Source organism: Melospiza melodia, chromosome 3 (assembly GCF_035770615.1).
Source record: "Melospiza melodia melodia isolate bMelMel2 chromosome 3, bMelMel2.pri, whole genome shotgun sequence".
Taxonomy (NCBI): Eukaryota; Metazoa; Chordata; class Aves; order Passeriformes; family Passerellidae; genus Melospiza; species Melospiza melodia.
The window spans coordinates 49,790,924-49,932,263 of NC_086196.1; the positions used below are offsets into that span (position 1 = coordinate 49,790,924).

Genomic DNA, 141,340 nt, shown 5'->3' on the forward strand with positions numbered 1-141,340 from the left:
ACGGGTGGAGCCAATCCATTTTTCATCACTGTGGCAGGGGTTTCTGCGGGTCTCGTGATTTTTGAGGGGTTCCTTATGGGAAATTCAATGAGGAGAGTCATGGGAGATGGTGGAAGGCAATAAACACAGGGGCAGCTTTGAGGGGGTTATTTTGGTTGTGGAAAAGAGAGATAATGACATTGAAAAAGAAACAGTGAAATAAGAAAGAAGTAAAGAGAGAAGAAAAGCCTCTTTTGAGGTTAGGTTCTCAGCAGGAAAGGAGGAGCTCAGGTCATTGGGGCTTTTGCTGGAGCAAAAATAATGAGGAATAATAGGCAAATTTGAAGTGTGTATTTGGAGGACACTGCCCCAGTGGTATGGTGAAGTGTGCAACCAGTGAGACAATAAAGAAAGAAATAAAAGAACGACGTGGCAAAAGGAAATTAGCGTTTCCTGGAAACAGTGCTGAGAAAAATAAGTAAGTAAGTAAAATTGTCAGCACAGTGAAAAGGAGAAACCAAACAAAGTGGGAAAAGAGAAAACCAGGAACATCTAGTCTGAAAGTCATGTAGGGGAGAGGGGGTTCTGCTTCCTCTGTTTTTTCTCAAGCTTCTATTAATGTATGTAGTGAAGAGCTCTTATTTTTCTATTCACATGTTTCTTTGCACCTTTCTACATAACTTTTCTGTGTTTATGGGTATATATCACAGAATCACAGAATATGCTGAGTTGGAAGGAACCCACAAGGATGATCGAGTCCAATCCCAGCCCTGAATAGGACACCCCAAGACACCCTGTGCCTGAGAGCATTATCCAAACACTTCTTGAGCTCTGTCAGGCTGGTGCTGTGACCACTTCCCGGGGGAGCTGTTCCAGCACCCAAACACCTTCTGGGTGAAGAACATTTTCCCAATATCCAACGTAAACCTCCCCTGACACAGCCTCAGGCCATTCCCTCATGTCCTGTCACTGGGCACCAGAAAGAAGAGATCAGTGCCTGCCCCTGCTCTTCCCCTCACAAGAAAGTTGTAGACTGCAGTGAGGTCTCCCCTCCAGGCTGAACAGACCAAGTGGCCGCAGCTGCTCCTCAAATGCCTTCCCCTCAAGGCCCTTCACCATCTTTGTGGCCCTCCTTTGGATGCTCTCTAACAGCTTAATATCTTTCTTGTATTGTGGTGTGACTTACAGATGGAGTTATCCCATTTTACATCACTCTGAGAGCTTCCAGAGGAGTTACAGCCTCAGCAGAACCCAGCTGCATCTCATGGTTTGCAGCGTGTGCTGGTGATGGGCGGTAGCTGATGGACATTGCCACCACTCTGATTCTCAGCTGTTGGAGAGGTTTCTTGTTTTCTTCATGCTTATATCTCAGCATTTGATTTTTGACAGCTGCAGAGCCAAATCTTTCATTAAGAGCTTATGGGGGATTTACAGACCATGGCCTAGGTCTAATGTGCCACAGCTATGCAACATTTCCAGTGAAAATCTCCACTGTGCCATGTCCTAGACAGGCAAGGACTTTCAGTGGCTTTCAGGGAAAGGTTTCAATTTCATCTCTTTCCCCAGGTGTTTGTCTGCAGTAATATGGAAGGATGGAAGGATTGGATAGATGGGTACTGTGTTTATTTGGGGAAATACTGTCTCTTCTGCCTCTGGGCTGAGAGGAAATACATTTGGCCATGTGTTATTGTTAAACTATTTACATGCTCTCTGGAGAGAATCTTGTTCACAGGGTACTGTGTCTGTCTGTAAGACGAATAAACAGAGCCAGGGTCTGTAGCAAGACTCCACTCTTCATTGACAAGGAAAGTGCAAGTGACATTTACTCAGGACTTCATAGTAGTATTTTGTTCATAAAATATTGCACAGTGAGAAAAAACATCCCCTGAAGAAACAGATGAGGGTGCATTCCTCAGAGATTACTGTGTGATGAGACTTCAGGAGCAGTGGTCAGCACTGGTAGCCAGTGTCCCAAGAGCAATAACATTCTTTTGCCCAAGGCACAGCCATCACAAACAGCTATTTCTACCTCTCTAAAATTGTCAGGGGGAGGGAGACAGTCAAAGGCAAACTTTGACATTTGGAAATTAGTCAGCCCCCCTGTCTCACTCCTGCCTGCCTGCCTGTTTGGCAGCAGAGCTGGCTGGGGAAAATGTTTCTCTGATCACAGATGGCTTGGAAGCAAACTGGCAGATCTACAACTGGAGTGTGTTTCAGCATTATCTTCAATCAAAAATTTTCACTAATGATTCAATTTAGTGGCACAAAAATATAGGATTGGGTTAACATTTTGTCCTTCTTGGCCTTGTCTTGCTTTTTCCCCTGGATGAACCTCACACGCACCACTAATGGGGAGGTAGCTTCAACAAGATGCTTAATAAAGAACCCTCCCAGGACTAGTACCTGCCTCCTCCCTGTTCAGTCCCATCTCACAGCTCTCCAGGGCATCCAACCATCCATTCAAGAAAAATCAATTCTAATCCCAAAACCTGTTCAGTATCCTTCTGTAGCCAAAACATGAACTTGAGGCTTGCTCTTCTTCAAGTTGTTGCCTACCTTGATGTCAAACGCTGCCTTTGCAGGAATTCTCACCCCTGTTGATCACCTTTCCCTTCTTCCTTCCTGTCTCACTGTTGTCCCTCTGCCATGCCACATGTGGCTCAGGCTCTTATCAGCAGTTCAGCCTCCTTCCCTGCAGGGATTGCAAGGCTTCAGGATGGAGAAAGCTGCTGCTGAGAGATGAGGAAAAGATGAGAAGCAGTGAACCCCTTGCAAATGTGAGCTGGGGAGGGCTCTTCTCAGCTTTCTACTCGCTGTCAGATGTGCTTCTTGTCAGTCTCACAGCTCTTGAGAGAAAGTGGCAGAAGAGCTCTTTTTGCCTCAGTCTGGCAAACAGACAGGTAGGGCAGAGGGGTGCATAGCTACAGATTAAGAAACAAGTATCTGAAGCCACTGGAATAAAGTTGAACAAAGCCAGAGAGCAATTGTAAAGGACAGAGACTTTAGACAGCTTTGCTGTATGGTAACCTGAATCATGCTGGAAACAGTATTTTGCTATTGTTGCAATGGAATTGTTGGGTTTTGACGAATATGTCTTTTAACTGCTTGTTTCTTCGTCCTCAGACAGAGCTCTTTTTCAATAATTCAGATCAATTCTCTTTGCATTTCTGTACTGGAATAATTAAACTCTGAGATTATTCCCCTAAAGTGTGGGACCATGTGGCATCAATCATGTGTGCCAGCAAGACTTTCCTCTGCTGCAGCAGCAGCAGCACTGGCTCAGTAGTGGTCTGTGAGAAGAGGAGAGACAACATATGTAGGGAGACACAACACCTTTCAAACACCAAATGACAGAGCTGAAGAAAGGCTTTTGTATGAAAAGTTGCCCATTTTCTCCAGTAGTGTGTGCTGATCTAATAGAAGACAGGATTTCTTCCTGCTAGCCTTGTGTGCTTACAACACCTGTGCTTTGATCAGGGCCTGCAGTTCACTTCAAACACTTCCCCAGGATATTTGCTTGTTTTAATCACCACTGGCTGTTTCTTTTGCTATCAAAGAAACTCCTTTTGCTAGCTTTTGATATGGGGAATGCACCTCCCTGTAATCAAAGTGATGTTTAGCTTGTCCCTGAGCGTCTAGAGAGAAACCTTGAACAGTAGTTAGTGGCTAAATGTAAAATGCATATTTGTTAACAGATATGCAGACTGAAGGTGGGGTGTATGTGCGTACAGTTTGTTGTGCTGTATTTGTATTGCTGGAAGGTGAAGGCTTTTTTTATATTACAGATTCAAGGCATACTGTCCTTATTTTTTACACAGAGATGTAAAATAATAAAAATAATGCAGAAAAAAAAATTGAACTTCTTATTTTATAATACCATTCAACTAATGGAGTGTCTTGGAACATCACAAACAGTTTATAGCTTACAGTGATGTTGTGGTTGTCATTGTAATTATTATTAGTGGACTGACAAACGGCTAAGTGAAAATATTTAAAATTTTAAATATTAAAGAGGAAGAGGCAGGCAGAAGATGAGTGCCTTTCTCATCTCACTGGGGTCACCTCAGAAGCCTCTTTTAGAATTCCTGCAGAACTCATTCACCCTTAATTCCCATACACCCTCTCTGGATTGTGATGGAAATATAGAAAAGCAGGCTATAATTACTCAGAGATGATCAACAGGTAAGTCTGTCTCAGGTTGGATACGGGGGGTGTATTCAATTACTATCTGTTAAAGGTGGAGCAGTTATCCTCGGTTACTTGGGCGGTTTTCTTTATCTCTTCCACAACCAATCCTCCCTCCAGAAAATATTTTCTGTTAGTGGGCCATTGAGTATCACTGCATGACTGATAAAATTACATCATCCCCTTGTGAGATGCTCCGCCCAGGGGGAGGAGCCAAGCATTCCTACGTGGATATAATCTGAGATTTGAAACACCAGAGACAGCCTTTTCCCACTGGGTTCCCAGAGAAAGATCAGGCCCATCTACACCACCACTGGATCTTCAGAAGAAGACTACACCCCTCTACAGGCTCACTGCTTCAACAGAACTACATTTGCCACTCCAGGAGGACTGCAGCCACCATTCAGACTGCTACCAACACCCTGACCAACAGGGCCTCAGGTTGTATTCTGACTCTGTCAGTGTTGTTTTGTATTACCGCATTGTTTATTTTATTTTTATTTTCTTCCCTAATAAAGAACTGTTATTTCTGCTCCCATATCTTTTCCTGAGAGCCCCTTAATTTCAAAATTATAGTAATTCAGAGAGAGGGAGGTTTACATTTTCCATTTCATGGGAGGCTCCTGCCTTCCTTAGCAGACACCTGTCTTTTAAAACCAAGGCAACATCATATGTAAATACACCCATGCAAGAAATTTACATGTATGAAAAAAGAATTCAAACTCCTAGTTTGAGACCTCTGTTGTCTCAAATAATGATTTCTCTGATGATGTCACTGGTAGTAATACATGGTAGTCACTGGATAGTAACCCAGTTTTAAGCTTAGAATGTCCAGCCTTTTGCCTGAGCAGGGGATGTTTGTCACGGGCACTTGCACCTCAGATTAGAATATTGATAGTGATGGCTTCCACTGAGGAAAGGGTCGAACACACTGCCTTGCACAACAATCCACAAAGTGATCCATCCCGTATTAGTCAGTTACTGAGACGATGAGGAAGACCAGGGAAATGTTCCTCAGCACTCCAGAGGCAATAGAGAGGACCAGTGCCCACAACAGGGCCAGTGCTGGACCGTCTCCATGTGCAGGGGGAAGGCTGCTCCTGACCATGTGCCTGGGACAGGCACCATGGAGAGCCTGCAGTCTCATTGATCCCCTGGGCAAGGCGGTGGCAGGGGAGATTAGGAGTCCTCCAGGCAAGAGTGTGTGGCCTATTTTGGTGTATTTATAGTGTAGCCTTCCTTTGTCCTGCTCTGTGTCCTTGGGGATGAGGGTCAATTACAACTGAATGTCAGAGCTAGCATCACTACCCACAGCCACAGCAGGAGCTGAGAGGGCTGTCAGCAAGGCCAGAAATAACCTGACACCCAGAAGGGCAGCAAGTGGGGTTGGGGACCTCTTGTGCAACCTGGCCTTTGGCCAAAGGAGCAACGCTTCACCCCTTCTTGTCGCTCTTGCACCGAGAATGACACAGGAGCAGGTGGGAGGCAGTGTTGTAGAAAGAGCAAAGAAGGCTTTATTCAAGAGAATTGCGCAGTTTTTACAGAGTGATGCGATGCATTCTGTTTGGTTGGCCAGTTAACAAAAACACCTTTCTCATGCACCCTCCTTGAGAAGAACAGAGACATGAAGTAGAAAAACACTATCTGCAGATTATTTATACTTAACAAGTTATCACATCCTTACAACTCCCTAAAACTTCTCACAAAGCGCTGTGAGAAACGCTTGCCGTTCCTCTCTCTCTGTCCCATGGCATCCACACTTCTCTGGTGCTGACATCTGCAGTGCCTCTTCAGCCCCTCACCGTGGGTGCTGCTGTCACTTCAGGTGGCACAGCCTCTGCAGGCAGCATGTCCCACCTGGAGCCAGCTTGGGTGTCAGGTGTAACCTTGCCAGGTGCCAGGAGCAGCTTGGGCATGGCAGGGCAGTGGGCAGCAGGTCCCTGCAGCCAAAGGCACCTGCCCCATGGAGGGATGAGCCATGGTCTCCGAGTGGAATCAATCCCACCCTCCATTTCTTGCTTGGGGACCTGTGCTGTGCACAGATCATGAATGAAGACTCCATTCTACCAAATCAGAAACAAAAAAGCAAACCAAACGCAGCAGCGTTTGAGCTGGAGATATTCCAAATATCAGGAACAAACAGAAATCACGGCGCTCTCCTTGTACAAAACATTTGTGATGCTGTTAAATGAGCCGCTGCAAACACTGTAATGTTCCACTGATTCTTTGTTACTCAGCAACTACTGTGGTGGTTGAGCAGTGAATAGGCTAAGCTGAGTTTTCCTAGCAGAAAAATAATGAAAGAAGATTGAAATCTCAAGTTTTAGAAAGAGACTGATGAGACTGGTGGCACAGCAGGAAGGAAGTGAGGAGCAAATGGAAGTCTGGCAGTCTGGAAAGGTTAGGTTGCAAGCAGAGCTCCTGGAAAGAGGTCAGGGGCTCACCATCCTATTAGGTGATCAAGAGAAGGCAAGTTGTGAAGCCAAATGGAATAATTTAAAGGAGACTAGTGAGAGGGAGAGATGGGGCCAGCACAACACAGCACCAGGGCAGAGATCTGCCTGGTTTGGGACAAAGGAGTTTGGTAGGACTATTATAGTCCTAATTTTCCCATTAACTGAGCAATTACAGAAGATGCCAACACATACTTTGAAGGTACATAATTTCAGCTTGAAGTTAAAACTGGTTGAATCTTAGGGGCAGTATCTCAAGTTAAAAGGAAAAACAAATTAAAAATGGATGTTTGGCCAAATCCCTGCGGCTCTGCCAGTGCAAGCAGGACAGCTGATCTCCAGTGCTGCCATCAGGTAAGGGAGCAGTCATGCACAGCCCAGAGCACTGCTCCCTGTGAGCACTGATCCTGCTTGGAGCTGCCTCTAGAAATCCATGTGTGCTCATCCATGGGAATAAAGCCTCGCTCTAACTAAAGGAATTATTTTAGTTCCTCCACCTGCTTTAACCTATTTTTCATCTTCCTCAAATTGTCCTTAGCCTTTTTTTCCCATCTCTTTTTTTTTTTTTGCACTTCTATTTTGCCCTTCCCCCTGTTCCCTTTATTGGCTGCTGTCAAAGATAAGGTGGACCAGATTCATTGTTAGGCTGATGCGATATGGCCCTTTTTAATGTTCTTCCTTGGAGTACAGCTTGCTAAAATTAAATCATTTAGTAAAAGGACAAATTAAATCATCAGCTGTGGCTCTTTTTTCTGTAGGTAGCATAAAAGGATGTCTGTTGCATTTCATTTGAATTAAGGATATAATCATATGCACATTGCTGAAACTATTATGTTTCATAAAGTGGTCTTATTATTTTCTGCATATTTTTCTTTGTGTGTGGAGTCTTTTTCTTTCTATTAAATTGCATATCCATAGAGGATTTGGGGGCACTCAGCCAGTCAATCCAATTTGGAGTTGGATGGTGGTGGTAGTGGACTAAGTCCCTTATCTGTTCCCTTCAGCTGTTTTACTCTTCTGCTATTGATGGAAACATAAAATTAAAAGTGGAATCAACTCATAGGAAGCAAGAGCCCAGCAAGAGACTTAGGAGGGAAAAGTTGAGGAGGGAGATTGTGACTAATCTCTCTACAGCTGGGGTAATGTGCTGACAGATTTGATTTTAAATACACATGCAGTAGATTGGGTATTTCACAAATATTGCCATTTCATTTATCTTAGTGGGTATCAAAGCAAGTACAAGAAGAAAATTGAAATCAGATTGGTAATGGTTTGGGGTTTTTTTTTGAGGAGTGCAATTTATGGAATTCTGGTTTCCCATGTGATGTGTACTGGGAAATTATGAAGCTTGAGGAATGAACAGGAGGCCTGAAAGTGGATTAGCCATTTCTACAGGATGATAGCAGAAGCATATACAGGAACTAGCTGGTGTTTATTCTTGATTCTGTGCATGCTTCACATTATGTACAGGCTACGATGAAAAAGAAGCTTAAATACTTGAAATCGGTGGTTGCAATGGTGCAAAGTTTGATTTAAATAAGAATTAGAATATGATGGACCATGGTTGTCTGGTGTGTCTGTGGGATTCATAGTTCTCTTTGTACCTTTTGATTCCAGACCAGGGAGGGCCTTCCATTTCTCTGCATTAGTATTTCTCAGTGCTAATAGCTTCCTACACCCCTCCATGACCCAGATTGCTGGAGCTGCACAGCAGTTGAGTGATGCTGCTTTCTTTATCTTTACACAAACCTCTCTGCTGTGCTTCCCTTTTGGGCTGGCATTTGGCAATGCACACTGACAAATAAAATCTCTTATGTAAGGGGTTCTCCCCAAGGAGGATCCTCTGCCTCTTGTATCACAGTGATGTGAGAAGGAAAACCTCATGGCCAGCATCATACCCAGTCAGCAGGCTGGTCCTTCTGCAGTGAGGGCAGGAAAAGGGCAATCCTTTGTGCCCTAGGGACAGATAGGCATGTCTCCCTTCTCTTGAATAAGGGTTTCTTGCCATAGCCAGTGCAGAGGACTGGTGGGATAAACCCCACCTTTTTGTAGGATTCCTATTCTTCAGACTGCTTCCCTCTCGTCCATGGGGCTGACCCTCACCTAGGGCTGGATTCGGTGAGAAGTGGGGAGCAAGCAGCGCTTTGGAAGGAGGAGAAAGGCAGAAAGGCAGCAGAGGAAGGTGAAGGATCAAGGGAGTTTCTCTGCATCAAGGAGTAGTGAAGAGTAGCAAGGGAAAGCAACATAAGGAAGAGGGAAGCAGAATCTCTCTGCTTATATAAGAATGTTCAAAGAGGCTGTCACAGATGAAAGGAAAATGTAGCAAAGGCAAAGAGAGGACAAAAGCAGAATGAAGGTGTTTTTCAAGTCAGGAAATGTAATACTAAATGAAGCAAAAGAATACATTGCTGGTGTGAGTGTGATTGATTTGGCTGACGTCTGTTTGCTCCCTCCTGTAGGGCAGCTCAATGGGCTGCTGAAGAGAAGGACACATAAATCTCATGTAGGTGAGGTGTGTTGATGAAAAAACCTTGTCATCTTGTTGACTTGCCTCCCCACTTGACTGATGCTGATGTCTCACACCACAGACATGGCTTTTTGGATCTTGTACAAATTCTCAGTAGTGCTGCAAGGGGCCAATCTTCCCCACTCCTGTCCTTGTGTAGGCACAAGGAAACCTCTGAGTCAAGATGCTGATGCTGAAAGCTAATTGTTCTGGTCTGGATTAATGCTTGTGGCTGTCTGAGAGCTGCAGCAAGTGCAGGAGAGGTGACGAGAAGGGGCTGCTGGGGATGGTGGCAGAAAGAACCTTCCTGTACAGCGGTGACACAGATTTATGCTGGATTACAGAGCTCATCTCATCAGCAGTTGGCAGGACCTGAGTCTCTGTGCACATTAGAGGCCTCCCCTGTCTTGATTCTCTGGTGCATAGCAATGTGGGAGTTCTTGTTTACGTATCAGAAACAAAGCTGAAAAGAGAAGGGGAAGCTCAAGGCAGCCTCTGTTTCTGCAACCTGTCAATCTGGCCCCACTCACAGTTATAATCTCCTACATTTTTCTTGGCTCCTACCCCTCATTTCTCAATGCAGCTTGCAAGGCTCCTGCATGGCACTGCAGTACATAGAGGAGGCTTTGGTCAAACCCTCTAGAGTTCCATGTACATTTTGTCCCAGTACCTACAGAGAAGGCAGGTCTGACAGGTCTCTTGATCTTTCAAATACACATTCAGGCCTCACTTGAGAGAATTCTTGCAGAATAGAAGTGCAACGCCGCCTTTCTCAGGGTATTTATAGATCCTTCCTTGCTCGGGGAGATTTCCTCACTGGTTGTCTCTTGCTAAACAAGGATAGCACTTTTTGTCTTTTCTTACATTTAGTAAAGGAGAAAAGCTGCTTGGGCCTCCCTTCTTGATAAGAGACCTTTCTCAGTGAGTTGCACTTGTCACAGAACACTGCCCACCCTTTCAGGGACAAAACTTCACTACCCCCTTTGTGTAAGTATTTTCTTTCCATGAGAAGAGATTGCCACATGGTGGCAATTTACCTCCACTTTATAGTTGTACATACAAGTGCCTAACCCTGTCTTGATTCTTTTCCAAACAAGTTTTCCTTCAGCCCTTCCTTTGCTCTTAGGAAGCACTGGTGCTTCAATGTTGAGATTACTTACCCCTTGTTTGGTTTTCTGGGGGTGTTTCTCCCTCTTGTCTATTCCCATCCACTCCACAATGCTTAGGATACCATTACTTTTTCCTTCCTGCTTCCAGCCTTCCTACCAAACAAGAATATTGGGATAGGTGTAGGAAGAGAAGGGAGACGACCCATCCTTGTTGATCAGCATCGAACTCCGATTTATTGATCCAAAGGCACGTTTTTATAACCGTGTTAATTAAGTTCATACATATTGCAAAACTCGAGCTCACCATAGGCTACAGATCAAACACTAACCCCTCCCTTTGTTTTCAATACCTGTGGTTTGTTTATTGAAACCAAGATTTGTGTTCTCACCCTGATATGAAGGGTTCTCAAAACCTCCATGTCTGTTCCCAAAACAGCCAAGGACAGAATGTTTACCTGTTATGAGAAGACTGCCTGGGAACTCTGCTGTTTATAAAAATGTGCCTGAGAACCTAGTTATTTACAGAAACAGGCTTGAGAATTAGCTGCTTACAGCTGCCTTTTACTTTTCCATCAGCTGTATATTTTCATGGCCTTTTTTTCTTCAAGCCATGTCTGAGCAAAATTCTCCAACAGATAGGTTTGGATTTTATGTAATTCTTTACTTTCTTGAAGTGCCATGTGCATTTTTCTTTACGGGCATGAATGGAATGACCATGGGGACAGCTGAGGGAGCAGGGAATCACGTCAGGACAGGTGCAGAGGTTGAGGCAGACTGCCAGCCCATGCTCAGAACAGCTTCCTGTGACCCTCTCTCCTCAAGCTGGCCCAGGGAACAGATGAGGAACCCAAACCCAGTCTCTGCTGCAATACCATTGAAACCAAATAATCTCTGCCAGAAGTTTACAGTTACTTTCTAAAAAGGCAGCAAATGTGACACGAGTACTCTAACAATCATAGTGTGAGGATGTTAACCCTTTGGTGTTAACCCTGAAATGTGTCCAAAGCAGGGCTCCATTCCCTGCTGTCCCTCACATGCAGCTGCTCAGGGTCCAGTGCTCTCGTCCTCTCGCCTCTCAAAAGAGCAAGCACCCCTGAGGATGCTGCTTGCAAGCTGAACTGTAGCTTGGAAGGAAAAGTATCTCACTCCACTGCACAAAAGCAGCAAGAAAGAGAGGATTCCTGGCACAGCAGGAAAGCCAAGATGTCCCTGGAGTAATTCCAAAGTCTTGCAAGCTGATGTATTTTTATAGCATCACAGAAACATGAGATCTTATTTTTCAAGAGTCCTGATTATGGGTTAGTGCCTTTTGCGCTTTCTTTGTGCTTTCTTTCAGATATGAATTGGTTAAAAAGTGTTGAAACTGACCCGTTACTGAGATTTGTCTGTGCACACCTACCACTTTTTGTTCCTACCACTTTTTGTTGGCATGTATGTTTAAAGCTCTGTTTTTCTCTGTATTGAATTTTAGTCTTAGATGGCTGAAATAGATTTAGAAGTGTGAGTGTTTGTTGAGCAATGTTTAGGATCCAGCACCATTTTTTTGCCATTTAGCCATTATAACAAACATATACTCAGCAGACATTCTGAATAAAGTTCCATTGTATGGAATTGTCCTCAACTGTGAATTACACTTTTCATGGCAGATTTACTCCCTGACAGAGAAAATTCAATATGTAGCTGCATTTCTATTACAGATACAGTCTTCTGCTAGCCAACAGATAAGCTTTTTATCAGCAGCCATGCTTCCATGCTTCTGTGGCACTCTTCTGGGCTGCTGCCAAGCTTTGCCATCCTTCCTTTCATGAGCAGACTAATTTGCAAATATTTGAAAGCCCTAAATAATACAGTAGCTACTTGAATGCATTCTCAAAAAAAAAAAAATCAAAAAAAAAAAAACCCAACCAAAACAACACCAAACAAAATCAATTTCAAAACTCTTACACCTACATAATGTGCCTAATGGAAATCTACAAAACCAAGGAGCACAGCTGCCATTTCCAAGGCTCCCTGATCCACAGACCATACAGATTAGCTTTTCCTCTAAGCCACAGTGGAAGTCTACCTTCCTATGCCTCTTTGCCAAATAACCCCTCAAACAGAACATGCAGTGTCAGCTCCAGCCAGAGCTGGTAATGTTGGGAAGACGAGTCTGGGTAAAGAACAGGATGAAGAAAAAGCAGACAGGAGAGGTTATACTGTGCTGTGTTTTTTATTATGCATGGGAGCAGTGCTGAGGTGTGTGGGATGTACAGCCACTGGTTAGAATCCAGCCTAAAATTCAGAGATGTGCAGCTGTGTTGTCCCCTGTGGTTGCTGGGGGCATCCTCTGCTGAGAATTGAGCCCCCTGCATTTTTAACGAGGCAGTGGAACTCCTCAGCTCACACTGCCACACAAGCTGCTGGCTTTAGCCCAAGTGCATTTTAACTTCTCTGCTCTTGTGAACTGTTTGTCTGTTCTCCTTCTTGCAATAGAATAAGAACCTGTGGAGATAAGATCCTTTTTCTTCCCTGTTGCCCTTCAGATGAGAGGATGTGCGCTTGGAGTGATGCCCATTAGTGGAAGCTATGTTGGAATACTGGAATCAAAAAATTCCCCATGGAGAAACAGCAGTGGTAAAAGAAGAAAACTGAATAAAGTGAAGTGACCTTGGTGGACAGCTATTGAAGGAAAAAAATGAGAAAAGAAAGAAGGAAAACTACCAGGAAATGGGTTAATGTGTGAGGGCAACATAAAATATTAAAAAGTACAAGAAAAGGAAGAGGAAGTCAACAAAAATGTCACAACAAGCATAATGAGAAGGCAAAAGCAATAAAGCAAGAGAGGAAAGATTAATCAAATCTCTCCTTACTGCAGGGTTGTACCACAACTTGCCTTATGGCTTTTTAAAATGTAAATCTATAAATAAACCTCATTGTCTTTCTTTTCCCCATTGGGGGAATATAAAAGATGCCAATAAGTTCTTACAAAGGGTAAATAGTTTAAGGGGATGATACTAGTGATACTGATGTATTAAAATGAAGATCAAAGCTAGGACTGCCAGCATAGGGTCTTTAGGTTATCCATACACTGCTACAGCTCTAACAGATTAAAGACTCATTTGAACATAAAAAGATGAAAATATAATAGGGATCATAGCCATTATAATAATGCCTTGATTACAAAACATAGTAAAGGCCCAGTTCTTTCAGGCTCAGACCAAATAGTTCTTTATTAATAGTTCCATTAAAGTTAGTGGAATCATCTTGGTGGGATGTGTTCCTCGTCAAGAGTAAGGATTTCCAAGGTCAGTCTGCTCAAGCTCAGTGGCATTTTTCAACTCTTAGACCAGTTTCCATTCCGACCCCTGGAGCAGTAAGGGTTACAGTGATTTTTTGGCTGTTCACTTCCATCAGCAGCAGTGCAGTAATACACAGAATTACTTTTCCTAAGAAGAACCTATCGTGTTCTTCTTGAACCTAAACTCATCAGAGCATTGAATATTGTTAAAGTAGGTGCTACTTCCAGCAGCAGTCTCTGGTGCCATGGGGATGAAGGTTTCTGCATGGAAACTCTACAACTCCTTGGCAACAAGGGCTGTCCTGGGACCAGTAGGACAGGTAAACAAGCGTAGCTCTCCCTGCTCTCAAAGCCATAGCTCTCTTGGGCATTAACATTTCAGACCCACTCAGAAAATTAGAAAGACCCTGAATGATGTAAAAGTCACACCACAGAACAGAGAACAACAGATCACCTTTTTAAGCTCCATTTCAAATGTCACGTACTATAGGGATATGCTCTCAGGTGAAGTCAGGTTTGAGGAGAGAAGAAAAGTTGTGTTTGAAAGGGAATAATAATAAAACCGTCTGAGACGGTTTATTTCTTGCCATTTCCCATGTCAAGTGCCAGTGATTCTAGGATTTTACATAAACTCTAGAGTAGGATTGGAAATGGATATGTAAAATTCAGTGTATTAGAACTCTGGAAATTGCAAGCCCAGCTAAAAAGCAGCTATAAAGGCAGTTGGTCAGGTCTGATGTTCATACCTTCACATTTCCACCATTTACCTGTCTGTTCATTTTTGCTCTGATGTCTCAGACCTGATGCTACTATTATGCATGTTATGATCATTGTCACTTTCCACACAGGACAGGTAAAGAAAGAAGGCAAAAGTCCATGAAAAAGCTACCATGCCTTCATAATTACCTTTAGGATTATGGCTTGAACATAGACTTGAAGTATGTGACTTGGATTCCCCTATAGGTCTGGAAGAAATCTTTAGAGTACATCCACTCCTTCTGCTGACAGATGGTGGAGCAGAGAACAGCCACGATGAAGATAACAGTATTTCACCCACGGGTTTTTCTTACTATGCAGTAGCATAAGGTAGCTGTGAAATCAGTGGTGTTTCAGAACACTTCTTGCAGTACTGAGGTTTCTGGCTGCAGGTAGCCCAAACACACACCCAGTCTAGAAACTCTCAGTCTCAGCACAGAGGTCATATAAAAGAAGAAGACACGTAGCCAGATGACAGGCAGGTTTATGTGGGTCACGGGTGTTTCTGCTCTGTGCCAGAGGCCAAACTTGCTGCTTTTCACCCTGAAATGGGGACCTAGAAAGCTTTAAACCCCTTGGGGATTTTTCCCCCTCAGCTTGTCAGGAGAGTGGCTGGGCAAGATACAAAAAGGAATTCCAGAGAGGAAAGACAAAAAAATTTGAAGCTTTAATATATTCCTACTCTCTGACCCCATTCCTCCTTTTCTATGCATCAACCATTTTAACAATCTGGCAAAAGCAAACCCTGAAACTAGAAAACCCTTTCCTAACCAGTGTCACAAAAACCCTTGTAATTTACTGAGAAACGTTATGATGTTTTAATACCTTATCTCTTCTTCTCTTTTCTTTTTTTTTTTTTTTTTTTTTTTTTTAGTTATTTTCATTCAATACCACTCAGTTCTTCATTTTTTAAATAGCTGTTCTGAAAAGACCAGTTTGCATTTTAAAACAAACAAAAAATTAGGATATGCTTATAGAATTGAGCTTGGTATGGTAGTGGCTGTTAAACAAGACTGACGAAAAACAAAAATAAAAATCAGTGAAATGACTCTTACATGTAATCTCTTCACTGTGAAACAAACCACTGCTACATCCACGCTAAGCAAATGTAAACAAAACAGATGGGGGATTTCCCGCTGCTGGTTTCTTTCTCCTAAGGGTGGTTATTTTCAGTTCATAAACTCTCAGCTGTCATTCCTGATTTATCTTCGCGGCAGATTCCTGTTGGGGTCACAGGGCTGGGAGCTGGGGCGATGTGGCACGTCCCCTGCCAGCCACAGTGTTCGTAGCTGGGCTTCGTGCTTCCCTTTTAACCCCTTTCTCATCCCTCCCTCTGTCAGCGCCTGACATTTTGTGCATCGTGGTTGTGCTCCGGCATGGTGAGAGCCGTGCGAAGGAGAGGTTTGAGCATAGTTTGTTGGTGAGCATCCTCCTCTATTTCGGGGACGGGAGAGAGGGCTACTAGAGATAACGAAACCCCGACTGCGTTCAATCTCCTACCCAAACAATGGCTTTATTTAAACATATGAAGACATCGCTGCCTGGAGATCCTTTAAAAAATGTTTTAGCCTTTCCCAGCCGTAGAGAGAGCGACCACTTTATTTGCTGGAAAGGGCTCTTCCCGCCCCTTCCCACTCCTGCCCTGCCTCCGCCCCCCGCCTCCCTTCCCCATATATTATTACTCTATGCCACCACCGCTGAAACAGTCCCACGGCGCTCCGTGCCCGCGCCGCGGCCGGCGGGCAGCGTGTCCGTGCCCCGGGCGCACCGCGGCCGCGGGGCGGCTCCCGGGCTCGGGCCGGGCCGTGCGGAGCTGTCTGCGCTCGGCGGGTGCTGAACGGCGCGGGGCGGCGGCGGCGCCCGGAGCCCGGCCGGCCTCGCCGCGGCGCCCGGAGCGGAGGGAGGCGGCCGAGGGGGCGCCGCGGGGGATGGGGGCAGCCGGCGGCCACCCCGCGCCGCCCGCCTGAGGAGCCGCGCACAAAGCCGCGCCGCGGCCATGGAAGAGGAGCTCAAGTGCCCGGTGTGCGGCTCGCTGTTCCGGGAGCCCATCATCCTGCCCTGCTCGCACAATGTCTGCCTGCCCTGCGCCCGCACCATCGCCGTGCAGACCCCGGAGAGCGAGCAGCACCTGCCGCCCCTGCTCCACTCTCGGGGCCCCGCGCCGCCCGCCGCCGCGCCGGGAGCGGGGCCGGGAGCGGGGCCGGGAGCGGCCGCGGGCTCCGCCGCCTGCCTGGACTCGGAGAGCGCGGCGGGCGGCGGCGGCGGCGGGGACCACGCGGACAAGCTGAGCCTGCACAGCGAGACCGACAGCGGCTACGGCTCCTACACGCCCAGCCTGAAGTCCCCGAACGGCGTGCGGGTGCTGCCGCTGGTGCCCGCGCCCCCGGGGGCGGCGGCGGCTCCGCGGGGCGCCGGCCCCGCCAGCTCCTCCCTCACCTGCCCGCAGTGCCACCGGAGCGCGTCCCTGGACCAGCGCGGGCTGCGCGGCTTCCAGCGGAACCGGCTGCTGGAGGCCATCGTGCAGCGCTACCAGCAGGGCCGCGCCGCCGCCGCCGCCGCCGCCAAGTGCCAGCTGTGCGACCGCAGCCCGCCCGAGCCGGCCGCCGTGCTGTGCGAGCAGTGCGAGGTGCTCTACTGCGCCGCATGCCAGCTCCGCTGCCACCCGGCCCGCGGGCCCTTCGCCAAGCACCGCCTGGCCCCGCCGCCCGCACACCCGGGCGCCCCCGGCGGCGGCGGGGACGGCGGCGGAGGGAAGGGGGCGGGCGGCGGCCGCAAGCTGCCGACGTGCGCCGAGCACGACCTGGAGAACTACAGCATGTACTGCGTGAGCTGCCGCAGCCCCGTCTGCTACCAGTGCTTGGAGGAGGGCAAGCACAACAAGCACGACGTGAAGGCCCTGGGAGCCATGTGGAAGCAGCACAAGGTGAGTCCTGGCAGCCAGCCGGGTGATGCCCAGAGCTGGGGTGATGCTCAGCGCTGCGGTATGCTCATCTCAATGCCCCAAAAACGGGTTGCAGTTTGTGAGACATGAGGTCCTTCATGCCCATCATTCTCTCAGACTTTTCTCCCTTTGGAATGGTGCTCTTAGGTTTTTGGCCCTTGCTGACTTCCCGCTGACCCCGCAGTCTCTGCTCAGGGTTGGAAAACCCAGAGTCCCTCTCTTGTTGGCCTCACCTTGACCACTGAGGTTCCACCAGGTCTCAGGCAGATAGCTGGAATTAGCAAGTCCATCTCACCAACTTGTTTGCCTTCCACAGCATCCTTGGGCATCCTGTCCTCAGCCTTCCCATGCTCTCAGTGGCAGCAGCTACCTGTGAGGAGCAGGGTGGTTGTTCCTTCCTTTCATCACCTCCCTTTCATCCAAGACTCTGTGCAAGCTGCCAAAACTGTATGTCAACGAGGGAGAGTGGCCCACAGCCACCCAAATGTTGTAGACAAGAAAGCATGGTAGAGATGATCATTGACACTGGGTGTTCTCCTGAGCCTTAGAGAGATCTCCTCCCACTCGGTTCCCAAAGAAGCCAGGAGTAATGGCTGGAGGGATTTTCATGATATAAAGATAACTGAGGAATTGTAGATGGGGACTAGGGACAAGTAAAGATTTTTCTGAGTCATATATTGTCACTGTCTGATTCTTGCTTCCCTGCAAGTGATGCTCCCTACCCCTCCCTGGATTCCTTTGTGGAGGGGTCAGAGCCATTTGCTTGGCTACACAGGGGTTTAGTGAGGTCTGGGAGAGCTGGTGGGTCTCTTAAACGTGCTTTCCTTGCTAAAAATAAGGCTTTGCAACAATGTGAATAAAGAGCAAGATGTGCCCTTAGAAGTTGAAAAAATGTATGAAGTTAGTTCTGTCTTGCTGAGAGTGATGGACCCTGGAGAAATGATTAGCTCATATATATGAACTTAGAGAGGAGACTTCAATACCTGAGAGCTGAGGACAATCCTTTGGAGCTTCCTGCTGTATTGGGGTTAAAGGACTTCTCCCACAGCTGTGCAAAGAGCACTTGACCAGCTCTGCTGGCTGCAGGATTCCCTTCTTTTTACTCTCTGCTTGCAGTTAGCCATGAAGAAAGCACAGAGATCCTTTCAGACACTGCAGGAAAGGTCAAAATCAAGACTGGTGTCATCACCCCTCAGCCATGGAATGGCTCAGCACAAGATAGGCTGATGTATTTGGCAAGACAAAAAAACTACTCTCTATTGTAAGATCCAAACAAGATGCCCCTTGGGGTGATCTGCTTTGTTGATCCATCCAAGAAGAAAGACAAACTTCTTCTGGAGGTGTTTCAGTTTGAATGTTCTGCCAGCAGCTCAGCCATCATTCCTCCCTAACATGATGAGTGCTTGTGCAGAGCAGTTCTCTTGCACAGTAAACTGTTTGCAGCTGCTGTTCATACCCCAGTGTCAGAATCCACTTCTGAGCAGAGTTGTTTTGATGAGCAGGGTCTGAGTTCACAGTTCAAAGGTGGCTGATGTTTTGGAGGGCATGACAGACCAGCTTGTGATGTACTGTGGTCTATCTTGAGTTAAAACTGTTTGATGCCTTTTGGAACGTGAAGTCCAGTCTGATCAAAGTTCAGAATCAATAATTTTGTCTCTTTCCTACTGTCAAATATTGTAAAAACTCTTTTGGCTGGTATTTTTACTGCATTTTTTTCTGTGACTGAGGTATCACAGAACATTATTTTTCTCTTGATTTGCATATTCAATCAATGTCAAAACTCTAGTGAAAAGATACCCTCAAAATTAAGTAATTTGGGGGCTCTGAAATTATGCTCTTGTGAATATTATATTTCCCAGAAAAATGTGCTTGTCACAAAATAAATATAATGGAACTGTGTAGCCAGGCAGCCTAAATCATCATCTCACATTCATTCAGATAAATTGTTTTGGAATTAGATACTTCTGCTTAGAAATAGTTTTCTGATACAGCAATTTCTACAAGTTTATTACCTGCAGTTACTTTGTCCAAACCATAAATTACTTACATTGACTGGCATGCCAAAGGTAATTTAAGGCTTATGTGTTCTCTGCAGATGCTCCGGGCATGGCTGGTAGAGGCAGCTGAAAGGTTTGTTCTTAGCCCAAGGAGCCTTCCTTGTGTTAGCCCTTTGTTTGGCTCCTCCTTTGTCTGGGCCTTATTACAGTGACCTAGTGGCAAATTGCAGAGTGTAAAAGCTTGTCCAGGCAGTGCTGCAGGCCATGCAGGGAAATGTGCCCTCACTCTCAGCCGTACTGCTGATACCAAAGCTGGACTGGACTGGTTGGCCCCTGTTAGTGGTGCAGGGTCCCCATTGCACTGCTGTGTGTAACTTCTCCTACAGACAAAGTAAAATTGGTGTAAAATGACAACACGACTTCAGTGGCACAAATCTATGAAAATCCCCTGGTTTAGCTGGATTTGATTATATTTACTTACCTAAAAAGTGCATCTGGACCAGCAGTTCAAGGTTATTAAGAAAAACCCTTAGTCTTCTGTTGAAGTTTAATTCTTTCATGTTTTCTTAGCAAGTACAGTGGTAGTGTAATCACATTTAGGTAGGAATTCAGACTTGTGAATATGAGGAATGATGTGGGACACATTTCAGCTCTGCCCATTCTAAAGGGTTAACTATACATATGTACAAAAATGCTGAAAACATCCACAGCTGGATCTGTCTGTGAAGGGCAGGCAGGCAGGCAAGTGTGGGAATCCTCATGCCTGCTTTTATTTCCTGACCTAAAGCCTTGTGTTCCCAAAAACATGTGGGTTCTATGAGAATTCAACACCAGGACAAGCTTATCTAATCAATAGTCAATCTGCTGCTGAAGAGAGATGGAGGGAAGGCAAGCTAAATGAGCATGAACTGTTTGGTTGAAAAAGGACATGGCCATTATCTGGTTCATTTTCTGAAATGAGAGGTCTTCCCTGCCCATCTGGGTTCAATTACTTACCCTTGTGATCTCTGTGTTCCTGTAATTGGTGGAAATAGAAACTTGGTCTCCATCTCCAGCCCTCACATTATGGGTTGCAAGAGCAGGTATGAAAGTGAGGATAACACCAGGTGGAATACCATTTGTCAGGAGTATTAATTGTCCCAGTCAATGGAGCTTGTTACATCTCAGTCTGGTTTACAATAAATATTTCTGCGGTATGAAAGATTGCTCTGGGCGTACAGGGCATTTTTTATGGCTTGGTTGGCTTACTGGGGGCTTAGTCATGTAGCTCCACTTGATTTTAATGAGAAGTGCATGACTAAGTTCCTCTGATTTGCAAGGTATCTTTTACAAATGCTTGGAAAAACAAGGCTATTATCTCTAAGTGGGTTTCACAAATGGAAATCTGGCCTTCTACTGGGCCTCATGCTGCAGTCAAGTTAATGCAACCACAGGTTTTAATGAGCAGATCAATTTGCTTATGAGCCCTTTAGACAGTGACATGGCTGAGTTTCTGTTGCAGCTCTCAGTGATGGGAGTGTGCCAGGAGTGACTGTGCTGATTGCCATTGGTATATATGCTGCTTACAGTTCATCTGTGGTGGTTTTCCACAGCTGCTGTGATGCCCACATGCTGCCTTTGTCTCTTCTGATGTGGAGAAATGAACTTTGAGATAATTTGAGAGCTGGGGCAGATGCTGGGAAAGTGGAAGTTTTACTTTTGTTGGGACCAACCATTGGTTTTGATTTGAAAGAAAGGAACCCTTTTCTCCCTGGGACAATTTGGTCAGGACAGTCAGTGACTGAGAATATAATGCTTCTGCCACCTATTCTTTCTTGCTTGGGCTCCAGCTGCTTTGTCAAGTGCTGCTTTAACCTTGTTCTGTGTCATCTTGACAAATCAAAGGCTCAGATGTGCCCTGTGAATGGAACAGAAAGTGTGATCAAAAACTTCAAACTTTGGCAAACGTGATCAGCCTGTGCAGGGCTGACCTCAAGATTGTCTGGTCTCGCAGAAAACAGAGATTTTTTTCATGAACCTGGGATTTGCTTCTGTGGCCTCCCATAGTGTTAATATCAAACATCATCATTTCAGTTTTTTGTGCATTTAAAAGGGTTTGTCTAAGAAAATAGCAGAGATTCAAATATTGAGAAATAGGCACAGTAATGTGTCTTCCCTTTACATTTGTAAGGAATGAATTCTGTAAAGCATATTCACATTTAGATTTTAGCACTAATGTGCTTTCAAGGGGCCACTTTCCAGCCTCTTGTTCCCCTGTCTTACATACATCCAGAGTTGCTCCATCCCAGGTGCAGAACCATGCAATGGCACCAGCTAGTTCTTTGAGTACACTTAGTGAATCCTCTTGGGACTCCTGGACTTTCAGGGATCCATCTGGAGCAGAAAATCCTGCACAAATTTGGGGTTGACTGGGAGTTAATGACTGTGACAGTCATCCTCCAGCTCAGGACACTGGGACCCCAAAATGCATCACTGGGTCTGCCAGGGGCAAAACCACTCTTTCCTTCCTGTCCTCAAAGTTCATCGACAAGCCTCTGGTTCAGCTTAGAGATCTCAGGTGGTGGCTGAGGAAAGGGAAGGTCAGGCCTAGAGTGTGGGCTTTAAAAAGGCATATTCTATGTGCCTTACCAGTCAAAAGTTAGAGGAAGGGGTTCTTCCAACTTTTGCGTAAACATTCACCCATTTGTTGAGTTGGAACATGGGAAACTGGAGCCCCAAGGGACATTACTATGAAGTCTGAGAAGGCAGATTTGTCTTTAAAGTCCTAGTGTATCTCAGGTTTGGTAGGATCTACCACATTTATAAAGATTTCAGACTTGGATGAAAAAGAAGTGTCATTTTGGAAAGCACTTGGGGATTTTTCAGCATGACAGATGCTACTGTGTAAGTGTAAGACTACTACTACCTCCTTATAAACGTGGGTAGCTGTTTTATAAAAAGGTGTTTGACTTACCAAGTTGCTGCAATAAAGTGGAACGTGCAGACACAATACTTTACTGCCCCCACATGCATATTTCACCCTCATTAAATCTGACTACAGTAAAAATCTTAACTGTTCTTTTCTAGCAGAAACACTTTGTGGAATTAGGAATACATGTAAGCCTTTTTGCACATTATTAATAATCAAATCCAAGGATTACTAAGAAAAACATTTGCATTTTATCACTAACTTTTTCTTTTTTCTCCTCCTTTTTTCTCCCTTGCAGGCACAGCTGTCTCAGGCTTTAAATGGTGTATCAGATAAAGCAAAGGAAGCTAAAGAATTTTTGGTTCAGCTGAAAAATTTATTGCAGCAGATCCAGGTAACTGTAAAATATAATCTGTTTTGATAATACAGTAATCAATAGAACTGAGTGAATAATTGATTTGATGACTTTGTTTCCTATGCTATTCTCATCTTTCCTGGAATCATCTGACCTTTCTTGAATGGATTTGCTAGGTAAAATTGTTCATCAAATAATGCCTGCAAGCCCCTCTTAGCTTCTAGATTATTTGCTGTTTGTTGCAAAAAGCTGATACTCAATTCTGGACGTCTGAGCTGTGTTGATTAGTGTTTGATTGAATCCATTAGTCATGCTTCTAGGCTCTTCCCTGACTGCATGTGCTTGAATTCCGCATTTAGGAAAAATCCTCATTTTAACAGATTCAAAATGTGCTGCTAGCTTTTCATCTAACATTTCCTAAAAATGCAATAATTTCTGCCAAAAATCCAGTGAGCCTGCCTATTAGAGTACTTGTAAGGATGTCCTACACACACTCAAAAATACAGGAATATTCCCCTAAAAAAAAAAAAAAAGGAACTGCTGCTAAATCAATGTGTCGTTTATTGGAGCGTAAGTTATTTTCATGCCTGTAATTGTCCAGATTTAATAGTCAGAAAAAGAGCTCATAGTGAGTGCAGTAATTGAGGGCACAAACCCAAAATGAAACAAGCCTTGATTTCAATCAAATTTAGACTCATCAGTGCTGGAGGTCAGACGATCCTCAAGGTCCTTCTGGCCCTGCGGAGTGTACCTGGAAATGTGCCTCTCCAGTCTGGGCTGCAGTGTCCAGGAGGGGACACTTGTGTCCTGTGCTTGTTAGTAAGGGAAAACCAAGCAGAAATTAAAAAAGTTTATTATTTATTCATTAACGTACTCCACCTAAAACCTCAGAGGATGAATTTGTACCACAAGAGGTGCCCAAGCTCTTGGGTTCCCTCAGGGCAGCCTAGCAAGGCACCGTCACAGTCTGCCACAGCCACGTGGGGAAGGGAGCACACCAAAATGAGGGACTCGAAAAATTAAAGGACATTTAGCTGAAAGAAACCCGTGCAAAGCCAATGACTGGGACTTGTAATGTGCTGTATTTTGGCTTTAGGGTGAGGTTTCTTTCAGCTGACTTACCCATTTAACAGTTATGTAGCTCACATGGTTATGTAGTCTGCTCATTTAATTTCTTTCACTGTCCAAGGAGAAAAGACAGGCATCTCTAGAGAGCATTTCTTCCTGTAGGTATGAACAGCTATTTTAGGATGGGATAACCCATCCAAAACAGTAGTCTACCACCAATCTTTCTTGAGTCATCTAGCTCCATTACAAATGTATTTTTCCCTCCTGAAACCTAGAAGTGGCCTATTATGACTATTTATGACTATGCTGTAAAATCCTTTAATGTGTTTCAATAAAATCACCGCCAAATTGCTCTGCATAAGGGAGCTGCTACAGCTGGATCAAAAGACCAAGCCATTTATTTGATGCTGCTTATTGCTTAAAATGCTAGAGGAGAGCTCAGAAGAGGAAATTTTATCCAGCAGTACCCTCTAACATTGAGCCAAATCTGGTCACAAATGTGAATCCGACCCTCACATGTTGAGGCAATCTTCATCCTGAGTCTGAGTGAAACATCAAATTTCAGCAACCAAAACAGCAGGACTAATCAGCTGCATATTGTATTCCTAAGTAAAATAAGACTGGGGCATGGCTCCAAGATGATCACTCACACACTTTAACCCTTAAGGAGCTCCCTGGAATGGTTTTCTCCTGTGACAAATTGCACTCCTCTGATGCAGTGTTCGAGCCACCTTTGATGATAGCACATACCATGGAGTGCTCCTGGTAGTCAGGTTTGGTACAGCCACACTCTTCGGGGGAAGGGGTTTAGATGTATCATGAGCCAGTCTGTGCCTTTTGACATTTGGACAAAAACCTGTTCTTGTACTGTTACTTTGTGGGGGAACAGATGCAGCCTTTGTGCATAGGTTTGTAGCCAGACACATATCTCAGAGCAGGTTATTTACAGTAGGGATCTTATGACTGCTGCCACACTCACATAGGGACATTTTCCCCTCAGCAAAAATGTATTTTAGCAATACTTTCCCACAAAGGAGCAAGCAATATGTATTTTATTATCCTGTCTCAATGCACTGCAGACCAGGCAGCCACCCACATTCTTTATCTCCTCTCTGAGTTTGCCAGAGCTACCAGGAATCTTGCTTTCATCTTACCTGGGGTAGTTTGCAAATTCATAATCTATTTTTCTTTTCCCTGCTTTGCAGATCTGTTGTTCTCCCTCTTTTTTCATGCCTTTCTCTTCTCTGAGATCACTTTTATATCTCTTGGTGTTTTCTTTTCAGATACTGCCTGTTCCTCATTGCTCCTGTTGCTTCCTTGCTTCTCTCCTTGTTGCTGTCATGATCTGATTTTCCCATTTTCCCATCTGCTGTAACAATTTCATACTTTCTCACTTGAAGGAGGCATATAGCCAAACGCCCTGTTTGGTGTGAGAGCAGAAAATGAGGAGAGAAAGAAACGATGCACTGCAGCAGCCACCGACTGATTGAGGCTCTGTGCACAAAGCAGCACTTCAGGGGTGACGGGATGGAAATGGGCTTAAGGGGGAGCTGGGAGTGACACCAGCCAAGGAGGGGGAGATGCAGACAGGAAGAATCTAAGACAAACCTGTGAGCAGGAGCTGGGCTGTCTGGTGTCTCCTCAGCCTTGGATAAACCCCCGCCCACATCTGGCCGGCAGGTTCAGGGCTGCACTGGGGCTCCCCAGAGAACACTGACCCTGCGTCCGTCGGCTGGAGAGTGGGATGTTTCTTTATTTTGAGTTTATTCTGAACTCAAAATAAAGAAGGCAAAGCAAATGAGTAGAAAATAAGAGAAAAGATAAAGAGCTAAGAGATAATAATGAATTAGGGGAGTACAATGTCTTAGCAAAGAGGCGCTTCTCCTTCAGTACATGCTTAAAATCTTCTCACATTTAATTATGCTTTTTCCTTTTTTAATTGGGGTATTTGGGAGGAAAGCTGATAGCACACCTAAACATCTCCTTAGAAGAGCAGCTTGAAAGTTTTCTCCTTCTAGTCTCAGGAGGAGGTGAGGGAGAGTCTTCCTTTGAATGGGTACTAGAGAAGCAGTTCCAAGAATTTATGTAATGCTAAATTGTTCCCAGAGCCTACTAAAGGCTCAGTGTTGTATACCTCATGCTGGTTTCTGCCTAGCAAAGAATTTTACCATAATGTGAATAGAAAGTTGCCTCTTTTTTAAAAAGTACATAGCTCCACTGCTAAGTGCTAGCTATTTTATAAAAAGAACTCGAAGCAATACACAAACCTTAGGGCTTTGTACCTCATTAATTTCCTTGTAATAAGCCAGTAGACCAGATTCTGGTCCATAATTCTGTTCTAATTGCTGTGGTACAGAGCCAGTGATTTCAAAGTTGCTACAGTGGGATAATTAAAACAGATTGGAGCAGAATCCTCTTATGTATATATGCACTGTGTATGTTACATTTAGCATTTACATCATGTTGTACTACATCTGTCATCAGGAAAGTGCCAGTAAATCATGGTTTTGAATAAGACCATTTGTGGCATGGCATGTTATTGTTTTGTTTTACAGCATGCAGCTATTACTGGTACAGTTGTAATGAAATCAGAAGGGCAACAAAAATGCTGAGGGTCTTGAAAGGAAATCTTTTCTGAGCAGGAAAGCAGGTATGAGCAATAGCTGAAGGTGCAAACTGTGCTGTCTCTGATGTGTGTGACTCTGTCCTGGTTGCAGGAGAACGGGCTGGACTACGAGGCCTGTCTCGTGGCTCAGTGCGATGCCTTGGTCGACGCGTTAACGCGGCAGAAGGCAAAACTGCTCACAAAGGTCACCAAGGAGCGTGAGCACAAGCTGAAGGTGAGCACTCCTCTCATCAGCCCAGCACAGCTGCTGAGAGATACCTGCTGGGGTTTGTCAGGTTCCCCTTGACAATGAATTCTCCTAGTGACCAAATTCTAAAGTTCCTTTAGCTGGTCCAGTTCAGCAGTTTAATGGAACTGTGCCTACACACGTTAAATGATGGATATACTTCAGCAGTTTGTTGAATATTTATCTTATGGTTTGGGGCTATCTTTTAGGGGTACTTATCAGTGAAACCTGTGTGTGGTTTGGATTTTGGCACCTTCTGCCCAAGTAAACAGTTGTGATTTTGATATCTCCTTGAATCTTTAAATTCAGGTAAGCCACCTCCAGAAATACATGAGCTAATCAAAACATATCAAAGAAACACAGTAAAAGGAGATGGCAAGAAGAAATCTAAAATGGTTGTATGAAGTGGCAGATAAGAAATATTTAAATAGACACATTTCTTAAAATGGTGATCTTAATGTGATTTTGAGGTACTATGGTGCCATTCACATTAAAAGTATCTAAGACAGAAGGAAAAAGTGAAATGGATTATCTAACATATCAGTTAACAAAATCCACCTGAGATCAGCATTCAGCTTGCTTAACAAGAACCAGCACTTAGGACATTCTGCTGGCAGCACAGCAAACCCTGCAGTTTATTGCTGTCACAAGTTGTCCTACAGAACACAGTGCTACTAGACCTAGTCCACAGCCATGTGGCAGCAGAATCAAGGCCAAAATCTGGAAAAATGGAATGCAGCTATTTTATTTCTTTATTCCAGCAATGTGTTCTTAAGCAGAGCAGGTTCAATAATAAATTGTGAAGAGAATATTTAGGGTATGATCTGTGAGAAACCACTCCAGCAGTTTGCCTCTACAGTGAAGGACTTTTAAAAAGCTCAGATGTTAGTGAAAGTGTGACTGGAAATGTGAACACTGCAAATGCAGAGACATGTTCTGTGCCCTCTCTGCCCCAAGCAAGCCTAATCTTTGAGAGATTAATCTGCTCTGAAAATTGAGATTCCCTGTGCACAACATTTTGCCAAGCTAATTATCGCTATTTACAATACAGAGCAAGTGAGTGAAGCTGATGGAGATACAGCAGTGGCCATATGGCAGCTAAATTAAGCATAGATTTAACACACTCTCCCATTCCTTGTTTCTTCTGGAATAATTTTATAAAATTCACTGCAAGCTGAGGCAGTCATAGAACTGTACTGATGTTTGTTTTCCAGGTTGTTTGGGACCAGATAAATCACTGTACACTGAAGCTACGCCAGTCAACAGGGCTCATGGAATACTGCCTAGAAGTTATCAAAGAAAATGATCCCTCGGGGTTTTTACAGGTATTTTTCTTCCTAATGTTTTGGGAAAAAAAAAAAAAAAAAAAAAGAAAATAAATTAAAAATAAGTCTACACATGTGTGGCTTTGTTAATTAGCCCCTTCCATCTCCAAGGCAGGATCACCTTAACTCCTGTAGGTACTGACTAGAAACACAGAGAGCCTGGTGACTGCATGAATGTCCCAGCAAAGAGATGGCTTTAACATCTGCACCCTGACTGAGGTGGGGAGTTAGTGGTCACACCACTGCCCTCACTCCTGATGTCTTTCCTCTTGCCAGCCCTTCCTTCTGGGCTAAGAAAAATATGCTATGCAGTTAATGATAGCTCTTTGCAGAGTATTTTATTCTCATTTGACAAACCCAACACAGGGCCTCACAGAGCTCTCTGATTAATTTGGAGAGGTCAGTGACTCAACAGAGTAGTACTTCTCCCCCTTGTGCTTCTCCCCTTTGCTTTCCTGTGTAAAAGAGTCCTTTCAGCACCTCCCCTGTAAGGAAATCTAGTCTGAAGGGGCTCTGAAGGGGCTGCATGTAGCTTTGCTTTGCTGAGATTGTTGCAGCTGTGGCAGCTCCAGGTACCTTTTCTTTGAAAAATATGGCCTAGCCAATAATTGCCTTAATTTGCAGGATATTGCTTCTTAGGTGCAAACAGTGAAAATGTCTATTGATGAGACAAAACATACCAGTGTTTTTTTTCTCCATAAATTATTTTGCTTTGTTTATTCTTATATGTTTATTAATAACTTTATTTTGCTCTAGTGGTTTCTATTTATTGCCTAAAAAGAAAGGTACATCAAACAAAATGACCTGCACACATGAATGCACAAGTGTCAGGGGTTTGTCAGAGCATCCCTAAAAAACAGGATGAGAATTAGCCAGCCTAAACCTATTAACGCTCCAGACTGTTACTGTCATGTCTGGTCTCAAGCAAGTGAGGGGAATGTGTGGTGTGGATTAATCTCAAGGTTACACAGATTTTAACAGGCTGTTGGCTGGACTCTGCAGGACAAACAAAATCTTTGGGGATACATGCTGCATGCTATCTAGATATATGCTTTACTTTCTTTTCAGCTTACTTTCCCTGTAACCTCTGGGGCTTCAGTTTTTGCAGCCCCCTTTATAAAAAATCAAAAAACAAAAAACCATTTTTGTTTTTACTTTTTCCTGGTTTATATAATGATGCTTTCAAGACACTCAGGCACTGCATTACTTTGAGCAACTACTCCTGCAGCCAGGATACTGAGACATAGGCAAGGGATCCAGCATCCCAGTAAGTGGCTCCGAGGCTGCAGGAGGCTGTGGGATGCTCCTCCACCTACTGCACCGACTGATAAGGAGCTGTGGGTTCAAGGGCTCAGACAGGAGTGTCCTCAGTAAAAGTACTGAGGAAAAGTATCCAAATTTCTGCAACAAAGGAAAACTTTCTCTGTAATGCCCAGAAAAAAATTCTACTCTCTGTGACTTACAGGAAGTTCACTGTCAGGGGCTCCTGATACCCAAATGACAGCTTCACTGAACTCAAGGACAGCTGAGCTCATTGATTTCCACAGAGCCAAGATTTAACTTCCTAAAGTGTCTGTTGTGATCATTTCAGTTTAACTTTTGGTTTGATTTTCTGTGGGCTGAGCAAGAGCAAAGCTTTAAAAATTAAGTTCAGTTTTGATGTAATGGAAGAAAATCCATCATATATGTGAAAATCTATCTGACAATTTATCACCCTCACTGTGAGTAATATACACCTTCCTTACCATTTGATTTTTTAATCCTTTAGCTTTCATCCACTGAATCATCTCTGCTGAGTGGAGAGACTCAGACATTTAAGCCTCTCTTTGTGCAACTTCTTTTTAAACAGGAGAGCAAAAGTAGACCATGCAGATCAGAGAACAGAGTACAGAATTATATGTGGCATTCAAAGGCATGACACACAACATAATCTTAACAGGCTTTATAAATGCAGTTTTTACTTTCCTAGCCTAATATGAGCTTTATTTTGAAAAGACAAGATGAAAGGATGCAACATAAATGGACCTCACCCCAAAATGACCAGATCCCATCTCATCTGTTTTGGTGCCTTAATCCTGTTTCCTTTGTGCTGTATCTGACAGGTATTCTGTCATTTTTAAAGTGTGCATCTGCCATTTCATTATAAACCTGATACTCTCTTTCAGATTTCAGATGCTTTAATCAAGCGTGTTCAGGTATCTCAGGAACAGTGGGTGAAAGGAGCCTTGGAGCCAAAAGTGTCTGCTGAGTTTGACTTGACTCTGGACAGTGAACCTTTACTGCAGTCAATTCACCAGCTGGATTTTATTCAGATGAAATGTAGGGGTGAGCTCTTATGATTTTCCTTTTCCTGTTTTTCATGCATGTGTTGGAACAGTGCTGGGAGGTGTGAGGACACCAAAGGAGGAATGACTTGAATTTGCTGGATAGTTTTAAAAGGTGTTCAGGCAAATTCAGGTTACCGTGTGTTTCTTGGAAAGGTGTGCTCCCCTCACACGTATAATCTTTAAATGCATCTGGTATTTCTATCTGAGCTGAACAAGCTCAGGTAGAAATACCAGATGCACTTAAAGATTGGAAAGATAACTTCTTTAGAGTAGGGCTTTGAAGATTTATAAGACATGAACTGCATGAGACTTCATGCCATTTTGTAGCATTCCTAAGTTTGACATGGTTAATTCAAGATACCAGTTACCCCTATCTTGTCAGAAACAGCTGAAGTAGAAAATAAATATTGCCTGTTTGACTGATATCTGTACTGTGCTCCAAAAATTGCCCATCTTAATAAAAAAAATCATGAGAAGAGATTCGCAAGGGGAAAGCAGCTCCATGGCTGTACCACACAAGGGGAAAGTAGCTCTTTGGCTGGCTCTATGGTTCCAGGTATCTGGATAAATCTGATGAACAGAATTAGAGAGAACTGAGGCTAAAAAATATATCTAAAAGAAGAAGCTGATGAACAGGACATGTCACTGACATTAAAAAAAAAGAGAAAATTAACATAATGAGCTTTTAATGGGGTTAGTTTATATGAATCAAGCTGAGAACTGCATCAGAATTAGACAGATCCATAGAACAGTTGGGCTTGAAAGCCATTGTGGTCCCTGGGAATGATGTCATTAGCTTCTCTCAGTGGTGATTCAAGCCTTAATTATACATGTGGGTGACAGGATAGAGGCTGCCAGAAGTCAGTGAATGAGTTAAGGATATCAGGTAGTGATGTCAGATGTGCTTTTTTTTTGTTTTGAGCAAGCATAAAGAACTTTGTTCCGCTTATGTGTTCTCTCTGGGCCTAATTCTGCACCTAAGACACCCGAGATGAAGTAATTAGGGTGGATAATTTGGCAGATATGTGGAGAAACAATGTACAAACAGTTAAAGGCCAGAGTCTGCTCATCAAGAATGCTTTGCATCTTGGCATAAACAGGCTGTGTTAAAGTTATTCAATAAACATCTGTGAACTGCTCCTTTGAAATGTTGTCAGACAGGCAAGTGGAGTCAAGAGAGCAGGAATATCACTGATGAAACTCCTCTGAATGCTGTCTGCCCTTGTCTTTTTAAAATCAGTTTATATTTATTGCTAGCCATATTTATTGTGAAATACATTTAATACTAATCTCCCACCACTCTGCTTTACAAACACAGGAAGGATTTAGTTAAACTAGTCACCTAGATTGCTAATTAACCACAGGTTACCTGAGGTGAGAGCAGCTTTGGTATTTGGCTTGTGGACATTCACCTGGCTTTAAGCTTGAAGACTTACAAAACTTTAATTGAGCCAGATTCACTTGAGCTTTTTGAGTTAAAGTGTTTTCTGCTATGCTCTCATTTATCATAAGATGGCAGGGAAGCTCTGGTACTGAGTTAGACACAACCTGAGGGGCAGAGACTTCTGCAGCCCAAACCTGTGCAGAGCTTCCAAACCCCCTTGGGCTTTGCTCCCCAGAGGCAGGGTTAGCCCTCAGGAAGGGCTTTTGCTTGAGCTGTCTTGGTCCTGACCAGGGATTATCTATTGCATGTCCCATCAGGGTGGTCAGCACACCCAGTGTGACCATGCACACAGCACTCAAAGAATAATGGAAAGATTTTAACCTGGTCAGCATTCCTTAAGGTGCATAAGGGATGTGTTACTCACCTTCACACCTCTGTGTGCCCAAGCAGAACAAGCCTCTGACCAGTTCCAAGCTAGCATTCGTAGATATTGGAGATTGTTTAGTATGTAGATGTGTATTTTTCTTCATTTATGACAGCAAGTCTATTTCCATTTGAACTTCTCAGTCTGACACTTTGGCCCTTTTTTTTTCTGAAATTTTACTTCTATGACCTCAACCAACTCTGCATCATTTTAGAATAATAAAATTATCTGGATTGGAAGGGAACCTTAAGGATCATCTAGTCTCAACCCCCTGTCATGAGAAGGGTCACTTTTCACTAGATCAGGTTTCTCAAAGACCCATCCTGCCTGGCCTTGAACACTTCCAGGAAAGGGGCATCCATGGCTTCCCTGAGCACCCTCTTCCAGTGCCTCACAACCCCCACAGCAAAGACTTTCCTCCTAATATCTAATCTAACCCTCTCTCTTCCAGTTTGAAGCCATCCTCCCTTGTCCCATTGCTACATGCCCTTGTAAAAACTCCCTCTCCAGCTCTCTAGTAAGCCCCCTTTAGCTACAGGAAGGCCACAATATGGTCTCCCTGGAGTCTTCTTCAGGCTGAGCAGCCCCAGCTCTCTCAGCCTGTCTTCATTGGAGTTGTGCTCCGGCCCTCTGATCGCCTTCCAGACCTACTCCAACAGTTCCATGTCCTTCCTGTGTTGGGGGCCCTGGAGATGGACACAGCACATGGAGCCATTGACCATGACTCTTTCAGTGCAGCCATCCAGCCAATTCCTTATCAGCTGTGAGATCCATCCATTAAAATTCTTGTCTCTCCATCTTTGAGACAGGGATGTTATATGGGACAGTGTCAAATGCTTTGCACAAGTCCAGGTAGGTGACACAGGATCATCTTCCCTCATCTGCCACTGCTGTTATTCTGTCATAGAAGGCCACTAAATTTTCTAGGCATGATTTGGTCTTCTTCAGATGCACTATTTGCATTTTCTCATGCAGAATGGTCTTGCATCTAGAAATACAGGTATCCTAGAGTAATCAACTCAGCATTTCAGGAGGAAGCACACAAACTGATTGGGAACATCCCTTTGCTGGCTGTAAGGAGAAGCTGCAGTTGCATGGTGATGTTTTGCTATTTATCACCATGAGCACTGGGACAGATTGCCCAGAGAGGTTGTGGCATCTCCCTCACTGGAGATATTCAACAACTGTAGGGACACAGTCCTGTGCCGTGTGCTCTAGGATGTCCCTGCTTGAGCAAGGAGGTTGGACCAGATGAGCCCCTGTGGTCGCTTCCAAGCTGACCTGTTCTGTGATTTTGTGACTTCCATATTTCTGAGCATCCACTTTCACAAAGAAAAAATGTCCTCCTCTTTCATCTGCTCTCTTTCTTCAATCCTGCCTACACCAGCACACCAACTCATCCGTCTTTGCCAAATGTTGGTGCTGAGGTGAGAATTATTAAGCCATTTTACTGGTTGATCTGACAAGAGCAGATGCTTTAAAGATGTCAATGATCTGTAAAGGAAGTTTTGGGGAGATCTAGGAGAACAGGGCTTTTCCAACTGTAAGTTGTTTTTTTTCCGAAAACTTTGCAATGTAATATCTGTATTATTGTTATCAATGCTTAGTACATGACTGAATTTCTATTTTTTTTTCAAACTCTGGCCTCATTCAACCTCATTGAGCCTGCATGGGTCATTTAGAGTGAAAGCATGTTTGAAAGTAAACATTGATTCACTGTGGTAGACAAAGAATGAAAATGAGAACAAATCACATTGCATTTGCTTTGATGACAAGTTCATTTACATTACAGATGCATTCTCTATAGGCACAGATCTAAAGCTCATCTAAAAAATAGAGATCATAGGGTTCTTTTTCTTTTTTGCAGAAAGAAGAAGCAATCTGAGAACAAATTAATTGTGCAGAGATGTGATAGGTGGAGAAGTAATGCTTAGGCAGTCCTGTTGATCAAAGGGTCTCACTGAGTCCCACACTCCCTGGGCCAGCTGACCTCAGAGACACCCACACAGCTCTACTGGTTGCTGGCATTTTGAGCTTTCCCAGACAATTGTCTCTGTCCATGTCTTCTTCTCTCTGAGGCTTTTACAGAATGCCATGTCACAAAATTCCTGTCCTCTAATGCCTGGCTTAATGTGTAGTTCACATATACTCAGTTAGAGCTATTGGCACAGGCAAATGCACTTTCTGGGTCTGCTTTGTTCACACAGCTGTAACTGGCATGCAGTCTTCATTGGTTGAAAAACAGGACTAGATACAAAATAGGAAAACATGTAGCTACTCTACTTTTCCGTACCACCTCTGAACATTCATTCATATACCCTGTCTCCTTATCCTGACTCCTTCCCTCTTCTACAAACCATGAAGATTCCCCAGACATGTCTGCCACAAATCTTCTCTGCTTCTGCAGGTGTGAACTGTACTGCCCAGATAATTAAAGGACAGCTGTTTCATCTTAAGCTTTACCTCTGGTTCTTTCTGCTCTGTGTCATGGACTCAGCTCTCCTAACACTGTTTGTAAGGCACTTGCTACAGCAGTGACTCAAGCTGTTCCAGAGCTGTACTGCAGTTTTGGAAGAAGTCAAAGTTTTCCTGTTTCGGGGGGTCCCATTCTTTCAGTGCATTTAGTTCTTTAAAAACTAGTCTGGGAAGGTGGATGACATAGTTGCATGTCAAGAGGACAAAAGACAACATGTAAGAGCAGCCCTGCTGTACCCTGTGAGGGGACTACCCTGATCAGCCATGAGATGCATTGAGCAGTGTGTTTTAAGAACTGCTCTGTTGACAAGAGACATGAGTCAGTGTCACCTTTCTTATCAAAGAGTGACCTGCATGAAGCACTTTTAAAATAGCAGGACATCATTCAGACTCATTAATAAGTCCCTCTGTGCCAATGCAGTATAATTTCTCCCTTTATATTTTTAATATTTTCCTTCCAAAAAATCTCTTGAGAACTTTAAATTGGTCAAGAAGTGGGACAGAACTGCAATTTAACATTTGAGTCTTTTTTTTTTTTCTGGCACTTAGCCTATATTTTTTCTTTCCTTAGTCCTATTCCATTGCTTGTTGCTGTGACATATACACCAGTATCCTGATTATTCAACTCTGCACTTTCCTATGATTTTTACAAGCGTTCATCTTTTCTCCTCCTACAGGGAATTTGAGATCAAGGCAAATCTCTGCCCATCCACATGCAGTGGAGGAAGCAGGAGGTCAGGCACAGAGAGCACCATGCAGCAAAGCTGCACAACTGCTTGGCAGGAGCTTCTTGCCTCTCCTTCAGGAGAGTTATGCAGTTCAGGCTGGATCAGAAAGAGCAGGAGGCTGATATGGATTGCCCACAAAGCCTTGAATATCCAGCAACACATTAAAGAAGCCAAGGCACTTCCCCATAATATGTGAGACTCTCACACATTGGGCCAAAATTCACCCTTCCCCTGGGAAGAAGAGCAACAGCACTCTACTGGATGAAAACAAATTTTATTCCTAGACAGCATTCCTGTTTACATAGTTAAATGGGAATTGGCAAACACATACCCTCCTCCAAAAATTCTGCTCTTTTTTTCAGCATTGTGCATTACATGAGCAGTTCCTGAAAGCCTCCTATCGGTGTTCCTAGGAGTAATGAGGTTTTTTTCAGAGGTTGAAAAGGTTAGTGGTTTATTCAGAGGTGAAGGGGCATTGTCTGTTTTGCATCTTAGAAAGTTCAGGAATTAGGTTTTCATCCAGTCTTGCCAGAAGGAGTCTCAGAAATGGGGAGGACCAGACAAATGCCTCCTGAGAGGGCTGACCAGCTAGCAAAAGTGGCAGGAGTGTGGATGGTTGATAGAGCCCTATCTCCTCTGAGGCTCATCAGTCACCAGGAATACACAGGTTAACAAACACAGACAAAACTATAAACTTAAAATGGTTCACCTAAGAAATCCCATTACCTCTGAATTCCTCATTTTCAGGTTTTTGACTCTTGTCACATTTCTGTGACTTCTCCAGACACAGTGTCTCCTAGAGGAAACTCTGAACTTTCCATGTGAGAAAACAAGCAGGTTTTTATTTATGACACCCTCTGAATCATCCTTAAATATCAAGGAATAGGAACAAGGCTTCCTTTTCACAGAAAAACCTTCAAGAGCTAATTTATAAAGGTCTTTTGTTTCATTCTTCTGGGCTACCAACCATCTGCGTTCACTGTGGTGATGGATAATGCCAGCGGAAAGCCGGGCTAGCTTCTGTGCTGTTTATCACAAGTGTGATGTTGACTTTCGAGTCACTTCCAAAGTGGGGGTGAAGCCTCAGCCCTGTCACACAGTAGCATCCATTTTCCCACAGTCTGCTTGGTACACAGAACATGAACAGTCCTCTTTTATCCAGAAACATAAAATAGGACGAAAGGAACAGCTCAAGGGCTTAGCTCTCACGCAGACAGAAGGAGGAAAATAAACTAGAGGGTCAAAGCGGAGTAGATAAAAGAAGAGCAAGCCAATATTATTAAGGCAATGAATTCTCAGAGCACTCAGTTTCTTCTAAGACATGATTGAGCTCAGCAGAAATGATACTGAGATATTGAATGGTAAAATTTAGCCTTGGGCAGAAGACCAGTCAGGCTTTGTGCATCACTTGCATCCTAACTTAACCTGTATATTTGCAACAGTGCGTAAGATGCATGCCAGCTCTGTCCAGAAGACTAAATTTTCACTTTAGAATTGCCAGCAAAGAGGGAGCAGTGAGAGTTTAGTTTTGTTTAGGAGAGGTTGGATAGAGGTCTCTTTCCCACAGAGACACGGCTGAATATTTTACTCTGTTTCTTTTTATTTTTAAGATGCTGGTCTGGCAAACAGTCTCTTGGTGTTTCTTCTGAGCAAGTCACTGAAAAGGCATATTGGTAGAAAAATTTGCATTTGTAATTTCCATGAGGAGTCTCCTGTGATGCAGAAGTTCCTTTTGCTACCTGAACCATAGGATTTAGATAAAGCTTGCAAACAGAACAATTTGCTTCAACAGTTTATTTTAAGTATGGTTGCCATAAAGATAACACATCCAAGGTGTTTTTGATGAAAAACTAGGGGGAGAGGAAGGGGTGGTAAATAAGATTTTTAAACCTCCCCAACTGTAGTGAAGAATTGTTTTCCTGCTGTTGATGGAGTTCAGGCTGTCTCTCAGCTGTGCTGGGAGGAGTGGCTGCTCTGCTTGCTGACAACCCAATTCTTTGTTAAAGCACTGGGTTCCCTGGCAGCATTGCCTGTGCCATGCCACTCTATGGCCTGAGACACCCCTGCCCCTCCTTTTGGGGACAGTGGGTGCTCTGGTGTGAAAAAGAATTCTTCCAGACAGCGACTCCTGGGAAGGAAGCCACACATGGATTCCCTAGACTCTAGTTCTTATGAGACACGACAATCAAGTCCAGATATGTTTCTGTCTACATATTTCAGTGAAATTATTTGTCTAACTGGGCAACAACATTTTGTTATGTAATTTTACTGCCTTTTGTTTCAAGAAAGAGAATGGACTCTCTTCCTAACAAAAACTGGCTCCCCTGCAAGGGGAAGGAGGTGAGCAGTAGCCATAGTGCTCACAGCACAGACTAAAGAGGTAGGGCAGAGTTACACTAACCTGTACCCAGTTCCTGTTTCAGTGCCACCCGTCCCATTGCTGCAGCTGGAGAAGTGCTGCACCAGGAACAACAGTGTGACATTGGCCTGGAGGATGCCACCTTTGAGCCACAACCCAGTGGAGGGCTATATCTTGGAACTTGATGATGGAGATGGTGGCCAATTCCGAGTGAGAATTTCATTCAGCATTTATTTGTGTTTCTTTGTATGTGAGTTTCCTCCAGATACGGATTTGTTTCTGTCTGAGGGTGGGGAGAGGGGTAGGGAAGATTGGGTTGTCAAAACATCCCTAATTCCATTGTGCTGGTGGAGAAAGCAGTGCAGATGCTGCTTAATAGAAGGACCACTGGCCCAGGTAGGAAGTCTGTTTGAGGTTATTCTCAGGGCTCTTGGAAAGAGGGCCTTGAGATAGGCCCAGTGCATTCCGGAGTAGAAAATCCCATATGAGCTTGCTGAGTATGAGAAGCTGGAAGTGTTTCATCGCACAAACCAGAAATTTCTTTGAAGCCCCTACTCTCATCTGTCCATTGCACCCTGTTTCAACAGCTGACATTCTTGGTCCAGAAATGCAACTCCGTCTCTCCTGATTTTCTGAGTAAAAATATGATCCTGCATAAAAATACAGGGTTTCTAAATCTTTCCCTTGGGAATGGATGGGACCAGGCTGGTGGAAACTTTTTCCACTGTCATGCTGTGATGGAATTGATAAATATGGAAAGGTTTCTCAAGTGCTGCCTTCCAGATCCTCTGGTTGATGCCACAACGTGATGCTCCTGGTTGCAGGTGCAGAGTGCTTATGGGCTCCCATACTTTTTCAACACATCCTGATGAACAAACTGGAGAAGCAATTCAATCAGCTTTCTTCCAGCCATGTCCTCCTAGAAGCTGTGGCCCTTCCACCTCAGGCAGGCTTCAGGCTCCTGTTGCTCAGGTCCAGGCTGGCCCAGTGCTTCCCTAGGGGCTGGTGCCTCCAAAGCATCTGGACATCGTTGTGGAGCACAGCTGCTCTCTTCACAAACAGGGAATTTTGCCAAAAACTTGTGATGGCATTTCTTCGGGAGCTGCAAACTGGCTTCTCCCAGGAAACCTAAAGATTTCTCAAGCTGAAAATGTCCTGGCATGGATCCACCGAAGGAACTGCCAAACCACTACACCCATAGCCAGCAAAGGTGCCTCATTTGGACACTCCTCATTAGAAGAGGCTTTGAAGAGGGCATTGTGGTTTTCGGAAGGTCTCCTCAGTTCCTTTGTCCAAGTAACATTTCACAGGGATTTGAAGAGCTTTCACACTGAAAGTGTGAAAAGGTATTTTTGTGAATGGCTGCTGAGAGCTGCCAATTTGGTCAATGTTAGTAGGTAAGAGGGTTATCAGTGTGTGATGAATGAAGAGTTAGAGTAAGTTATTAGAATTCCAGTATCTTTTATCCAGTTTATCCAGGATAAACTTTTTAAAGTGGTATTCATGTCTTGTGAATTACAAGATTTCAGGCTGATGCGTATCCAAGCTCATTTGTGTGGGTGAGTTTTGGTACTGCCAAAGGTTTTAGGACTGCCAGCAGTGCCATGTTAAGGTTTTGGATTGAAAAAGATACAAAACTATCTCAATCCTTAAAAATGTAAGGTGACAACTTCTAAGGTGAATGGTCTGCTTGCTGTGGTAAAAGCATCCTTGGTTTTTACCTGTTAAAATATAATGGGAGGCTTCTCAGCAATGCCATCTCAATAAGGGTTTGCTGACCTTTTAAATGGAGAATTCTATATCTGACAGCAAAGATGTTGACTGCAATTTATCAATATTTGATGGGTGGATTTAAAGAACATTTTTGTAGAAGCAGAGAGCATTAACCTGCATAAACTGAAGTACTGAACAGTGGTAAACATGGAGTGGGTTAGAAAGTATGAGAGCTGTTCAACAAATAGAAAATTTTTTCACAGTCATCATCTCCTGTGACATGGAGGTAAATTAAGTTATTCTATTAAAACTCTTCTTTGTCTCCATGACTGATCACCAGCTAACTCAGGACCCAAGAGATTTTGTTGTTTGTAGCACCCAGCATAGTAGCAAAGAGGACAAACACATGTCCTTTCTTACTCATCACATCCTTTTGGGTTTATATGAGAGAGCCTTAACCATCAGAACTATTCCTGGGCATTACTAAAGTCTTAACTGAACTGGGATCCGAGTGATTTGCCTAGTGACAGGTTTAAGCACTTTGGTGCCTTTGCTACCATAAACCTACAGATTTCAGAGAACCAGAGAAATCAGAGGTGGAAAGGAATTATCTTTCAACCTGCTGCCAAGACAGGATTTTCTAGGCTTCTTTCAGTTCATCGTAGCCTGCATAATCTCATCCTCTTCACTGGTCTGCCTAGATGTTCCTCCCTCTGAAATATTTCACATTACAGAACTACTTGCTGTATGATAAATATTTGAAGATCTTTTTGATGTCTCTGTTGTCTAGATACATTTCATCATGTGGTGAGTGTAATCCTAATTTTTAGAAGTTAATTTTCTTCTGGATCTGTTTTCAGGTTTCAAAACAGTATTTTAACCTAGGCATGAGAGAACCTTTCCAATAGAACAAAACTGCTCTTGGGTTTTTTATTCTTATAAAATGCCCCCTTTTTTTGTCTTACATAAAATAATGGCCACAGTGTGTCAGATACTGGGACAACTCTCGAAATTATTGGTTTGGAGTAGATATTTAGGATAAGAGGAGCATGAAGATCTTTCTGTGCTTCCCTTTATTGCTTTACCCTTCCAGCTTCATCTCCACCTTAGTTTGTCCAGTGCTGACCATCCTTGATGTCTCCCATGCTGTGGCTGTTTGTATTATACCAGCATAACTCATTCATCCTGGGAAGCAAAGAGAAGCTATTCACTTTTTGCTTATATTTAGAAGTCTTAACTATGTTAAACTACGTCCCTCGTTCTCTCTCTTTCTCTTTTTTTTTTGGAACGTTTAGGAGGTATATGTTGGCAAGGAGACTCTCTGCACCATCGATGGCCTTCATTTCAACAGCACTTACAATGCCAGGGTCAAAGCTTTCAACTCCTCAGGCGTTGGTCCTTACAGCAAGACGGTCATTTTACAGACGTCGGATGGTGAGCTGGGCCTTTGCCACTCTCTAAATGAAAAGCTGCAGGTCTCAGTGGCAGGACACTTTCATCCCTTTACACCCATTAATGTATTTGACACCTACTGGCATTTTCCATTATCAGTAACGCTTCAGGCTTCAAGCTGTGTGATTTTAGCTTGCTGTTAAAGTCTAGGATCTAACTAAGAGAGTTTCTTTATCATACAGAAACAGTTATGCAACTCGTGGGATATTTTTTGTTCCACTCTGTCTCCCTTTCTACATACATCTTTGGGATTTGCCTTTTTCTTCACTACTGCTTCAATTTCCCTGCAAGGTTTGATAATACAGAGATGGGAACTCATGCTTGTTCCTCTGTAATTATGCTTGACATCCATATGGACATTACGGGAAGTTCATCTTCATTAATGATATTGTAATGAATTGAGAAGTGCATGCTATTATCACTTCCACTTTTATGCTGTGTTGCCAAAATAGGCCAGTATAAAATATTTATACTTTAAGAGCTTTTGGGGCCTTTTTTCCCTTTCCTTAAAAAAACCCTTCACTTTGAAAAACTGGTGAAGTCAATCCAAACCAGCATGGACGCAGCTAATCTCCATTTCCATTGAGGGCGATCCTGAACCAATTCACTGTCATGAGCAGTTTCCGTGTCATGGAGCAGCCTTTGTCTCCTCAGTGACTCTCTTGTTCCTGTGTGTGGACAGAATGTCACTACCCTTAGCAGCTAAATTTCAGGGGAACAAGCACAAATGATGTAAAGCACTTCTGAGCTGAAGAGCAGCAGGGTTCCAGCTCAGATTAATCTTGTGTAACTGCCTACAGTAACAAGGAAAGATGGTCTTTATTACCTCAGAGTACAGTGGGGTCTTTACAAAGGCAGAATTTTATCCTTCTTACTTGAGTTGAACAGACAACACATGGACACAGCCCCTCCTGATCTAACCCTGCCTTTCCTTGTCCCGTTCCGCAGTGGCGTGGTTCACCTTTGACCCCTCCTCAGCCCACAGAGACATAGTGCTGTCCAATGACAACCAGACTGCCACCTGCAACAGCTACGATGACCGCGTGGTGCTGGGCACCGCCGCCTTCTCCAAGGGCGTGCATTACTGGGAGTTGCACGTGGACCGCTACGACAACCACCCGGACCCGGCCTTCGGCATCGCCAGGATTAACGTGGTCAAGGACATGATGCTGGGCAAGGACGACAAGGCCTGGGCCATGTATGTGGACAACAACCGCAGCTGGTTCATGCACTGCAACTCCCACACCAACCGGTGAGTGCTGCCTGGGGCTTTTCTCCTCGCAGACATTTCCTCTGCCCTGCATTGTGGTGGTGTTCGCCGGGGTCCCAGGATGAGGGAAGAGATGAGAATCTTGACTCCACGTTTCAGAAGGCTGATTTATTATTTTATGATATATATGATATTAAAAGAAAATTATATACTAGAACTATACTAAAAGAATAGAAGAAAGGATTTCATCAGAAGTCTAGCAAGGAAGGGAAAAGAATTTTAATAAAATCTTGTGACTGACCAGAGAGTCCGAGACATCTGGACTGTGATTTGCCATTAATTAAAAGCTACCATATGAGACAAATCAAAGATGCGCCCATTGCATTCCACAGCAGCAGATCATTATTGTTTACATTTTGTTTCTGAGGCCTCTCAGCTTCTCAGGAGAAAAGATCCTAATGAAAGGATTTTTCATAAAATATGTCCGTGACACTGCATCCGAGGCAGGTGTCTCAGCAAGCCATTTAGTCCAGCTCCTGGCTAAATGTACTCATTTTATGCCTTCTTAAAAATCACTAGTGACAGTGATTGCACCTTAACAGTCTGTGTCGTGTTTGTTATCCTCACAGTTATCAGTTTTTCCCTGAGATTTTGCCTAAATGCCCCCTGCTGGGATTTAAACCCATTATTGCGTGTCCCACCCACATCAGCAGGCAGGGGCACAGCACGATGGGATGCAGGACTTCTGTCATTGCTGGAGGGAGAAAGGTGGTTGATCCTCTTCATTAGGAGGAATCTTGGCTGCAGATTGTACAAAATTAGGCTGCAGGTGTTTGTCTCCAGTTCTGACAGCTATTAAAGGTTTTGCTGTAGGTCACACTGAGGCAGAGCTGGGACTGTTTGGCACTGAGGGCTGAGTGACAGCTTTCATTGTACTGAAGAGCTTTGAAAAGCACCTCAACTAGTACAACCAGCTTAGACAGAGGAGGATTTCAGGATGTCCCCAAGCCACTGTTACCAAGCCTCTCTGTCCCACCACTCAGAGGCTCTGTGTTGTCAATGCAACTGAGCAGTGGAGAGACATGTTCTAGCTGCAGGTACCTCAGGGATGGATCACACAGAGAGAACAACTGTCAGCACAGATCCTGTGTTGTGCTGACACGGTTGCATGACTTTCAGTGCTCAGGATAGTTACTTCTGCCTAGTGCTGGCTTCTGTTTCATTGAAGTGATGCCAGACTGTGCAGGGGACACATGGTAGCTTTGCTTGAAGGTATCAGAGCAGAACTGCACTGCTCTCTTTCTGTGTCCCATGAGAGGGTCAGCCTTAGCTGAAGGTCAGCTGGGTACTGAGACCCTTGAGAAAATCTCTGAAAAGGATCTGAACTCACGTGCTTATTTTGGAATATGGTGTATTCATATACCTGTTCTATCACAATGGGAAATTGATGTATGAGTAAAGTGACTGACTAAGGATATGTAGCAGGTCTGTGGCAGAGCTAGAATCAACTTCTGTTTAGTTTTCTACTGACTGTCCCACCAGACTCTCACTGTCTCAGGTGTTTTTTCTGTTACACCAAATGATTAAAACAAAGTTTTACAGTGATTTTTAAAACACTGAAATGCAGGTATCTCCTTGAAGCGATAAGATTGTGTCAACATGCACTGTGTCCTAAGGTTGATTGTAATGTCTCCCACTGCATTGTCATTTGTACTCTATAGCATACCCGTGCTTTAAGTAAGTACACTGCAATTGCTGAAAATTTCTGTTTGAAACATGGTTTGATTTTGCAGTCCATTACAGACAGGTGAAAGGACCTTGTAGCTGGATCAAAAGCTGTCTGAAGTCACTTGGATTGTTCTCCATGGGTCCAAAAGCCTTAGATCATGTTCTAAGACATTACAGAGTAAAATAACATCAGTATAATAAATAGACCAAAAAGTTCTCTGTCCCTTTAACATCTTGATTCAATTCAGGGCGGAAGTAATGTTAAGCTGTATTAATTTTAATGCTCTGTGGAACAGCTTATGTTTTCTGGAAAAAAGCTGGCAACCATTCTGTGCACCACTGTCCCAGAAACCTATTTTATGGATTTGGTCCTCGGCATGCTCCTCCCGGCAAGCAGCGCACAAGCTAAGCAAAAGCTTTTTTCTGGGAAGCACAAGCAATGGAAACACTTAGTGTTTCCAATCATCCTGCTTAATCAAGAGAACAAAGTGCTTTCTGTTGATGATAGTTTCCCAGTTTTTACCTGATAAAACACAAAAGGCATGTGCAAGGCATGGATAGACCCATGGAATATCTGTTCAAGGGAAGTACACTCGCAAAGGGCATGCAGTCTTATGAAATCACATGCGCTTCAATGAAATTAGGTCTAGGCATTATATTTTTAACTGTGACAGTCAACTAGGTCAGTTTTTTAACTCATTAGCTGTAATAGTCTTGTGGAAACAGTTATTGCTGCCTGTTTGTTTTTCCCCACTGGACACGAGTGCATCTGTGTGACAGCACAGCATCACAATCCAAAGCAAATTCATTGTCAACTTTTAGCCTCTGGGATGTTGTTATGATGAAAGCTACACCTTAGTAATAGTTTCTTGTTTCCTAATCTTCATGAGAATAAATTAGGGTAATTAATAAGTGACTAGTTTCAAGGATAACCTGATATAGAGCTTGAAAGACTAATTTGTGTGACCTGTAACATTTTCTGTTCCTTTCACTCACAGCATGCAAAATTGGATCTAGCATGACTTCTGTAATGCTGGAAGGGGCATGAACAGGAGATTATAATGCATCCAGAAACAGAGGGTTCCTTTTGAGAACAGGCTGAGGAAATTGGTTGAGAAAATACTTTAGGGCAGAGATATAGGTTTCGGAGGTACCTTTAAGTCTTGCTGTTCCCAGAAAGCTGAGCCTGGGAAAATCATGGAACAGATTCTTCCACAAGCTATGCTAAGGCACATGGAGGACAGGGAGGTAATTGAAGACAGTGAGCACGGCTTTACTAAGGGCAAGTCCTTTATGATGGAGTGACTACAGCAGGGGACAAGGGAAGAGCTATGGGCAACATCCATCTGCACTTCTGTAAGGCCCTTGATATGGTCCCCCACAAAATCCTTCTCTCCAAATTGGAGACACATGGATTTGATGGATGTCTGATGGATAAGGAATTGGTTGGATAGTCACATCCAGAGGGTAGTGGTCAGCAGCTAGATGTTCAGATGGAGGCTGGTGACAAATGACAAGTGACCCTCAGGGGTCCATACTGGGGCCAGCTCTGTTTATTGTCTTCATCAGTGTCATAGAGAGCGGGATCAAGTGCACCCTCAGCAAGGTCACCAAGCTGAGTGCTGTGGTTGGCACACCTGAGGGACAAGATTCCACCCAGATGCACCTGGACACATTCAAGAAGTGGGGCCATGGGAACCTCATGGGCTCCAACAAAGCAAAGTGCAGACCCTGCATGTGGGTCAGGGAAGGATGGAGCATGAAGGGATTGACAGCACCCCTGCCAAGAAGGGCTTGGGGATATTGAGGGGCTGATCATGGTCTGTCAGTGTGCACTTGCAGCCCAGAAGGACAACTGTGTCCTGGGCAAAAATTGTCAGAGGGATGGAACATCGCTCCTTGGAAGGAAGGCTGAGGGAGTGGGGATGCTCAGCCTGGAGAGGAGAAAGCTCCAGGGAGACCTGATTGTGGTCCTTCAGTACTTGGAGGGAGTTTATAAGAAAGATGGGGATGGTCTTTTTAGCAGGGCTTCTTGTTCTAGGACAAGGCGAGATAGTTTTGAACTGAAAGAAGATAAATTCAGACTAATTAAAGGAAGACACTTTTTTAAAATGAGGGTGGTGAAACACTAGAACTGGTTGCTCAGAGATGTTGTGGATGCCCCATCCCTAAAAACATTCAAGGTCAGATTGAGTGAGCTTCTGAGCAGCTCGACCTAATTGAAGATGTCCCTGTTTTTTGGATGGGGATTGGACTAGATGACCTTTAAAGGTCCCCTCCAATCCAAACTGTTCTGAGAGGTGCTGGATGCCCATTAACAAGAGGCACTGACATTCAATGCCATAGATCTGCTCCTTGGCAAAGTTCCCAAGAGCAGGACTACCAGGTGCTACAGGCAATACTCCAGCCACTACATGTCTATGGAAAGAAGGAGATGTAAATCTCCTTGAAATAAATATTTTATACTGAAAAACAACAGAAAGTTGAAATCTAGAGTATTTGCATTTTAGTCTTTAAAGTCCCTTGCAATCAGGAGAGTCTCTTCAGATATCTTAAGGGCAGGTTTTTTCATCACACAAAAATGCTACAACTGAATGAAAAATGATATAATTGTCAATAGATATCATAAAGTTTTTAAGATGCCGTAAAGCCAACACTTAAAGTATTGTAATGAAGAGTTGAATTAATTATTCAGTTTATTAAATTGTTCATAAATTGTTAATATTTATTTTTAAATAATAGTGAAACTACTCTTAATTCCTCATGCCAGTTCATGCAATCATATTCTGCACATTGTCCAAGCTGTTACTGAAAGCCTCTTGGAATAACAGCCTCTACTGCCACAGGCAACTGCATTTTTCATGGCAGCCAAATTCCCCTTTCTATACTCTGACCTTCCAGGCTTCTGCACAGCACTTCTGCCCCAGGACTTAGTGTTGCACACAGAAATCAAAATGTTCAAATAATTTACTTGAAAAAATGAAACAGTGTTATCTATCTCCTGAACTGGATTGCCCTTTAATAAATGCTAAGTATTTATTAAGGGAGTAAATGCAACAAAAAAGTTGTATTTTCCTTTTACATGGAAGGTTATTGGGGTTGTGTGGTATAAGTGTCATTAAGTAGTTTAAAAAGGCATTGCAGCAAAGGAGCAGGATTTTACGTGGTGCCACAGAGGTGTACCAGGAGGGAGCAACATCACTTTGAGTCTCTTGAGCTATTTGGCTTTTTTACCAAAACAAAAGCATTTATTAGAAAAATTATCCTGTAATGCTGTCTAAATGGTGCACATAAGAGCGAGGAAATGTATAGCAGAAGTTTTCTCATAAAACAGACTCCCCCAGCTCTCTTCCTAGAGAAAGGAACCAGGAAAATGGTCCAAAAAGTGCTGGAGTCCTCAAAGAACTGTTCCCAGGGAAGCATGGGATGCAGAGCAAGAGCAGCTGTTTAGCCCCAGCAGAAGTCCAACCTCCCTTGTAGCAGTGTGGTGAAGAGCTCCTGCCTGCCTCTGTCCTCCCTAAATCCTGCCAGAGCCACTTTCTCACTGTGGGGAAGTGATGGAGTAGGAATGGGACAATCCACCTGCTGAATTCCTGCAGAACCTGGGGCAGGAATAAAGGGAGAAGGTTCCCATCCTTGTGCTCTGCCACCCCTGTGGCTTGTGCAGGGGCCTCAGCTGGGTCTCCTGCCCTTGCCTGGCTGGAATCTGCAGGCAGAATCTGTCACCTCCTCAGTGGGGCTGTCCCCGGGGGCTGCAGAGGGGTCACTCAATGTCACCGTGCAGCACACAGCTAATCAGCCCACGAGAAACAAATTAGCTTGTCATGTAGGAAAGAACATCATAATCTCAAAAAAATGAAGTTGCTGGTTCTGTTTCCCTAAGAGAATCTATGTCGTTTAAAAGGATGCAATAAAATCCATTTTAAGCAGGATCTAAAATATGGTGTCCTACGTGCAAGGCTGTTCCTAAACAGAGAAAAAAAAATGTCATCTACTTGTAAATAGCTCCAAATCATAGTACTGTTGCTTCCCACAATCTCATAGTTTTATGATTGAGGGCTTTTGATAAAAACAGTCTATATAGTGAGATACTCATGGTAGGTAAGCATCTTAAGTTTTGATGGAAAATAATTTATTTTGTGGTTTTGGAGAAGAGCTCAGCGAGAAACCTATTAATGCTTTTAGGACCAGAAATCAAATCAAAGGCATCTGAGAACAGTCAATTTCCACATCTAAAACCTCTCAGAGTCAATCCATGATTCTTAGCTATACTTTTATTGTTTGAAGACCTTTAAATGGAGAAGTCAGAACAGTTTTCTGTAATCTGCCTTCAGATGAAGTGCCACGTACCGCATTTAGTCTAAAGCAAAACAGTTTGTGACACCTAGTGGACAAGAGGAAAATTTCTTACCCTGTGCTACATTCTTCCTAATCATATTCCAGTCCCCCCTCCTTTTTAATTTTTTTTATGTTTTGCCTACCTATTGTGATAAATTTTCCGATAAAATACCGTTAATCATGTGAATGTTGTGTGCCTGAGGCAAGTGCATGGGACACAAGACAGCTGCTTCCTTTCCTACTGCAAATTATTTGAAATCTTATTTACCCTGGACAAATAGTGTCAGGCTGTAAATCCATTGCAGAGCCCCATGATATCAGCAGGATGGCAGTGCCTGTGGCCAATCTGCCCTATCTAGTGGGTATTTTTGCTCAGTGTCCTTTAAAGTACTACTGAGTTTGACTAACCCCCAAGTCAAAGTGCATTAACGTCAAATCGCTCAGGCGTGTAATGGCTGGCTGAGTGTGTCCTGGCAAGCTCTGACACTGCAGGAGCTCTCAGCAGCTGCTCCTGACACAACCAATTAGCACTGGTATTAGTAACTGGGCCTGCACCCTCGAGACAGCTCCCAGTCCTATAGCTGAGCACCTTGGCAATCAGAAGCTACACTTAGGCCTAACCAGTCCCAGCTTCCCTTCCTCCCCAAACCACTGTCTGTTGTACCCCTGTTGTATCCCTGGGCTCTGGGAGTCTGGGTTCCCTTAGAGCTTGCCAAGGTGAGTAGTTGAACTTAAAGTCTCTCTCTGGAGCTGTTAGCAGGCACATTGATTAGAAATGAACACCTAGCAAAACAGCTTCCTGCTTTTTCATTTCCTGCCATGCATCACTTCACTGTAACAGGGATACTCAGAGGTGATGTGTCTCCAGGACTCCCCTGGCTCACCTCCCAGTTTGTCATTAGCTGTTAGCTCTGGACCCCATTTTCACCTCTTAAATTGCAGTTGCAGGAGAAGGGGATCTATTTCTGTTTAGGATCCCTTCATTAAGCTCCCATGGATGTGCCATGTATGCTTCAGATAAAGGTGTGGATCAGTCATCACCAAATGCCTCTGGGATAATCATTTCCCTGTGCTGCTCCACGCTCCCTTGGCTTGGTAAGGCGGGCTTGTCCTTAGAGAGCAGCACAGTGTGCTCTGCCTTCACCAACAATGCGCCCTTTGTACCTTAGGACTGAAGGAGGAGTTTCTAAAGGTGCCACTGTTGGTGTGCTGCTGGATCTGAACAAGCACAACCTGACCTTTTACATCAATGGGCAGCAGCAGGGGCCTCCAGCGTTTGAAAACATCGAGGGCGTCTTCATGCCTGCACTGAGCCTCAATCGAAATGTCCAGGTAAATCTGCAGTCCAGACACACCTGCCCTTTCCAACTAAAGGGGCTGATAGCATCATCTGTGGGTAGTCAGTACAGACAGGGGCTCTTTTCCGTCTCAGGCTTACATCTAGGCTACTCACACTCTTTGGACCACATTTGACTTTCTGCCTTGCCTGACCAATGTGAAGAGTAATGCTGTAAAACAAGTGAAAGTACCTGCATGCACTAACTCCTGCTCTGATTTTCCTGTGATGCTCCACTTGGAAATCAGTGTCTCTAAAGTTCTCCCCTGCCAGTTTGACTAAAAACCATCTTAATTCCTCCTAGATCTCATGTTTGGAGATAATTAACATTGGCAAATGACTGAAGTGTGAACAGTACAGTGGTAAGGAGAGCAAAGGCAACATAAGTCAGAGAATTGGCACAACAGAGCATATCAGTCAACACATTCTTGCGCTCTGTGTACAAGAGGTTTTCCTCTTGGAGAAACTGTCTATAACAATAATGCATTTTTACTTCAAGACCACTGCTTATGGCTAGAAACCAGGTGTGGTATGAGAGAGAACCTGGGGAAACACCCAGGAGCCTGAGGACTGAGGGAGGTCAGCTTAGGTCAGGCAGGACCAGGACAGCCAGAGTGGAACACTCATCATGTCCATGGGCTCCACTGCGTGACCTCAGTCCTGAAGCACTTGGGATCCCTCACGCAGACATCCCATCAACCTTCTACCTACCTACCTACCTACCTACCCACCTACCTACCTACCCACCTACCTACCTACCTACCTTCCTACCTTCTGGATACCTACAACTGGTGGCTAGATTTGGGAAAAGATACAGACACCTGGCTCCTCGGTCTCAAAGTATTCAGGAGGGAAGGAGGAAGGAAACTTGTTCATTTCTAAGACTAGATATCATCTCCATTAATAGTCTTGAATTAAACTTGGACCTGCAGTCCTGCAGACCTTTCCATGTCATTTGCCTGCACTTTGCCTTCACAGATGCTCTTTGCTGAGGATGTCTCAGTTTTAAATCTAATGTTATTTCTTCTTTGTGCAGGTGACCCTGCACACAGGACTGGAGGTGCCACAATCTGTAAAACAGCCCAAGCTGCCCAACAACTAATGAAGCCCCATCTGACACTGTGCTGGATTCTGCAAGCTTTCTCAGTGTGTTTTGGCACTTTTCAGTAAGTCAGTAAAAAAGCATCCTCTTCCCTGACTTCAAACACTGTGCAGCATGCTGCTCACCGAGTAATCGGCTGGTTAGAGCTAGGCCACTCCATTTTCAATTTAACAGCCATAACAAGCACATCCACTGGACTGGCACTCAACTGCAGATGGGTACCTGAACATATCTACTCTGCATTGCATACATATGTACACTCATGTGCACACACACACACAAACACGTCTGTAAAGCAAAAGGTTAAATGAGTGTATTTTCTCTCTCATGGCTGGATTTGTGCTTAAACGTTAGGGATGCTGGAAAAAATGGGTGAGGTTGAAGGACAGTGGATGTTGGAGCAGTTTACCAGTAGATGAACTGGATTCCCTTGCCACCTGAAGTCCTTAAATAAAGAAAGCATATGTTTTGACAGCTGAAGTGGAGGTTTTATGCTCAAGAATTCCTGGTTGTCAATTCCTTTCAGGGGCTCAAATGATCATGGATTATTCCTTCTGGCTCTAGACTGCAGTGAGTTATAGGATAATGTCCCCTTAGAATTCAGTGGCAGAACTTATCTGCAATGAGAACAAGATTGGTTCCCAAACGCTGCCATGAGATAGCTGGGTTCATTTTAGCTAACACCATGATACATGCAGAATTCAGGTACAAAAAGTTGAAAGAAAAACAACATCATTGATGCATTTTAGTGTTTGTTATTTAGGCATGACTACGGAGACACTTACAGAAGATCTGGTTGTGATTATCAACAACTCTTAAAAAACAGTGCATGGGAGATTCCTTTGAACTGAAATAAGATTTCTTTAAATATGGCACATGCAAAGTCTCCCACATTGAGAAATGATGCTTTCCAGCCTTGATCCTAATAAAACCTGTGCAGCTGTAGTTCCAATGTAGCTTTGAGATCTGAAGCCTTAATTTTCTAGTAGATTACTGTGAGCTAATTAAAGTCTTGATCCTAATGAAACACTTGAGAGAGATTAATAGCAGTAATGCAAAACCCATCCCTAAGAATTTTTCTGGATTGGGACATAAATCTTTTGCAAGACTTGACCTGTGCCTGGCATGTCCCACAAAAACAAGCAGCCATTTCAGGTGCTGCCCGTGACAACTGGAGTCTGACTGACAGTGATCTTTTCTCACAGCCATGGCACTGTCACCTGCATGCAGTTGTCAGAAAACCAAGCACTGGTTTGCCTGTGTGCTTCGTTTCCTCTGAACCCAGTTAACATGTGCAAGTGTGTGTGTGTGTATAGTGGCAATGCGTGAGGACGAGATGCAGCAGGCTTGGTGAGCCCATTACATCTTGGACTCTTGTCACTCTCACCCTACAGAAATGTGGTGCTATCACAAGAAGAGCATGAACTTTCACATCCTATCAATGTACTATTTCCTTTTTTAAAATCCTGCTGCTTATACAAATTTTCCTCTTCAAGCATACGTATACGCACACACGTATTATCAGGCGTGTAATTATTAAACCTGAAAACAAATATTCCAACCAAAATCCAGCTTACTGCCTTGCATTAAAGCACAGCCACAGGACAAACAGCCCAGGCCTGCCTTCAGGCATCCTGCCAGCCCCCAGATATCCTGCTGCAGGCCCCCTTCTGCTTTCTGTCTGGAGCACATCACTCAGGTAGTGCTGAGTGATGGCAAGGCTTCCCTGTGGCAAACAGCCAGAATCTCCCGTGGATCATCCCACCTCACAGCCACTGTGGGAAGGGAAAGGCAGCCCAGAACAGAGCTGGGCTATTGCACAGACACAAAGCAGTCTGCCATCCTGCTGTCTGTAGCCAACCAAGCATCCTGTAGCCCACCTCTCCTGCAGGACAGCAACGCACCTTCAGCAACGTCAAGACTGAAACAGGAAATAAAACCAACAATGGAAAAATAATAACATATGCTTTTAAGTGAGGAAGCAACAGCACTTCCTTTAAAGTCTGGAACGGATTGTATTAGTAAACTTGTAGACAATGGAATAACTGTGCTATGCTTATCTTGGTTTTGTAAAGAATATCAGAGACCAACTGTGTTATAATCTTCGGTTTCATTTAATACCATACGAACTCATGCAAGATTTTCTAATTAGCAGGTCTGTTTTCACCTACCTCAGCTAGAACGCTACCAGACCCCAAATTTCCTCTTGAGTGTGCTCTTCAATGAACATAACAATTGTAATCATAGCATTGGCTTTGAGTATTGCCAGTCGGAGTAGTGTATGGGAATATTGTACATAAATTGCACATAGTTTTTATATGGGGAAACATCCTGTGATAATTTTAATATGGAAGGCACTCCACTTTCACTTGTATTCAAAAAGACAGGGGATTGTTTCTTCTGAGACAGAACCTTTGTCTTTACTCCCAACTTCTGTAAAGGAAACTCAAATGAATTTACATCTTTCCAATCTTCAACCATTGCCAGATGTTTAAAATTAATTCTGAATGGGTTTTAGAAGTGTTTGCAGTACTCAGTTTTCGTTTTCATAGTTGCTTTGGTGTTGGTTCCTGGTGTATTATATCTTGGGGAGAACAATTGAGTGACATGTTGTTGATTTCTAATGAATATATGGACAGTAGGTAGGAACAGTGAGTAGAGAAGCTCAGTTTTTACCCTCTATGCATTCCAACATTCACAAAAGTAGGGTAGCTACTATAGTCTCCTTTTAACCTAGCAGAAACGCAAATAAGTTAAAAGGAATACAGTTAGAAGTAGGCTACCTGCATTAGTAAGACTACTTTACCTTAGGTAAAGAACTGAATAAAGCATTTGCATGTGTTGGTTGTGTACACAGTCAAGGACTCACATTTGGCATGGCCTGTAGCAATAAACCTGTTATCCTCATAGAGTGCACTCCTGTGACTTCAGCTGGATGCATTTTCCTAGTTTGAGTAACAGAAATAATGCTTAAGTGGTTAAAATTACTCTAGGAAACTAACAACTCACACATTAATATTTATGCAGAGCTTGCAGGGGCCATCTGAACAGCAGCAGGGAGAGGTGGGGCACTCCCATTGCTCTGCTCAGGCTGGAGGTAGTTTCCTTCTCTGCAGGCATCTTCCCCAAGGTCCATCTCATTACAAACCCAGCAGTTTGCACATTCTTCATCTATAGTATCTCTTATGCCAGTTTTTGTTTCCTCCAAATCCTTTCTTTGGGAGGGAGCCAGCATTTAGTCCCTGTAGAAACTGCGTTGCTGACTGCTCAGGGAGAACCCAGAGCACAGAAGACTGGAATAGATACCCAAAGGGACCACTTTGTGTGCTCTTCTTCCTTTTGTTCCCTCAGAGTATTTCTGCAGCTCTCTGGGGCTCCAAGCTCACCCAAAGCTGCCTGTCATGGGACTCTTCAGCTCCTGGAGGCCAGGTTGCTTCTTATAAGCAGGAGAGCAAAGCCTCTTGCACTGGGATAAATCCCATCCCACTATGGTACAGAGCCTACATAAGGTAGCTGCAAATTGACTTAACATTTAAAAAAACCCGAAAGCACAAACAGGCCCTCCCCTTATTAACAAAAGAAAGCTTGACTTCTGCACACACCAGTATGGAACCTCTGAACAGCTGCAAAGTAAATACCGCAGTTGAACTTTCTGTCCTGCAGAGCAACAAAGGACTCTCAGTTTTCACCTACCCCTGGGAGCCCCAACCTTAGCCCTTTGTAAACCTTCTTCCTGGCTCTTTCCTCTGCCAATTTCTATTAAGTTCAGGAGCACTGTCAGACTTCCCAAGGCATGCAATGCTATACAAATTCCACTTCCTCCTTTTCCCTCATCAACTTGAAAAGAACTCACAAGATCTCTTAGTAAGAATTTATGTCAATATAAGCACACATGTAGCTGACAATCCCTTGCTCCTTCTGCTGTGGAAAGGTATGTGCTGTAAAATAAATCGCAGTGAGGACAGTAATATACTGTGATGTATTACAAATTTGGAAAGTAATTTGACTTCTAAAAACATAGAAAAGATGGGCAAACAGCACTGTCACCTCCTATACTTGCCTATGCACTTAAGATACACAGAGGAAAATATATTGGACTGAACAAAATAAATAAAATAAGCACGAGCTTACGTTTATCAGAGTTTAAGAGGAAAAAGTATTAAATGTAATTTATTATATGCATAATGTTCCATCATGTTGTAAATAATGCCATGATAGTGTATTGCTGTAGTTTGTTCTTGGCTGGTGATAGAGTTCTGTGGTAGTGCTGTGTAAGTTGTTTTTTATTTCACTTTTTTCCTTCAAAGCACAGTTAGTAAAGATGACAGAGACCACCCCACACTCTGGTTTCCCAGTTGTTCTAGAGCAAGAAGAAATGTGAGATGCAGCTTGTTTTGTTGTTGTTGTTTACTTACATGACAATATTTCTTAAGGTAAGAGAGATGAGATTAAGGCTAAGCTGCCACCACCACTGTATGAAAACCACTGTGTTTTCAACTGCCAACAAGAGGTAGTGCATTTATGGACCACAATTCACATCATCTGTCCCTGTGAAAAGGGACACAAAATTCCACAACCTGGGAACAGCAGCTTTCTGGTGCCATCTGGTACATCCTTTGGTCACAAACAGAAAGATGAGGAAGGAGAGTTGTTAGACCTTATCTCAGGCTTTACTAGCTTTGCAGCATTCTGCTTTAAATAGCAAAACCAAGAATTCAATTTTGAACCAGGCAAGGTAATATGAAAACACCAAGCATCTTGGCCAGATCAACTTTGGAAGGGAGATTATAGTTACAGATCAACCACATTGCAAATGTAAAGGGCACTTGTCACTGAAAATTACCAGGCAAAGATGGAGAGTCCTTTTATTATTATTTTTTTTAGGGAAAAAAAGTGAGCTGCTTCTAGTTTTTACTGACAACATTTCTGGTGGTTCCTCTGCCCAGCTCTACTGAATGCTGCACGCACACAGCCTGGTGGAGCAGCAGCCTGAAGCACAAATCCATCATTAATAGGACACACTTGGTCTTCCCAGGTGCAGAAAGAAGCCCATATGCAAACCCAAGAGACTAGATGTGTGGGGCTCCTGCATCATTGCACAATACAGGAGACAGATGTGTGTTTCACTGACAGAGGCACTCAGCAGCATTTCCCCTTTGTTAAATGACCTTTTTGTTACCTGTGTTATTGCAAACAGTTCCAAGCAGAATTAATTAAAAATTATTTTTATGCTAATTGGAGAATTTCTAACATTTTCTTGTGAAGCAGTAGATAGAAATATTCCTGGATCCTGATTGCATTCCTTTATCCTCCACCTCCCTTAAATGTTGTCAATAAAAACACTAACCTTCCTAGGTAGCATGGTGAGAAGACATTATGTGATGAATATTAAAAATAAATGCATGAGGTAAACCTGCTGTTATTTCTGATTGTTATATGAAGCATGAGTAACACTAATTTAAATGTTGGCAACTAAAAAACTGCAAAGGAAAAAGAAAACGGTGTTCAATTCCAGTTAAATGGAAGACAAGAAGTTGTTTCTAAGTTTTCTTAACTACAACATTTCTTTTCTTGACTATCATTTCCCATAGCTTATATGAATTTGGAGCTGGTGAAATATACATCTCTGCTATATGTGTCTGTCACCAGATCAAGAGGAAAATACAAATTTTTTATAATTTTGTACCTGTAGCAAATGTTTGTATTTTTTGAATTAGAAACAAACTGCTTTTTGTCTTTTGGTCCAACTAAAATTTTGTGTATTATTACTGTTATTACCCTTTTGGAAAACCTGACATATAAGTTTATGCTGTTTTACAGTTTATAAATAAATTCTTATAACATTGCCAACAAATCCAGCATCAGTACCCTATTTATTTTTACAAATTATCATTATGTAGATGAGGCATTCATACAGTTTGCATGCCTATCTCCTACTGTTGATACTGCTTTGTTACTTACAGTCAAGAATAATCCAGTTAATGGAGAAAGCCAAGAGTGTCCTTCCTTGGAGCAACCAACCATCTGTGCCTCAGCTTCAGACATACCCTGATTCAGTGGCCTGGAACACCTCTCTTTGTCAGCACTGCTCTGCTAGGTCTGGCTCATGTTGCTTACAGAACACCTCAAAACAGCTTGGAGACATGATATGAAAAAGCAAAGCTATCTCCATGTAACAGAAGCCTTTCATAATGCATACACACATTAAGTGTGAAAGTGCAAAACTTCGAATAAACTTTTCGTTTTCCCCAAAAGCTTTCACATTCCACTCTTGACTTGGCATTTCAGTTTTCAACTTTTTAATTTAAGAACTGATTTTTTTTCAACTTTTTACAGATCTTACAAGCTCAACTGCAAAAGTTACACTCCATTCTGACTAAGTTTCACTCCCAAGTAGCTTTTGGGAGCTGTGGAGGTGGAAAGTGAACATTTTAACTTACCAAAGCTGATGGAGAACATACGAAGTCCCACATTATATGCCAAGTGAGATGAACAAAACTTTATCACGAAGTGAGCAGTAAAAACTAAGCTCAAGGATTAACCATGAATTGTAAAATACAGGTTATCTTACAACATCCAAAGCAACAGCTGTTGCCTCAACAAGTCTTGATGCTCTGTACTAAATTCTTAGTGGTTACACCTTCACACGCCATTGTGATTTGACATTTCCCTAATGTCAAATAAGTCATTAAGTCTGTAACCAGACAGGAATCTTAATTCTAGTTTGAATCTGCAACCAATACTGAGTAAGAAATCAAATTATGCAATTAGGAAATGTGATAACAGCATTTAGCAACCAAACTCTGCACACCCCTTCTGTTCCTACATGGGTCCAGAAACACTCCCTTCTTTCTGCTTGCTCTCTGGCACTTGATCCCCCCAAGCCCTCTCCCTCCTCTTGGTGCTCTCAGTGCTGGCAGAGCAAAGGAAGGTGGAAGGTGTGGGGGAAGCCGTGTGCCAGAAAGCATCCCTGTCCACAGTGTGGCTCTCCCTATCCCAGAACACTTTCCCATCCTGGGAGGGGCAGCTCCAATGGTGCTGCAAGCTTGGCAAGACACAGACCTTGGGTCAAGGATCACCTTGCTCAGGCTCCCAGCCCACAGGGGTACCAGTACACCTAGAAAAAGGTCCTGCTGTAAGGGCTGTTTTCCTTACCATGTACACATCCTTCACTGCCAGAGCTGCTCCAACAAGCTCCACATCTCCTTACAACACACAACAAATTCTGTCATCTAAGTTATCCTTATCTTTGTCTCCCCCTAAAATACTCAACTTTCATTTTGGAAGTGTTACCATTTCTAATGGTTGGACCTTAAAAGCAACCAAATAAAATATTTAGCCACAGAAAAGAATCAACATTGTTCCAGAAACACCAGACTGCTGAAATCCACATAGCACCAAAAGGCAGTTTTGGTAAAGATTTCATAGAAAGGCCTTAAGAAGCATGGAATCAAATCAAACGAGTTAACTGGAACAACCAGTAGCTTTTGAGTGTCCATGCTCATTTGGCTCAGTCTTACATGGTTTTCTTTTTAAAAAGCAAACAACCAACCCACCAAACCACTATTCCAAAGTGCTTATTTGGAGATCTCTACAGAGTTATACAAGATGAGTGTGTAATTCTTGCCTGGGACAAAACTTCAGAAAAGTATTATTTTCATTCCAAAGCAGGTAATTTTGGCCATTAAGAGGTTTTGCTGGACAGAAAAATTATTGTGCAGTTCCACAAGCCACTAATAATCTATAAGGATACAGAAACAGATTTATGTCCAATAAATGTTTGGAGAACACCTACTTCCAGTTCAGAGTGAATAAGATATTGCTTTTTCCAAATTCCTTCCATATGAAAGATATAGTTATATTAATCTATTAATTTATGGATTAAATGAGTATTTTACTTACAGCCAATAAGCTGATTCTACAAAAAAAAAAAAAAAAAAAAAGACTTTTTTAGCACATATTGACTAATAAAAATAGCCTGTATAACCTTCTTAATAAGAACTCCAATCTTTATTTATAAAAGAGTAAATTCTAATATCCATCCCAAGGCAGAATGGTATATAAAAATCCTGCAATAACAAATAAGATTAAAAAATTAGAATATGGTGGACAGGCAAAAGGCCCCAGAAGTCTGTGTTGCTAGCAATGTGAATTCTCTTATGCATATTGTCCATTTCACTCTGTATCATGAAGTTCATTTGCTAACTTTAGATGATTTAATTTTCTTTATGTCACGGCTTTGCAGAATCAAGGTCCCATTTCTAAATTTTCCAACTTGTCCTGCAGGCCAAATGCTAGGCACTGATTTCTTCCTCTTGGCCTTCCTGAAAGAGGGAGAGGAAAAACAAAAATTAAAATAAACAGCAGAAACACAGGTAAATGCTTAATATGGTGAAAAAGTCACCTACTTATGCAGAGTTTGGTATTATGGACCATAGCATGTAAAAACTTCAGAACATTTTTCCTTCATAGACATGCAAAATTTACAGCACATTACACCACAATTTATATTTTTAAATGCTTAGAAACATTGCTTTGCAGAAATCTCTTAGGGCAAATGCTCTGAGCAAGTGGTGTCTCAAGAGTCTGCACATAGGGATTTTCATCCCTCTGACCTCCAGCTGCAGTCTTAGGACGTGTTGGGGCAGAACTGACATACTCTCAAGTGAAGCTGGGGAACTGAAGCCTCTGGAACAGCTAGGCACAGAGCAGTGTCACCATTTTTTGAGGAGCTCAGCACCTGGAGAATTTTGTTGCACTGTGATGTGCATGATTTCTGGAATAAGACTGCAATTACACAGAGGACATACACCGGGGAGACCATGTTAAAAACACCTCACCTCTCCTTCTGTTCTTTCTGCTTCTTCTTCTTAAGAGAATCACCTTTATGTTCCTGTTTTTAAAGACACATATTTTAATGAAAAAGGAACATAGCATGCTGGTTAAACAATCACCTGCACAAAGAACATTCAGTAAATAGCCTTTACTTCACAGAGCAGCAGGAACTTAAAGCAAGCTGGGAGACCTTCTGACAGAACAAGTGACGCAACACATTATGGAGCCACTGCCAGGAGTGCCCAGAGCCCTTCCTAATGCCTGGAAAGGAATGGAAAGCACAGCCCACTCATGACCAACGTGCTGTCCCTGTCACGTGCAAAGCAGAGGCTTCCTTCTGGGGCATGTGACAGATCCCAGGGTCAGAAATGGACTTGCTCCCAGGCAGGTGAGTCCTGTCACCCAGCTGAGGGCAGCTGTCAAATAACAGGTTCAGCTGTGACTGGTCGTGCCCTTTGAGCCACATGACAGAGCAGGAGAAGTAGGTCCCTGGGGAAGAGGGTGGCAGGAAACAGGCTGACAGAGCAATTACCAGCCCCACCAGCCTGCTCCCACCTACATGGGAAGGCTCCATAGGGAGGCAGAGAGTAGGCTTAGAGCCAGATGGGCTGTGCTAGAGGATGGATGCAACAGAGGCCTCACCCTTGCTTTAAATAATGAGTAGGATCCTAGATGGAATTGTGCTGATAAAAAAGCAGTTGAAGATCTGGCTCTCTATGGTCAGACAACATGCAACAAACTTTAATTGGGGACTATTCGGTTTCCTCTTAAGAGGAAAGGATGAAAAAAAACCCCACTGCTGATTTTGTGTCATCAGTCTATCAGCCTGGAAGGGTGAGGCAGTGAAACCAACCACAACACAAGCCTAACTCTGTGTCTTCATACTGCCCACAATCAGCTTTTACCAATGAGATTAATCCTGTAGGAGCCGGGAGCACAATCCACAGGGAGCAGCAGGTGTCAAGCTCAGGCACTCCTCCTGCACCTGAGGTGTTATTATCAGTCAGGCTCTTTTAAAGAGGGCTGGCTCCTACACACTGCCTTTTTCTACAAAAAATTTCATACAAACCTTTTCCTTATCAGCATCTTTCACTGCTTTTTTCTCTTTCAGTTTCTCTTGGTAAGTCCTGTAGTTCATATGTGACTTCTTGGGGGGCTGCAACAAAGATTGGGAGGGATACTGCTGATTAAATTTTCAAATAGGTTCAAAAATTATTCACACACTTGTACAGACAGCATTTTTCACACGGTGGTGGCAAAATATTAGAAATGTTAATTTCCTTTTGGGTGAGAGGATAGGACTTAAGAGACATCAGGTAATCACAAATTGTTTCTTTCTTGCTGTGAGGACAGCAAGAGAGAGACAATTCTGTTCTGTTATCAGTCCTACAAGGTTTACATACCCACTCTGAGCAAAAACACGCAACCCACTTCCTAAAAAACACCTCAAACATTATTTTTTTGTTTTATACTAGTTATGATCAACTAAAAACTCTTCTCCATCTTTATCTGTCTGTGAGAATGAAGAATTAAAAAGTGAGCCCCGCTCTCTAACTATTTACTTTTGAATGGCCTGAGTAAAGATCAGAAAATGTTGTTTTTCAGCCTGATCAGTCATATTTAATCTGTAATACTTTCCTGATAACACACCCATACTAATTTTCTAATCATCTACAGAAGACAGACAAGACAGAACAGATGATGTAAAAATAAGGATGAAGTGGGAGAAGGGTCAGGGCAAGGGACTTTGTGCTTTAAAAGAGGAATACCAAAGCCCCTCATGTTCTTTACTGCTTTTCTGCATTGTAACAGCTGGGTGACCTGCACCACAAACCAAGGGACAATTACCTTGGCTCCCAGCATGATAGCACGCTCCTGTTCCCAAACACGTTGCTCCTGCTTCTTGTAGCCAGTGATTCCAAACTTGTGCACTTCCAGGCGAGCCTAGAACATTGCAGAAAATTGCAGGCATTTCATAATGTCCCACCTGTTGTAAAGCAATGCCTGGCAGAGTTCAATGAAGTCGTACTCCTGAGGAAATCCAGGCTAACACTGGAAATTGGTGTGCTATAAAGTAAAACTAACTGAGTTCAGAGCTATACTGCAGAGCAGTTAACCACTGTCCAAGTAATCTCTGGATGGTGAGGACTGTCAGGGGGACAATTTTCAATTCTCCTCATTTCACATACAGTAATACAACTCATTTCTTCCATGTAAAACATGAGCACTTCATCCCTGAGAAACATGGACAGGCAGATGGTGGTTTGACTACACACATAGGTAGAGTTAACACTACACAAGCATACCTTGGCAAAACCACTAATGAATACATAATCTTTTTTAAATCTGTCGTTAAATCTCCACCCTCCTTAGCAGTACCCAGCTCCATGCAGAATCTCCAGAGAGAGACTCCACTGGATCATAACACATCCCTGAGCCTCGATTAGGCCCACAAAACAACATGCACAGATCTGTAAACAAACTGGTAGCTAAGGTGGCCAATACTAGCTATGTTCATGTCAAAACAGATGAGAATAAAAAGACAAATGGAAAAAGTAATTTGTTGTTTCAAAACCAGATGCAAATACACTTTTTTTTCCTTCCCATATGAGATATCAGAGATTTAACACTGTAGGGCAGAAAGAATGTTAAACATTATGGGAATTCAAGCACCTTTACACATTCCCCTCAAATTCTCACTGGAAGATCAGAAAGAAAGGCCATGAAATTACACACCTCTCTCCACATGGAGCAGCTGACTGCTGCCAGCCTGTTCCTCCTTTGGTGTGGCATGTAGCCAGAATTACCTATTAGGAAATCCTCACCTACAAGAGAGATTTCCTATTAGGAAATCCTCACCCACAATCCTCACCTAGCCATTTCTGGAAAGGTTTCCCATCAGTCCCACCGTAGCTCTCCGAAGTATATGTGTACACATAACTGTACACTAAACTAGTGACATTAGTCTGATGCTACTGACTTACCTTTTCAAAGTTAAATTCTTGTCTGACTGCATTTTTCTCTTCATTCACTATTTGGGTCTATAAACAAAACAAAACAAAATATTTCAAATGAATATGACAAGTAACACCAGTTTAAATGCTGTCTTGGATAGCTTTCTGAAAAGCAGTGACATGTAAAGTCAGTTGTATGGAATAATACACAGGTTTCCAGCAGCATTTTCTTCTAGCTTTATTACCAGGTTCTGTTAAAATAGACAGTTTCAGTGGCATTTTTCTAGGTAAGTAAGAGAAAAACTACCACATGTGAACTATGTATCACTCATATATCCATTTCCAAACCCATCCTGAACAGCTAACGTAGGATAGCTCATGAATTTTAGCTCACTGTCATTTTGTTTGAGACAGTGCACTGACAATAGTGCAAGTACTCACAATATGTAATATTGTAGTATTGTAGAATTAAGCTTGTTCTACATATTGCCCCTAATATTGTAGGGGCAATATGTAGAACAAGCTTAATTCCTAACTGCATGGACATATATTAGTGTCCATATCCAGCTTCACTAATGCCAGAGAAACAGCTCCAAAGGGTGCACTGTCAGCAATGGCAGAACCCACTTAGCACAGGCTGAAGAAAGGACTGGCTCAAAATGAGCTCAGAGAAAAGTACACCTACTCCATGATTTACACAGACAGCTTCCATCAGCAGTTCTCAGCTTGGAGGGGCACTCTCCAGGGGGAACATACTATCTCCTGGAAAGAAAAAGAGGCACAAAATCCCCAGGGAGAGAGAGAGTTCCATGCTTGCTTGTTACAGGAGTGTCCCACATGGGACACTGTGGAGCAGGTACAAATTTCCCAGGATTGTCTTAGACCGTCTGCTTTCTGATTTCAGGGAGGATGTGCTGAACCACCTGAGTGGAAGCTCTGCCAACAAACTGCCATCTGTTCAAGATATTACTCTGTTCACCTTCCCTGTTTGCTCCCAAAGGTACAATCCGCTCAGAGGAAACAGGAGTACTACATAAGCATTACAGCTGAACTGAAATACATTTCATGCATTTCCTTTTCACTCTGCAGGACCTCAGGGCACAATAAGTCACAGGTTCAGGCCCAAGGGTTACACCAGGGCTTCCCTCTGCATCCACCACAGCCAAACTCCTCTCAGTTCTGCAATTCCATATAGTATAGAATTGCAATTTCAACCACAAATACACCCGGTTATCTTCAGAGCATTTTGCTAACAAGCGTAACACCAGTATTTTCAGATAAAAAAAAACTCCAGTTACAAAAAACTTGAGAAAAATTTTAGAGGAAAACATGCTGGGAAAAGCACAGAAGTTTATGGATTCAAACAACTGCTGCAGTTTTTTGAAGTCCCCAATTCCAAGCAATCAAAACCCCAATATCAGTAAGTCTCTCTGAATTCAAGACAGCCATATGTTGGCCCATCAGAGCTTATTTTAGAATGGCCATTATTTATGTTATGGCCATAAAGACAACTCAAGGAAAACAACCAGAGAAGCTGTAAAATCTGGAGACCAATCAACCCCTCTACTCAGCTTCCAGCCAAACCCATGCAGACCTCCCTGTTGAAGAAACTCAGCTACAATTTTTGGTAGTGAAAAGCAGTTTGGCGGCAGGAAACCAAACCAGAGGACTGATATCTAATGCTGTCATGCCATCCCCCACTGACTACCCAACACCAATCCTCCAAGAACAAATGCTGCTTGTCAATGGCACAGTGCTGCTGTGATGCCAGAGAAGAGAAGCAAGTCTTGGCACCTCGCATCCACAGCTACTGACAGGAACAGAACAGCACACAGAACTCCTGGGCACTGAAGTAGCCGTGAGGCTTATTAGCCTTCCATCTCTTTCACTTCTTGCCATAACATCAGGCCTGTCAGCAAATCAACTTAGTTTGCTGAAGTGCGCCTATTTCAAACACAGGATTCTTATACAGAGATCAGAAATTGAAAAGATTGGTCTTCAAGTCCTGCCCCCTCCCCTGCTTCATCCTGCCTCTGTTTCCAGCAGCCCCACTGGGAATCAGCAGGACCAGATGCCATCGAGCTAAGGACGCGGATGGCCAAAGCATGCGGATTTCCAGGCAGCTGTACCACAAGAGGGACAAACCCAGGCACGGCAGGGGGCTGGAGCTCTCCCCGCCCCACGGCGCCCACCGTCGGGCAGGGCCGGCTCGGGGGCAGCGGGGACGGCGCCCGCCCGGCTCTACCTGTGCTGGGCCGGCGGGGGCTGCCGAGGGGCCGTGCCGCTCCTTCCTCTTCCTCCCGCGGAACACCACCACCTCCACGGCGGGCGGGCCGGCGGGGGCCGGCGGGGCAGGGCCGGCGGCGCTCAGCTCGGCCCGCAGCTCCCCGAAGAAGCCGCGGGCGCCGCGCCGCCCGCCCGCCGCCGGCTGCGGCTCCCGTCTCTCCTCTTGCTCCTCCTCTTCTTCCTCCACTGTCGGCGGCACAGCTCTCGCTTCGCCGTCCTCTGCAGCGCGCCGGCCACCGCCGGGCTCCTCACCTGTGCCGAGCACATGCCGTGGGTCAGCTCCGCGCCGCCTCTCCGCTCCAGAGCGCCCACGCCCGGCCCCCTCCCCTCCCCGGCCCCCCGGGAGGACCGTGGGGCAGGCGCAGCGCCCGGCCCGGCCCCGCGCACCCACCCAGGTCGTAGAGGGCGCCGAGCACCGCCTCCAGCCGGTGGCGCGGCTCCCGCGGTCCCATGGCTGCCGCGGCGGACGGGCGGGCCGGCGTGTGACCCCCGGCGGCTCCCGTCGCACCCGACATGGCGCCGCCCATGGCGCGGTGCCCCCGCCTTCCGCCGCCGCACCGCGCCAGGCAGCCGGGCCGGGGCGGCGTGGGGCCATGGGCGCCGCGGGAGGCGGCGGCGGGCGGCAGGGCAGCGCGACGGGGTAGGGCGGGCGAGCGGGGCGCGGGGCGGCGCGGCGGAGCTCGCAGGACCATGGCGACGGCGGCGGCGGGGGCGCCCGGGCGGCCGCGGCGAGGGGCGCCCATGTACTCGGTAGGCGGCAGCGGCGGCGGGAGCGGTGCTGCGGGGAAGGGGCTGCTCACCTCACCCGCGCTGCGGCGGCGCTGCTCTCTCTGAAGGGGAATGACGGCGCTCGGCGCAGTCTGCCCCTCCATCCCTCAGCCCCGGTTCGTGTCCCCGGGGAAGGGGAACCGCGCTCCGGAGGGAGGGACGAGGCCTCTCCCGGGCCCCGGCGGGACCGAACGTTTTCCCTCAGCAGTTCACCTTCCCGCGCACCCTTCTCTGCCTCGGCTGCTCCTTCACTGTCTGTCGTGACAGTCGCGGCAGCCAGAGCTCCCGATCCCGAGCAGCGGCACGGCTCCCTCGGAGCTGCCGTGGCAGGCCGGCCGGGCTGGGGGCGCTGGGGATGTCTCCTCCTGAGGGAGGCAGCGTCCCGGGGTCCGGGCACCGGGCGCTCCGCGGTGTTCAGCCCGCAGCAACCTGTCCTGCCAGCCGTGGGGAACTCCGCGCTGGCAGGTTGGCGTGGGCATGGAGCTGCCGAAGCGGGTTTCCCCGTGTTACACAGTGAAAATTACTTCATTGACCTTGCTCGTTCCTCGCAGCTCCTTCGCCAGCCTCAGACAGGGAGGTTTAGGTGTGGGGTGCTAAACCCCACCTCTCTCCTAGCGTTTGGAGGAGGGGACTAGGGAGAGAGGGAAACTGCTCCTTGTTTCGGCAGAGATTCCCGAACTTCTCTTCTGTGTCTTGTCTGTGTGCTGGTATCCCAGGGCATCGTGAGCACCATCGTTACATTGCATATTCTAGTTATATGGAAGCAGAGGAGTCCAGGCTCCTGCTGTTTTGCTTCCACCCTTCACCACTGTCACAGTAACAGTGCGTGCCACTGAATCTTCTGATGTCCGGGTTTCCAACAGTGTGTTTTCCAAGTGTGTTCTCTACCAGCTGGCAATTGAAGCTGGAACAACAGCTTGGCTGTAATGTGTAAAAGCACAGTTGCAAATCTTTAGTGTTTGGTGAAGTGTGGGGTTTGGCTCCCTCAGTGCTCCTTCAGAACAGGGCGTGAAAATAACTATTGCCATGGAGAGAGTTCAGTTGCACATCAAGTCTGAAGACCTCAGACGAAGAGCAGAGGCAGAGAGGTGATTTTTCAGTGGGCCATGGCCCTAGCAAAACTCTGCTCACAGGAATTGTGCTGGGGAACAGCTGTAGCAGTGTGGTGACTGCTGATGTGGCTGATCATGCCCGTGCTGAGTACTGCCTTTCTTTGTCTGGATTTCATGTAGTTGCAGATTGCAGGATTTTAACTTTTTGTAACTGACATAAACATTGCTTAGATGTTCTGAGCAATGACTTGTCACATGCTGATCTGAGTAGGTTATACTTAGAGTCATTTTCTGCTACTATTCTGAGCTTTTTTTGCCATTATACAACACAAGAGATTTATTTTTGTTTTATTTTAATCAAGGGGTTTGATATAAGATGTCAACAGCAACAGATGGCTGATAGAAACTATTTGCAGTCATCTTAACAGATCTTAGCTTAGTCAGCTCTTGCAAAATACTAACCAATTGAAAGCTGTGAAAGAAGAGAGGTTGAAAGCTGTAATGCTAAATCATACAGGAAAAAAAAACCCTAAAAGTTTTAATACCTGTATGGGATTGTTTTGAAAGTCCCTGCTGAGTTTGTTCTGCAGTTACTATGAGGTAATTCTCTAAACTGCAGCTGTGGAAAGAAAAGCTATACAATCTACTAAATGCAGTTATAGTAGAGGCAATTTGCCTGTCCTGTGTGGGTAAAAGAACTTGATAAGGTCAAACATTATAGTGGGATTTGTGTCCTGCAATAAAACAAAATTGACTTTTGATACAGATGAGGCTTTGAAGGATTTTTTGTCATTCTTAAGTGGAGATATTCCTGATTTGAGTTGTTTTGTTTTGTTACACCGAATTACCTTGTGGTGATGAATGGATGGGAGCTAAAGGTTTGCTCTCTACAAAGGTCAGCTGCTCTGACAGTGTTGCTGATGTGGCTCTGGGTGGCTGGCTGGCAGTGAAACCTGACTCCCTCTCCCAAGGCTGAAAACCCAGCTGCCACTGCTGGGCATTTGGCTTATCTGTTGCTGGTGTTCCCCTGTGTGTTTGCTGGCCAGGCTTTGCACTCAGCACCAGAAAAGGTCACTGAAGGAGCTCATGAAGCATGTTTTACCCTAATTATCAGTTTGGTTCTGCATGGATCAGATATAGAAAGGGGAGTTTGAATGAATGAAAAGATTCCCAGTGCTACCCTTCAAGTGGAACTGTGGAGGAAGACATAAGCATTTTTGTTTTTAATATCTTCCAATAAATATGCTTGGTCATAACTAATACTTTGTTTATTTAACAGAGGCTTACTCCAGTTGTCTTACCTGGTGGCTGTTGCTGCTGGTTTGAAGCTTGGAGAATACGGTTTCACTCTTGGGAAGACTGAGGGGTCATTCATACAAACTGTGGTGATACAGGAGATAATAGGAGACAGCTCTCTCCAGCACAAGGGTCTGCTGGCTCAAAGGGAAGAGTTTTGTGTGAATTTTTTGCAGCAGTATGGACCCACAATTAGTTCTTGGTGCCCTGGGGTTTTTCCTGCTTAGCAATGGTGGTGCTGATTACTCAGAGGCTGTGCTCTCTTTATACCTACATGAGCACCATATTGCATTAATGTGGCTGACAGTGAGGTAATTTGGGATTTTTTAAATTTGTTCTTGCCTGATAATGTTTCATGTAACTTACATCCAAGCTGTGTGAAAGCTTCAAGTCACCAAGGCCCCAGCTACAACTTTTAAGTAGCAGGGATTATTTTCTGTGTGTTGATGATTGGTTTTTTATAATGTGAATCATGACATTGTCTTAATGAAGCTGTGAGAGTTGGAATCAAAAGTGTTTCAGTTAATACCTATTAATTATGGAGAGGCTGGAGGCAAGGCACTTCAGCTTTAAAAACCCATGTCTTCTCTCAGTTTCTGTTGTGTGGAATTAAGTAACACGGCATAGGGTGATTTGGGGATCTTTGCAATTGAAAGGAATTAGAGTGAGGGTTTTTTTGGAGGGGTTGGGGGGTGTATGTTTGCTTGTTTATTTTGCTTTTTGGTTTCTTTCTGGATCACTCTTGCAAGCAGGTGGTCTTGGTTCCTGCAGTCACAGAGTGTAGCATGCAGACATTATTGGAAGCTAAGAAGAACCCCCAAATGTTGCAGAAGTAGTGCATATCATTATTTTGGTGCTGTAGCCAAGCAGGTCACCAAACAGCTTGAGACAGTGTCTCATTCTTCATTTGTATGTTCCTAGCAGAAAGAGCTCACATCAAAGAAGAGAGATGAGTTTGAGGATATCCTGGAGGAAAGACGGTTGTCCAGTGACTTGAGATACGCCATGAAATGTTACACCCCGGTAATCTACAAGGGACTTTCTCCTTGCAAGCCCAACGCTATCAAAAGTGCTGTTCTCCACTCAGAGCAGGTTCAGTATGTTATCAAGCAGGTGAGTCTGGACAATGAGCTCTAGGATGAGGTGGATCACACAGCCAAGCTTTGTGTGGCAGCAGGGAAAAAGAGATTGTTGCTGACCTTGTTAAAATGGTAATTGTAGATTGGAAGATGGTCCAGTAAATAAATAACTCTTTTGGCAGGAAAAAGAAAATACTGGAGTTGCCACTAAAACTGTCAGGTTCATGAAACAGTGTTTTGATTTTGCATATGGAACACTTCATCATTAATTTATCCAGTGTGCCTGACTTCTTTTTTCTCCTTCTCCTCATACTCCACTGTTCTCACCACAGAACAACATTGTGAAAGACATTAGCACTCTCCTTTCTAGCAGATGTTTTTGTACTTTAGGGGTGTCTTGTAGGAATTTTATAGGTTAATGATGCATTTATGAACAAGTCCTAAATGCTACTTTCACTAAAATGAGAGTTCTATATCACAGATAATTCTTTGAATTAGAAATACTGTTTAAGATGTAACCATATTTTTTGTTCTAACATGAAGGGCAGCTACTACTTTATAACAAATAAAGTATTTTATGGTTAGGCTGGCTGATACTTTGCACTGTCTTTAAATACCTGAGATATGTGTGTGTGTTAATTAGCAGCATAAACTAATTTCAGTAGCCATAAAAAATAATTGTGAGTGTGTAGAAATACTTAAGTTGTTTTGGTTAGTCTTGAGTGACAGGCTACTGTAATTTTTTTTCTATTTGTTTCTTTTAATGGCTAGTACTACCTGTGATACATCAAAATGTGTTATAATGTGACAAAGTAAAGTATGTCACTCTACACCACAAAGTAGTTCTGTTTCCATTATGGACTGCTAAAAAGCCAAAAAAATCTTTCAACTCCAGAGACTCTAAAAATTTACTGAAAGAAAATACTTTACAGAGGGTTTGATAGAAAGACGTTTGTGTGATGTTTTCTTCTGAAGTACTTTCTTGATAGGAAATTATTTTGATGAATATTTTCTGGCTGCATCAAGTGGTTGAAGGGAGTTAGCAGACCTGCCATTGCAGCCTGGTTCCCAGTTTTGCACTAGAGGTTACTGGAAGTTTCTGACTGAGAGTGTCCTGGGCAATGTGCCCAGCTCTCTGTGATGAGGGTCCCTCCTGCCTGGGCAGGGTTTGCTCAGCTTTACACAGGCGTACTTGAATTTGTTCTTGTGCCAAGTTGCTGCAGTTACTAAAGTTCAATGTGGGAAGTTAAGGTCATTTGTTTGTTTTAGCTTTCTATATGCGGCTGGTCTGGGGTTTTGCTTTCTGATTTTGGGAAATTCTTAGTTCCATAGTGGATTTGCCCTTAAATCACACAAGTGAACTGTGTGGTAAGCCTTTTGCTGGTAGATGAGAACACAATCTCTTCCTGCTGAATAACAAGAGGATTTTTTGGCTTTCTAAGCAAGACTGATTTTCTCAGGCTTAAGTGAAAGCAGTTTTTGGCTTCTTTAAGTGGCTAAAATAATCAGTTTAAATACACGTGGAAATATGTAGGATAATGGGTAATGCATTTAAGAAAACACATTTGACCTAGTAGATGTGATAGTAAGGTGTGGAGGTAGATTGGAGGAGATGGATTTTCTTATATGTCACAAAATGGAAATAATAGATAAGTACCACTGGCTTCCAAATGGAGATGAGCTTTTTTGGAGGCTTTTTCTTCTGACATTCCTTTCCTTTCCTCCTCAATGTTGAGTAAAAGTCATGTTCCTTATTCCATAACAGTAAAAGGCTTAACTTTTCAATTAAATATTTCTAGATTCAAATACCAAATTGGAGGGATGGCCATTATTTAAATCTATTTCAAGGAACTTTAAAAGGGAATGTGCATGGCAACAGAAGAAAGATCATTGATATGCACAGTTGGTAGAGACAGTGCTTTGTATGCAATTCAGCTCTCCATTGCCAAAGGAATGCATCACCAGGAAATGGTAGTGTGATAGGCTGAGGTTCTTTGTAAACTCTAACTCAAATGCACTTAAAATATTTATATTTTGACTGTCTGTACAAACATAGGCTTCATTTTACTATTGAAAGAAAAATGCAGAGAGTCTTCTTCAGACTGATAATACAGGAAATATTCTTTGAACTTAAATATCCTCTGAATATGCTGCAAGTTAAAACATTAATATGAGGGGAGGATTTTGTTTTTGGGGGGAGGATTGTTCTGCATCCTCCCCCCGCCATTGACATCCAAGGTTATTTTGTTTTTTAAGCAGCTTTAACTTGGCTTTGTTGGCTGGCACCAAACAGATCCTGTATGATTAGATCCACACCTATCACATAAAACAAAATCTTGTGGACTATTGTAGTAGTTCTCCCATAGTAGCTGTGGCACATTAGAATGGTGTGCATGGGCAAGGAGAAGGGAACAACTTGTCACTGATGTTTTGTTTCTCCTTAGCTAGCAAAAGAAATGGGAGAATCACCTGATATTATTCAAGAAGAAGCCACGGAAATCCTGGATGAGATGGGCCACCGTATGCAACTAGGAGCTGTCAGATTTTTTGCCTTCACTCTGAGCAAAATATTTAAACAGCTTTTCCAGAGAGTTTGTGTGAATGAAGAAGGAATGCAGAGAGTGAGTACTGGTGGGAAGAAAAAGTTAAAATATTTTCAGACCAATCAGATGGACAAGAGCTCTAATCACAAATAACAAATGTGAAAAATACCCTCTAAAAAAAAAAAGACTGCACTCACTTTTGTTTATTGGTGCATTTCTTAGTAAATGTGGGAGGAAAGACAGATGATATGCAAGTATTTTAGAGGCACACAGCTGTTAGGATTTTTTGTATATCTTCCAAATGCTTCCTATAATAAGGAATAGCATTTGCCTGTGAGTATGTTAGATCAGCCACTGAGAGAGTGTTTTCTATCCAATATTATAAAATAAGAATGCATTTAGCTGAATTGAGGGTCACAATATAATATTACATGGCTGTTCAGCAAAACCCTCATACAGCTAAGTGTGGTGAAACACTGTGCACCTCTGAGGCAGGAGATGCTTTAGGTTTTCCTCAGTTTCCAGGAACCGTTGTCCCCCTATTTCTTTTCAGGATATTGCTGCTCTGGAGGGTGCAGTGCATTCCCTGGAAGTCAGCCATGTCAGTCCTTACAGCCCCTATTTGGTTTGGTTCCCATCCCCATCAAAAGGGATTGGAATTAGACTATCCCATGACAGGGCGCCCCTAGGTTTTGAGTCCTGTGATGATTGTGAGCTTCAGGTTGCTACTCTGGAAACAACTGCTCCAAATTTCCAATGGGTTCTGTGCTGAAAGAGGTATTGATTGTGTGGACAGAGAAACAACCCTCAAGCAAATGGGGTTTTGTTTGCCTTAAGCCCTGTGCAGGTCTGTATTTGCAAATTTCAAAAGTCAGTAAATATTGGGACAATATTGTTTGCTCTGTTCTTTTTCAGTTGCAACACGCCATTCAGGAGCATCCCGTGGTGCTGCTGCCCAGCCACCGAAGCTACGTGGACTTTTTGATGCTGTCTTATTTGCTCTACACCTATGACTTGGCCTTGCCTGTCATTGCAGCAGGAATAGGCAAGTATTTTTTAACAATGTTTTCAGGATTCAGAGAATTGGTAGCATTCTCTGGTAGCTACAACTATAAGTAGTTGTGTTTAACTTCTGCTCCAAATATATCTTGTTAAATCCTTCTTAGGTAAGTTGCTTATAGTGTCTGAAAGCTTCTCATTGGTGCTGAGTCCTGTCAAAGGTGAATATTTTTCTTAGCAAGTTCACCTAGAAGTAGCCCATCTGTAGGTCTAAGGCTGGGGCAAAGAATACTTCTATTTGCTTTCATAGCCTGGTAACAAGCAAAACTTGCCCAGCTGCTACTGTGGGTGCAGAACTTTTTGTGATACTTCATACAGTTTAAAGTGCAGTCGCAGCAGCCAGATACAAGGTACCAGACATCTCATGCTTGTTTCTGATGTGACTGATTCCTTTGAAGTATTGGTAGAACTTTGTGACACGCTGAGAACAGAGCTGGCAGGGAAATGATATGGCATATAAGAGGTCAGGATTTTGGGCATACTTAGTTGTAAAGCAGATGAAGCCAGTAAATTTGTAGGAAACAATTATTGAGGGCTTGAACAGTGTCTTCCCAGTTAATGTACTTTTTAGTAATCTGGATGCTGTCAACACTTAACTTAGAAACCTGTTCTTGGAAGTCAGAAGTGTCAAACAGGCCTTCTAAGCAGGCAGAAAACCACTCAGGTCTGGTGCAGCCCTGTTACCTTTCCATGCACAGGTAAGGTAACCTAGCAGAGATGTTGGAACATTCTGCTTTACTGTTGTCTGCTTTTCCAGTCAAGAAGTTAGCAAGACTAATAAAAGCTTTGAGAAAGGGCTTGCTCTGGAAGATGAAATTTCCCTGGTCTTTGAGTTTGCTGCATCTTGGTGATGCAGGTTAGATTCACAAGTCCATGTTTCACAGCTGCCTTGATCAAGGTGTTGCAGTTTGCCTGTGGTGTATTGTTCAGAATCTGCTCATGTGTTATAGGTATTAGTGTAATCCTTTGCTGACTTGGATTAGAGTATTTTTGAGTTTTGGACCTCAAAATAGTATCTTAAGATATTATTAGTTTAGCTTACAAGGATTTTTTTAATGATTAACATTTTTTGAATGTTTTGGGTGTTTGGGGTCAAAGTTCTCCTAAAGAATTAGGGGCTTTTAGCTTGATGCTGCCTGCATGTGTGTATTATTTTAAATTCCTCTGGAGAAAACACGGTTTTCTATGGTTGTAGTTGTATTTCATAACTGCATATCATGTTAGATATTCACAAAATCACTCTCAAATGAGCACTTGTGCTGAGAGGAGAGACTCTCCTGATATAGGTGGTAAGTGCCTTTGCTTTGTTAGTTATCTCTTGGCTTCAAGCATACAGAGAGATCTGTAGGGATTAGCTAAGGGAAAGTAAACAGTTGCCAGTACCTCATACAGTACATTAGCAGGAATCTAGCTGGTGTTGGGATGATGTTTCTGCCACCTGTGACATCTTCAGGGCAGTCATTGCCAGTGTTGCAGCTATAGAAATGTGAATTTATTTGGCTGAGTGAGTATCTGTTCTCCAGTGTTTCATGGATTGAGGTGGCAAGGAGGTTGGAGTGGCACATTGCCAGCTGATGTGTGGACATGTTTTAAATGCTTCCATAACAACTTTGTTAACATGAAGTGTTTTTTCCTGCTTTTTACAAGTTAGGCATTGACTATCATTGCTTAAAACTGAAAAGCTATAAAAGCTATAAAATAATTTTAGCTGGTTTGGTGTACATTCCCCACAATGATGGGTCAGGATCATAGATGGTCTAATGTAGTTTAACTGGCTGCCTAATTTCTGTGTCTTCTGGAATACGTTCAGTAGGAACTGCTTTTTTCTAAAGATGAGTGAGACAATATACTTCAGAAATTAAGTCTGCATTATGGCTGAACTCTGGCCATCTAAATTATAAAAATGAATTGCTGTAAGTGTATGCAGCTTAAAAAAAATGGAAAGCATATTATAATATGCCATTCTTGTCCATATAAGTCTTACTAGACAATTTGAAAGCAAATAAATGTGTTGGCAACAAAGGAATCCTTGAAAGAGATCTTCTGTATTCTGGTAATCAGTGTGATAGAAATTTTGTGGTTGACTCTGCTGGCTGATATTAATCAGTAAATTTTGTGTGTGTGGTTTTGGTTTCTTTGATTGTTTTTCAGATTTCCTTGGAATGAAAATAGTTGGTGAGCTGCTGCGAAGGGCAGGTGCCTTTTTTATGCGACGTTCCTTCGGTGGGAACAGACTCTACTGGGCAGTGTTTGCTGAATATGTAAAAACCATGTTAAGGGTAAATAACTTGCTGAGATCTCAGAATGTGTACTTAAGAAGTACTCTGTTGGAACAATTCTTGTGAGATATGCAGGATGTCTTGGCTGTGTGACTGAAAGTCTTCATGGTGTAAGCACTGAGTAAGTGCTTTTTACCTCAGATTTGCTGTAGGTGAAGACCATGTATGCATTCTGTTATTATTACACAGTTCAGTAAGTGATAAACAAATAACTCCTCATCAGTTGCTTTGTATTGTTTGCCCATAGCTCATGAAATACTCAATATTTTCATTAATTAAACTATATGGTTTGAAAAATACAATGGATGAACGTAGGCTTACAGATAAATGAAGTTAGATATGTTTGTCTTTCATTATAAAAACCAACTTACTTACATTTGAAGTATTTAAAACTATTTGTGGGCAATAAAGAAGAAATGTTTTTTCTGACTAGATTTTGTTTCTATGTTTTACTTTTGAAGAGTGGCTATGCCCCAATTGAATTTTTCCTTGAGGGGACTAGAAGCCGCACTGCCAAGACTCTGACTCCAAAATTTGGTATGTTTATTGAAGATTTGGAACTTGTAATATTATTAGTGTTTTCATTAGTGGCCATGTGCTTTGTAAGTTCTTTGGATAGGAAGGGATGTTAATGTAGAGGGAAATTGGGGAAGTCTGTCAGAGTATGGAAAACACCATGGCTGGGTTCTGAGGCCACACAAAGAACAGCAATACACTTCACTTGCACTCTGCTGCTTTTGTTCCCTTTGCCCCATTGTGTGCTAAATTCAATAACTCTTCAACATTTTCTTCCTAGACAATAGGCATCCCCTAGCCAGCAGGGAAATATTGTAGTTCTAACTGTAAAAGTAACAGGGAATCTTTAGAAGGAAGATGCTGTGCAAGCACAGAGCAGTGCTGCTGAAAAGAGCACAAACAGCTGTCCAAGTGTTGCTTCCATTTACCCTCTGTTTTAAGGCTTGGGCAATGTCTTTTGTTTCTGCTTGCTTGAAGAGAGAGCAGGCACAGTGCACACCTATTAGCAGTTTCTAAAATACAACGATATCCTTTTCAAAGTTAAATTGCAGTTGCTTTTCCCTCTTTGAAAGAGACAGGTGATTAATGTTTTTTTTTTTCTGATTGGCAGGTCTTCTCAGCATTGTGATGGAACCCTTTTTCAAACGTGAGGTCTTTGACACATACCTTGTTCCCATCAGCATCAGCTATGAGAGGATATTAGAAGAATCTCTCTATGCATATGAACTCCTAGGAGTCCCAAAGCCCAAAGAATCTACATCTGTATGTAAATTCCTTAAGAACACAACATAAGTGGATGTGTGCGCACCCTGTAGCACCAGAATTTAAGTTTTCCTCTTCTCGTTTTCATAGGGGTTGTTAAAAGCCAGGAGAATCCTCAGTGACAATTTTGGTACCATACATATCTACGTTGGCCAGCCAGTATCCCTTAGAACCTTGGCATCTGGGAGGATCAATCGGTGCCCATACAATTTGGTTCCCAGGTACTGCATCTTTCCATGGTGTATGCACAGGAAAACGTTGGTTTAGTCTACATCTATGTGAACTAACTAAGATGTTCTCTTGTACTTTGTTTTCATCTTCTCTCACCTCCCTCCATCTGACTGTTCAAACTGCTGAACCTGTTTCGTCTGAGCAGAGGCTTATTGTGCTTGTGACTGGGTGTTTCTGAAATGAATTGTTCCTTGTGGCTTTCCCTGTGTTGAGAAGATGCCCCGTTAAAATTTAATGGTGCTGCATGAACCAGGCAAAACTCTGATTCCTGAGAATGTGGTGCTTTTGCCACTTAAAATTTTCACCTCCCTCTCACTTCTTGCATTATTCCTGCAAGCTGTTAAGTGACCATATGTCAGGGAGAGCTGTAGCTGTGACTGGATTGTGTTGCCTTTGCAGTTTTTTCTGTAAAACATAATGCTTTTGAATTTTGTTTGAAGACAGCAAATATGCAGCATCAATACAGAGGTCTGTGCTTCAGGTACTGTCATGCAGCTACTCATGCTTTGCTCTATACTTCTGTTTTACATAGCACACAGAATCACCCTGCAGATGCTAGATGCTGTAAAGTGACAGATCTGGGAACAATATGAAAGAAATAAAGAGGGGTGTTATTTCTATTAGACTTTTTGAGCTCTTTACCTTAAATTGCATTGTTTTTTTCAGGCATCTTCCCCAAAAGCCATCTGAGGATATCCAAGAATTTGTCAGTGACGTAGCTTATAAAATGGAGCTCCTGCAAATAGAAAACATGGTTTTGAGCCCATGGGTGCTAGTTGCTGCTGTCCTGCTCCAGAATTTGCCAGCTGTGGAATTTGAGCTTCTAATAGAAAAGACTCTGTGGCTTAAAGGCTTAACACAGACTTTTGGAGGATTCATTGAATGGCCTGGTATGCAGAGAAAGTGTTATTTCTGTTCCTCTTGTTGCTTATGAAAAATAAATTATACTTCTATGGAAGCAATGTGCAGTAACAGCTTCACAGAATTCTTAGAGTTATAAATGGATTTTAGGATATACTAAAAATCCTGCTGAAATCTGACAGGTTTTGACTGAGCCTGTTGAAGATAATCCTTTGAAAAACAGGTGGAAACAGAACAGACATTTTAGTGTTGTATCATGTGAGAGGGAAATTATAAGGTACTTTGTCAGAGTACTATGGTTTGTGTAGTGTGTGTGTTTCTGAACTGTGTGTAGGTCACAGGCAGTTGTCTGATCTGCACCACTTAACTCTATGTAAGGCTACATTTCCTGCTTGGTACTGACTACAGTGTAAGTTGTTACTGGTGCAAAAAACTAGCAGAAACAAATGGGTGGAGGAAATCAAAACTCTCAGTTGTCTGTTTATTTTTAAATTTCATTTTATCTCCAGAAACGATGATTTATATACACCTCCCCTTATATATATATGTGTGTGTGTGTGTATAGTGTATATATTGGCTGCTGAAAGGTTGATTGTGCTTTCAAACTTTGTTTGAAACTTCTCTCTGTGAGCCAGAGTGACACAGGCAATTTTAGAGCCTCAGGATGTAAGTGGTAAAGCTAACAAAGAACTGCATTGTGCAATGCAAGTACATTTACCTTTCTGCTGTAGGTAGACTTAAGTCAAGGATCTTTGCTTTTGTAGTCCTGTGTATAATCAAGGATCCCTCTCACTACTACAATAAAGAAATAGGAGCAGGCTACTGGTATAGAAGAACTCTGTCACCTCTGGAAAAAAAAAAAAAATTCATTCAGGGAATGCAGGCAAGGTCTGCTTCTGCCAGACTAGTAAAAGCAAGAATTTCATGGCAATACTTGAACAACATTTAGAGTTTTACTACACAGTAAACTGAAAAACATACCACATCCAGATTTGGTTATTTATTTTGTTTATTTTCTTAGCAACAGTGAGTAAGCATTTACTTTAGTAGAGTTGTCATGTAGTCAGGGAATAGCAAATAGGCGCGGTATTGAAATGGAGGAGTGACGACAGCTGAGTGGATTTTGTTGGAGTGTGCTGTCTGTGCTCGAAGCATCAGTTGCATACTGGCTTTGTTGTTTTGGTTTGGATTGTCAGTTTGAAAGAAGAAATACATTTTAAAGGCCAATTTGCTGATGCCAGCAACTGCATGTACGCTCTCCATTCTGGTCTCCAAACAGTTGGTTATTTCTGCCCTTGTCGTGCTGGTTGGTCGTTACAGGCAGAACATTTGCAAAGTTTTATATTCAAAACAGGAAGTGTAAAAATTACTTGCACAGACTTCTGCTTCCTATTGCATTAGAAACTTGGGAGCTTTAGCAAAACTCGAACAAAGTAGGTTGAAGGAATAAATAAGATGAAAGGAGACTGTACATGGAATCTGTATTCAAGGAAAGGAATATGATGGGTTTTTTCTGTCAGAGGCTATATTGATTTGATATGCCTGTGGTGCAATGAACATATAAAGTGTATTTTAGTGTTAAATATGAAGTTTTTATTGCTTGCTTGTCAAATTGTTTCCAATTTGTGCAGGGAATGTTTCTCATTGAGTAGGTATGTTATGTAACAATATTTATGCTAAGAATTTTTATGAATTTATTTTGGGATGAGGCATTGCTTATGTATGAGAGTTGATGAAAAAATTTATAAAAAGATTTGTACCTATGATTCAAAACTTGTAGTGTCAGAAATGCTTAAGCAGAAGCATAGTCTCTGTTTCCTTACTAATGAATGTTTCCATTAAATAGATATATCCTTTTTCCATTTGAAGGCTCAGAATATTTGTTCCAGAGACAAAGGAACAATTACAATTTGCAGTTGTTAGTAAGTGGATGAATTCTAAGCATTTTAATTATAGAAATGTCTGAAATTTGTTCTCACCATGTCATACTATGCCTAGTTTGCCAGTTCCTGGTATGGATTCTATTGGAACAGCTCTCTAACTGAATGTTTGGTGTAGTGTCTGAATACTGGTGCATTTTGGGCTGTTTCAATAGAGTTATGCTCCCTTTTGCAACTTCCTGAGTGTTGTATTTTCCTCCTAGATAACCTGTGTGCCAAAAAAGCAGTGCTGTCTGGCCTCACCCTGCATTCCAACATCGCTGGCCTTGTCGATGGCCACGTGGTCCTGAATGACAAGGGAGTGGAAGATGGAGCCGTCGGGGAAATCGTCTTCAGGCACGCGCTGGCCGTGCTCATGTGTGCCACGTACAGGAACCAGCTGCTGAACGTCTTCGTGCGCCCGGCCCTGGTGGCAGTCGCCTTGCAGATGGCACCCAGCTTCAGAAAAGGTACCCTGGGGCTCTGGGAGCTGCTGCCTTCGCTCCTTGTGCCCTCGGCTGGGAGAGGAGCACCAGCTTCCTGTGACTGCTAGTGGCAGCTATCTGAGACTTATGCTTGGGATAAGGTGGATGTGTTGGGAGGGCATTGGGGATATTTTGCTTGCCTTTTTTTTGTTTGTTTACCCTTTGATCCTTTTGTAGGATTTGATTGTGGCGTCTAATGCATGTTCTGAGAAGCTGCAAGCCCCCTCTCTTTCCTTTTCTTTACAGCTGAATCAAGTGCTTTGAGTACTTGCTGTTCTGTTTGGTTTCTGCCTTTGTATGTATGCTTCAAATGCCAGGTCCATATTTTATTTGAAGTAGGTACTCTCTTAAATAAGGAGTAAATGGCTCTTCACTTGCATTACAATATTTTTTTCAGAGGAAGTCTATAGCTGCTTCAACTTCTTGAGAGATGTTTTTTCTAATGAGTTCATCTTCTTTCCTGGCATTTCATTGAAGGTAAAAATATCCCTTATACAAAAATACTGATAGTAATGCAACCAATTAAAATTGCATGATTCCAGGGCTCTGCTAAACAAGTGCTTTGTTTACCTACCAGGATATTACCTTGATCTATAAGTGGGAGAACTAAAAAGGGGGTCATTATGTTGATTGCGAAATATTGTCTGAATCCACAAGGTTGTCAATGCAATTTTTTTCTCCATTCCAGTAAAAAAAAAAAAAAATAATTAAATTGCCCAATTCTGAGCTATTAAAATGAACTGTAGCACAATTTTGCCTTTTTTACGTAAAGCTACCAGTCTTCCAGCACAGATCTGAAAATCTGTGTTAAAGCAGTCTTTTCAATGAAGTGTAAATGCTGTCAGGCGGGCAGCCTATGAAGGTTTTTGAAGTGAGAGCTTTCCTAATGGCAAAATAGTTTCCCTCTTAGAGTCTTTGGAAGCTTTACTTGCATCCTTTTTTGCTTGAAAAGAATTTCCCCTCATTTTACCTCCTGCCCCATGCAGGCATCAGTCATACAAAGCCAGTATTGTTCCTGCACACAGCCTTATTCCAGGGCTCAGTGTGCCTGTGTGCACCCCTAGCACAGCTGGATACAGGCAAGCTGGGAAAACTGCAGGCAGCCCTTGGCTCTCTGCAGGAGTTGCTCTGTCAGTTTGTACACAAACCTGCTGGGTCAGGGCTGGCTCTGGTTCAGCCTGCTTGAAATGCAGGTGAAAACAAGTTTATCAGTTAAAAAGCTGGTTCAGCCTCACACCCAATATAAAATGGTATGTGTAGTTTTTATTGGATTTTAAACTGATTATGTGTTATTTTTATCAATGCTGAGGACAAATATATGGTGGTGATAGTTATGATCTTTCCTGCCTTAAAAAAGAGATAGTATCATTTTCACAAGAATGTTCAAGACTTGCAAATATATTAAAATCCCATCGATTTTTATATAGATGAGAATTGGGCCATTTTTAAAGGCTGACTGCCACTGTTAAGTTCTATTTGTTGACAATTTTTGCCTCTTGCAACTTTCTTGAAATAGCAGAAAGTATCAGGGAGCAGGAAGGTGCCTGGCTATGACTGACTTTGCTGGAGTCTGATGAAAGAGTTGCTTGATGCTAAGGGATCTTTTAGCCACCCACTCACCACTTTATTCATTCATTTGCTGTCATGTCCTTCTCCCATCCCTTTGTGTAATCTGTTCCCCTTTTGCCCATATTGGCAGTAAAATGGTTTTGACCTTGACATTTCCATACTTTGTAACTTTTTGGCCATTTGTTTTCTGTTTGGTAGAGGGCAGGTCAGTGATCTGTATTATCATTTATTGCAAACACTGGACATGAGATAAAGGCAAACCCTTCGTTTAAAAATAGGTAAATGAATAAAAAACACCCCCAGGAAAAAACCCTAAACTGGACAACCTGACCATGTTTTGACAAAATCCTGAGGGAGCTCAGGCTGGCTGCAATAGCAGCCACAGCCACTTCCTTTGGGCCAAGGTCTGTTGTGCATTGAGGAACTGCTGTGTTTAAGAACATGTTCCCACTGCCTTTTTATATAGGTATTTTTGGGAGACAGGAAAATTTTGGTTCAAGTCTCTTGACAACTGAGTTCAGAAATGAATGTGGTGCCCTGTTGTGGTTTCTGTTGTTGATTTTGTGGGAAATGGTAGCTGCCCTTCTGTAAATGTTAGAATTTTAGTTATGCATTTCTTGCCCAGGATTTTGAGGAAGGATGTTTTCTACTCACAAAATGTGATGCCATTCAAACGAGTCAACAGGAGATTTACCCTACTGACAAAGGAAGTGGTACAGTGTCTTTCTTGTCAGCTATGTTCAGACCTTTTGTGGAAGGTTATCAGGTATGTTGTCCTTCAGAAAATGATCTCTTTTTTTTTCCTGTGTTTTGTAGGGAAAGTAAGAGAGCTGTGATACCTCTGTGTAAATAGGCTGAGAAATACAAAATTAAGAAACAGCAGTAATAAATCTTAAACCCACCCTTCCCCAAGGATCCCAATTTTAGCTTTTGGCTCAGACTTGTCCAATTTGCCAAAGCAGTAACTGCTATGTGATGTGATGGCTCATTGTGTGTTTATAAGATTCATAGGGAGTGTGCTGCTACCAGGTTCATTGTTCTTTTTTATGAGGAGCTCTTGCTTAATTCATTTTATGTGGGTTGTCCTGCCAGGTCTGGAAATGAGTTTGCATCTCCCATCTGAGAGCTTTTAAGGGAATAATTAATTCCACCCTTTCTCTTTAAATTCTTCTGGTTTTTCCAAGGTTTTAATAAAATGAAACATTTACATTCCTGTAGTAAGTAATACATACAAACCCAGAAGGATAAAATCTCAGCTAAATCAGTATAAGATTGGTGAGACTGGAGGTGTTCAACATAATGGAATGTAGTCAGTGATCTGATGTGTGAGGTATACTGATGTGCCCATTTTTTCTCATCTTCAGAACAGGTATTGCTTTAAAAAAGTTGAACTGTTTTGAGTTGTAAGAATAAGAATGTAAAATTAATGTCTAAGGTAGCTATTATGGAAATATGGAGTCTTATTTTCACATTGGGATTCTCTTACCTGTAAAACAGTAATAAAACTTTCAGATGCCCTATGCAATGGTACCTTTTGAGGTCTTCTCCTGTGCTTTTCAAAGTGGAATAGTATTACTTACAAGGACACATCTATTTATAACTCATTACAAGCTGACAATCTAAAAGAAAGGAATGCTCATTTTCTTGAAAATGTTAGTTAATTTTCAGATACCTCTCAAAGGAAATGAAAGAAGCATTTACTGAGAAGCAGTTTATACCTGGAGTCCGCAACTTTGTTTTTCAACTTCTTGAGAAGGGTGTGTACAGCTGTTACTCAATATGGTTTTACAAGAGTAGCCTGTTAATTGAAAATTATAAAAATTTTAATTGTGTTTCTACCTTCTCCATAGGGAGTACACAATGTTATGAAGCACTGTCTTCTGACATGCAGAAAAATGCCTTATCAGCTCTTGTGCAACTGGGTGCAGTGAAGAAGAAGAAAATGTAAGTAAAGTTAGATACCTGGTGTATAGAAATCTTAGTGGCAATTCTTAATGTCTGAGCTCATAGGAGAACAGCAGAACCCCAACTGCCTGAGCACCAGAGGTTGATTGGAGTCATAGAGAAGACCCAATAGTTCCTTTCTGTACATGATGTGGAAGTGGAATGGCATGCCCTCATAGTGGAAAGACTCCTGTGGGACCTAACAAAATTCATTAACTCACTATTAGGCTGCTTCTGATTCCCTTTACCTTTTGGTTTTCAACCTTCCTCCCTTTTTTTCTTTCTGATAAGAAAAGAACAGCACTGCTTATTTGTAACACTGTGTACAGTAAGCCTTGTGAGGCAATGTAAGCAATAATCAGGAATACCAGTAGTTTGGGGAACTTCAGCACTGAACTGATGTCAAAGCAATTAAAGTGAAACCTTAATCATTTTAGTATTTTTACACAGTTCATGGTTTATAGGCCTAAGATTAAAATGCACCTGTTGCTGTATGATGAGTTATTCTGTTATGAAATGAATTTGTGTTGTGGTGCTCCTTACTGTGTTTAAAAGTATGATCCTGGAAGTCCCCAATAGAACAAGTCCCTGCAGTGTCTTGAGTGTTCCACAGAACACAGTTGGCAGCTGATGACCTGAGCTATTTCCTTATGCCTCTGTTCATTAAATGATTAGGTTAAGGTAAATGTCTATAGCTAAATTCACCTTTCAAGTAAAAGGAATAAATTGAGTACAGCAGAATTTGGGGACTGTGAACAAGAGAAAAGGTAAAGAAACCATGGCTGTTCTAGAGTAGAAGTCTGACATGTCCTTAAAGTTGATAGGTATGATGAAAAATATGTAATTATGAAAATGTTTAATTCTGATTATTTGTGTAGAAAATACTAGAATAAGGAATATTTCTTGAGTAAACTTTTTTTTTGTAATTGTAGGCCCAGTGGATTCACTTACAATGTAAATCAAGAGGCTGTTAGTAAAATCCTGGACATGTTTGGTAAGTGTTCTCTAATCAATTTGAAGAGAGCTTCTCAAGTTATAAATTACTTTGGACAATGCAAATATGTTAGATGTAGTGATTTTAGCTAGTAATTCCATAGACTTAACTGCATAAAAATCTCAGTAATATTTTTTACAACGCTTTTTCTGGTATCATTAGCTGCAGCTTTGAAATCTCCCTTCTTTATTTCACATACTGTGCAATCCAGTGACTGAGGGCAGTAAAGTAGGAAGTAGTTTATTGGCATGGTGTTTACAGCATGTTGATCAGAAATATTCAGTGTGGGGTTTTTTGTCAGATGCTCGGATACCTGTACAGAAACCTGTGGCTGCACGACTCTGAGTGGTCTCTGATGCTGAGAGTGGATGTAAGCTCCTGCTGAGAACATGGACCACTGCCCCACGGGAGCAGGGATAGGAACAGACACGATTCCCTTCCTGCCCAGCCAGCCTGCAAGCGTGGGAGGCACAGAGGTGTTTCTTCAGCTGGACAGCTCTCCATTACCACTTAGGAATTGCTGCTGAGGGGCTTAGAGGTGTATGTACATCCTCACTGTGTTTTGTTTTTTTCAAACAAATTAAACATTGTCTCTTTTTTTAATAAATATTGAAAGAGATGTGCACAGCAATGGCTACCTACATACATTTTTCTAGACTTGTAACAAGGAATGTGATTGGTTTCAAGTATTTCGTGGATGTGAAAATGTAACAGGGAATTAAAAGACTTGCTATTAAAATTAATATTTAGAAAAAAACGTTGCTGGCTGGCTAAATGTAAGGCAAGGCCCTCATGAATGAAGAGCACAAATCAAACCTTGGGCAATAACCAGAACTGATACATGTATTGGGTCTTGTGTTTTGGTATTTTGTGTTTGGGTTGGTTTTGGTTTGGTTGTTTTTTTTTTGGTTTTTTTTTTGGTTTTTTTTTTTTTTTTGTTTGTTTTTTTTTTTTTTTTTCTAAGGCAGCTTGGCATTATTTTAATTACTTAATGAATGTTATATTTAAACATTGAATTAAAGCACCGTCGATTACGTGTCTGTCGTCTCTTCCCCCCGTCTCACCGCTTACTGCGCTGTCCCTTGGGGCGGCAGAGCTTCTGCCCGCGTCTTCCAGGCTTTTTATTTTTCCCAGTCCGCTCCCTGCTGCCGCGTTACAAAGGCGGAGCCGGGGCGGGCTGAGCCCGGAGCGGAGCTGGGGCGGGGCTGGGAGAGCGGGGCCGGGCGGGGCCGGTGCTTGGCCCGCCCTTCTCGGTGCGTGTTGGCGGACGGCAAGCGGCATGGCTCCCGGCGTGGAGCTGGGTTTCGCGGCGGCGGCGGAGGGCCCGGGCGGTGCCTGGCGGCTGCACAGCACCTACTTCCCCAGCAAGGTCGGGGGGCGGCCGGCGTGGCTGGGCGAGGCCGGGCTGCCGGGCCCCGCCGCTCTGCGCTGCGGCCGCTGCCAGCAGCCCTGCGCCTTCCTGCTCCAGCTGTACGCGCCGCTGCCCGGCCGCGCCGACGCCTTCCACCGCACCCTCTTCGTGTTCGCCTGCCGCGGCGCCTCCTGCTACGGCCTGGCGGGCCCGGGCGGGCCCTTCCGCGGTGAGGCGCGGGGGCGCGGGGAGGGACGGGGCGAGGGCCCCGGCCGCCGCCCCGCTGACCGGCGCGTCTCCCCGCAGTGTTCCGGAGCCAGCTGCCGCGGCGGAACGACACGTACCCCGCGGAGCCGCCCCCCGAGGAGCCGCCCCCGGGCCCGGCCCCCGCGCCCCCGCGGCGCCTGAGCAGCGGCGCCGCGCTGTGCCGCGTCTGCGGCTGCCTCGGGCCGCGCTGCTGCGGGCGCTGCCGCCGCGCCGCCTACTGCGGGCCCGAGCACCAGGCGCTGGACTGGCGGCGCGGGCACCGCCGCTCCTGCGGGCAGCACGCCGCCGGAGGTGGGTCCGCACACACCGCCATCGGGGGCCTCTGCAGCGGGAACTGACACCCGTGCCAGCCGTGGTTAATACTGCCCCGAGCTGCCGAGCCGCAGCTCCCGAGCTCTTAAATGCTGCTGCTAGCACTGTTTGGTCTGCCTTCCACGCCACTTGGATTTACAGAGGTTCAAAGCAACAGGATGCCTGTTGCAGTTTTCTACTGTCCTTAACATAACAGTGTTTCTTACCTTCAGGTCAGGTCTAGCAGTGATGTAAATCTTTCTTGCTCATGCAATGCCTCTGCTATGCAATTTGCTGTGTAGCTTTTGGGGAAAAGGACGTGAAATACGAGATGATGTTGTGAAGTGGTGTCTGTCTTCTGTTTTCTAGATGACTTGGCAAATGCAATTCCAGAGCATAACGAATTCCTTTTTCCGGAATATGAAATTTTGATAGAACCTGAGGAACCAGAATTTCCTGCTGACACCACTGATGATGAACAAGGAGCTGAAGATACATCAAAGGACGCAAAAGAACAAGAGGAACTTGGAGCTGCAGGCACTGCAGGTCAGAAATAACATGCTGCCTGTAATTCTTCCTGGTAATGCCTGTTGTCACATCTTTAAAATATCAAACACTGTGATTTTTCAGTGTTCCTTGTAAACTTCTGGTGAAAAAAGGCTAAATGTGCAGTCATTTGCAATGCTAGTTTGTTGTAGACATCCCATAATGTAAGTTGCTTTTCTGGAAGAGACTTAGTAAGCTCTGACCCCAGGAGCTGTTGAAGCAGCTGTTGCTGCAGATAGCTCGGAGTTACACTGTGTCCCTGTGTGCTTCCAATAGGTCAGGAACATCTCAAGTGAGAAGGACAGGACTGAGCACCTGCTGCTGGATGCTGCTGAAATCAGCACATTGTTAGATTGTCTTGGCTTGACTTAGTCCAATTTGTCTTACTTTATGGAAAATAAAATTTTCTTCTCTATGCTAGCAGAGAACTGGTTTGAGGATATTTTAACTCTTGCGGTGCAGTTGAAGTGCAGGCTCCTTCCTCCCTGCTCCTCCTAAATTCACAGTGGGTTTGCTGCAACCACAGTGTCTTTGAAGACACCCAGGGTGGAGAGTTTGTGGTGGTGCCAGGGAAGGATGCTGGGTTCCTGGTGGTCCCTTGCTGTGGTCCAAAGCTGTCTCAAGAGTGTTTAGTGGCCCCAGTTGACGTGGCTGTTGGAGTGTAACAGATACACTCTTCAGTGCTAAAAACTGAAGCCTGGCACATGAGCAGCATGCAGGTCTTTTTCAAATGTGGTGTCCTGAAAGTTCTGTAGTCTCAGTGATATCTGCTGGGAGCCATAAACTTCAGCAGATTAACTCCGTCCCTTTCCAGTATTCAATACTGGCATCTGTGTTTAAAATGCAGCTAAAACTAGTAAACGGACCTGTGTGTGACCAAATCTTAACGTGCCATGAAAATAAAAAAAATCTTAGATTTATGCCAGGAATCACTTATGAAGCAAAATAAATTTACACGTGCTAATACTGTTTTTAATTTTTAGTGTCTTGTATGAGCCTGTAAGTTTTACTGTTCTTTTTTCTTGCTTAGATCAAGCATTTCAGTCCTTAGATGAAGAGGCATTGGAAGCAATGGCAAAACACGAGACTGCAGAAGAAAAGATCTTCCAAATGTTTAAAAAACGAGTAGCTGCTGAGCCAGAGCAGGTCAGAAGATGGCGCAGCCTTTGAAAGTAGTGGTTCTGACACAGCATCCTGCTGCACATGCAGCCTTTTGTACTAGTTAGAAACAGGGATGCCTCCTCATCCTCTAAACACCTAACCCACACCCTCTCATCTTCCTTATGTGCTGAACTTAATTCGTGCCCAAGTAAGAGTTTGGCACCTGCTCAGCCACCTTAAACAGCTGCTGGTCAGGATCAGGTGGCACAAGGGTGCTGAATCTCCCCCAGTGTGGAAGGAGCCACCATCCTGAGACATGGTTTCAAACCAAAGGACATGGGGAACCATTGCACTGTTCCCCAGCCTGCAGCCCTGCTAGAACAAAAACTGCAGAGAAGAGCTCTGTCAGTGTCACCAGCTGCATTGGGGGGTGGCTTGGCTCTTTTAAAGGTTGAAGGATGGCTTTAAAATTTCTGCTATTTAAAACAGAAATCTTTCCCCCATGCTATTTCTTACTGCAAAAGGCTAAAAAGCTACATTGTCAAACAAAACCATGGTCCCTGGTTTCATTCAGAGAAGACACAGTCCTTCATCCATCAAAGTGGTGGAGAAGAAATTCTCTCCATGTTTTGCCTGGTAGCTGAGGGGTTAAGGTGCACACTCAGAAAGTAGGAGACTTTGAGTCTGTTCCCTTCTCTGCCTTAGGTATGTGCCTCACTCTCTCTGACCATCTCTCTACTGACTGATCTGTCCCAGTGTCCTTTTGCTGATCATGTGTGATTTGCTAATAACTGAAAAACAAAGGATATGAAAATACCTTCTGGAACATTAGGCTGGTCTGCTTGTATTTAGCTGCAGAACTGCAGACAGAAAGATCTGAATGGCATTCCTAACAGTGTGCAGGTCTGTGTGCTAATTCTCCAGCTGCTCTTCTCAAGACTGTAACATACACAACCTTGCATTTCTGAAGCCCTTGGTTAGAGAATTACAAATGATCCCCTGGATCACTGAAAAAATATGGTATGAATACTTGCATGATTCACATAGTTAAGAAAACTTATATAAGCAACCTGTCTTATTTAGAATGCGGCACTTGCAAATTATATTTTACCATGGTTGTTAAAGAACTGACCTTTTTCTGCTCTATCTACACCTTTGTGTCACTAAACACCTATTTTATAGCAAGATGAAAGGATAGTCACAAGAACTTAAATTTCTGCTGTGTTTCAGATTATTAGATACTGCAGAGGAGGAGAAGGTCCACTCTGGGTGTCAGGTGAAAATAGGCCTGAAGAAAAAGATATCCCAAATTGTGTGTGTGGTGCCAAAAGGATATTTGAATTCCAGGTATGTAAGCTCATTTAAAAATAATACAGGAAATGTATTTCCGACTCAGGATCTAATTGTTGGCTTGTAATTTGAGCAAGAAGGTTGAAGTTGCAACAAACTAACTACACTAAATGATTGTACAGAGCCTTTATCTACTCTTATAAGAAGTGCTCTTTCAATTCATTGTGTGCATTATAAGTAAGTTTGGCTGGAAGCATTCAGCTGTAGAACTTTGAATGCTAGAGGTGTATGTGTGATGAACACACTTATGTCATGGACAGGCAAAAAACATAGTTACTAATGGAATTTCAAATGGTGGGAGGCTCACAAATCAGGCAAGTCTTATAAGGCCAAATAAAACTTACCTAGAACTCCAAATTTGGTTTATTTGAGCTGCCATATACATAGTAGCTTCAGTTGGGATTTTTGTGTAAGAGAATATAAATTCTTACACCAAATACAGGACTGTTCTTCAGGAGAAATGGGGAGAGGGGAGAAGTCTGTGGCCTGCCTCTAAACCTTTTGGTTTTCCTTGAAGATTATGCCACAGCTCCTGAATCACCTTCAGGTTGACAGCCTTGGAGAGAGCATTGACTGGGGAACGCTGGTGGTGTACACTTGTGCTGACAGCTGCGGCGGGGAGAGTGAATACCTGGAAGAGTTCATTTGGAAACAAGACTACTCCATGGGCTGTACTTTATGAAGCTGAGTCATCCAAATGGAATACTTGATTTGTTTCACTGCATCTCTGCACTGTGCAAACAGGTAGTTGAAGTCACTGATAACAGTGCATCTTGAAACAGTGACAGAACTGCTGTAACTAGACCTTGACAGCCTCTCTTGTGCTCCAGAGGAGCTTTTACTTCAACCTGGTAATGAAGCCAGATGCATTTGTTCAGAAAGCTTTATTTCAAATCTCATTTCTGGAAGTTTATTAAATAAAGATGAAAAACTTTTGGATTGGTGAAATTATCTTTTATTGGTAATGGAACTTCAAAAACTTAAAAGATTGTAGTCTGTCAGGATTTTCATCAGGCTACTCAAAAATTCACATTCATTCAAAGAAAAGCAGACTCCTGTAAACCCACTCCATTGCTTATGTTGAAGAGCTGTACAGGAGTCAGCTAAAATAAAGCTATATAACCTTTTGCTGTGCAATTTAAACTACTTCCCTTTCTCAGCAGGTACATAAACCCAAATTGGGAGTTTGTCCCATGTTCTGACTGAGTGGTTGAGGTAAAATGCACAAAAATTAAGTGTGTTATCTGACTTTAAACTATTAGCCCCATGCAGTAGTTTAACTCAGATACCTGGTGCAGAAGCAGTTTAAACAAAGTCAGCCCTAGCAGAACACATTTGTCTGTTACACACTGCCTGTAGCAGCAGATTTTCAGGCTGAATTCTACCTGCAGTCTGCCATCATTGGTGAAGTTTAAAAATAAGTGTCCTCTACAGGGATTCTCCCACTGTATGACTGCAAATAGCTGAGGCAAGAGAATAGTGAAACCATAATGCTGAACTTTACTGTGGTCGTTGCTGAACTACTCCTATGGCTATGGCAGTATCTGCAGAAAAGGCTTTTTTGTGTGTTTCCCTGCAGAATTGACTTCAGTTTCATATTCCCTTCCCCTGCTCCAACCATTCATGGCTCCTTACCTGTGACTCTGTGGGGCCCACTGTGGGGTTTTTGAAATCATTTAGGCATTGAAAGTACTCAAATAAGCAGGCAGAGAATGCTGTACCTGGAAGTGGTTTTGTTATCACAGGACTTAATTTCTAGCAGGGTAGTTGGAAGCCCTGCTCTGTGTTGTGAAAGTGCAAACTGTTTCAAGTCACTGTAGTACAGCTCGACTGATTGTGCTGAAAACTGTCCTATGGTTTCTTGGGGGCTTCAAGCTTTCTGAAGAGTTGAAGAGTTTTGCACATAAGTTGGTAATAGTTCAGGCCCTGCAAAAGCATGGACAGCCACACAATTATAGCCCAGAGCTCTCAGGAGCATTCCTGAGCTCACAGCACAGAGTGGCACAGCACTGAAGGCAACACAGTGCTTGAGCATATCCTGCACAGCTGCATTAATAACAGCATCTTTCTGGTAAGAGCCATGAAAGCAGTCATCAGAACACCTGGAGAGACATTGGTGTAGAGAGAAGACTGAAGATTAAGGTCACTCAGGATGTGCAAATGGAGTAGTATCAAAGCCAGCCAAAACTTAATTTTGTCTGGAATGAAACACCAACTTAGAAATGAGACCATTGCTTACATTTGGGTTACTTTCAGATAAAAACTGTTTGAAATAACGTGTAAGTCATAGAGAGGTTATTATTCCTAGAAATTTCCTGAAGGAAAAAAAAAGTTTATTTTTAGCTCTGAGCCCATTAGGCTTCAAGCATCGTTCAGAAGGAAGATTATGTATGTGCTGACTCCAGTTGGAAGGGCTTTGACATTTTACAGGAACACTAATATAGTGAGGCTCTCACAGCTGGTAAAATACAAAGGTAGTAATTTAAAGAAATTCTAGAAGCTGAGCAGGGATCTGTTGTTTTAGTCAAGTGCAGCTATTTAAGACTTGCCTGTATCCCATCTGTTGAACATAAGGCAACACATACTCAAACACAAGCTTCTTTAACCAGTTGTCTCTTTTGCTTTAACATGTTGGAAATATTCAAGGTAGACATTGCCAGGGGTGTGACTGCTGGTAAGCAAGCCAGAGCACTGCTAAGATTCTCTCAAAACAACATGTCACTTATAGCAGTGCATCTGCTATTAAAAAATCTATTAAATAAAAAAAGTAATTCAATGTATTTCATTCTACCAGCTGGGTAATTTTAAAATTTATTAAGACAGTTCCCATAGTTGTATAAACAGGGTTTATTGTACACGTGGAGTTGAAGAAGGAAAGAGAAGAAAGGTATATATTATATATATATGTACAGTGAGCCATTTTAATTAATAAATTTATCCTATCTTGCTTAATACTGGAAAGAGGGAATGTGTCTGGCACCAAAGAAATTTAAAATTGAAAAAATTTAAAAGCTAAAGTTCTGAAAATTATAAAAACCATGGTCTTATGGAAGGAACTTAAAACATATATACATGGCAATTAAAGTGGTTTATACACTGAGTGACAGTTGCATTTGTCTTTAAACCAACTTACAGATTTTTCTATTAATAGAACTGGCATTAAAACTATTTAAAAGCTAGAATATAAATAAAAGTTGGAGGGGCTGCTCCAGCAACAGCCCAGTAAAGCAACTCACAGTAACTCAGTAGACATATTCAAGAAAACAGTTCCCCTTGAGCATCAGGGAAGTAGGCACTAACTGGGAAATAGTCCAAGTCCTGGTGTTGCAGTTGCACTGGAAGTCCATTTCTTGTTACTGCTGTGCCATACACAATACTTTTTAAAATACACCCCTGATTTCTCTGAAATGTGTAGAAACTGTTACGTTGTCTTTCTGAATCCCTTTAAAATAGGATAGATGTTTTCAAATGCTTCATAGATTTCTGCTCGTACTTTAGCACCTGGAAAAAGAGAAGGGATTCAATTAGTTTGTACCTTTTGCCAAATACTTAATTTTAGCTTTTAGAATGTGTATGTGAATGCAACTCTATATAAAACCTACATGTATCCATAGATCCCCATTTTTACAATCCTTTTTAACACATTTCATAGAGAGCTTACATTACCAGCCTTCTCTGTTTAATCTGACAGCTGCTAAAACTTTCACTAGCATCTCTGCCACGATGCTATGTTGCAAATGGAATTTTCATATACGTGACTTCCACAAGAGACCCAACAACAAAGCACAGCCCTCCCTGTAGGATGTTTGTGCAGAAAGGCCTAACTGGTGCAGCTTGTTTTGAGAGTGTGAGTATCAGGGGGAGGAAGGTCTGGCAGTGGAGACCACTGCAGAGAACTGCATTTCCCCACACTGCAGGGATGTGATCCTTCTTTCGTCTGTGGGTCTTGCGGGTTTCTTCTTCCTAGTAAGACACAGCATGAGAAAAAATGGAGGGAGTAGGTTGAGCACCTGAGGTTGAGGATGTACTAGAGCTCAAGTATCTCCCCCTCTTTGGCTGCTGTATCATGGATCATGGCAGCAGCCTGCAACCAAGCTGCCAAAGAAAAGCCAGCTCAAAGTCACATGCTCAGCCATAGAAACATTCTTTCAGATTTTGCCAGAAAGATCTTACATTCTTACAGCTTTTTGGGCACCTGCACACCTGACTAGGGTTCATGATGATCGCTCCTTTGATCTAGCCAAATGTGCTGTTGCTTTGTGCATTCCCATCTGTTAAGGAACATGGTGCAGGTATCTGTGTGTGCAGTGGCAGTGCTGAGCTGCAGGTTGAGCTCTGGGTGAAGCACACCCAGGCAAGAGGCCTGAACTGCTGAATCTTTGCATAACAAAGCCTGGTGCTGAGCCCTCAAGAAAACCTGGTCTGACTCTGTGAGTGGAGTGTGTGGGAGTCAAGCAGGACACCTGCTGGATTTGCTGAAGCTGCCCACTCCAAACAGGCTCTGGACCTGCTGCAGCTGGTGTGGCTCTGACTGCCAGGGTGGCTGCTGGATGGCTGCACAGGGAAGTTGCCTTAACATTCCATCCATGGAATACTCTATTAAATCTCCTTTCTCAGTACTGTCATCTCTAAAGGAAAAGTACCTGGCAGCTTACGTAGCCCTGTCCTCTGTCATACAGTCTAAATCTCACCTCTTGGAGTAAGATACTGTCTTCACTTACCAGTTAAAACCACTTTTCCAGAAACAAAAATAAGCAGAACAATTCTTGGCTTAATCATTCTGTAGATTAAGCCAGGAAACAATTCCGGCTCGTAGCTGAAAGAGAGAGAGAGTATTTAAATGTGCTTGCAGACCCATGTTCCACCCCATCTTCTGGGCCCAGTCCAGACTGGCAGAGCAGATGTAGACTTCCCTGAAACTTGGGGAGGGTAGCAATGTGAACCTGTCAAAACCAAGTTTTGACAGGTTCACATTGGGCAGCCTCAGTTACACCTGAGGCAGTGCAGAGATGGGAACAAATATACAGGTTTCCCTGTGGTGCAAGGGAATAATCTAAACAGATGTCACCTTCTAAGATAGTATGCAACAAGAATGAAACATAAGCAAGCCTTTTTTTACCTGCTGAACTGCTGGTGTGTGAGTACCAATCCTTCCAGTCTGATGGGAAATTTCACGTCACAGCTGCCCACCATATTCTGAATTTTAAAATCCAAAAATTTTGCAGGAAAACCCAGTTTCTGAACAACTCTTGCATACTTCCTTGCAGCCAGTCTGGACTGCTCCTCACTGAAGTGAGAAAAGGATATCTGTATTACCTCCTCAGATAAGTATTACTTCAAGCAAACAGCATTAAACCACAAATACCTAACTGGGGAAAAAAGTCTGTGTGGAGGGAGAGGGGAGTTCACAGGCAAAATTTTTACATCCAAAATTAACAACTAGCACTGACTGATTTTCATGCTAATTTTGGTAATAGGCTCCTGGACACCATTAGTGTTGCACTCACTGTTCATGACACAAACCAGTAAATTATAAATCCATACCTTTTACATTTTTAAAATAATGATCAGAGTCCCTCTAATGGGACTGTTACTTAAGATTAAGCACTTAAGATTAGATTGTTACCTAAGATTTCACTGTAGAACAACTTCGAACTACTACTGCTAGAAAATACGGATTTCTATAAAAATCTGTCAACTGGCAAAATCTTCTGTTTGATTCAGCCCAGGCATTCAAACATGGGTTTAATACAACTGCACAGCCTTACCCACTGTTGCAGAATTCAGTTTGCTTCAGGTCTGTAAACAGCGGAGAATCTGTTGCCCATGCAGAGTAAGACAACTTGAATTTCAAGTGTCACTAGGCAGAGAAAATGTTCCCCTGTACAGATCTATTAATTCATCTCTGCTCATTAGTTTATTCCTTCTGGATTCCTAGCAGACTTCTTTGGAGAAGAATTTCCCTCCTGCCCACCAGAGTTAAGCTTATGTTTAGCTTTCAATTCTTGTCCTTCAATGGTCACATTAAGAACAGATCAGACTACAGGAACTAGAGATTTGGAGCTCTTGTCCTGTGATGAATGAAGCTATTCAAATATAAAATTCTTCTCTCACCATCCTTACAATTCAAGCAGTTCCAATGCATAGTTGCTGATTTTTTTAATTATTAGAAAAAGTAAGTAACTGCAAGGCCAAAATATGAATATAATAACCTCTGCAAACCAGTTTACGAGACTGAATGAAATGCTTCAGAACTAGAACTACCATTTCCCCACAAATTAGGAAGTCTCTTCAATCATAAAGAGGCATTTTCTGTAGAAATGTGTATAATCTGAGGTAACTGTGAAGTAACATTAGTTGTACCTGTACAACTTTGATGTGTCTATATAAACAAGCATCATGGTACAAAAGAAAAGACAGCCTGAGTTAGTTTGCTCATAATGCCTAAACATACCTTTTTGCTCCTGTGCACACCATTTTTCCAGAGCTGAATATCAGTGCAGTAGTACGTGGTTCTCTTATTCTCATAATAACAGCAGCAAAACGCTGAAGTGTGAGCATTGAGACTGTTAGTGACATATTGCTGTCATCATTGTATTAAAACCAAATCTGCATCATCTAAGTTACACTGCAGTGCAAGGAAAACGAAGGTCAAACATACTTACAGATCACTCAAAGTTTACTTGAAATGCTTAAACTGTAAGTACCTTCAAGCACATACTCAGAAAGGTAGAGCCAGGCAGGAAGGATATTTACCACTGTAAACATTTCTATCTCTCATTACTATATATATATATATATATATATATATATATATATATATATATATATATATATACACCTATGTATGTAACATATAAATAACACTAACATTTGCATCAGAGCAATAGAAACAATTTTTAAAAATTCCTCCATATGTGTTGGAATTTTATCTTATAAGTAGGATGGAAGATATCCAAAAAAATAGATTACAGTGTTACAATACCAGCAAACAGAACAGCTGGAGATCAAAGTCCTGTGTAAACAGAAGTCACCTCAGCTACCACTGTGGGACACAGCAGCCTCATTAGCTCCAGCTTTTCATTCTCAGTAAGCATTTTCTAAATATTCTTAAATTCTTTGAAGCAAGAGATACTGGAAACTGAGGTGGGCACACACACACACACACACACACACAAACTCCTGTTTGTTAAATATAACTTGGAACAGCTCACCCTGCAGTCCCATGAATTGTTCTGCTGACACAACCAAGGCGGTAGCGTGGGTTACCCAACAGCACATTTGTCAAAATATGACTTAAATAATACAGCCAAGCAACATCTTTCTTTGATAGATGAATCTACTGACTAAATGTCAGGAGTGTGTTACATAACCCTTCTATCTCTCTGCCATGGAAAACAGTGTTTGATATTGATTATTCTAGCCTACAAATTTTACACAGCCACCTACCCCCTACATTAGGAGTTAGCAAGGCATGCTCACATTTTTGCTGCGCTCATACCTTACTCACAATTATGTAACAGCATCACTGGTATAAACTTACAGTAAGAGTCATTTATCAAATATGCCTGCATGTGTGCTTTAACCTTTAAGAGCAGAGTTCAGGTCAACTGCAGCAAAATACGAAATGCTAAAACAAGAAAAACACACACACCCCAGGAAAACTGAAGCCTTCCCAAGACAAGCCAATTCAACTATGCAACATCTAAACTTTTATTAGTGTCCAGCTACTGTTGTTGCAAAGATAACATTTTCAAGAGGAGCCACCCAAAAGAAACATGAAGCAACATTATTTTTTTGATTTAATGCTCCAGGTCCTTTGCTGTTGTTCAGATTTCCCAAGCTAAAAAGATGCTTCTTATTTAGAACCCTACTAGTATTAAGAAGCAGCAGGCAACTTTGAAGTCAGTATGTAAAAAAATCATTTTAATTGGTTTTGTTTTGATCCATTTTAATGTTCCACCAAGTTAGCCATCAGAAGCAATGAGATGGCAGAAGTACTGGAGAAGAACATGAGAGAACATGAGAGAACAGAGGGAAGTGAGACTATGAAAAATAAGTGAATGCCCTGTGACTGTAAGAATTCCAGAGGAGCAGCTAGATGGAGGAAACCACAGCTCTGGCAGAAGTCCAGGACTTTAACACTTTTTTCTTTTCTACTTGTTGGGAGATAGGGAAAAAGATTTCATCATCAGACATTTCACAGCAATAAGCAAAAGGAGCTCACTGAGCACTACAAACAAATATGCCCATTTGAACAGCAGCAGAGGCCACCTCCACCACAAAAAGCTTGGTCAGTGTACTACACTCTTGATTAGGTTTTTTCTAAATCTAACAACTTACAACCTGGTGCACATCACAGCTACCTCAGCATAAAAACGCTTTTTACTAATTTGAATGTCCTAAGTTTATTAAGATTACCCTTTTAACCACAGTGTAAAACTGCAAATATAGCAGGTAGGTTTTTCAGTCTATTGCAGCAGCCTGCAGCCACAACCTTTAATTTATCTGTTATAGGATGAATTCTTAATACATTTCTCTTACCTTAGGATTATATTCAGCATTTCGGGCACGAAGTGCAATAGTTTTCAGGTCAAGTTTGCAACCAAGATTCACTGTGGACACAATATTCCTAAAGACAGATCAGAGAAATATATTTTAAAAAAACAATAAGGAATTAATGTGTCTTCCTCATTTTTAACCAAGCCTAATCAATTTTTTTTCAATTACTTTGTTTCTCCAAGCAAGTTTGAATGACATCTTTCCTAACACGAGCACTGAGCAGTGTTTTGGCTCAGGAATGTCCTTTTGTAGGGCAGAAGCTCCTAAGGCATAATTGCTGATTCCTCCTATCTCTCAGCTATTATAAAAAGTGTCCCATGAGAAGAACCTCTATTTCAGTTTGGGAGGAAAAATTACTGATGCTGAGAGCCCTCACCACAATCATGGAAGCTGCTGGAAACAGGAGAAAATGAGACAGTACCATCTGAAATTTTCCTTGCTATGCCCTTCAAGAAAGAGGGTGCAAAACTAAGTGGGAATGACCCAGGAGGTAAATGCATTGCCAGGAGATGGAATAGCAGGTCTCTAGATAGTTTAAAAAAGTTACTAGATAAACAATTTTGTTTTCTGGGAAAACCCTGAAATATAAAGGTCCTCAGTGAGGGAAAAAAAAAGTCATAAAAATATGAGAAACCACTCTTTCAATTCATGGTATCAACCATTTCCCCTTGTCCCAGCCAAAAATTTCTGAAGTAGTCTCTTTAAAACTGAAGTTCACTGAAAATGCTTCCAGACCTAGTTCTAGGGTTCTTCCAACTAGTTCTAGGGTTTTTTACCTTCTCACAAACTCAGAGTTAGGCAAGCATTGGGAAAGGAAACATCTTGAACTCCTAAACTGCAAGGAGTTAAAAATTATGACGGTGTTAAATGAAGACCTATAACCCTCCACTGGTATGCTCCCAAGATGTACCGTTGACAAATCACTAAGAAACTGTTTATATTACTAAGTGGTTTAGTAATGAAGCTAAGCTAAAAATAAAGTAAAAATTACTCATATTGCTACAGGAGACTCATAAATTCTCAGGACCTCCCTTCCCACCAAAATGCAGTACCTAATTCCTGATGTGACTTTGGCCCTAAGTCTTTCTTTAAAGGGCTATCTGAGACAGGACATGATGCACTGACACAGGGGCACTCACTGTAGTTGTGGCACTATGCCAGAGCTCTCTGACGCCGGTGTCGCAGGAGTTATTGGAGTCATTGGAGTCATTGGAGAGGAGTACAGAGGTGTGGTTCCTGGTAAGGGGGCTGTGGTAAGAGTCTGTGAATGGAAGAGCTGGGGGGTTTGACCAGATGTTCCCTGTGTGGCTTGCTGTGACGTGGATTGCTGTGCTGCTTGCTGCTGCTGCTGCTGCCGCTGCTGCTCCTCCAGGATGGACAGACTGTTGGTGCTCTGGACAGGCTGCGGTGTCAGTCCTGTGCCATACGGCATCATCGGGCTGAAAATGGGAATTCCTGGCGTCATTGCACCCTGCACAAGAAAACATGGCATGAAAACCACAGATCATGGTGACTCCATTTTGTTTTTAAGAGACAAAGTTTTTGGGAGGAGTCAAAAATAAATCTGTTAGCTGAGTTGCTCATATCAAACCTGAAGCATATAGTACTAAATAATTAAAATCAGCAAATCCTTGGAAATGCAGATGTTCTACAGAATAAAGTACTACCCAAAGGAATTTAGGGAACATGACATACTTCTCACACTACCTTGCAAGCACGTCTCATCTTTGACCCACAATTTAACTTGAAATTGTCTGAACACCAACTGTGCTCACTGCATTCATAGCCCAGTAACAATCCATTATGTGCACAGTTTAAGGAGCAACCACCAAAATTAAATTAATCTTTCCAAGTTGTCAGTCATGTTTCAACTTAAGAGGAATCCCATCAAGAAATCCCACATATATTCCACGTATGAGAAACCACATGTTTCTTATACTTCTGAATATAGACATCAATGGTTTCAAAATTCTGCTTTGTACTAGTATTATTCAATCCCTAGCAGAATTTTTCAGATCTGCAAACAAAAAAATGTGAAGCTAGATGCAAGAAAGAGAAAGCACTTTCATAAAGGAAATTCAGATCATAGTTACTTTTTAAATAATTTGTTTTTACCTGAGGGGAGGCTAAGCCTTGAGCGTAGGGTGGCAAACTGTTGTTCTGATCCATGATTCCAGTTATTTCTTTGGTGAGGCCAGAAGTATTTCCTTCAATTAATTTAAATAAACTTCAAATCCTAGAGGTTTTTTAACCATTTAAAACATTCCAGCAAAGCAGCTTTTAAAGCCAAGCTGAAAGTGTTAGGAAAACATCAGCTTCAGAGAAATACGAGTCTACAACACCAACCAAAGCCTGGAAAGAAAAAAAGGAATATCCTGAGAATAATATCTAAACACAAACCCGAAAGCAAGCCTATCAGCTGCTGACTCAGATAAGAGACACCCACGTACAAATACATATAAGAACATTCACGCGTACGCACACACGCATGCACAATCCATAAAAATAACCTTTTTCAGGCACACTCCACAGAAACTTTGCAGCATGATTCTGCTGAAGTCCCTGGCAGGTCACCTGACTTACATGGGCAGGCCTCTGTCCAACCAAACCCTCCTGCACAAACAGCTCAAGCTGCTGATGCTCCTTCTACTCCAAGCTTCCTTTAGCTGCAAAAGCACTGATTTTTTTAAAGAATTTAATTCCCTTGGCTACTAATTGACGTTGCTTCTAAGTCTCTTCCTGGCCATTTTAAGGCTTGGGCTTTCACAAATTACTTTTTTTCTTCTATGAGAAAAGCATCGCAGCTCAAATCACAGCTAGGGAAACCTATTCCATCCAATTCCATAAAACAAAGCACTAACAGATTTCAAACTGTAATGATATGCATTTCATGAGGAAAAAAGAAATATATGAAAACCAATTTCAAGTGCACAAGTGAAACATGCAATGATTGTCTCTCATTTTTTAACTATACTTCTGTTGCTGTTCAATGGAAATAAACAACAGAAGTGGAGAATTTAAATGTTATGGTACCAATGATGTAAAATATTACCCATTAATTTCTAAGTTTCTTAATTATTGCTAAGAAATACTCAAGGTCATTATTAGGCCAGAGGTAGGCTACCTGAAAATCTGAAGACAGTCTATTCAGCCTCTCTTTTTTTTAAGATATGAGAGCTTAGAACTACAATAGTATTTACACTGTAGCTAGAAATGCCTGCTTTTTTCCACCCATGACCATAAGTCATTATCATCTTTACTTTCACCAAAGGTATCGAGCAGAGCACCCAGGTTTTACAACGTGGGTACATTAGAGGCCTAGACATAATCCTGGAAGAAACAAACTCAACTCCTCGACAGCCCAGCTATTTAGTAAGGAGGCTGGATACCAGGCATGCCAAAACCTGCACGCAGAGCACCGACTACGCAGAGCTCCCTCCTCTACCCACTTAACGCGGCTTGCTCGGATCTCCACTACAAACGCCGGGCGCCGTTTCGGTCCAGGGAACAGAGTCCAGCAGCCGCAGCCAGCCCGGAGGAGGCCCCGACCCACCCGAGGCCCCTTTCGGGCTCGCCCCCCGCCACACGGCAGCGCTCGGCGTGCGGCCACAGCCCGCCCGCGCCCCCGGCCCTGCTCGCTGCCCGCCCGCAGCGGCCCCGGCCCCGCGCAGCCCCCGCCCACCCTCGCAGGGTCCCGCCGCTGCCCGCGCCCATCCCGCGCCCGCCGCCCCCTGCCCGCGGCGGCGGAGAGAAAGGCGGCCGCCGCCTCCGCGCCACGGGAGTCCCTCCCCGCTCCCCCGGCCGCGGCTCAGGCCGCCCTGGAGTGCGGAGCGAGCCCGGCCCGCGCACCATCCCCGCCCTCCAGGCCCGGCCTGCCCCGCACCATCGCGCCCCAGCGGCCCGGCCGCGGGCAGGGGCGAGCGGCGGCCGCGGGGGAGCGGCGGGCACTCGGTACCTGGCGCTCGTTCCGCTCCCGCCGCGCTCCGCGCCCGCCGGAGCCCGGCCGCGCCCCGCCCCCGCGCCACCGGCGCGCCCGGCGCGTCACTTCCCGCCGCCAGCGGGACAGGAGCCTTCGCGGGGAGGAACCTTCGGAAATCCAACAAGGGCAAGTGCTGGGTCCTGCACCTGCACCGGCGTGACCACATGCACCAGCACAGGCTGGGGCCGGCCCGCTGGGAGGCAGCTCTGTGGAGAAGGGCTCCTGGTGCAAACAGGCTGTCCATGAGCCAGCAGTGCCCTTGTGGCCAAGAAGGCCAGTGCTATCCTGCATGCATTAGGAAGTGCATTGCCAGCAGGTCAATCCTGCCCCTCTACTCAGCCCTGGTGAGGCACATCTGGAGTGCTGTGTCCTGTTCTGGGCTCCTCAGGACAGGAGAGACATGGAGCTCCTGGAGCAGATGCAGCAGAGGACTACAGAGACAATTAAGGGTTTGGAGCATCCACTTATGAAGAAAGGCTGAGGGACCTGGGCCTGTTCAGCCTTGAGAAGGGATGACTGAAAGGGAGCCTCATAAATGTGAATAAATATCTAAAGGGTGGTTGTGAAGAGGAGTCATCCAGGCTCATCTTGGTGGTGCCAAGCAATAGGACAAGAGGCAATGGGCAGATACTGATGCACAGGAAGTTCCACCTGGATATGAGGAAGAACTTCTTTATTGTGCAGGTGATCGAGCACTGGAACAGATTGTCCTGAGAGGTTGTGGAGTCTCCCTCACTGGAGATGTTCAAGAACCATCTGGACACAACCCTCTGCCAGGTGCTCTAGGATGGCCCTGCTTGAGCAGAAAGGTTGCCCCAGATGACCCCCTGTGGTCCATTCCAGATCCTGTTAATCTGTGGGGGTCCCTGGCAGTGCACCAGCCCCTCACAGAAGCTGTGGTTCCTCACACTGAAGCTGTACAGAGTTCCACACTGCTGTGCTGCAGATCTCGCTGCTGTGTCTGCACAGTGCCCATGGAGGCTGCAGCCTCCACAGCCGTGTTCCTGAGCAGGGTCCCACCGCTGCAACACACTTCTCAGGAGCACCACGTGTCTCCTGTGTCTCACTGTACCCGCCCTGTACTCCCCTAGTGCCTCTTCGAGCTTCTATCCCAGCCCTTCCCACTTGTTTCCACTTGTGCCACGGTGCCTGGCACCACACCCCGTGGCCCACCTTGGGGCCTGGTGAGACCCCATCTGGAGTACTGTGTCCAGCTCATGAAAGGCCTGGACCTGTTGGAGCAAGTCCAGAGGAGCCACCAAGATGCTTAGAGGGATGAAGCACAAGGAAAGGCTGAGATAATTTTGATTATTCAGCCTAGATAAGAGAAGGCTTCAGGGTGACCTACTAGAAAGGTGGAGAGGGACTTTTCACAAGAGCGTGTAGTGACAGGACGAGGAAGAATGGCTTCAAACTGAAAGAGAGATGGTTTAGATTGGATATTAGGAGGAAGTTCTTTGCTTGAGGGCGGTGCGATACTGGCACAGGTTGCCCCGGGAATTTGTGGGTGCCCCATCCCTGAAAGCGTTCAGTGCAGGACGGAGCTCTGAGCGCCTTGGTCCAGTGAAAGGTGTCCCTGCCCGTGACAGGACTAGATGATCTTTAAGGTCCCTTCCCACTCCAACCACCCGATGATTCTATGATTCCCGACTCCTGTTCTTCACGGCGGTTCCAAAGGCGCTCTCCCCTACAGAGCAGGAGCCACGCTGCTGCCCAAACACGAGCGGTGTGTGATGGCCTCACGACTAAGCAGCCTGCGCGTTCCCACCAGCGAGCACGCAGGGCAGCGCCGGCACCGGCTCCTGTCCAGGCGCTGCCCCGGGCCCCAGACACACTCCCTGCCACTGGCGGGTTCCGCTCCCCTGCGGCCCTGCCGCCCTCCGGCCAGGCCCCGGCGCTCGCCGCCCGGCAGAGCAGCCGAGAGGAGGCGGTGCTGCCCTGCCCTGCCCTCCCAGAGCGGCTCCGCTTCCGCCTCCGGTGCCGCCATTTCGCCGTGAGACAGCAGCGATCGGCGGCCGCGATGCTGTCCACCGCGGGATGCGGGCCCTCCCGGCCCGAGGCGGGCTACGGGCTGGAGGCGCCCGTGCAGCACTACCGCTTCTCGCCGTACACCTTCAACGGAGGGTGAGGGCCGGGCGGGCAGCGGGCGGGACAGGGCACCCTTGGCCCGGGGCATCGGGCCCAGGGGACAGCGGCGCCGGGGCTGCCTCGCCTTACTCCTGCTTCTCCTCGGTGCTCAGTGCGGGTTTATCTCCCCTCACGGCCTCCTCTTTGTAGGGAGAGAGCGGCAGCACAAGGAGGAGCTGGGCTCGGGCTTACCTTGAGGCCTTGCAGCCTTTCAGGGTGTTCTTGCCTGTCCGTGTGGCTTTTGCAACACTCGGGCTCCCTAAACGTCGACTGGTCTTAAAGTACGCATCTTTCGTTACCGGCAGGGTTGTTTCTTTATAATGGCTTAGGAAACCCAGGCAATGGTCCTATTACAGAATCACGGAGTTGTTAGGGCTGGACGGGTGTTCTGGAGATCACCCAGTCCAACCCCCCTGCTGAGGCAGGGTAACCTCGAGCAGGTGACACCAGAACGCGTCCAGGTGGGTTTTGAATGTCTTCAGAGAGGAACACTCCACGACTTCCTTGGGCAGCCTCTTCCAGTGCTCTGCCACCCTCAATGTTAAGAAGTTCTTCCTCATGTTGAGGTGGAATTTCTTGTGTTTTAGTTTATGGCCTTTGCATTTTACCATGTTGCTAGTAAACGTGTTACTGGGTTGGATACTACCTTGCTGTAACTCTGAAAGGCAGGTGTTGTTTTACACACCTGAGTTGGTGGCATGATCTGGCCAGGTAGGTTTATTTTTTCTTATGATGACTATTACTTTTTAAAGGGCATATTTGTTACTTAATGGTGGTACACCTGTGGTGATCACAGTACTAGTTGTTAGGAAGTAACAACACCAGATTTTAAAAGTGACATTTATTTTAGTGTAGTGATACTATTGCTCAGTACTTTGCTTGTTTTAGAAGGATGAGTTATTATCAGGTATATAAAATACCTCATCCATTGGATCTGGTTCTTGCCTGGTGTAGAGTCTGTTTTACCAAGTTTCCATACAGTTTAAATCGGAGTAGAGGGGCACATGCATATATTTTCTTCAGTCTGTCTAGTGTTTTCTTCACTAGACAGAGTGAAGATGTAGGGATGTGCATAGTGGGAAACATAGCAAGGAATGTAAGATACTTGACAAAACATGAGTCTGGGTGTAGAATTGCTATCTAGTTTGATTCTGTGTTGCCTAAGAAGATGCTTGTGCTGAAGGCCATGATTGATCAATACTCTTTTTTGAAGGACTGTGCTGGCGATTGCTGGAGAAGACTTCTGTATCGTTGCCTCTGACACACGTTTGAGTGAAGGCTACTCCATTCACTCCCGGGACAGCCCCAAATGCTACAAGCTGTAAGTCCAGATCTGCAAAGATTGAAAAAGATGGAAAATATACTGCTGACCATGTCACCTGTCTCCTACTTAAAGCAGAATTCTTAGGAAAAAAAGCACAGTAACAAAGTAGATTTTGGAGTCGCAGTGACCTTTGCTGTAATGTAGGATGTGATGTGATGTTGTAAATATAGCCGGATTTCTTATTTCATGCTCTTGAAGTTAAGTGAGAACAGAACATTTTTCACGTGATATAAACCTTAACATGGAGTTTTTTGGCTGGATAATCAGAAAAAAATTAACTGTAGCTAAACCTAATTCTATGATAACTCATTCTGCTTTGTCAGGAGATCTGGTGGTGGTACACAAGTTATACTGTATTTCTCTGGTTAATTACCTGGCAATTTAGAGAGGTGTTTGTTTTATGGGAGGTAAACCTATGAGTAGTTCCATAATTGAACTTTCTGTGCTCATTTTAGGCTTAGTTTAACTCACCTGGGTAGCATCTCCTTAGTTTACAGCTACACATTACTTGTGTTCATTTTACTGCAGCGGGTCCTTGCCTTGTAGGCTGTCATCAACTACAGAAACTTTTTTTTTTTTTTTTTTTGTCTGGGTTATTGTTTCTTTTTCTAAATTGATGATATGAAATCAAAATAGTTTGGTTTCTCCTGGCTAACTTGTTACTACTATATGTTTGACTCTGATACTGTTTAGATGGAGATTAGTCTGGTGCAGGATACATACTGCTCGTGATGACTGTGTAATTCTAGTGACAGGCTGAGAGAAGACTTTGTTTTAAGATTTTTTCTGAGTGACTGCTTTGGTTTGGTCGGTGTGTGTTAATGTTTCTAGACTCTTTTCTAATTCCTGGAATTAAAATTTCAAGGGTGTGTTTCTATGGTTAGTGTTCATAAAACATTTCAAAACTGAGCAGAGAGCCAAGCTTCTGTAGTGCATCTGCAGCCACATAACTTCTCTTTGTGCTGACAGAGGCCACCAAAGCCATAAATGTCACATAACCATTGTACAAGCTTAATGCAGCCCTCTGGAAAAAAAACTGAAAATACATTTGGTGTTTTCATAGTAACCTATTGTATAAGAAATTGCTGTAGTTCATGCTAAGTCTAAAATTGCAACAAAATGTTATGTTTTTCAGAACAGAACAAACTGTCATTGGATGCACTGGTTTCCATGGAGACTGCCTTACCCTTACTAAAATCATTGAAGCCAGATTAAAGGTAACTACGAATCTTACTGTATCTAGAAACTTAGATTCTTAATATTATAAATTATAATACCAATAATATGATATGTTTTAAATATAACTTCTGCTGTTTTTTTCCAAGTTTGTATCATAACTGTTTTGCAAGTTAAAGATCTGGCAGGGAAAATCGGTGCTGTGTTCTTATTAAGTGTGACACCACAAATTTATAGAATGGAAGAGCTGGAAAGGATATTGTAAATGAGGCAACACCTATTAATTACAAAAATTTGAAGATATGTTAATGTCTGTCTTGTAAAGAGGCTTTACCTGTTAGACCAACATGTTTTCACTAATTGTGCTGGTTAATAATTTTGCTTAGCATCAGATTCTTCTGATGAAGAAGATGATGTAGTGAGGTTACAGAAGATGTAATTCTGGTTGAATGTCAGCTTTAGTGTTTGACTTTCCTCTTGGATGTGCTCTACCACTGGCAGATGTACAAGCATTCCAACAACAAGACCATGACTACAGGGGCTATTGCAGCAATGCTGTCTACAATCCTGTACTCTCGACGTTTCTTTCCCTACTATGTTTACAATATAATTGGTGGACTTGATGAAGAAGGTAAGATTACAAACAGAAAAAGAAAAAAAGAAAAGGGAGGCTGCATTTCTGTGCATGGATAGTTATTCCTTTACATCTCAGTGTAGTGATTGAATAACGAAGTTTGTGTTGCTATTCCAAGCACCTGCCTTTAGGCATTATGGTACTTACACAGATTGAATACGTATTGTGTATCTGGCTCATTTCCTAGTTTTTGTTAGTCAGTTGATTTTCCATTTCTGAAGGTCTAAAAGCTATGTTATAATTATTTTATTACAAATAAAATCTCTAAAGTTAAATAATTAATTCTTTAGACTGGAAAATTTTACAGCTGTTTTGCTGGATTTTTAAATTGCATCATTAAAGTAGATGTCACCAGTAAAATTGTATATGTTTCACTCACTGTATATGTGAGTATGGTAAAGACTATTCAATATGAAGACTTACTCCAGAGACAGGTTTCTACAAACTTATTTCAAAATGTTAACTAACCTCTAATGAAAATCATGACTTCTACCCAGAAGCTGTAGTTTAATGTACAGCCCTTGCAGAACTTACTGGGTTCCTGTCCAGTGATTTGGTTGAGTAGCTGAAATACTGTGATGTCTGGCTTTGTGAAGGAGCTCAGAGGTGGTCTTGTTTGGATAATTTTTAGCCATTCCATGCAGTTTGTTTTTACCAGTAAGTTATACTGCTATCCCAGTCTTGCTAAGACATGTCTGTGATTTGTGGGATCTGGCAGGGGATTAGTCTGCCCTGCATAATGGTAAATCTCAGATTATAAGGGTGTTGTAGCAGCTGATAAGAATCAGTGTGCAGGTTTGCTTGCAAGGACTAAATTAGGGTCCAGCAAGATTGATTGTTGATTTGGCTGGCTTTCTCAGGGCTGTTCAGCTCCTGTGCTCTGCTGCCCAGGGCACTGGCCAGTTAATTGAATTGTGTGCAGCCTGTCTGCACAGAAGGGCTGGGCTTGGCCAGCAGCTGCATTCTGACTGGCATGTCCTCATCAAACCCTGGTGCTTCAGAGCTCCAGTGTGTCTGCACCTCTGATGTTGGTGCCAGCCAGTAAACTTTGCACCACCTGCTCTGGCTTCAGAGGGAAGTGTGCAGGAGACCAGAGCATCATCCCTGGTTCTGGGAGTTTGATGCAGAGACATCCAGGTGTGCTTTCTGGAGGTAATTCAAGAAATGTATCATTCAGGAACGATGTGTGAGCTGCTTGTTTGTGTTAGCCTTGGAACCCCTGGGGCTCTTTGTGCAGCACTGCACTCTAGCTCATCTTTCTGCTTTGATTACTCTGCATCAACACTTTTTCTGTGGTAAGTAGTGTAGGAAACATCTGTTGAAACATGGTTGTGGCTTAAATAAAGAAAATAACCTTGGATATTGTACCAGGCTGCAGCCATAGTGAGTCTTCTGTGAAAGGCATCATCTGAACATAGTGTTGTTTGGTAAAGGTTTACTGGGATCTGCAGTGTTCCACATACTGCTTATCCAGAGAGCTGGTTTTGTTGAAGATGCTTGTCAGTATTGGGCAGCTTTCTGAATTACATACTAATTATTTTTTTTCAGGGAAGGGAGCTGTTTATAGCTTTGATCCAGTGGGCTCCTATGAGAGAGATACTTTCAAAGCAGGTGGATCAGCAAGTGCAATGTTGCAGCCTTTGCTGGATAACCAGGTAAAATAGCTTGTTGGCTTTTGTTTTGGTTTGGTTTTTTTCTTTATCTCAGTAAAGATTTGTGACATTCAAATTAAGGTAGCTTTACTTCTGGAGAATACTACTTTTGAGAGAAGTTTTAAATCTATTACCCAGGTAGGACCTGATAATCCATACATTTATAAATTATGTGGCTTTACTTTCTCAAGAGAAATCAAAGTTTTGCTTTGGGATCTGTTGAGGTTTTTAATACATTATTTGTATTTGCAGTGCCTGTTTAAAAGGCAGAAATGTTTTAACTGTGGAGTTATGTTTATCCTAGAAGTTCTTTGGAGGGGTTTTGGGAGTTTTCCTGGCTGATAACATAAATATGCCTGTTACTTAGTATGAAATAATAGCAAATTAAGAAGCTAGAATTAATACATACATTTTATCATTTAACATACCCTTGTTTACGTCTTCAGTTTTGTACAACTCAGATACCATTTTTAGTAAGAGTGTCCTTACTTAAAACTGCTGGAAACTTATTCAGCTAAATCTGTCTGAAATACTTGAAGAATATTTTCATATTTAGTTGAAGCTGTTAATAATTGAATGGGAGAAATACCAAAGCATGTTTTACTCATTTTAAGTTTTTGACATTGGTGTTGGTATTTAGTCACTTGAATGTGATGCCATCACAGCTTTTGTGCTTAGAAAAGCAGTAAAAGTTCTTTATTCTTACCAGATGAGAAAGGAATAGAATATTTACTTTTTTTTGAACTTTATTTGCTGAAGGAAATATATTCTGCAAAAAACAAGATGTCATAAAGAACTTTTTATTGCTTATGTGTTTCAGGCAAAACATGGGCCTCTTCCCCTTTTCCTGTTCTGATGGTTAAGTTGATGCTTATATTTATGAGCTAACTTAATGCTGTTTGGTAGGACCAGATATGCTCCAATATAGACTTAGTTTTGAAGTCTAGGTATCTCAGGGAATATTTGCTTTTAAGAAATGTTCCTAACTACAAGTGACCAGAGAAAAAATGACTCGTGTAGTTCTGGTACTGCCAAACCTGTGAGAAGTTTATGAAGAATTAGATCAGATCCAGATGTTCATTGTGATCTTGTACATGCTGAATGAGCAGGAGGAGCTATGCTGGCTGTATATTGGATCTGCTTCTAGGTAATTTTTGTAAGAGTGTCTGTATTGGCAAAGCTCTCAACTGTAAACTATTTGGAGGAATACTTTTTCAGCTTCAGGGTTTTTAAAATAGACTGGCCATTTCTTCTTTTTAATTAATCTAAATCTTTTATTCTAGTGCAGAGACTGAATCAGTTTTCATAGAAGGATAAAATACACTTTTATCTTTTCATAGATCGGCTTCAAGAACATGCAAAATGTGGAGCATGTACCTCTGACCCTGGAAAAGGCTTTGCAGCTGGTTAAGGATGTCTTCATTTCTGCTGCTGAGAGAGATGTGTACACTGGGGATGCACTAAAGATTTGCATTGTCACAAAAGATGGAATTAAAGAGCAAACTGTCCAGTTACGAAAGGACTAATTCAGTTCATGTGTAAGCAAGTTATCTGTATGTACAATTTGTCTGTGTTATGAGGACATTTGTCCAATTAAATTTTTTTCAAGAAGTTCAACTACTGTGGCGCTGTCTTTGTTAGAAGTTGTGTTTTTTAGAAACCAGAGCAGTTCGTGGTGAGGAAGCAGCTTCAAGTTACAAGTCAGTTTCCTTCATCTCATCTTAATCAGGCTAATTCTAGTGGAAGTTTAATCCCCTTCACACAATCCCTTATTCTGAACTATGGGGGGATATTAAAATTTAGGCTCACAGACTATTCTAATAATCCTTTCAGTTCAGCCTTGATTTAGTGAGTAAAGCATTTGCTCTGTTCATGCTGCCTTCTCTGCACTTCATAGCTTGCTTTTCCTGTCTTCTCTTTTATTTCTCTGATGTGCTGTCCTGACATTTGACTTTATTTATTTGCAAAGACTGAATTGGTCATCTGAAACCAGTATCACTGTGTTACAGGGGAGAATGTTAAATGGAATCTTTCAGAGTTTAGTTCTGGACTCTGAATCTGGGCTCACTCTGGGTGTTTCTGTTTGGTTAATGCCCAGAATTTGAAGCATTGTCCCCTTGTGGCTACTGATGGAAAATAACTTAGAATGGAGATTTGTGAGTGCGTTTTAATGCCTGGATCCTTTGTTGGGCCTACTGATTCTTGGGAAATTGCTCAAGTGCAGTTTGTTTGATGTGCTGTATCACACTCCCGGATATTGGCTTCAGTATTAGGACCTTTAGAAAAATGGAGCTGCATCATCAAGGGCAAGATAGTTTTCTTTTGTCGAAGAGTCCTTTCACAGTCTGTAGCTCTTCAAAAAAAGACGTATAAAATATTTTGTTTCTTCAGGTGGCACACTAGTTCTGTAAAAGAATAATTTTGCTGACATGCTTGACCCTATGGTAACATTGTCTCTTGTTTGGGTGTGACTGGCTGATTTCAGTCCAGCATTTTGGGTGCAGTGCTATAATCCAAGCTCTAGCTGGTCTTGACCAGAGACAGTCTCAGGCTTTGTAGACAGTTTAGATAGTGGGTAGCATTTTGAACATCAGTAGTGAAACAACCAGTGGTGTTAAACAAACTCTCCCGAGGTGTTTGCGAAGGCACTTGGCCACTGGGTGCCAGTGTTGGGCCGGGTAAGGAGGGAACAGCTCCTTCCCGGGTGGTTGGGCTGTGACAAAGGCACACAGCATCCCAGTCTGAATAACTCCGTGGCTGAAGTCACTTGGGCACACAAGTCAGAACTTCCAGATGCGTTCAGGTGTCTTAAGGGGATGTTTAACATTTTCAAAAGTCATCTCAGCTGGACAAGGTTGATTGTATGAATGACTGTAGCTGTATGCTGCCTCTACTGAGCAAATGGCACACGATGCAATAATTCTAAGAACAGAAAGCCTGTGCTTATTTAAAATACAAATCAGCAATACCGAATTAAATCCGTGCTCTGTTACATCTGTAAAATTAAATCAAAGCACCTTAAACTTACCTTTCTTTGGTACCAGATTTATGTTGAATTCCTCAAGCATTTCACAATAGTCTGTTGGAGTTTTTTGCAGAGTTGTTGTAAATAGCATTTCAGTTGCAAAGAAAAGCAGGAGAGGGTAGCAAATTCACATGCTTGCCTTTTGGACAGGCTGTTTGCAGTATATAAGTTCTAAACAGTAAACAGCAACAAACAAGGGGAACTGTCTAATTTCTATATGAACTAATTCAGTGTTCTTGCAGGATGCCAGACATATAGGAGAATGGCAGTGATTTAACTCAAAAGTTTTGATAAATTTGGCTGCTCTTATATTTAAGGGTGGATTTTACATCCAAAATAAATGCATGTTCACAGATTTTAGGAATTACTGGCTTTAGTTTGATGTGGCTAGGCTTTCCTCTGGAAGTTCTTTCAGGAGAAACACAAGGTAATTAGAATTTTCAGGTGTCCTTTGCAGTCTCAGAAAAGATATAAGAGCAGGTACCTGTTTTGACTCTGTGCCATCCTGTTGGTGCACTGATGTGAGATGGCCATTTTTCTCCTTTTCAGATTTCCCTGCAGGGTACATCTAGCTGAAGAACCATCAGGAAAGGAAGCTTTTTCATAGGACCATTGGACTGAAAAGACCAAATTTCTTTCACCAAAGAATGTAGCACTGTGTCCACTCCCTTTGTGGATGGGTTTGGAACCAGTGAGATGGGGAGGCTTGTTTCCCACATTTTTAACTTTCCTCTTATGCCCTGCCCTGATGCCATCACTGCTTGTGCTCTGAGTGAGGAGTTGCAGGAGTGACAGGAGATGTGTGAGTACAAAAGTATTCACAGGCTGCTCAGCTGGAAGTTACTTGCTTTATTAGTATTAAAACACCCCAAATATCAGATGTATATTATGGATGAAAGGCTTTTTTTTTTTTAATCCACTCTGTTCCCTAGCTTGGTTTGTGAAGATTGTCATCACCTCAGGATGAAAGGTGGGAAGGCCCCAACTGTCTGCAGCTCTCCTTAGTTCCATGCCTGTACTTCCCATGTGTAAATCAGTTTAGTATTCATCTAGCACTGTGTCTGCAGTGTAAATTAACAGTTTATGAAGCATTTTGTGCCTTACTTGGTTACAGAGCTGTCTAGGCAGGCTACAGAGGTGCAGCTAGGCAAAACAATTGTAACAATGCCACTTAGAGGTGCTAGAAGCAAAGAGTTGGGTTTGGCAGATCTACTTGGATGGGGATTAGACATCTTTAACACAATTTCATGTAAGAGAAAGGAGAGAGAGAGCAAAAATGTTAATCTTGGAACCTTTTATCAGTTTTAAATGTATGTACTTTTCGAGAGAGGGTGCCCTGCAGGACTGGAATGACCTTGGAACGAGCACTGCCAACTCTGAGGGTGTCCAACGAGAGCAGGAGCAGGCAGCTCCCCTGCACCTGCAGCAGTACTGAGGGCTGCCCTAAGGTGGCAATAGCTGCTTGCTGTCGCAGGTCTCGGCACAATTCCCCCGGGCGGGTGGAAATAGCCATACACACTTCCCAGCGCCCCGCTGCAATGCGCTTTGGGTACTGCTTGTTGAGGAGAGGGGAGGCTTTATTTTCATCTCAGCCGAATGGCTGTGTACCCTTGCTTGTGTAAGGGACTGTACAAGGTCACAAACAGGCTTAACAACTAGTTTTGTAAAGCAAAGTCTTCTTCACTAATTTTGGACTTGTTTTCAGCAATATTGTTTATGCATCAAATCCACTTTAAGTACGGAAGAGAGGGCCTGTTACTATGGAAAGTGAAAGTGCTTGACGGGACATAAATGTTGCATATATGCTTCTAAAAACTTAGTTGACTGTATCAGTCAAGGATAAGTTTAATTTTCTTTTAACTAAAACCAAGACTTTATTGAGGCTGAATCATAAGATGTTGTTATGTAAACCAAATACCAAACTTTCTCTCTCTAGGGTGACATTTTTCCTATTACACTGACATATGCCTGTAACACTACATATGCCTTAGAGTGATGGGAGCCAGGACCAGGCTGCTGACTAGAGAAAACCATTTAAATGGAAATTATAAAACACTATATAAAGTACAGGAGTTTAAAGTGGTCCTACTGCATCTTACTCCTTTATATTCTCAAGTATTTATTAACTTAGGGGACAAAGTTGTAATTTTCCACATTTGATAAACCTTTTTTGATACACTAATCATACATCCTAGAAAGCTGCTTTGGCAGTTTCTTTCTGTATGTTTAGCAATCAATTCAGGATTTTACAAACCTAAACTTGGGGAAAGGTGGCAGAAGCAAGTGGATTCACGTGAATCCAAGCAGATTAAAATAGTCCTGCTTCTCTCCAGTCTAGTTGAAGGTATTTTTTAGGAGTATAAAGCAGCTGCTGTCTTATTCAGGGTTCCTTATGGAAAGTCAGGAATCAACTTTTGAGTAGAAGGGGTTTGGAAATGACAGCTTTCAAATTCCTCTTTTCTCTTTCTTTCAGCCTTTGCTTTTGTTTAGTGTGAATGTCCTTTGCTTTTAGGCCATTTGGGGCAGTCGTAAACCAGACAATAAGGCACATGGGCCTGAAGTTCACTAAGATTTGTCTCCAGATCTCTCTTCTCAAGCCAAATTCCTTCTGAGAAGGGGTTTTGTCTGTGTGAGTGCAACAGAGTGGGACCAGTTTTATATTCTTTCAACACTAATATGTAGTTAGTTTAATTGTATGGACCATTTTCTGTGTACTTCCTTTTCTAAGCAATTTCAACAAAGTATTCATAATTACAAAAACATGGTTTAGCAGAAAAAATAAACAAAAAATCCTGAGTATCTTTCCTGTTAGGCTGTTCTTGGCCCCTTTCCTAACAGTTGCTGGCAAAGTTCAACTTCACTGTTCATTTCAGAGGCTCAAGTGGGGGTAGGGATGGACTTCACTGCAGCCTACAATAATTAATATTCTTTGGCACAAGACACAGATTAAAGGGCTACTGGCAAGACAGTAGTCACGGTACCAGAAATTTAACCAGTCCTTTGTACTTAAGCTCAAAGAACCATAAAAGGAAAGTTAAAAAATAGCATTCTCTTTTGTGTTGAGGAAAAGGAACAAGGTGTTGAAATTTGTGGTTACATGGATACTTCATGGTTGAGGTAAAGTGCTATTGACTTTCCTAAGACTTGGCTTCCCTGAAGCATAGGTATTTCTGTTGCTTAGCTTTCTGCAGCTACACAGGTTTGGTGTACTCCTGGATGGTTCTACAAGAAGTCACCAATGTGCTGATGCCCAGCCAGGTGTGGGTATGTGACACCCACAGTGCCTGGCCCACTGAGGTGGCTTAGCTGAGCAGGATTGCAGCCCCTCTGGACCAATGTGGACCAATGCTCTGTTTAACCAGGCTTTGTGGAACTGGCTGTGATGAGCTTGGCAGTCAGGCTGGGTGGATGATCGAGCTGGTCATTGCTCTTTCAAGGCTATGCTCCCACCCTGGAGCTCCTGGGTGGCTCAGCTGAGCACCTCCTCTCCATCCTGGGCAGCTGATGGAGGCATAACCAGCTGGGGCTACCTGGCAGGTGAGAGATGCTGTAGAATGCCTTGGAAGTTGGTCCCCTACCAGGAGCCCATCTTCAAACATCCCAGTAGGAAACACTTCTGTTTGTAGCTTGCTTATGCAGCCTCTGCAGAGAACCTTGTGCACTGAGATACCAGAAAGTCAAGAGTCCTCATGGGGAAATGCCCCCAACGCACAACAAAAACCAGGAACTGAGGTGGAGGCTTTTTTTCCAGGGATTATATAAGAGAAAGCTGCATTCCAGTGTCACTGCCTTGTGCTTGATCTGAACTTTTCCTGACATGTACCCTTGAAGGCAGAACAGTTAACACAATCACCACTTAGTCCCACAGCAAACAAACATTTTGGTGCGGCTGGTATGTGTTTGCTAGTTGCAGACAAGCCAATCTCATTAGAACTGCATTTACAACTTTTGCCAAGCGTTTTGAAACTGGTTGACATGCACAACAGCTGCCTGAGCTGGAATGGCATGTCATTCCCTGCCTTTGTCTTATTAGCACAGGGGATGGCTTGATTAATGACAATTAAATGGGATTTTTAAAAATTAAAGATAATTTGTCTTTGGAAAGGCCATGCAATGTGTTTTCATTCTCTGATCTAAAATAAGTCACAAAGTCTAGGGGTTTATGACTTTTCTCAAAAGCCAAGAGAAGTGCTTACCCTGAGCTAACCTGCAACATTTGAAGTGAAAACATTTTAAAGGGTGATGCAAAGTGTTTTCAGCTGGTACGTAGCTCGATTCCTCCTCGTTTCTCCAGGCTCTCAGTGCAGAGCTGTTGAGCTTACAGCCTTGAAAAGAGAGACTCTTGATTCAGTGCAGGCTGTTACATCCAAACCACTCAATAGATTTTGTTTGGCTCTACAGCCTTTAAAGTCAGTGGCTGTGGTGCCCTTCACCTCTGTTAAGATCCTTCTCTGTCAAAGGGACCCTCTCCATCAAACACAGTGAAGCACCAAACAGACAAGATGCTCTTCTCTGAGGAGCTGGGAAGTTACAGTGGCCAAAGCAGTATCTGTATGCTGGCATTCACATGCCTAATTTAACCCATAAAGTTCCTGACAAACATTTAACAGGAGGTTCTGGTGGTTTAGTTTAAGCCCAGTGTTAGCAGAAAAGCTACACTGATATTCATTCTCTGCACAAACCTAGAGCTCTGAACTCTAATTTGTGCTCTCAGATAAATTTAACTATGCTGCCAGAAGTCATCATTGCAATTTAAATTTTAAAAGGACAATGAATCAGACTCCTGATGTGAGGTCCTTTTGACTAGTTGGCTCAGATTAAAAATAAAATAAAAAATAGACTTCTTATAAGAGAATGCACTTGTAGTGTTTTAACCAATATTTTGACTTGCACAGGTAGAGGGTTGTTTTCACAAATGTTTCCATTCAAAGCCAAAATGCATTTTGAAACTACTCCAAGAATTTAGTTTCTATCAGAGGCTACAGAAATCTGCCCTCTTCTTGCACCATTTCCTCCCCACCCTCTTGCCAACAAAAGAACATCCAACAGTCCAAGCTATCCAACAGCAGCTAATGGATGGCCCTTGAGTGTCCCATTTGAGATCCCAGCAGTCTTGGCTCTGCACTGGAGATTAAAAGCCAGCTGTTTGTTGATTTTAAGTGAATTCCTCCAGTTAGTCTCACTACAGAGAAGGTGAAGTCAGAGATGGTCTGATACATTCAAGATTTATCTTAGGAGCTGTGGGATGAATTCATGAGAGACACAGTTTTCCATCCACATCCCAAAACCCACGTGCAAGAGCTTGGTCAGCCAGCGTGGCTCCAGCTACAGTGTTGGACTACAGGACTGCTGCCTTGTAAATGCCAATTGTAAGTTTTAATGAGACAAACCAATTAGATGGCTTGACAGACCATCACAACAGTGACGCAACCGCGCTCAGCCCTCATTGCAGGAGCAGCAGAATTTCAAAGAACTTCTTTAAAGAAAAGTCACAGAATAGCTCGCACACAGCCCTGCAAACAACAACATCACCCACAGGCTGTGGAGCAAGGGGAAGGGAGCTGAGAGTAAAGCAAAAACAAGCAAAAGGAATTAATCCAAATACTGATTTTTCCCTTTCTAACAATCAGAATGGGCACAGCTTGGGTTTCAGGTGCCATCTATGAAATACCACTGCTGTATATAACTCCCACTGTATTATTGGTCCAACAGAGCCTACAGAGAGGTATAGCATGGCCTTTGCAGAAATGCACATATATAAAATCACTTGTACCAGGCAGTGCGTTACATTGTCCTACAGATACCACCTGATACGCAGGGCTGTATTCACTGATCCACCTACATCCACAAGGCATTTCCTTCCTGAAAGCCAGAGGAAATTTATATCACTCCACACCCTGACTTTCAGGTGTGATCCATGCAGAGGATTTTGGGTATGGATTTTGGAATTTTGTGTCTTCATCCTCCCTTGGGTAGCAGTTCATACATCACCTGCTGTCCCTCCTGGTTTGAGCTAGGGATCTGGCCATCCCCACAGCTTGCTACAGGCAAGGTCTCACTTGTTTCAGCACGTTGAGCACAACACCTTAAATGTCACTAGGACACAATCAAATCCATGGAGTGTTTGGGTGATGCTCCCAAGATAAAATTTCCTTTGCAGAGTGTTCATTGAGCGCTTCTCAGTGGTTACAATCCTCTTCTGCTGACGCTGAAAGAGACATCAGAGGAGGTCCCACAGCCATGGCAAAGTCCTGCTTGTCAAACCAGAGAGCATTTTACAAATCTCTTATTTCCAAATGAGCCACTTTGCCTTATTTTTAAATATGTGTCGAGGAGGATCCAAGACTAACAGAGTAATGAAAGTTGCTAGCTCCAGAATTCACTGTGGCTTGTCAAAGTCATTTCCCCCAAATTAAAGACCCATAAACACACCCCTCTTGGACTGCATGACACACAGATCATAAAAGCAAATCTCAAGACCTGAGCTGGTGCTGAGAGGGCACTTTGTTCCTGTTACTCATGAGAGTGAAGGGGACCCCTGTGATACTGTTGTACACTGAGAGGATGTGGGGCAGGGGCACGTGGGACTGTGTGGAACATCTGTTCTGCCCCATATATGCTGTCCAAGTCTCTCTTCCCAGCTTACTGCTAGTCCTTATTCAAAGAGATATTACACAGAGCCATCTCTCGGACTGAGGCCTGTCCCAGTAAGCTGTTGGTGGGAAGCATCCACCAAGGACTGAGGCACCAAGCTGTGGTTTCTGTCTCAGGTCTGGTAACCATAACATAGCTAGAGCTGCAACGCAGGCCACCACAGGCTGCAAACTCTCTGCCTGCTTTTCATGTTAGTATAAATCACTTGACACCAAGTGAAGTACCTCTGCCAGCTCTTGACAGCCTCTCAGTAAGATCCAACAGACCACAACATGTCAGAGTGGGAATTTTGCCTTAACAAGTCCAAACTGAGCTACCCCAACCCTTGTGAGCAAAGAGCAACATTTAGCGTGTCTATATTTGTTTCTGTGGGGTAAAATATTCTGTTAAGCAGCAGGTCATTAACACATAACCAGGTAGTTTTCAATAAATTGGTACCCAGCTACCACGGCAGTAAATGACAACCCAGTGCCTGGTAGCATCACTGAAGCCAAAGGATGTGCCATTCCTGGCCACCACAGAGTCATAGCTCTGGAGATTCTGATGTGCACAGCAATAAATGATGTGCTTCTGAGAGAGGGAAGACAAGGCAGAGCAACTTGGCACAGAGTAGAAAAGCTGTTATGCAGACAGGAAGCTCACTGTAGGTGCAAAAGGTGGGCAGGGTGGGAGATGCACACCCTGGAGCTGTTCTCATGGCCTTTGTCCCAGCCCCAGAGAAAGGGGTGTTCCTTGTGAGCGCGTCCTTCACGCACGTGCATCGCAGTGAGGAGCTGCTGCCACAGGGATGTGCTGGGCAGCACGCACAATCACTGCTTTCCAGGGATGGGGGCTTAACGAGGGGAGACAGCTGAGTGCTGCACAACAACTGCCTCCTTCTCCACACTCCATCCAGAGCACCAGAGCCAGTGACAGGTCAGACCTCTGCGGGCTTATGTCAAGGGTTAAACAAAAGCCAAGCTGCTGTCAGCAGCAAAGTGAGCCTGCAACTGTATGCCAAAGCGTGGATGCAGATCTGCAGCGTGCTTCTCTTGCAGAGCACCCTGACACGCTTCTCAGGAGGCAGAAAATCAAGCCAAAACCAAAACAAAACAAAAAAAGCAAGATAGAAGGGAAGTATCACATGTGGCTTACAGAGCCATTAACTGCTGGATGGAAGTGACTTCATGGTTAGTCCAGTCAGTGAAACTCGGAGCAGTGGACAGCAATGCCATTTAGGAAGAGCAGAGCAAAACTGCAGTTTTCAAGATTTTCCCTAGCCACAACTTGGAACCTTACATTCCCCAATAAAACGACTGAAATATGAACTTGAGATAACACACAGGCACAGTGCAGAGCTCTGAGCCCTTCATGCCCTCACTCAGCCTCTTCCTTCCCGTTTCCTCAGGCACCTGTGCAGCGGCGTCACACGCTGTCAGAACGGGCATCGGTGCTTCACGCCTAATCTCCCCTCTGCCCCCCAAAACCCGCCTGAATTTGACACAATGGCTCAAGAGGGAGTGAGGCTCGCTCTCCTCCGCTGGCCCCCTGACAATAGAGGATTGCCCTATTTGTGTGAGAAGGAGAGGGGCTGCTGCCCCAGCCCTCGCATCTGTAAGGGCTGCAGACAAGGCGCACAGATAGGCAGAAATCAATAAGCTGGCGGATCAGAGGGCCCAGTGGAGGAGCCGCTCCTCGCACACGCACAGGGGCCGAACATCTGTCAGGCAAACAAAAAGCAACCCAAGCGGAACAAAAGAGAGGATTATTTTAACTCAAGTTCTTCTTCAGTCTCAGCAGGCAACGTTCAAGCCGTCCTCGTATTCAGACACTGAGGCCTTATGGAGTACGGGCTGTCCGGGAAATGCCAAACGCTGTTACCAGAAGACAAAAGAGGGGGAAAAGAAAAAAAAAATAGATATGGAAAATTCAGAATGTCTTGTTGAGTGCGGTTGAGCAGGGGGAAGGTAGAGGGGGCACCAATAAGGGGGCAGAGGGCAGGGAGGGGAGGAGGACAGAGTGATGATGCGATGGAGAAATTGATGACAAATCTCCACAGCAGTACTTGAAAACAAAGCTGATCATATCAAATCTGCCAGAGAAGTACAAAATATTGCCACACAGCTATGGATTGACAAGCACTGAGCTGCACCCCCAGCTCCCTCCCTCGTGTGAAGAAAGGGCAGGCTTGCTGCAGCCCTTTTGCTAGTGCAGATGAACCCCAGGGAACTGGCAGAGCTGGCCCCACACCTCAGTGCCCTCCTCACCTGGAAGAAGCCCAGCTTTGACCACAAGCCCTTGGCACATTTAAGGGAGTAAAGGATTTAGGATAAGCTCAGAAGCAAGCTGCCATGCCTCTCCCTTGTGCCTGGTGTTGGCCAGTATTCACGGTTATTTTGCGCATTGGTTTCTCCAGCACAGCTGTGTCTTCTAATCGGCGTGTCATGTGCTAGAAATAGGTGCAAAACAGTGAATTCAAGATAAAACAGATCAAGTAAAATTTGGGCTTTAAATGCCAGAAAACTTTATTGTTTCTGAAACAGAGGACATAATGTGATAGCTGAGAATGCCCTGTATTGCATTCACATGCTACTGCTCAGTGCCCTTTTGCTGCTGTTAGCTTGGTGCATTTTTTAACTAAAGTATTAGTAGGGAAAAAAAACCTTCTAGGTTTTGGGTTTCCTTCAGCAGTTTCACAGTATGTAAGCTGCCTTCACAGCAGAAGCTGTTCTGGATAAAGGTGCTCAATTGAAGATTCTGAAGCTGCAGTTCTGTGGTCTGGGATGCACCCACCATCAAATACTAGCCCACAGCATCCCACAAAACTGATATACATCTCAGCCTTAAAAGTGACTTGCCATAGAAGACATGGGTTCTTAATGGTATTTTAGGAAGCATCACAAAGGTATTTTGACCCAGCTTCATTTTATTACATTCTGTTTGGGGTGGGGGAAGGATGTGAACTGAAAGGGATTTTGACTTAGAGAAAACTGGCTCCTTTATTAAAAACAAAAAACAAACAAACAAAAAAAAACAAGAAAAAAAAACAACAATAAAGTAATTATTTGGGAAAAAAAACAAAAACAAAAAAACAAACCAAAAAAACCCCCAAAAAGAAAACAACCAAAAAACCCACCAATATAAAACATAGGCTTAGCTGCTGCCTCATCTTAGAAGGTTCTAAATTTCCTTAGCCTTATTTACAGTGCCAGACACAACTGGGCTGGCTGTCTTAACAGACATGACCCTTAAAAAAGAGTAAACCCTGTTTTTTGTTATGCTTGTGAGAGTAAAGGAGAAGGAAGGGCTGCCTTCCTTGTCCCTGAGGAGGGCCTGGGCACAAAGCCCCATCTGACGACAGGTAACTTCTTGGATCTCTTGAACTCAGCCTCTACACATCAAGGAGGAGCAAGTGAGACTTTTAGCGACTTAAGCCACTTGTGAATTTTGCAGACATGTACCACCTACCTGAGAGGAACCAGAGGCATCAGAATAGGTGCTCTGTCAGCAGCAGGGGACAGGCACAGCAGCCTGGTGCTGGCATCATGCTCCTTCATCACCAGAAAACAAGGAGATCTGCCACAAGTGCAGCACCTCTCTTTCTCAGAAACCTTGTTCAGGTGTGCTGTGAGCATTTCATAACCCACAGGCAAGACTGTAATCTCTACTGGCCGCTGCAGATGCTGCAGACCTTGGGTACCTTCACCCCATCTTCCCTGGAGACTCCCCAGCGCTCCTGGAGAGGACAAACTGAGGTTCAAGCAGCAACAGACACACCCTGCATGCTGCACTGCAGGTGTGTGCAGGCAGAGCACATCCAGCCCCCTGCTCATGTCCTACACAGATCATGCACATGCACCTGGACTATCTGCCCAAACACTGAAAGAGTTCACAAGGCCAGAAAGATCAAACTCTCCTCCTAGAACACAATAATTCAGACACCAGCCCTTGGCATTTCCTTATCCGAGCTTCACTGGTCCTGACCCCTCACCTCTTCTAGAGGGAGTCTCATCCAGCCTCCCCCTGTGAAGAACCCCAAACCCAGAAGCAGAGTCTATTTCTTACTGCTGTTTCTGGCCTACCCAGGTTGTTGTTGACTTTCCTTCATCAGCATTTACTCAACTCAGCTGCAGCCCTTCCTGGATGCCTCACTTCACCTGGGCTGCAGTTTTTGTAAGAAATGTTTCCAACTGACTGCTTGGTTATGTCTCAGGAATTTCAGAGGTCCCCTGTTTTCCTTTTGCAAGCAGTTCTCATACAGTAGCAAATCAATAGCTTCTTATCTCACTGTTAGAACATTACTAATATTTATCTATTGTTGATGCTTTTCTTTAAAGCCAAAGTTCTTGAGTTTCTTTTGCTCTTTTGGGTTATTTTTTGCAGGTCTTGAACCATACGCAAGTTCTTTTTCAGCCATACAAGCAAATGCTTCTATAGAGCTGGGCTTTAGATAGAGGCTGTTAAAACAGAGGGTTTGATGTTATGCTGGTAAACAACAAAAAATTAAAACAAAACTGAACATTTAAAGGAGAGAAAACTGTTTAATGTGAAGAACAGTTATGGTAAGGGAACAGTGCAATAAAACAGGGCAGATGTTGTCCTTCAGCTTCCATCACAGAAACACACTCCTGATTCTCCTTGTGCACTGGCTTCTCCAAGGACCAAAGGAAAAAACAAGAAAGTAGTAAAACTAATAAAAATAATGCGCATCTTTTTTGTGAAATTCTTCAAATTTGTGTTTGGAAAATATGTTTGTATGATGTGTTTAATTTAGTCATTGTTCATTAGCAGTGAAAGAGAAGCTATCTCATCAGTAGGATCTTTTTTTGACAGGGATTAGGCCTGAGTTGGTCTTGCTGTGAGAGACCCTTGGATTAAGGTCTTTTTTTACACCCAGTCTGGCATGGCTGTTTCCTTAGACAAACAGGCTTTGGGGTTGTTTTGATGCCTGTGAGGTTGCTCCACAGGCAAAGGAGGTACCTGCAACATACAAACCAGGGACTGGGAACCTAGACAGAAGGCGGCACTGGTCACTTGTGAGTGGATACTGACAGAGACCCTGCTCTGAGACAAACATGAACTGTCAGTGTGGTGGGTCCCACTGCCTCTGGAGCCACAGAACACCCTGCAGTCTGTCTATGCTCCTTCTCCAAGCATGAGAGACACAGTGCCAGTGTGGGATAGAACACACATGATGTGTGTTAGAAGGGCTTTGCAGATGGGTTGGTGTGGTCCAATAAACTCCACCTTGGGCACTCCTTCTCCAAGAGCCTAAAAGAGAGAGGGGACTAACCAGCAACTCTCAGACAAGCAGCTGTGACATGTGATCACAATAAATTGACGGTGGCCACAGTTTTGACAGCTAAAATCAAAACAACAGAACAACCAGAACAAGTTTTTGGCTTGTGGCTGCAATGAATTCCTTGGTGGCTGCACGCAGCCACTATTATTGTCTTTGAGAGTCACTGCCCTAAGAGATGAATTCTTTAACAAGTGAACAAATAATTCAAACAGAAATTGAAATTACATTCCTGAGAGGGGTTCAGCAGCCTCTTCTTCCATTAGCAACAGTGGGAGTTACCATGCTCTGCACATTGCCCAGTGATAGCTCTTCTTCCTTCAGCAGACAGCTCTGCTGTAACTGATTGCTTCACAATGTCATCCCAGTTTTCCTCTTTTGGGTACCAGTTGCTGATACGTGTGAATGTGCTGATTTTTGGGCAAGTTTCAGCCTAGAAGAAAAATCCTATTACACAAAGCAAAATGGAAATAGCAGGGAATTAGATATCAGATTTATGAGGTGATAAGCAAAATTTTGTTGAAAAGTACTTACTGTGTAATCATTTTGTGGATAAGCTTGTTCTTTCAAGAAGAGAGAAAAATAAGTCATTCTAGGATCTGAAACTATTCAAGAAATCAAACTTAGGCAGTTTGAGGATGATAGATTAGTCAATATGAATTCTGAAGTACAGATAATTAACTTTTCTCCAAGGTAGGAAAGAGAGAGAAAAGTTTTTCATTAAATGTATTCAGTGGGTGTGGAAAGCCTCCTGCAAGGAATAACATGTCCTTTGAGTCTCTGTCGTGGTAGCGTGGTACTGAAAAACAGAAGGGGTGAAGGAATTGTGAACAGCTGGTGAGTGGCAGTCCTATACCAAAAGAATGAAGTGTGGAGGAGGGGAGAAAGCAATTTAAAAAACCAAAACAACAACAAAAAAGAGCTCAAATCTTAACGACAGTAAAATAAAACCCAAACAGAAAAACAGAACTGAAGTGTTGGGAGTGTACTGTCAAGCACCAGCTTCTCATGGATTGTAAGAGCAACAGAAGCCATTGTTCTCTGTTGGGGATGGGAACCATAAAAAAGAAACTGGGATGGGAACCATAAAAAAGAAACTGGGCTGCTGTGTGCTCTCAATCACAATTCTCAACTAAGCCCAGCACAACTCTGGCTCTTCAATATGCTGGATGCTCCACAGAGGGTGAGTGCACCCCTGCCTAGCTGGGGAGATGATCAGTGGGCATTCACCTTCCTTAAAACAAACAAACAAACAAACAAAAAAAAAACAACAACAAAAAATCCCATCAGTTAGAATGTAATCACTTCATCAAGGCTCTCAGGTGAGACATAAATAATTGCAGCTCGGCAGGGCGGTGGGGCTGTGGGGCAGGCGGCCAGGCGCGTGGCACAGCCCGGGGCCAGCTCAGGGAGAGGTTGGGCTGGGTGCTCGCAGGCGGCTCCGGGCACGCAGCTGGCACACAGCTGGCACACAGCTGGCACGGGCTCAGCTCCGGGGCCCCTGAACTCACACAGCTGGCACAGGCCCTGCCCCGGGGCCCCTGAACCCACAGCTGCTTCCCGACAAGAGGGAGGCAGAGGTTCGCGCCCAGCCTCGGGCGACGTGCGCTGGCTTTCCTGGCGCGCTGTGCCCGTGGATTACAGAGATTTGTCCTTGCGTGCTTCCACCTGGCACGGCAGAGGTGCGGGCTGTGCCAGGGACTGCTCGTGGCTCGGGCAAGCCCGGCACGTTCCATGGGACGAGGGCACAGCCCGGCACAGGAGCTGGGCACGTACTGCACAAAGATGCTTAAAAGCTGAGGGGGTTTTGAGAAAGGGGACACTGAGCACACAGCCTCTGACCAAGCAACAGCAGCGCTGTGTAAGGCTGGGACAGACATAGGCAACAAGGGAAAAGCTTTTCATCGCTTCTCACAGTAAAAATATGAATGGATTTCACCTGAAACAAGGTCAAAACAAACAGAGAATGTTTTCTCTCCCTGTATAGTATCAATTATAACATAAAGAAACAAAGCTAGATAAAGGTGGTCTATAAGTGCAATTCAACACAAAGATATGGATGCAACATGAACTCAGAAATTCTTAAATCACAGAATGCCAGGTACCAGGAGGATGCATAGGAAGAATTGGCTCCCTTTGCTAGCCCTGTTCTTACACTGACCGCTGTTAGAGGCTGGAAAGGTCTTCACTGAACACAAGTCTTGTTTGATTTTTCATTTCTCCTTTAAAGCTTGACATTCTTAGTGACTAAAAAAGAACCTGTCTTTGAAATAAATAAATAAATTCATATCATATGTATTCAAAGTCCTGTGTTAACCTTACTGCCACATGTTTTGACATTCACTATTTTTAAACTTTTTAAAAGGCTTCTGCTCGGGGATGGGCTCATCTTTTTCAGGGCATGATTGACAGGGGTTTATTTCAAAATACCTCCCATTAAGGGGGGAAAAAAAGAAAAGAAAACTACCTTAATGGTGAAGCAGGGAATGACAGCAGCAGACAAAAGGTCGTTGCTTCTTTGTTCTTGAAATCTGAGGAAAATACACAGAACTCCATTGTATGACTTTTTCATGCACAACATTGTCTCCCTTGACCCCATGCACATCTGCAGCCTGAAGTCCTCTGTTATCTCTGGATAACAGCTGTTGCATCACTGATTATTCATCAGTTCCACTTTAGCCTGCCTAAGGTGCTGTGAAAAGAACACAAGTTGCTGAGTTTACTAAGTGAATTCAAGATAAAACCTACCCTTGCTGGGGAAAAAAATAGGAATAACAATGGATAACTCTTACTGGACATTTTGTTTGGTCATCTGTAGCACATAGGTCTATATTTTAACACGCTGGAATTGAAGGATCACTTTAGAATTTCACAGAATCCCCTAATTTTCTCACCTAATTCCTTTATACTTTTCATTTGGCTTTGGAGAGCAAAATGCAAGGGCAAGGAGCACATGCAGTCAGCACTGGAGGAACAAGCAAGCCCTTCAGTTATATGATGTGCAGAAGCAGAACTTGCAGAGCAATGAATTAGTGAGGATTTCCAGTTAAAAGAAGGGGGACAAAGAGGTACCAGCACAACCCAACTCCTTGGAATGCAAATACCCCTTGATCTTTATTTGGGGCAGAGGAAGTAATTTCTCTCCTGTCCTCTCACACTTGCTATGGAGACCACAATTCAGTATGCACCTCCTCCCCAGGTAATTCATCTTCTGGCCTCTTCCATCACCACCTCCCCCAATCATTTTCCACCCCTGCCACTCCCCAGTTACCAATGCTCATATTCCCACATGGGTGCTAAATCCCATCAGTTTTTCTGTCCGAAGGATAAGGTTGGAAGAGGATTTCTTTGATCTCCAAGACTCTTTCATGGGTCATTTGAGAGGTGAGGATAGAAGAAGGTGAGGATTTCCAGTTTATCAGCAAGGCACTGATGACCACCAGATTGCTGGGAATATAATAGTGGATATTCCTGAAAAAAAAAAAAAAAAAAAAAAAAAAAGTTGTTTGCAGCCCAACACTAAGTTGTTAATGAGCTCCTGGTGTAAATTCATGGGGTGCAGGGACTACCCCTAAGCAGGTGGCTCTGCAGTGACATGCAGCCTCAATTTATTTACTTACAAGTAAGCTGCACAGCTCCTGTCACTGAAATATCTGCATGCTAAATATGTGACTTTAGATTGGTGTTATGGACTCCACAACGTGCTAGGCATATTACCAGAAATACAAAACCCACCTTGTGGACTGCAAACCACAGAAAACAGTTTCTGTAGGAGCCCCAGAGGAGACGTGGGCTATATTGTCAGGTGGCCCCTGGTCCTGGTGGCTCCTTTGCCTTGTGGCAAAGCATCAGTAAAGCAGACTGTTTGGAAGTCACCAGGCTTTGACGTCTCCAAACACGAAGGTGCTGCACAGGCACAAGTGCCACAGGTAGCTGCAGTTTGTCTGTGGGAGTTGTGAGTTCTGTGGCTCAGGTACAGGATGCCTACACCTAAGTCTACAGCAATGATACAGAGTGACTGAGCTAAAGGTACATATTCAACCTTTGTTCTAAATTCCCAATTTGATTGCAAAATGACTCTTTTTCATGCTCTCAACTTGTCTTTTGTGTTCTCCAGTTCATCTGCATCATATCCTTTGCAATTATATCACACTCCCTTTGTCCATATGCCAAGAATTTGCCAAGGACTTGCAAAATCCTCATTCCTGATTGTTTACCTGTTTGGTACAGCATTTCTGCCTTTCTTCAGAAAGCAACTCTGCCATAGCCTCCTTCTGTTGGGGAAAATTATGCAAATTGCATAGATTAAATTGCTGTATAATGGTTGATCAGCTTTTCCTTATTGTTTGCCATTTGCTACACAGGATTTGCGTGCATTTAAGAGTTTTATGTGTTTAATAGCTATTTAAGTAGCTTAGCATAGCTAATACCTTCAAGCAGTTCTGCCCCTGCAGGCTGAAGAGAAGTAAAGGCTACCTCTGGCATTGGTGGTTTTGACTGGGGGAGTTTTAAAAATTATTTTTAAGTTTTGAGTGGTGAGGATGTTGGGGGTAAGATGCAGTGACTGCTGACATTGTTTGGAGAGAGCATTGCTGTTTACCAAGACTCTCTCTCTTTGATAAAAGGAGCTACAAAGCAGACCCAGCTCCCACTGGAGGAACGGGTCCAGCAGGATGCGGGTCTCCAAATTCCATGTTTTCTCTTACAGGCTGTTTCCACTCATGTACATGCAAATGCTTGGATGCACTTTGGCACAAGCACAGGCTCCTATTCCGGCTCGAGGCTGGTTGCAAGAGAACACAGAGGCATTTCCTCTCAGTTGCCAGATCCTGTTCTCGTTAACATTTTGCCAAAGCATTAATCATATCCCAAATCCCACGTGCCCCCGAGCAGACTCTCCCCACCAGCTGCCTCATCCCCATTCCTTGATAGACAGACTTCCATCTCTCCCCCACTCCTTACACATCCCCAGTATTTTCCAAGAGCTGCAGAGCAGGCAGGACAGGAGCAATGAGTGCTCTGCTGCCATCGAGGTGGCTTTTAGGCCATGGAGCGGAGGCCACTCCAGCGCACTCGGCAAAGCACACAGAATCCAAGCAATACCTACGCCTTTTCTGCAAGCAATTAACTGAAGAAGTCAGGTTTGGTTTTCTTAAACAAATTAGCCTTTTAGTATTGAGTTATATACACCGTTGAGAAAACAGAGAGTAAAGTAAATACGTCCTTGAAAAGCAGCCCTTCTCCCACGCAGCCCTGAGAGTGCTACTCACACATTTGCCCACTGCAAACAGATGGGCCATTTTCTTGTGTCTCTATTAGGTAATAGGCTCAAGCTGTGAACAAATAAAGCCGAAAACACCCAATATGCCAACGTGTTAATTTTGTCTTCCTGTAGGTGTCCCTGTCGATTGCAAAATTGAGGCAGCCCCAACTTTTTCGTTTCTTTTTTTTTTTTTCAACAAAGACAAGTTATAACCTTTTTCCTTGGCAAAATAAATTCTAAGCATTTTTCACAGTAACACATACATAAAAGCTGTTGAATAAGCCATATGTGAGAAACAACAAAACTAACTCTCACAACTTGATGGTCTGTCTGTAGCTGTGTTATTTATTTAGATAGCTGGACTCTCCATTGAAAAAGTACATCTCTACACACATTCTTTACCAACCCAAAGTTTTAACTGTATGCTCAGAACCACTGTAGCCAATGTGCCTATGAGCACACACGGTATATATAAATATTTGTCACTTGCATGAGGTACATGATGCACTTCACTGGGGCGTAGCTCAGGGCAGCATCTGGCTCAGGCTCCACAGATCCTAAAACTAGTAACATGTGTGAATTGTTCATCATTACTTTTATGCACAGACTGTCCCCATGCTTGCACTGGAACTGCCAGAAGGTTTCCACAGGGAGCAAAATGGAAGATGACAACTCCTGAAGAGGTCTAGATATTAACTAAAAAACCCCAAAAATTCAATATTCTTCTTCCAAGGTACTCAGTCCAGTTCTGCAGTTTTACTGATTTGGCCTAGGGAGTCTTTCTCCTTGCAGAGTCAAATTCTTCAGCCCAAGGAGGAGCAAATGCTCAATGCCACAGGGATTTGTGTACTTCCCAACACAAATTCAACAGTTCTTAATGCACTCAGGCCTGTACCCAAGAGATATAAAGGTGCTTCTCTTTCTTTAAAGCTTAACCTGATTAGAGTCACCCCTATGACTCTTAATTTACCACTATCAAACTGCCTCTCCTATTGTTGTAACCTTTCTGTCTTTCATGAGGGCTCTTTGGAAGCTTTTCACATACTTGTTAAATGCTCTTGGTCACAAAGCCTGCTCAAAGTTCCCTTGATCATGTCATTGCTATGGTGCAAAATTGAATTACTTTTACAATGCGTGCTGTACCCTGGCAAAGCAAAGCTTTTCCCACAGTTAACAGAGGTGGAAGGCCTCAAAAATAAATGAATAAGGGAGGACCAAAAGAAGTGAATTTTCATTAAAAGGGGGAAAATAACTTTTTCTTGAAATGCAGGGAAGGCAAACTCAAACAGCTCTTTAGTGAGTGTCTGCCAGACACATTATATCACTGTTTCAAAAGAGAAATGGACAGCTGGGGAGGGGTTAATAAGAGGGAAAAGTAAAACATTTAAAGTTTGCTTGATTGTTTTTTTGTGGTGGTTATAGAAAACATCTTGTCTCCCAAGAAGAATCAAGAACATGAACTCCTTTTTTGTTTCGGAAAATGGCTGTGGGATATTGTAGGGCTGTGCATCACAAAGTTAGTTCTCACCCTTATTTGTGTCTTCTTTATAGGATTGGACATCAAATGAACGAGGTTATCCAAACCAGAAATAAGTATCAAAACTAGGCAAGCATACACTGAGAGCATATTCCCCATACCCCCAGAAGAAACCCTCTCATGCATCCCTTCCTGAAAAATAAGCCAGGCTTTGTTACTTGTATTGTATCACCTAAATGAAGGATTTTGATTAGCCCTGCTTGTTCCAGATTCTTGTTACACTGTGCCACAGCAAGGCCAGACTGGCAGCCCCTTGCTCCCTGCTGGAGATGGGAGAGTGCCCCTTGGAAGGCAAGGCACAGAGACTCCAAAGGAGAATCCAAGCTTTGGGAGAGCTCTGTGGTGTTGCGCTGCCTACAAGGTGTGAAACACCTGCAGCAAACCACAGGGACGTGGCTAACATCTTTCTGGAGTTCAGCACAGTCCTCCAGTGACCCCACTGATCAACCACTTTCCCTGGTGTCAAGAACTCAGGCTAATTTTCCTTTCCCCTCTGTTTTTGGTGCCTGACTGTTCGTTGCTATTACACTGAGAGGCTCAGGGTCCCTTCTGTCACAGCCACAAATGGTTTCCTTCACCTTTGGGTCTTCACCTACTTAGCAGCACATTCTCTTCTCAGGCCAGGGCGGGACCCCCAGGAGCTCATGGCCAGGGGGGCAGCAGCCATGGCCAAGGCCCTCACTGGAGAGGGTCCAGATGCACCCATTCTTATCTTGGGCAGCTCAGTCTTAGGGTCCATGAGGTTCATGACAGCCCTGAGTGGCTCCAGCCCCGCCTGTCCTGTAAAGCTCTGTGCTGCCCTATCATGGGTAATTAATAGTCATCCTCCCCAGTGGTGCTCTTGCTGAAAACATGCTTTTGTGAGAGCTTGGTCCTGCCAACAAGGGGGATTTCGTTGTACTATTATCATGGAAGGCGTTTGTGTGGAGCTGTTTCCACAGTGCCCTGCTCTCTGATGCGGGCACAGCACATCTGGACAGATGTGACCCCTCTGTTGCTCAAAGGGATTCCCAGTTAACCAAGCAGCAAGGAGAACAATGGGAGCAACACCCTTTTGACTTGCATGTTTTTCATCTTTCTTTTGCTTCCCCTGGATTTTCTAAGGCAGGCAGTGAATACTGAAGTGTCACCACTTGCACTTAAAGCCTTTGCAGGTGATGGTGTGATGCTTCTTCACACCAGCGTGAGAGGAACCCCCCAGCAGGAAGTCAGTTCTTTCAGGCCTCTTTAGAAATGTGTGATAATCTTATAGTGTATCAACACTTTCTCCCTCCCTCTCTCCCTGCCTCTAATTTCTCTTAAACAAGGCTGTGTTAGTCTCTACGTTTTGATGCTGCTGCTGACACAGCTCTCCTTTATATTTGTCTGTTTCACACCTCACTACTCAGGGCTTTGAGGACAGGTTTATGCATTCAGTCTGCACCTAGCCTGCTGTGTTGCACTCTCCATGATGCTCTTTTCCCACGTGCTTTGGAAAAGACACATTTGGTGATAGATATGCAGGCCTTTTTGTGTTCTCTTTCTTCCTTTTTTTTTTTTTCCCTTGTGCTTTACCTTCTTTCTAAGTGTTGGTCCATATTTAAAATTTGCATGTATGAATCGCATTCTTCCTATTCTTACTATGTTCAGATCCAGTCAGATTTTTTTTTTCTTAACACAACCAGCTTTTATTATGTACCATAATTCTGAAGTTTTCCAGGAAAGGAAAGCCCGAGGTTCAAGACCTTCTCTGAAGTCAATGACAATTTGAATGTGAATCTACATTCCATAGGAAGACACTTACTGTCAAAATTATGTTTGTTCTATGTATGTATTTGTTTCAATTACCAATCCACCAAATAGCCTTTGAAAGATTGTTTTATCTTGATGTGCAATAAAGTTGAAGAGTTTGAGAAGAGTTTCCTGGCCAGCCCTATTTATGTCACTGAATTTCTCTGAGAGGTTGATTAATTTGCTCATGCAATTCAGCAAACAAGGCAGCAACTTGAGTTTAAATTTGGGAAATAATAACACAGAGGATGGGTTAAGCAATATTCCCAGGGTCATGCTCCAAACAGGAATGTGCTCTGCCACAAGGCTGATTTGGAACATGTCACACCAGGCACCAATGTGCCATGATCATCCTCACCACAAAGCTGAGAGACAAGAGAAAAAGGGCTTCAGAACCCAGACTTGGGCTTGGTTGCACTCAGTGCTACTGCTCTGTTTGATGCAGATGGGAGGCAGCTCAGGAGGAATTTATGTGTGAACAGGTAAGTGTGTGGCTAAACCATCACCTCTGGGAGCTGCAGGGGACACCTCTGCTCACTCCTGACCTGTAACACCCAGTGAGTAGCTCAGATTAGGTTTGAAGTGTCTCTCTGGTGACAGCAGATAAGGTCCCTATGGCTTGTTTAGGGAAAGACAAATTATGTACAGTGAAAGGCCTGGAGGGAAGGAGGGGAAACCATAATGAGAAAGACAATACATTCAGTATTGCCCTGACCCCGTAGAAGAGAAAGGGGGCAGTGACCAAAACCCTGATCTAGATTAGATCCAGACATCTGGTTGAGGCTACAATAAGATCATCTTCAAAGCTTAAGTCCTGACTTCAATATTTGCTTTCTCATCTTGGGTAAGAGCTGGTTTGAGGGTACTGCTTCAGGCATACCTTGAATACAAAATAGTGTGAAATTCAAAGTGATAAAAATCCAGATAGAAGTAAGTCATTTGGGAGATGAGAACTTTTACCAACACTGAATGAAATTATACAAAAATTCCAATATCAGTCAAGTAGGGTATCTTAACATATTTTATTGTGGTTAAATGTCTATTATCATGGGCCTTTCCAGTAAGTGTCTTTTGGTGCATTAGAAAGAATCAGCAAAAGAGCACTTCTCATGGCTCTTTGAAAAACTCCTGATTTTTAAAAACTTAAGTAAGAGTTGGATTTCTGCCTGAAATTCTGTATCACAGATTGTGTCTCCCAGGGTGAAACTCTGTGTTCAAACATGTGCACATCTTTGCTATATCCAAGCCCTTTATTGTTATGGATTATTCTTTTTAGAGGTCCCTGAGGACTTTTAAGTAATTTTCTTATAATTAGGGGTACATGGTGAAGCATGCACACCAGCACTCAAAATGGAAATATTCCTCACAGCGCATTATCTGGCACACTCCTTCTGAGGGGTGTCTGGTTTGGGCTGTAGGGTTTTTCTAGTTCCTGTTTGTAGAGTTCGTCTTACATCAAAAGAGAACCAGGAGAAAAGGGAACAAAATCTTGAACCCACTCTCTTTCCTCTGCCATGGCTGTGAAATATGTTCCCAAGAATGTGAACAAGAATGAGAGCAGGTCAAATTATGCAGCGCTGGTATATAAGTGCTCTGGGAAGGGTTACTGGGGCATTTCCATTATTTGCCGTGGTTGCTCAGTGGTTGTGACATTTAGAGGGTGCTTTGAAGAAAACAGCCCGGCTGGGAAATGACAGCAGAGAAAGGGGAAGGCAGGCAAACGGAGAGGAGGGAAGTTCACAGAGATTTCCTGACAAGATGAAAGGGGAAAGAAAACTCAGTGAGTTCTTATTCAGAAACCATTTTGGTGGCCTCTGTTTGAATGAGAGAACTGTTTCCTAGCGTGCTTAACAACTCCTTGGTCCTGTCCAGGAGCAGGCCTCACCAAATGTCTGCTGTGTTTAACACCACAGTCAGCTTTGTAATGTGTGATGAGAATTATTTTTACAGCTGAGCTTCTTAAGACAGGCCCACATGGGTGTAAATCCTGCTGGGTTTCGCCACACCTCTGTTGCACTAAGGAGAGAAGTACTGACCTTCACCAGGATTTATAAGGTACACAAAAGTATTTACACCTGATGTTTAAGCCAAATGAAAAGCAGCCTGGGAACCTGGTCTCTCTGCAGAGTGTGCATGTGTTGAGATGAGCACGATGACAGTACTTTCCCCGCTGATTCTCAGCTCAGCTTTACATCCAAAGCCTTACACAGGCAATGATAATTATAATTGATGCTAATAATAGGAAATCTTCTGTCTTTTGCTTGTAACAAGAAGTCAACAGTGAAAAGCTTTGGTTTTTGCTAAAACTATGGTGAAATGGGCCGTGGGGTTTGAAGGAAAAGATGCCCAAGACCTTCAGCAGTGCCTCCATGCCCTGGGCAACCTGGCCCCCTCTGTTTTCATTGCAGCCCCTTTGCCCATGTGGAGCTCTTAACCCAACCATCAATACACTGAAGGTCACAATTTCCTAACCTGCCCTGTTGGCTTCCCCATGGGATTTACATGCTCCCTCCTTCTGGTGATCTCATTTCCATGTGTATGGGATGAGGTGAGAGTGTGGCCATTTCAAAGCCTCGGAAGTGGACCTCCAGCACTGGGTGCTGAGGGAGGACAGGGGCATCAGCATGAGAATGTTATCCTAACACCTTGGCAAGAATGAGAGCCCTCACACAAATGTTTATTCAGAGGCAGAGGGATGGCCCTGCTGCAAAAATAAAATGCTGGCAGCATTTTATTTTTCACTCTTAGAAGTGTGAAAGGGGGACGGGTAAAGAAATTTACAACTTGTAATTCCCCCTCTGAGACCTACAAGATGACACAGAGTTGTGGGGAAGCAAAAGGCTTTTAAGATGTGAGAGGGAATTCACTGCCCACGGTGAGCTTAAACCTGCAGCTTGTTCTTCTGACTGTGCTTGGAAAGAATTCAGGCATAAAGCTGATGTCAGCAGAGATGGATCAGAAAAGAGCAATGGGATTTTGCCCAAGTCATGGCTTTCAAAATCAAACAAGATCATTCTTGTTTGTGGCTGGAAATGCTCAGCAGCCTGATACAATCTGGCCACAGAGCTGTGCAAGGGGTGAGGTATCTACCTGGAGTTCAGCAAATCTGGTCAGGTCATGAAAGCTATCCTCTGCCTAGCAAAAGCTGTGAGGACTTATCTGGTGCTCCTAAAAGAGCTCAAGGTGTGCTAATTAGTGTTGGACACTAATGAAAGGCTAGCATGGTGATTGCTGCTGAACCAAAGCAGTGGCTGCTCCTGCTGCTGCTCAGCGCAAGGTGCAGGAGAATGCAGAGAAAAGGTCTTGTGTTCTGAACAGCACAGTTTGTTCTCAGCTCTGTCCTGGGAGCTGCCTTCAGCTCCCAAGAGTTCTCTCTCATCTCTTCCATCTATAACAGGAGCAGGACATGTGGTTTTCCACATTAACATATCACATCTTTCGCCTGGATGAGTGCACATATGTGATACTGCTAAACATTTTGCCCAATTTTCGAGACTTTTGCAAAAAAACAAGCATCGTCTGCCCCCACAACATCTCACAGGAGACCAGCCTGTAAGTGTGTTTGACATGTGCAGAGCAACAGAAAAATATAATCAGAGTATAGTAGTTTGAAATACTCCTGTAGACAGGAGTATTTCAAACCCAGAAAGTCCATAAGATTTCTCTTATCTGAACACTTGTGTCCCAAGGATCCTGGCTATGAAACTTCAGCCCATTCTTCTGTACTGAGAAGGGCTTTGACTCTGGGAGGATGATAAATTGCGGTGCCCTGAAGGAGATTAAAGCAGGTTAACAGAGAGCATGGCCTTATTTCTCACACAGTTCACACGGGTGAGTTCACCCAATTTCTAAGGTTTACCTGCTTGTCAATGATAAGCAGTTGCATTAGTTTCCTCTTTTAACCACCAGCCTCTGGCTAGCTTGTGTTACAGGGTCATGCCTCATCTCCTGATCAGCGAGTCCGTCCCACGTCCAAGCCTGACCAGCTGAGGAGGAGCTGAAGGGATAAGCCTGGCACAGTAGCTTGATCTTATTGACCAACCATTCTGGACAACTGAAAGAAATTACCACATTTATCTGTACATCAGAAGACAGTGGCACATACTTCTAACCTGTGTTAATGTGATCAGGATGAACATGAGCAAGGCCACTCCTGTGGGGCAATGTGTTGGCACGTTTAAATTTTTCATGATATTTAGCTTTTAAAATAAAAGCAGGTGATTTAATTAAATTTATGAGCATGAATGTATTGTGCTCAGATGTCACAGCAGACTATTTTCTAATCAATATGGCATATATTTTCACTTAATGAAGTCCAAAGCTTTTGGAATGGCATTTTTGTCCCATAGATGGTAACACTTCGTCTTCCTTATTTGGGAGAGCAACAGGTCCCAGAGACTTCCAGGGAACCAACAGAGCTCATGGGTTCTGCAAAACGTCCTCCCTCCCTCTACTCTGGTAAAAGACTTCAGGAAAACAATCTGGTTTCATCCCAGTGCTATCTGAGCTGCCCATTTCTGACAGCCAAAGGAAAAGCAGCACTTCCCAAGCACAGATCCGGGTCTCAAGTGACCTGAACAACCTGTGCAAGAGACTGGCTTTCCCCTAGCTGGAGCAGCAGCAGAGGAACCATGAAGCTGCCTGGGATAACACACCTCAGGGAGCCAAGCCACCACCAAGCCACCAGGCTTCTAGCTTGTGTCAGCACTGCAGGCTCCCTTTGCAGTCAGAAACAAAACAGGCAGTCAGTGCCTCTGGGAGAATATTTTCCCACCTATTTTAGGAGGGCCTCAACTGCCCTCTGAAAATACTTGCCATGTCCTGGACTGGCAAGTGAAGAAAGACAGACTGCCAGTTTGGATCTGCAGCTTTCAGACAGCCAGCGCTGGATGAGTGCCCCTAGGTATCATAGGTTAGGTGCCTCCAGTTAGTTGGTGGGAATCTGGGCAAAATACCTTTGTCAGCCTCAGAGAGGATCTTCACATTTGGAGAACTGAAACCCTTTTATAATGAATCAGAAAAAAATACCGGAAGAGTAAAATTAATGTTGCAGACTACTTATTGGACACTTAGGTCTTCAGATTGAATCATCTTCAGCTGTGTGGCAGCAAAACAAGAGCAACCAGAAATGGCTGCAGTGATTTTTGCTGAGGGAAGAAGCCTTCCAGCCTGGGCTGAGATCTTGCACACAGCCTGGTCACTCTGGCCAGTGCTAATCTCACCAGCATCGTGGAAGATCAGATGATAAGCTTGCACATCCACATGGAATTTTCCACAACAGCCACAGGCATAAGTTATTTTCAGTGATCCAACCTCAAACTTCCTATCAAGGCATTTCAATTCCCATAGAACTGAAGACAGAGCACAGCTGGCTACTGCTTTTGGGGGTAGTAAAACTGTATGGAAAATTTGGGCTATAGATTTAAAACCCTCAAATAATTATAATTAGACTCAGAACACTCTGAGTTTTGTGTCTGTGGTGGAAGAATTATGCAAGCAACTGATAGTGAACCAAAGAAACATTATACATTCTTTACGATGTTATAAAGAAGCATTCCTGATTTCCTTATAAATTATCAGGCTCAGGCCATATCTGGAGATTCAGGCAAAGTGAAGTGATGGTCTGATCTGGTGTAGCAAATCCCACTCTGTTTGGTTTCAGCCCCTTTTTTTTCCAGCAGCAATAGTTAATGTTTGATGTGCAGGGCACAGGGATAATTATCACCACATCTGTTTTCTCTGTTACAGACTGCATTTTTAGCCATGTAATCACTAACAATTGGATGGAGGATTCTCAGAATATGTTTATCAAAGGCAAGCATTGAGAGGCATCTGTTTCATTTAGTCTGGAAAGAAAAAAAAAAGTAGTCAAAATTGAATACTTACCCTGGAGCAATGATGAAATTATGCTACACACTAAAGTCCGAGCTACTGCTCTATTAAATCAACTTTTAATGCCTCCTTGTTAAATCTGCTAACCTTTCCTGCTCCAGACATGCCCAGATTTCATGAGCATCTTTGCCAATACTAGGAAGCAACTGATGGTAACCAAGAATAGAACGCAGCAAAATTTAATTCCCAGAGTCAAACCAGCTTGTATTTTCCACTGTTACAATAAGCAAACTCTAATTAAGTGTACTAAGCAAAGGCCTGGCTTGCAGAAACTCTGCACAGACAGCAAAAACTCTGAAGGGCAGGACATGCTTTATTTGACAGCTCCTGCTAGAGAAAATAAAAATAAATACTTACAAGGAACATTCACATAACCCCTTGCTCATTTCGGAGTCTGTGGTTTGCAGATCGTTGCAGACAAACTGAAATTGCAGTGCTTGGCTAAGTGAATTCCCACATTTCTGTCTCAAAGCCTTGTTGTTCTTTGAAGACAGAGGAAGTTTCAAGTATTAAAATCATCTTTAAGATCTTTATGAGGCAGTGTGACAAGGTACTTGGTGCTTGCAGGGAGATGAAAAACCAAAACCTGTAATTTTTTTCCAGCTATTCTTATGTTACTGGTAAAGCACCCTGGTACAGGGAGGCACTCTCTTCTCACCCATCTATTCTCCTCTCGCCCCTCATCTCCCCTGCAGCTCCTGGCAGAGCTGCTGGTACAGAACCTTGGGCTGCAGAGCAGAGGCATCAATTGTTTGAGAGCTGACACTTGCTAGGTCTCAGCTGGGCCTCAGCTGTGCCCCATTCTGCACCTGCAGAGGTGTTCAGGTCCCCAGATCCAAACCCTGAACGATCAGGTGGGATACATTAAAAACATCTCTTCCAGTAGGGAAGATCAGAAGTTGCTTTGGAAGAGTTTTGTGTCCACATTAAAACTCTTAGATGTATGGTGACTTCCAACAGGACCTGGAATTATCTGTCTATCATTCACCCATCCATCCATCCATCCATCCATCCATCCATCCATCCATCCATCCATCCATCCATCCATCCATCCATCCATCCATCCATCCATCCATCCATCCATCCATCCATCCCTACCAGTGTTAACTGGTGTTAATAAAGTACTGCACAGTCAGGCTTAAAGAGAAACACACTTTTCAGATTAACAAAAATGACCACCAAAGGTTGTCTTCATGCTAGTCCCTCAGCTGGCTGCTGCCAGTGTGATGAGCTAAGCAATTCCATTTTTTAATGCCATGTAAATGATGGTGCTGTGTTGTGATACATCAATTAAGTTCTTTGAATAAAATAATCAGAAAATTCTGTAAGGATGCTTCTTTGCTTTCTAAAGGGAAGAAATACTAAACCCAAACACAACCCCAGGCTTTGTGTTTATCTGGTGGTTTGTTTTCCTCTGGAGTTAATTCATGGGTTGAAATCTCCATGCATATATATTCACACATGTAAATAAGGAATGAAAGGCTTCACATTCTGTGTGAAAGGCCTCAAAACACTTCTCATAATTTAGCCTAATAGATGTTAGAAACGTGCCAACTAAATAAAGTGCCTTACACATATTTAGATGAAGCATCAGCTTTGCAGCTGACTGACTACTGCTCCGTTATTTCTACTAATTACATATTTATCTGCCTTAAGGAGCAGTTCTAACTATTGATTCAACTAGAAACAGCTTGCACAAAGCCAAAAATAAAGCAGCATTATGAAGTCAGACTTTTACATGCAAATACAGGAGCCAGTCAAGAGGGTATAAAGCAGCAGTCATGTAACTTCAGAAAGACCTGCACCACCTCGTGTGACAACTAAAATTGTTTCATCTCAGGTTTTAACACAAAAGCACAGAAGCTGATGAAAATGGGAGGAACTTAGGAATGTCTTGTGGTCAATGTAAACACATCAGTGCTACACAAAAGAACAAGAGCCAGATTCGTCAATGTTGAATATTGCTCAAATGATACGAAGAGCTGGGACATTCAAAAGGCAGCAATGCTGTGTTTTGAACAGACCTTGATTTCTCAAAAATTAATAGACTCTTCTTTTTACTTATCTACTACTCACAGAATGATCTGAAATCAAATCTTGGTTATGCTTGGCCTATGTTTGAACATTATAAGAGCCAATACCCCTCCTACCTAAGTCTGGGCTGCTGCATCAAACTTACACCTTTATGTATAATTTAAATCCCAAATTCCATTTATATAAATTAAATCATGATTTCCAGTGCTTACAGGTTCTCAGGAGTGGCTCTGGCTATCTGAGGAAATGAGTACAACATTTATCTGTTGCACAGAACTCTCAGATGCTGATTTTGCTCCCCCTCTCCAGTTATAACACACTTTCAGTAACTCATACAAGGTTCATCCTATCCCTTGTCTTCCCCAAACAACCATACAAACCAAAAAAAACAAGCATTATCATATGTCATGGACCTAAATCTCACCTGGCATGGGCCAAGACACTAATGCTGAGAGTCTGTGGAGTTGCACTGATTTATGAAACAAAGAGACTAGATGCTGAACCGATGCAGTTTCAAAATATGTTCCTGTAATTTCTCCAAGACTCAAAGCCCACAAGTGAACATCACAGCCAGGTCAGGCAGCAGAAGTTGGGGTCTTGCTGCTGACAAGACTTTGGGAGGTTGCCTTATACCTTCCTTCCTTCCTTCCTTCCTTCCTTCCTTCCTTCCTTCCTTCCTTCCTTCCTTCCTTCCTTCCTTCCTTCCTTCCTTCCTTCCTTCCTTCCTTCCTTCCTTCCTTCCTTCCTTCCTTCCTTCCTTCCTTCCTTCCTTCCTTCCTTCCTTCCTTCCTTCCTTCCTTCCTTCCTTCCTTCCTTCCTTCCTTCCTTCCTTCCTTCCTTCCTTCCTTCCTTCCTTCCTTCCTTCCTTCCTTCCTTCCTTCCTTCCTTCCTTCCTTCCTTCCTTCCTTCCTCTTTTTTTTAATAATTACTCTATATCTTTAGAGATTTTGACATCTAGCATGTGAAAGGTATGTATGTGATCACTGTATGTAAAAGGAGAAAAGGTGTACATTGTATATAATGCTGAAAATGTACTCACACATGTGTAAATGTCCATACATGCTGTGCATTTCCAAAGGAACCCAGGAGTGCTTCTCCTGGAATAATGGAGAGAGCAGTAGATGACTGGGGGGTGGAAAAGTCACCCCATCCCCTTGCAAAACCAAGCATCGTCTGCACTGCAGGCTGGCAAATAATGAGCATTAATGCCCTGAAACAATGTGTGCTTGAAGAAAAGGGATGGATGTATTGAGGGAGGGGAGATTTGTAAATATTGCCCACAAATCATTCAGAGCTGCTTTCACAGTGCACTACTAAAGACAGACTAAATTAGCAGTCCACTTCCCCCGCTCTCCTTCCCACTCAAGTCATGTCTGTTTACCCTCAGTAATGACAAAACGTAGACAACTGTCTGCTAGGACTGTGGTGACATTGGCACACACATACCAGACAAGCAGAATGTTGTGGGAAACACAGATTGAAGCATCTTGATATACGAGAAACAATTATCATGGGAATTGTTGTTTCTCAATGCAACAGCTATAATAAATAGTTGCCATATGCTAAGCACAGATGCCTCCTTGAAAAGCAGCCCTGTGATGGCACTGCCCATGTTCTCCACAGTCTGGGGCTTTGATGAGATGACTGGATTTTTGTTAGAGCTGCTGCCCCAAAGAAGGGTGTCTCAAGACACTGAAGACCTTAAGGGTAAAAAAGAAAGGAAAAAAAAAAAAAGGGGGGGGGGCAAAGTAGCAGCTTTGCATTTTGCAGGTGGATTTTGCAGTGGGATCTGAAGCTGATTCCTT

The 141,340-nt window shown here is 43.4% G+C and overlaps 6 protein-coding genes and 1 long non-coding RNA gene across 18 annotated transcripts; 4 read left to right on the forward strand and 3 right to left on the reverse strand.

The window, feature by feature from the left end:
* The first annotated feature begins 16,209 nt into the window (after window positions 1-16,209).
* TRIM67 (tripartite motif containing 67) lies at window positions 16,210-50,762 on the forward strand. Of its 11 annotated transcripts, none has more exons than XM_063151677.1 (11): window positions 16,210-16,392; window positions 16,513-17,191; window positions 22,413-22,508; window positions 26,255-26,377; window positions 27,604-27,714; window positions 29,880-30,039; window positions 37,476-37,621; window positions 40,420-40,558; window positions 41,525-41,828; window positions 49,022-49,184; window positions 50,225-50,762. In XM_063151677.1, the coding sequence occupies exons 1-11, from the start codon at window positions 16,265-16,267 to the stop codon at window positions 50,288-50,290; spliced, it is 2,115 nt and encodes a 704-aa protein (XP_063007747.1). In that variant the 5' UTR covers window positions 16,210-16,264; the 3' UTR covers window positions 50,291-50,762. The 11 variants fall into 11 exon arrangements, with proteins under 11 accessions (XP_063007747.1, XP_063007746.1, XP_063007750.1 ...); XM_063151676.1 differs by having other exon boundaries at window positions 29,880-30,033; window positions 37,464-37,621; XM_063151680.1 differs by having other exon boundaries at window positions 29,880-30,033; window positions 37,464-37,621; window positions 41,525-41,774.
* Window positions 50,763-58,278: 7,516 nt separating this feature from the next.
* Window positions 58,279-64,832, reverse strand: C3H1orf131 (chromosome 3 C1orf131 homolog). The gene is made up of 7 exons (XM_063151690.1): window positions 64,757-64,832; window positions 64,325-64,617; window positions 62,110-62,166; window positions 60,974-61,069; window positions 60,195-60,281; window positions 59,131-59,183; window positions 58,279-58,614 (listed from the first exon to the last, which is right to left on the reverse strand). Exons 1-7 carry the CDS (start codon window positions 64,815-64,817, stop codon window positions 58,485-58,487), a joined length of 777 nt encoding a protein of 258 aa, XP_063007760.1. The 5' UTR covers window positions 64,818-64,832; the 3' UTR covers window positions 58,279-58,484.
* A 46-nt stretch (window positions 64,833-64,878) lies between these two features.
* GNPAT (glyceronephosphate O-acyltransferase) lies at window positions 64,879-84,756 on the forward strand. 2 transcript variants are annotated; one of them, XM_063151686.1, is made up of 16 exons: window positions 64,879-65,115; window positions 68,403-68,594; window positions 71,005-71,181; window positions 72,019-72,148; window positions 74,314-74,441; window positions 74,903-74,978; window positions 75,568-75,719; window positions 75,810-75,940; window positions 76,617-76,840; window positions 78,955-79,200; window positions 79,613-79,692; window positions 81,410-81,550; window positions 82,442-82,541; window positions 82,635-82,728; window positions 83,661-83,722; window positions 84,024-84,756. In XM_063151686.1, the coding sequence occupies exons 1-16, from the start codon at window positions 64,879-64,881 to the stop codon at window positions 84,065-84,067; spliced, it is 2,214 nt and encodes a 737-aa protein (XP_063007756.1). In that variant the 3' UTR covers window positions 84,068-84,756. The 2 variants fall into 2 exon arrangements, with proteins under 2 accessions (XP_063007756.1, XP_063007757.1); XM_063151687.1 differs by having other exon boundaries at window positions 65,055-65,115; window positions 68,406-68,594.
* A 230-nt stretch (window positions 84,757-84,986) lies between these two features.
* PDCD2 (programmed cell death 2) lies at window positions 84,987-89,563 on the forward strand. The gene is made up of 6 exons (XM_063151688.1): window positions 84,987-85,302; window positions 85,380-85,631; window positions 86,001-86,177; window positions 87,208-87,323; window positions 88,509-88,625; window positions 89,146-89,563. The coding sequence occupies exons 1-6, from the start codon at window positions 85,002-85,004 to the stop codon at window positions 89,308-89,310; spliced, it is 1,128 nt and encodes a 375-aa protein (XP_063007758.1). The 5' UTR covers window positions 84,987-85,001; the 3' UTR covers window positions 89,311-89,563.
* Window positions 89,561-101,205, reverse strand: TBP (TATA-box binding protein). Its single transcript, XM_063151689.1, has 8 exons — window positions 101,146-101,205; window positions 99,306-99,542; window positions 98,330-98,661; window positions 97,173-97,260; window positions 95,083-95,174; window positions 93,748-93,915; window positions 93,350-93,444; window positions 89,561-92,129 (listed from the first exon to the last, which is right to left on the reverse strand). Exons 2-8 carry the CDS (start codon window positions 99,357-99,359, stop codon window positions 92,050-92,052), a joined length of 909 nt encoding a protein of 302 aa, XP_063007759.1. The 5' UTR covers window positions 99,360-99,542; window positions 101,146-101,205; the 3' UTR covers window positions 89,561-92,049.
* A 1,943-nt stretch (window positions 101,206-103,148) lies between these two features.
* Window positions 103,149-109,699, forward strand: PSMB1 (proteasome 20S subunit beta 1). Its single transcript, XM_063151691.1, has 6 exons — window positions 103,149-103,293; window positions 104,510-104,617; window positions 105,756-105,837; window positions 106,298-106,427; window positions 107,979-108,085; window positions 109,423-109,699. The coding sequence occupies exons 1-6, from the start codon at window positions 103,190-103,192 to the stop codon at window positions 109,606-109,608; spliced, it is 717 nt and encodes a 238-aa protein (XP_063007761.1). The 5' UTR covers window positions 103,149-103,189; the 3' UTR covers window positions 109,609-109,699.
* A 15,096-nt stretch (window positions 109,700-124,795) lies between these two features.
* LOC134416741 (uncharacterized) lies at window positions 124,796-127,316 on the reverse strand. The gene is made up of 3 exons (XR_010027360.1): window positions 127,257-127,316; window positions 126,311-126,510; window positions 124,796-125,570 (listed from the first exon to the last, which is right to left on the reverse strand). It is a non-coding gene; the product is annotated as an uncharacterized LOC134416741 (long non-coding RNA).
* Between the last annotated feature and the right edge of the window lie 14,024 nt (window positions 127,317-141,340).

Coding starts and splice junctions, on each gene's coding strand:
- TRIM67 (XM_063151674.1), top strand. CDS start 16,265: ATGGAAGAGGAGCTCAAGTGCCCGGTGTGCGGCTCGCTGTTCCGGGAG. Junction 26,378..27,603: donor AGCGTGAGCACAAGCTGAAG/GTGAGCACTCCT, acceptor TTTGTTTTCCAG/GTTGTTTGGGACCAGATAAA. Junction 49,185..50,224: donor GCCTCAATCGAAATGTCCAG/GTAAATCTGCAG, acceptor TTCTTTGTGCAG/GTGACCCTGCACACAGGACT.
- C3H1orf131 (XM_063151690.1), bottom strand. CDS start 64,817: ATGGGACCGCGGGAGCCGCGCCACCGGCTGGAGGCGGTGCTCGGCGCC. Junction 64,618..64,756: donor CGGCGCCCTCTACGACCTGG/GTGGGTGCGCGG, acceptor TGCTCGGCACAG/GTGAGGAGCCCGGCGGTGGC. Junction 58,615..59,130: donor CAGAAAGAACAGAAGGAGAG/GTGAGGTGTTTT, acceptor TCCCTCTTTCAG/GAAGGCCAAGAGGAAGAAAT.
- GNPAT (XM_063151686.1), top strand. CDS start 64,879: ATGGCGCCGCCCATGGCGCGGTGCCCCCGCCTTCCGCCGCCGCACCGC. Junction 74,442..74,902: donor ATGTAAAAACCATGTTAAGG/GTAAATAACTTG, acceptor TTACTTTTGAAG/AGTGGCTATGCCCCAATTGA. Junction 74,979..75,567: donor GACTCTGACTCCAAAATTTG/GTATGTTTATTG, acceptor TCTGATTGGCAG/GTCTTCTCAGCATTGTGATG.
- PDCD2 (XM_063151688.1), top strand. CDS start 85,002: ATGGCTCCCGGCGTGGAGCTGGGTTTCGCGGCGGCGGCGGAGGGCCCG. Junction 85,303..85,379: donor CCCGGGCGGGCCCTTCCGCG/GTGAGGCGCGGG, acceptor GTCTCCCCGCAG/TGTTCCGGAGCCAGCTGCCG. Junction 86,178..87,207: donor TGGAGCTGCAGGCACTGCAG/GTCAGAAATAAC, acceptor TTTCTTGCTTAG/ATCAAGCATTTCAGTCCTTA.
- TBP (XM_063151689.1), bottom strand. CDS start 99,359: ATGGATCAGAACAACAGTTTGCCACCCTACGCTCAAGGCTTAGCCTCC. Junction 95,175..97,172: donor ATGCTGAATATAATCCTAAG/GTAAGAGAAATG, acceptor CTCACACTTCAG/CGTTTTGCTGCTGTTATTAT. Junction 92,130..93,349: donor TGGAAAAGTGGTTTTAACTG/GTAAGTGAAGAC, acceptor CTCTTTTTCCAG/GTGCTAAAGTACGAGCAGAA.
- PSMB1 (XM_063151691.1), top strand. CDS start 103,190: ATGCTGTCCACCGCGGGATGCGGGCCCTCCCGGCCCGAGGCGGGCTAC. Junction 104,618..105,755: donor AGCCCCAAATGCTACAAGCT/GTAAGTCCAGAT, acceptor TATGTTTTTCAG/AACAGAACAAACTGTCATTG. Junction 108,086..109,422: donor AGCCTTTGCTGGATAACCAG/GTAAAATAGCTT, acceptor ATCTTTTCATAG/ATCGGCTTCAAGAACATGCA.